Raw genomic sequence first — 120,681 nt, 5'->3', positions numbered from 1 at the left:
CTAGACCCCTCCAAATGATCCAGAATGCAGCAGCACATCTGGTCTTTAATGAACCAAAGAGAGCACATGTTACACCACTCCTTGTCTCTCTCCACTGGCTACCGGTTGATGCACGTATCAAATTCAAGGCTCTGATGCTGGCATACAGAACAGTTACTGGATCTGCACCAGCATACCTAAAATCATTTATGCAGAGCTACGCGCCCACTAGAAGTCTGCGGTCGGCTAAGGAACGTCATCTTGTTGTACCAACACAAAGAGACACCAAAACACTTTCCCAGACTTTCAGCTTCATTTCAGAACATTAACATTAACCCTTTACTTTAAACCAAACATTGCCAGATGAGTTCAGTTATCAGGACATACAGTACCTTCTGAACCCCCTTTATATTAGGAGTCTTTAAATACTCTGTATTTACATTAAAACAATTAAGCATATGATTCAATGTATTTATTGCATTATTGTGTTATTATATTGTACTAACATTTAAAGTAATTACATCTGGAATTAAACTGTTGACCCTATCCTAATCTCAGTATTAGCAAATGTGAATCGTGAGAGTTTCACAGAACCACATATAATGTACACAATAAACACATTAGCCTATATAAATGCTTATTTTTTAATGTAAGTACAGTACATAGTAGTTAAAGACACTTTATATAAGGTTGGACCTATCTACTGAATGTTGCTCTTGCAACTTTTCATATTTTTACTTCCGTCACATTGATTCTATTTCCTCTGCAGTCTTTAGGTGACCCCTTGCATCTCTACTCAGCATGTGGACACGAACATGCCGTTACTCAGCAAAAGCCTCTTGTTCTCATGGGAACATGAGCCTGCCCTCTTAACCCCATTTCCATGACCGTAACAGCATGTAACAGTGTGAAATCAATCATGAATAGTCTTTTATCCTTTGTAAGTGATACTATTGTACTGTTTTGGAATGTATATAATTTCATAAAGCCTACACCCACTGAATGCTAGATTATTATTCCATGTCTGGGAACTGGGAAACTGGTATGAGATTCCACATTGTTTTCATTTTCTGAAACTGTTGAGTACAGCAGGGTCATGGAGGAGGAAGACGTAAAATGGTGTGATGTTCGGCTGAGACTAGGATATGAATAAAACTGGGTGGTCCTTCATTTGAATAAAGGAAATCCTATTAGTTTTCCTTTAGTGAAGCCAACTGAGATTTATTGCCAGTTTTCTTTGAAAATCGTAAGTTTTCATGAGAAAGTGTTGCATTTAGGTGGTATTTCACCAGTTAAAATAAAGCACCAATACCATTGCTTGAGCACAGTGGCCCCAAAAAGTAGTTTTGGACACTTAAGTTACACTAAAAAATGTTTTAATGTCATTGCAATAGATAACACAATACTAAAGCAAGTGTCATCTGCAAGCAAGTGATGCAAGAGCTTTTCTCAGAACTAACTATTTGCAATTACTTAAAACCAGTTCACACAAGTGTAGTTCATCATATTAACTATGGACATGTTCCACAAACATTTGACAACCAGAAAGTGTCCAAATACTTTTGTCTTGATTTTGAATAGTATATCAATTGATTCATAATTTGAAACTGAACCAACTTATTTTTATGATTTTGTTTTTTTATTTTATTATTTGCTTAAAAGTGTTTTTGTGCTTTCTTTAAAGTAAATGCCACTTGGTTAACCATTTTGTTATCCATTGAATGGCATTTATAAATATACTTTTTAGGGCCATGTATGTGATTGAAGGAAGCTAAATATCCAAACCTTCAAATTAAATAATTTTGAATATTCAAAACCAGCTACTCATATGCATTATCTTAACACTCAACACTTTGGCTTAAATAATTCACATTATATACATCTTATGCTAATTTTCCCTGTTCACACATGCATACTTCAAACTGATTCTGCGAAGGCACCTTCCAACAAGAGCATATGAGTGTCAGCTGATGGGAGATTTGAGTGTTACAATACTCATTTAAAGTTGGCGGGTGTGTGAGGCGCCAAAACCAGATTATCCTTTGTGAAGAATGTGACCCCTTTCTACTCAGTGACTTAAGTCCCCTAGCAAGGGCCTAGCAAGGCCAAAGTCTCCCTGCTAGAACAAAGACAATCATAAATGGACTCAATGCACTGCAGATGAGAGAACGTAAAAGGAGGGAAATGGCGTAAATAATCAGGTTACCTGTAAGTACGCTAAATGCACACCATTTAGTAAAAACAAAACCCCATAATGTGGTGTGGAGGAATGTTTTCTTAAACCATGCTCTAGGAGAACCGACACTGCTTGTGTTTACTTTATTCAGCAATCATGTTGAGATACATATGCTTAAAAAAATGATCCGATTGTCAATCTATCATCATAGGATCTATAAAAACAGAGTAGGTAAAACATGCTGCTTATCAAAACAACTTTGCCCCTTACAAAAAATCTAAACTAGCCACAAACTTGCCGCAAATTTGCTGCTTGATATTTTCACATGCAAATGAGCTTGTGATGAGCTGCAAATGTTCACCAGAAGTTTGCAGCTCTTCACCGGTAGTGGTGAACCTCCGGCAAACCTTTGGCAACAATGGACAATTTGCCGCAAAGCTCATTTGCATGTGAAAATTATCTATGGCGAATTTGAGGCAAGTTTGCGGCAAATTTTTGTAAGGGCTGCACATCATGTGGCAAGCTAAATAATTACGTTTCTATAACTACATTTTTGCAAATAGATTTTTGCGTGGCTCGTTGTGTGTATTGTGGCAGTTTCCTGGTGAAATGAACACTAGTGGCGCAACATCAACAAAGACTTGTATGCCCTTTCACACAAATCACAAGTAAAACGGCAGATTATTGGTTCATAAACACTTTTCACAATGCTGTGATACTATGGGTTAGGTTTAGGTTTAAGGTTTAGGGCAGGGAGGCAGGTTTTGTTGATAGAAAACTCAATAGAGCACTAACCTTAAAAACCCCTTCATTTTGGTAGGAAATTTAACTCCCTTTAAGCGCCACACAGTGGACATACCTCAGATCTGCCGCAATATGTGTAAGGAACCACTTGATTTCACAAAAATGTTGCAGCAGTCACAAACTTTTCATGAGATCAGGCTGTGAATATCACTCTCTCTTAAGTTTTCCTCTCTTTTCCCTGTTTCCTCGCTCCCTGGCTCTCTTCGGTTTTCTAGGTCTGCGGGTCACCATGGATGGAGAGTTAGTCTGTACAAGGGGAAACTCTGTTGCCGTATTTATCTCGGGATGTATTGACTGAAGCACTGTGTCATTCTCAATCAGAGTAGGGAGAGGTGTTGTGTCTGTAACATCAGTCAAAATGGTTTCATAGCAGATTCTGATTACACGCCTGTCTTTGGAAGAGTTAGAGGGTCCTACTTTAGATTTCCTTCTTCCCTTAGTGTCCTTCAAACTTTGTTGTCTGTTTTTCCTTGGAGTTGGTGCACTTGATCTTGCTGTTGCAAAGCTTTCCGTTGGATTTTCATGACGGTCTAACCCCAATCTCTCTAGCACTTGGGTTGCCCCAACTGTTACCTCTATTATCTCAGAACCAGTGACCATTAGGGGATCCTCTGTACTGTTTTTTGCTGTAGAGGAACTAATAATTTTCCTCATTCTTTTTCTTCCTTCTCTCTGCCTCAAACTTGGCTTTTTGGTTCTAACAATGGGTGTATTATGTGTAGCTGTAGTGGTGACTACAGGTCCCGTTTCATCCTTGTACTCTGTACTGTAAGGCATCTCCTTTCTTACTGCATTAATGGGACTCTCTGTTGTGGACGTTGCGAGGCTAATGCCTACTGCTGTAACTGTTGAATGTGAATCTCCGGTCAAAAATGATTGGGTAACTTCTGTGGAGGGGGTATATTTTCTCTGCTTTTTCCTTCCACCTCTTTGTCTTAGCTTAGAGTTTCTATCACGTATAGTTGGGGTAATGGGAGTTTTAGGTGAAATTGATGCTAACTTTGTATTGTTTGATTGTCTGTGCTGTAGAATCTCTGGCTCTTTTATTGTGGTGGCTACAACCTCCTGACTGTCATTCGTTGTCCTCTGAGGTTCATCTTGCATCATCTTATTAGAAAGTAGCCCATTTCCCACAGCATCTAACTCACTGTTCATTAAATTGTCTTCCTTTGCGCTTAACCGACTGATCTTCATAGGGTTCTCTACAAAATTGTTCTTACCCATGACCTCTTTTGTTTGACTGGTAGAAGGTTCACCTGCCAGTCCTTCGTCAACCTTTAACACTATCTCAAGTTTTTGATTTCTCTTTCTTCCTTTACCCTTTCCTCGTCTCTTCTTGTTCTCTTTTTTCTTTTTGCCAGGATTTTTCTTACTCTTTTTCTCTGATGACTGTGTCTCTCCTTTACTCGCATCTGTGGATGAGCTTTGTGAAGTGGAAACGGTGGCAAGCACTTTGATGAAGTCCTCTGCAGCCGTGACCACGTTTGTAAGCGAGGGCTCCTCAGGTGTGGTGGACTTAGATTCAGAGAATGTTGACTGCGTTGTGCTCTCTGTGTTCTGAGTCTTGTTTTGCTTTTCTTTGTCCGACTGTTTCTCTTTAGGAGGAGCTAGTGTTAATACATCAATGACATCAATTCCCCCAAAGTCATAGGAGATTGATTCTTTAATCACTGCAATGGGAACTCTGTCATACCTCTTACACCTTTATAATGGAAAGAAGAGAATTGCATTAATTTGGCTAATGAAGGGTATTCTGGAGCATAAGAGGGTGGATTTCCATTTCCATAGAATTTGATACTTACACCCCATACCAGTGACGCTCAACACACTGTTCTTCAAAAGAGAACTCAAAGCAAGGCACTTCAATCACATTAAAGAAGGCTTGTCCAACCACTCGAGATGAAGTGTCATTTACAAGTCTCAGGCATTCTTTTAACCTGTTAGATGCAGACATATGTGCTCATTAGCTTGAATACATATTGAGACAACTGATTTCAAAATGTCAATTTTTTTTAATATTATTTCAGTATTTTTAACTAAAGATAATTATTCTTGATTTTTTTTTCAGCTGTAGCCTGATATTGTATATTATAAACAGTTTAAGACAAAATGTTCTATTCTAGACTGCATAAAGTAGTGTAGTTGATTGATAACGTGGTCATAATTATTTTTTACATCAAGATTAGGTTAAAAATGTATATACAGGCAACATATGTAAAAGGGAAAGTGTATATTTTAGGTGTGTATTTTAAACTGGTCACAATATCTTTTTTCAAGTTTTTTTTTCACCATTTTTGTCACATTGTAGCTATAGCCTACATTTTATAAAAACAGTTTAAGACACAATTTTCCATTCTAGACTTCTGAACATATAGTAGGGTAGTTGATAAATAACATGGTCATGAACTTTTTTAATCAAGATTACAGGTTAAATTTATACTGTATATAGGTTATGTATAAGAACACTGGTAGATATGGTATAGATCTATAGCACCTTCAGCTGACAATCATGTCTCAATTGTCATTTTATGGGTTTTTTATTCATTTGTTGATATCTGTGAATGCATTGTCTATATTGTTTGCTGTTTGTATATGTATGAGTTGAACAGGTGGCAAATGAGTTGCCCCCACAGGGATTAATAAAGCTGTCAATCAATCAATCAATCAATCAATCAATCAATAATAAGGAAAGGTGTATATTTTTAGGTGTATATTTTATATTTGTTTTCAGTTTTTTTTTCCTTCAGTTTAGTTATAACAAACTTACTCATTGTCGCAGTCGCAGTGACTAATGGAGTGCCATTTAATGTTGGTGTATCCATAGTTGGAGGAGAATGCATGGATGACGTATGGGCAGTGGTCATGATCGCGGCAACATTTGTCGGTCTCTGCAAATTCACCTGGAGACAGAAAATTCACATTTATGATCAGAATATATCCTGCACCTGCTACGGTCCGCTCAGTCATCATTTTCACTCATCTTTATTTGCCGTATTCAAAATTAAACAAACATTAAATTCATTGAATTAAACTACTCACCTAATTGATCATAATGATCAGCAATGTTCCCTGCACCGCACCAAAGTGTCCCAGGATACGTGAAGCCTCGCTTGGATCTCCGGAGGGTCTTCTTATTGTTTGCAGCATCCGAATTCGACTCTTTTGGTTGTTTTCTTGTCACGACCACGTTTCTGTCGCCTTTTGGTTTCAACTTATTGCAGTTCGCCTTTGCTTCGGAGACGCCAGTCAAAGTCATCTTCAAATCAGAGTTCATTTTCTGCTCTCTTAAACCGAGTCTACAAACATGCATGAAGGATTTCACTTGCATTTCGTTTAGAATCACAGAGCAGTCGACCAAACCGCCTTTGGAGTCGTGCACAGAGCGAACCTCTTCAATGCCATCGGTGACCTGATGGAGATGATACTCTCCTGCAACTGAACTTTTTGCGCAGAGAGTGTTGTTGAGCATGTAAAACAGTTCTTTGCTCTCTTTTTCTGCATCAAAGATTTCACCTTTGACAAAGTTTCTGTCCAGATAAGACAGAAACACGAAAAACACGGACCACATCGCGACGGGGGAGGGGGGGCAATTTCAGCACCACGAACGTCTCAGACAGCACCTCAGCCTCTCCTGCCCGACGAGTACCGGCCGATTTCAAAGTCTGTTGTGGGTATTAATATGTTGGCGGTCAATAATGGGAGGGGTCTGTCATTTAATGAACCCTTTGCCCCTGGAATGAACTCGAATAGCCGGTGTGCATCTGTTTTCCCCTCGTATTGTCTCTGTGGCAAGTGAACACAATGTGCATTATTTCCAATGCAAGACAGTCCCAGCGCATCAGATATCCCTAACTGTATTTGCAAAAGGAAAATTTGTCTTTCTCTTATTTGCAAGAGGCAAATGTTGCAGGGCGAAACCAGAAGGAACTTTTATTAAAGTAGAATCAATGCAGATTGGATTGGCTTTTCCCCGCTTGATAATAAAATCAGATTTTTAAATGCAGGTTCTTTTTTATCACATCTTGTATTTTTATTTTATTTTTATTTTTTTCTTTCAAATATGCAATTTCAAATGTAGGCTGTAATGGATAGGCTATGTGTGCTTGACCGCAAGTAACCCCCATCATTTCCACATCTCGAGATTTACTTTGATGACGCAGCAAGGAGGAGGTTCCGGTCGGGCTTTCCATAGTAACAAGAGATGGGGTGATTCTTCCGACCCAACGAGATTGGGCATTCTAATTCCACAAAAGGAATGGGTAGTGACCTAATTTGGAACAGTGGACTTTTTCAATGCAGACGGATGGTGATCTCCACGCAGTTACATTTGTTTTCATCTTTTCCTATGGTTACATGGATCGTAACTTTTGGGGACAGACAGAGTTAAGGCGCCAGTAAAGTTAAACAAACAGGCAATTACATTTCGAAGAAAGAAAGAAGGAAAGAAAGAAAGATAATATTATAGTAGCATGTCCCGAGATTCAGCTTTATTCATATTTGTTGACATGGGTTCAAAGTAGGGTTGCCACCTGTCCCGTAAAATACGGGATCGTCCCGTATTTAAAGATAAAATTGCGATTTGTCCTGTATTTAAGCTGGTCAGATGGTGTCACGCTGAAATCGTTCCAGATCGCTAATTTAACATTGATATAAGTTGGAAAATGTGCCTATGGTGGGTAAAGGACCGTCCCAAAAGTCCACAAATGGTGCTAAAGCTGGATTTTTTTTTTCTATATAAATGTTCAGTAAGATCAAACAATATATGAATACAATCACTGAGTCATAAAGACAAGTACAGGTGAAGGAAGAAAAAAAAAATACGTATAAACCAACAAAAATGTATACATAAATAAGATAAAGGAGACAAATAATCAAAAAGATAAAAATAAACATATTTTTAACATATAAAAGTTTTTTTTTTAATAAGTCAGGGGTCAGGAAAGTTCTAATTTCAGCATATAAAAAAGGGTGTACAATTTTTATTAATAACGCATATTAACTCTTAACCCATTTATTGCTAAAACTGTGGAGGATGTGGTTAGGGGCCATGAACCCCCCACTGACCCCCCCCCCCCCCCCCCCCACACACACACACACACACTCTTTAAGTGTCCCTTATTTTAAAACTTCCAAAGTGGCAACCCTAGCTCAAACCACAAACTAAATAACAACAATAACCAAAGAAATTATGAATGTAAAAGTACGCAAGTCCAAATGCACAATATTTATGGTCGGATTTCTAAGACCCCCATTGAGACCCGCAGCAGTGGGCTTTGGCAAAGAAATCAGATTGGTGGGGGGTGGAAACACATGATGTAAAAAATCTTGCTGCTACAACAGTATTTAAAATCCTTTTGAGCTATGACCACAAATGAAAATCTTCACATTGTTTTGGTGCAAAGCTCTACAATGCCTGATGTTGAGGAGTTAGTTATCTTAACACATAGCCTATATATAGGTCAGATATAGGTTCAGATACAGGTAAAAAAATGTACAAGTGTATTGTAAATCTCTGAAAAGACTCAAATTGTTCATTGCACCATGCACAATTGTTCTCATATTGTACTGATTTAATGGACGTAGTCTTGCAAAAAAAAAAAAAAAAAAAAAAAAAAAGAGGTGCAGCTCAGTGGACACCACAGCTTCTGGCACCTTATGTTTAGAGCTTACTGCTTATTTCTTACTATATTGAATCGAATCTTCTGCTAACAACATCTCCATGGAAATTTAAATTTAATATCGTCGATTCAAAGCATTTTCTTTCTTTCTTTCTTTCCCCTATGCATGATCACGTGCATATATCTTGGAGAAGTAACAGTTAAGCTCTGTAAATTGTGAAGCTTATAATTTTATAAAAGCACTTGCATTAATTCTTCTGTTAAAACTTGTGTATTATTTGAGCTGTAGTTGTTTAAATTGTCATTTTTACAATCCTTTTAGGGTTTGTTGACATTACATCGCCATGGTAACGGAGTTGTAAAATTGGCTATAACTTTAAACAGAAAAGGTTAGTAAGTGATGTTATCACACAAAAATAATTTTTACATGCATATCCTTTATGTCTTGTGGCTATACTTTTGAAAAGGTGAGTATTTTAACATTTGCGGATTGGCCACATTGACTTCCATTGTAAGTGCCTCACTGGAACCAAGATTTTTGCTTTTTTGGAAGAAAAGGAGAGACGAGTCAAAATAATGTTTAGTGGTAATCAGTATTATGCCTCAAATGCTGTCGATTGAGCTTAACTTGTAATTAACCCGGAATATTCCTTTGAGGCGTCACAAGGCTGAACATCACTTGCACCTCATCAGTAATGATTGTAGGCTAACATGTCTACTTTTAGAATGCAAACCGAAAAGAAATGCTTTAATACTTTTAGACTTTATGAAGTCTAGCTAGCTAGCTACTCATGTTCAATTATTAAATAAATATATGTACACTTCTTTTATTTAAACTCTCTTATTAGAATAACAGATCAAGCGAATTTACAGTAAAATAACACAAGCAATAACTAGTTTCAAACAAAAATCCAGAGCTCATTATAATAATAAAAGCCTTTTATAAACCAGAGGGGTGGGCTTTAGTGATATGGACCAATCACGTAGCGGGGGGTAAAAATCTATCAGGGAGTCAGATTTCGGCACAACACCTGAATGCGTAAGTATACCCGAGCCTTTAGACTTGCTGAACTTTACACTGAATACATGCCATTGCTGTAGTGTGTTTTTAGAAATCATTCTGTCTTTCCAGAATGGATGTTTTAGCTGTTCCCCAAAAGAGAGAAGAAGGCTGGTACTTGGCACTTATGGCACCAAACACAAAGGGACCAAAGTTTGCATGGCTCGACCCATCAAGACTCTATTGCAACTCACAGGTAGGCTCAATGCATGTTGAAATCCGTTAATTTTTTTCCAAGTAAGTCATTGAATGTCATTGAATCACCTTTGCAACCATGCAATATCAAGTCTAGAAGGTAAAATAAAGCATGTTAGAGTGTGTTTCATTTATTACAGCTGGTAGTTTGATCTCTGGTCAGTGGTTACTGTTTTCTCTTGCCCCTGTGACTGATCCAGGCACTGTCAGATTGTGTGAAGGACCTTCTCAAACCATTCCAGAATGAGACCATTGACCTGGTGGCTGGAATAGATGCCATGGGCTTCATCCTTGGTATAATATTTAGCTTTTTCTTTTTTAGCTGTGGGGCAAGACTGTCTAAAGAGAGACAATATTTTTAGCTCAGTTGACATGCTGCGGGAAAAGTAAATTTAACTCCTGGGCAAAGAGGTTAAAAATAGCACTGGGATACACTTTAGGACATCTGCAAAGAGAGATTTTGAAGGCAGGAATCAAACTCAATTAAATATATACAGTTAGAGTTTTGTGTTTCGATTGTGTTTGGAACCACTTAACTACAGTATGTTTCTCATTATCTTAAAATCTTTTTGACATAAAGGCTTATGCTTACATGATTGAAATGAGTTTTTCTAGAGAAATACAAATTATAAATGAATAATAAAAAAATAAAAAAATTAAATGAGTAGAATTTAAGGATATCCTTATTTTCCAAAAAAATAATTAAATTAAATTATTCTTTATTTTTTAAGATGGTTGAAATAGTGTATTTAGTGTACATAAGAAGGTGGCACCTCATTAAGTTGAAGAATAATCTAGGCAAAGGGTGCATTGCTACAGTACTATAAAGGAATAGTTCACCCAAAAAAAGAAAAAGCTCTCGTCATTTACTCCCTCACGCCGTCCCAGATGTGTATGATTTTCTCTTTTCTGCTGAACACAAAAGAAGATTTTTAGAAGAATATTTCAGCTCTGTAGGTCCATATAATGCAAATGAATGGTGGCCAGAACTTCGAAGCTCCAAAAAGCACATAAAGGCAGCATAAAAGTAATCCTATATGACTCCAGTGGTTTAATCCATGTCTTCAGAAACTATATGATAGGTGTGGGTGAGAAACAGATAAACTAATAAGTCATTTTAAGTCTCCACTTCCGTTTCCATGAATTCACATTCTTCGTGCATATTGCCACCTACTGGGCAGGGAGGAGAATTAATTATAAAAATGGACTTAAAAATTGATCTGTTTATCAACCACACTTATCATATTGCTTCTGAAGACTAAAACACCAGAGTCATGGATTACTGCTATGCTGCCTTTATGTGCTTTTTGGAGCTTAAAAATTTTGGTCACAATTTAAATGCATTGACCTACAGAGCTGAGATATTCTTCTAAGAACCTTTGTTTGTGTTCAGCAGAAAGTTATACACATCTGGGATAGCATGAGTGTGAGTAAATGAGATAATTTTCATTTTTGGGTGAACTATATCTTTAAAGAATCTACAGTGCTGTGAAAAAGTATTTGGCCCCTTACTGATTTCATCTATTTTTGTGTATTTTTCATACTAAATTGTTTTAGATCTTAAGACGAGATATAACATAAAACAAGTAAACACAAAATACAGTTTTCAAATGTGTGTGTGTGTGTGTGTGTGTGTGTGTGTATACCATCACACTACCACCACCATGCTTGACCGCAGGTATGATGTTTTTTTTGTGGAAATCTGTTTGAATTACGCCAGATGTAACGGGACCCGTCTTCCAATGCAATTCCACTTTCGACTCATCAGTCCACAGAACATTCTCACAAAAGGTTTGAGGATCATCAAGGTGTGTTTTGGCAAAATTCAGACGAGCCTTAATGTTCTTCTGGGTTAGCAGTTATTTTCGCCTCGCCACTCTTCCATGGATGGATTTTTTTGGCCAGTGTCTTTCTGATAGTGGAGTCATGAACAGTGACCTTTATTGATGAGAGAGAGGCCTGCAGTTCCTTAGATGTTGTCCTTGACTTTTTTGTGACTTCCTGGATGAGTCGTCGCTGTGCTCTTGGAGGAATTTTGGTAGGTTGGCCACTTCTGGGAAGGTTCACTGCTGTGCCAAGTTTTAGAGATAATGGCTCTCACTGTGGTTATTTGGAGTCCCAGAGCCTTTGAAATAGCTTTGTAACCCTTCCCAGACTGATGTATTTCAATCACCTTTTTCCTCATCATTTCTGGAATTTCTTTCGACCTTGGCATAGTGTGCTACTGGGTGAGACCTTTTAGCCAACTTCATGCTGCTGTAAAATTTCTATTTAGGTGTTGATTTCATTGAACAGGGCTGGCAGTAATCAGGCCTGGGTGTGTCTAGTCCAGCTGAACCCCATTATGAATGCAGTTTCATAGATTTGGGGATTTAGTAACTAGGGGGACAAATACTTTTCCACATAGGCCCAGTTGGTGTTGGATAACTTTTTTGCTGCAATAAATAACATCTTTTTAAAACTGTTTACTCAGTTTGCCTTTGTTTTATGTTTTTGTTTGAATGTTTGAAACAATTTAGTATGAGATATATACAAAAACAGAAGAAATCAGGATGGGTGCAAATCATTTTTCACAGCACTGTAAAATACAGTACAAGACAATTTTGGTTTGTTTAATAGTTTTTGTTACTACACAATTCCCATATTTGTGAAAATAGAACAGAATAACTTTTTGTTTGAAGCGGCATATGTTACTACCCTGGCTTTCAACCATGACGGTATTTGGAAAATGATTTTCCAACTATCTGTTCAGTAACTTGAGTATGACAGAGATCTAGTCAATGAATAACTGAAACAGTTTAACTTTTTCTTGCATTTTCAGGGTCAGCAGTGGCCATGACTTTAGGAAAAGGGTTTTTGGCCATTCGAAAAGCAGGGCACTTATGTGTTCAAACTCACACTCAGGAGTACAGTGACTACTCTGGACGGGAGAAACTCATGGAAGTGCGTGTTGATGTCTTAAAACCAGGTGCTGACGTCTGTGTATATACAGTTTCAATATTTCAATAAAGACAATGGATAACCGTTTGTCGCTCTTTTACAACTGAACAACTTACAATGTTGTTAAAGCCATTTGAAAAGGTAAAGAGGAAAGTTTGAAAGGTTCTGACGTCACAACTGAATGTATCACTTACTGTTGCATATACTGTATGTAATGTTTGCACTGTATATTCTAAATTGTCAATCAGCTCTTCTGTTTAATCCTTATTTACCATGCAATGAAATAATTTAGAAATTTAGTAACACTGCAGCGTCATGTTTTGATGTACTTCAGGTCTACGCGTACTTGTAGTAGACCAGTGGATCGAAACTGGAGGAACAATGAGAGCAGCTATCAAACTGGTGGAGAATCAGGGAGCTACTGTTGCAGGTAAGTATAAAACACCTAATAAAATAAAGAGATGTTTTGAAACACAGCAGCACCCATCTGTTTTCAATTTATACACAGAATTGGATATTTAGGTGGTTTTTGATCCTCCCTTTAAGAATCACTATCAAAATAAATGATACAACTAAGGTTTCACTGGTGTTGGGTTTATTGACATTCTTGTTACTGTAAGGTTATTGACTCAAGTTGCCGCATGCAACACAAAAGATTTGGACAGCTGGATTTTATAAGGGTGTAATAACTCCCACTGTTGAATGAATAGCCACTTGGATCACTAATCAATAGTCTTGATCAATTTTCCTCTGTTCTTTGCAGGTATTGCTGCTGTAGCCATTGAGAACAGTGAGGGAGGGAAATGGCTAAAGGAAAACTACAAGTATTCCCACTGCATTCCAAATGAGCTGCAAACTCAGATAGACAATCAGTACCTGGAATCTTTTAAGAACTTCAGTTGTTAAACTTGTTGAAATAATGAAGGGGTTATTAAGGAAAGTGAAATCCGTTTGCAATAACAATGTCTAAGAGGCTGTGACATGCATTTTTGATAGAGTATGACATTGTGCGGAGAGGTATGGATCTTTGTTTTTTTAGGGTTAAAATGATTTGCCCCATTACCCTTAACATTGTGTCTTTAAAACTACCAAGGACTAAATTTGGAAAATTAGGCCAAATCCTCACCAAAAACAGTGCATAAATTCAGTCATCTTGGTCAAATGTAGTCTTTGACTGTTGTGGTTGTTTAGCCACAATTACCAGTAGAGGCCACTATCACATTGTAAAGTCAGATTTCCAACTGTATTACTAACATGAAAATGCTAAATCATAATGAATGCAATATACATAAAAAAAAAAAAAAAAAAAAAAATATATATATATATATATATATATATATATATATATATATATATATATATATATATATATATATATATACACACACACTGTATATATATATATTTAATCACAGTACTAATTTGATTATACTGATAATACTATCTTTATATTGTGAGAGGCTTGGTTTGTATTCAAATAAATGGCTCATTTAAGACAAAGGCATACATCTATTTTATTTTTAATAATAAAAATCAAAAAATGTCCAGCACAAAAAAATGCATACAACTGTGCAAAGTCATAATACTTATGTTTTTAGAGAAAATATCATTTTGAAGCTATATGATGAAGTAAATCTTCTCTAACTTTGAGCTTGATTATCCTTTTAACAAATAGGATATCGGACATAGAAAAATACTATAACTGTTTATTGCTTTTTGTGCAACTCATGCATGATCCTCTTGTGTACCTTTTAAAATAATGGCCGACTGTAAACTAAGCAAAGATATTTAAAACACAAAATGTATTAGTACAGTACTACAATCACTCATATAGAAAATATACTTGGAGCTATTGCATAAATTGTGCATAGTCCTCTTGGGAAAGAGAATATCTCTTTGCCACAAAAATTAAAACCTCATGATATCCAACAAAAGAATGTTTTCTTTTGTCCAGCAGAAATTCGGTTCCACCCTATTAAAAACAAACCGCACTGCTCACTGTACATTCCTTTAGTTGAAATAATGTCCATACCACTTTTCTTGTCCTTTTGATTCTCCCTATTAAGTACATGTGTATTTGCATGCATGTTTTGCTTTGCTCCCACTATACGTCTGTGCAAATTTGAGCATTTTCACAAGGTCGCTCTTTACTGGCAACAGTTGGGCTGTTTCTTCTTGGAAGTTACATTCAGGTTGTCTGAGTTGCTGTTGATTTCTGTGTGGAGAAAGAAGTTTACAGGTTTAATTAATGTATTTTCAAATTAAATGTCTCTGGTGTTAAACTGTGCATGATTCATCAGCGAACGTTATTCTGCATAAAACGTTTGGTGTCATATTCTTTGATTAAAATTCAATAACTTAATTTGCCTTTAGAAATGACTTTTATGTAACCAATGATACTCAGGCAGCATCCTTGTTAACCAATAATAATATTAACCAGTAATATCATAGCCCACTTTTCATGATCTAATCAAATCCTTATAGGGATTGTTTGAATATTACACAGCTCTCTGTTCCCATTTACATGCACTGTTTAAGAGGTGTACTCGTTACTCAAGTATACATGCGGCTCATTCAGTAAGCAGCTTTCTCCACTGCCACGTAAGTTTCCCACGACGCTTGTGTAAACACATGGCATCCGAGGAAGGCTTGACTATTTCACTCTGTTGATTCACTTTATTTCCAGATATTCTAGAGTTGCTGATGTGTTTGTTTCCTTAACTTACTATCGCGACCTGCAGCTGAACTGGGACGCAGTGCGGCCTTTCCCTCTTACATAAAACTCTGGGATTCCCCCATTGTATAAGTGCATACATGCGGATGTTAGGGACAGTCGATATTTTACATTCATGTGTATAAATGGGTATAGTTTATAGTGTATGTGATTTTCCCACTGTACTCCCAGAAATGTTGAATTCATTCCGCAGTGCTGACATGTTGTTGGGCTCCATCCTATGACGTTTGATATCCCGGTCTGTTTTATGCACGCGCACTCACAACGCTGCATATGCATTTACATTACCACATAAGCCGCATTCTCTGAGAGAAACATAGGTGTGTTAAACCGCTTTCTCTTAATCCCTTAAAAAGCGTAAGGAAATCGGCATTCTTGTTTACATGGCGTTTCAGAATGCCGCTTTCTGCTAAAACCCTGGAATATACTATTTTCTTAAGTGAATGTATACGTGGTTAGTGTAGCTGTGCTAGATTCATGTCTCTCCTGCATCACCATGTTGAGGTTGTTTTTGCATCACTGACCGGCTGACTGTATATTATCCCCTTATAAACTTAAATAAATGTTGTTTTTCACTCAATAGTTCACAATTTAGAAGTTAATTGCGATGTGAATGCGGTTTCATGTTGTGTTCGATTCTAAGGACATAAACATACTTTATGGAAGTATGCATACAAAGATGCAAGCGTTTGGACAAATCATTGCCAATGCGTGGTCCAGTTGAACACGCTAAAGGCCGATTTATACTTCTGCGTCAAACCTATGCTGAAGGCTACGCGTAGCTACGGCAGTTACGGCGTAGCCTGATGTGCACCTCTTCAAAACTTTTACTTCAATGCATACACAACAGCTGTGATTGGTCTACTTTAACCAGAGACTGCTTCCCAGGATGATAAAAAGGATATCTGAGGTTGCGTCGCATTTTATCCAAGTTTATTTTAATATCCATGCATTATATTACATTGTGTTTGGATTCAGGACCATTAAAGCAATTGTCTCAATCGGGAGTATCTGCTGTATTTTATTTTTTTTTTTTGTTCTGTTTGTTTCACGAAGTTACGACCGAAACGCGACGTGACAGCTTATAAACTCTAAAATCTTTTTTTCCTCTGGGCCTTGATATGAATTTAATACGTGAGTGCAATAATATGTTTTGTATTCTAATCGCGAACTTGATTCGGCACAATGATTTGACGGTATGTTTGACAGTATGTGTACAGTAAATAATCATTCATAAGTTATGGACACAGAACACTTCTAATTTTTCAGCAAATTAAAAAGCAGCTGGTCAGAGTTGGTTATATTGTCTATATGCATTGTAAAGTATTTAAAACGACACCTATTTTGTGTTATTCTGGCGAGTAGTCATTAATTAATTTGACGATTTCTTTCTACATGGAATGTCAAACGTATGCAAAAATATTTATGTATTATTATTTAAGCGACTCAAGAGCAAGCGTACAGTAATTTCCTAATTTATTTTCTGCTTGCAATGCAGGCAACATGAATAATAAATAATATGTACCTACATTTCAACATGTTCACATACTTTGAAATCATTTTTGATGCTACAATAATCTAATAAATACTTCTGAATCCAGAAATAACATTGCTTGTTTTGCTTTTGTTTATTTATGAAACATATAGTTAGCATTTTGGCTGTGTACTCACAGAACGACAGACACGCCAATGCAGAACTATAAATGCAAACCTACGCATTGGCCACTACGTGGAGCCTACGCCTTAGGTTCGACGCAGAAGCATAAATTAACCTTTAATGTGCGTTCTTGTGTTACTGTGGCGGTCACAAACCTCAGTACTCAAGGGGGCGATAGAGTTACCTTCAGAAGTCTGTGCCATTAAACTGGATGTGTTATTAATCCGGCAGTTTGCTATAAAAGTGTCGACTTTGCCTTACATACTCCGGAATATTCTCTCCAAACTGTTGCTCTGCCATGACAGTAGTTGACTTGAAAACTCACCGTAGAAGTAGATAGTTCACAATAATGTCCGCTATAGCGCCCCTTGAGGCAACGTTGAGAATGCAACGCATACTTGCGTTGTGTTATGAATAGAAGTCTGACACACTGGAACGCAACTATGCAAGAAATCACGTTTGCGTAGCTAAAAGCGTCTGTGTTCACGTACTTGTGCAGAGTATGTTTCGGCCTCAAGACGATAGTCATATTCATTCGTTTCTGCAACATCAGTGCAACTGTGTGTTGAGATGTCCGACTCACTACTTACGAACAACTTCCCCAATACGTCTGGATCCACTTTTCTCAAGTTCTGCCAGCACATTCGCCTCAAAAGTTAAAGATGCCACTCGGAAGAAAAACTCTCTCACATTCTCCCCTACAATCATGACAATGGTAATTAAACAATGAAAACTTATGAAATGGTAGCAAAATGTACAGTATACCCTATACTATATACTACAGTATAATACGTTTTTGTACAGTATAATTGTTAAATGTATCAGCTGAGTGAAATGTTCTCGTATGACAAGTTATCACACCCTAACAGTAGCAGATCCATTGTCTCAGATCCAAAGGTGTTACACCTCTTCTAATGCATGCTAGTTAAGTAACAACTCACCAGATAAGGCAGACACAGCCCAGTACTCCGCTTTCATCTGATCTGCTAGTTTAATGGCATCCTGCTCAATCAGTTCATACTGGGCAGGAGACTGAAGGAAAACATATTGTCTTTAACATACATAATCACTTTAGGATTACGTGTCCATTAACTTTAATTTGATTTTGAATTACGATAAAAAGTAGCACTCACACTCAGATCTTTCTTTGTGCCAACCAAGAAGAGTAACACACTAGTAGGATCATTCTCTTTCATTGCATCCTCCAGCCATTGCCTTTATGAGAGAATGGTACATTTAACTGTTTGAAGCATACTGTGGAATTGTTAATCCAGAGGACAAATTTACAGGATAGTGTCAAAGAATATGCAATTTACCTTGTATGCTCCAGTGATGCCACGTCAGTTAAATTAAACACAATAATTACAGCTGGAAACAGGAAGTGAAAAAGAATATGGGCTCTATCCAAAATGAGGAACAAAGTTTCAATGGGAATTACTAATAGATTTAGATATTGTATTAAAGGTACAGTACAGAATTCTGTGCTCTCTGTCGGCATCTGTGGTTGAAACGTAAAATTGAAAGTTGTACGTCAGTTGTGCTTCAGCACTGCTCTTCTGTGCAGATTAACCTGATGGTTTCAGGTATAAACATGGTTGCCTGTATCACCACATCAGAGCGAATCTGATCGGAGAAGACGTATATCCAAAAAATATGTAGTCTGAGGAAGTACGAAGCATATCTACCATCAGACCTTCTTTTCTTTATTTACGGACATGACGTGAATATGCAAGAAATGACAGAAGCCTGAAGTTTCTAACCAAATTGAACCTGTCAACTCAGGTTCATAATATGGTAAAACTATTATTGTTGGCTTACCGTATAGACTAGGAGTAAGTCAAGAATGTTGTTCTGAAGACAGAATTTTTAATGTACTGGGTTGGCTTAAATAAAATGTTATTTTGTTCATTTCTAATGAAAAATTAAATGAGAAATCCTCCTTAGTGTACCTTTAATGATTATAAATTATTAATATTACACAATAATAGATACAATTAATATAAAAATATCATTAGTATAATAAAAATATCATTATATTATAATTTAATATATTTATTATTTAATATTACTTTAAATAAGTCACTTTACCCTGAGCTCCTCTGTAGTATGTGGAGGCAATGCATTTAAATCTCTCCTGTCCTGCTGTGTCCCACCTGGAGAATAAAAGCAAAACAATAAAAATAAAAAACTTTAAAATTACAAAAAAAACAAAAAAAAAAACAAATGCTTGTGATTACAGATGTGACATGGAAGGTGGGTCATACTTACAATTGTAGACTGAAGGGGACTCCAAGAACTTCAAACCTCTCCATCTCAAAGTCAACGCCAATGGTGGCCTTGTAATTCTTGTCAAACACATCTTTACAAAATCTAGGACAATGCAAAAAGATGCAATTACCATATTAAGCCATATACATTATGTTGTCATTAGTGTCGTTGACAAATAAGGTTGTCCGAGGTGATAAAAACAGAAATATTTTACAAATCTAGTTTAAAACACGTGTCAAGTTCTTAGAAATGTAATCTTTGTGTCCAATTTGGTTTCATAAATTTTTGAAAAACCTTTACAGCATTTTCTGCAAAAAAACAAAAACATAATATGACTTGAAAATGTCATGTGGTGTAACCATTAAATAAAAGGTACATTTCTTGTACCTTGAAAATATGAGACTGTACACAACTTAATCGTTAATAATAATAATACAAAAAAGTTGTCAGACACATTTTTAATATTACATACAAAGAATATCTTTTGGAGTCAAGAATATAGTGTTCTCAGGGTTACACCAAATGACCTGACCAAAATGTGCCTTTACATAAAAATGTATTTTAAAACTTAACTCAAGGGTTCTTCTGTTTTAAAGTTTTTATCAACATAAACAACAACATGGCAACCACATGTTGGTTATACGACATGACAAAAGTTTTTCAAATATTGTTTCACTTCTTTAAAAAAAAATAAAATAAATAATAAAAATAAATAAATAAATAAAAAAAATATTTTATATATATATATATATATATATATATATATATATATATATATATATATAAAATATCATTATCTACTACTCATGCATGCCAACATTTATTTTTTAAATAATTTCATCTTTTAATGAGACTTTGATTAATTTTACCATCTCTGGATGGTTACACCACATGGCGTTGACTTTAAGCCTTTAAACTTTTGTGTGAATCACATTTTTTATGTATTTTTGAACAATTTAAAAGATCTGGCCCCCCTAAAAAAGTGCATCATGCCACTGACCCATTAAACATCAATCAGTAAATTCTGAATTCTGCAGCTCTGCTCACCTGTTAATCAAGCAGGTTTTTCCCACAGCCAGATCGCCCACTACGATGACTTTAGAGATTTTAAACCTACTGGTCAAACAGGGAAAGAGCGAGGGACCATTGTTGCACCTACCATCTAACCCATTCAGAAAATGTGAAATAATTATCCCAAGAACACTGATTCAGCAAAACTGTAGGCAATAAATTAACATCTCACCCCACTGTTCCAGTCCTCTGCTGCTGACAGGCCGTCTTCACCTTGCTGTGGAACTCATCCTCTGTCTGCAGAGCGGCACCTTTGTTGAAGCACTACAACAGGAGTGAATATCAGCACTTTAGGTAACACTTGAGGAAATGGTCCAGACGAGTGCTCTCACCAAACAATGGCATCAGAGCATTGTACTTAAAAGACATACCTTAGGAAGCTGGCCGATTATGCGGTCTTTTCGTACAGGGGGCAGCACACTCATGATGAGGTTTCTGCAGGATAACCACAAAGTTATGAATCACAGCTTGGCATTTTTTAACATGGCACAACTGTGGGATGCCTGGGTAGCTCAGCAGAGGTGGGTAGAGTAGCCAAAAACTACTCAAGTTAAAGTACAATTACTTAAAAAAAATTACTCAAGTAGAAGTAAAAGTACTAACATAAATAATTAAGAGTAAGAAAGTATCCAATTAAAAGAGTACTCAAGTAATGAGTAACTTGTTACTTTCACAAATGACATAATAGACGTTAACTTCCCTATATTCCATTACATAATACACATTTAACATGTATTACAGAGTTATTATTATTATTATTAATGGAAATTCTGTCATCATTCACCATCATGTTGTTATTAGGAGATATTAGACAGAATTTCTGTCTGAGTCACTATTTACTTTCAGTGAATGTTTTTTTTTCTCCATATTTTGAAAGTGAATGGTGACTGAGACTGTCAATCTCTAACATTCTGTCTAACATATTTTGTGTTCCACAGAATATAAAGCATCACACTGGTTTGGAACAACATGAGGGTAGGGAAATTATGACAGAATATTAAATTATGGCTGAGCTATCACTTTAAAGAGATAGTTTACCCAAAAATGGAAATTCTCTCATCATTTACTCACCCTCATGCCATCCCAGATGTGTATGACTTCCCTTCTTCTGCAGAACACAAATTAGGATTTTTAGAAGAATATTTTAGCTCTGTAGGCCAAAATTTTGATGCTCCAAAAAGCACATAAAGGCAGAATAAAAGTAATCCATAAGACTTCAGTGGTTTAATCCATGTCTTCAGAAGTAATATGATAGGTGTGGGTGAGAAACATATCAATATTTGTCATTTTTTGCTAGACAGCAGGGGGCAATATGCAGAGAAGAATGTGAATCATCAAAAACTCAAGAAGAAGAATGTGAAAGTGATCTGTTTCTCTGTTTCTCATCCACACCTATCACATCATTTTTGAAGATACCGAATTAACCACTGGAGTCTTATGGATTACTTTTATGCTGACTTATGTAAAATGTTGCCACCCATTCACTTGCATTGTATGGACCTAAAGAGCTGAGAAACTCTTCTAAAAATCTTCATGAGAGTTCAGCAGATGAAAGAAAGACATACACATCTGGGGTGGCATGAGGGTGAGTAAATAATGAGAATTTTAATTTTTGGGTGAACTATCCCTATAAGGGCTCTTCTTAGATCTGGATGACTTTGTCAACAAGAGAGGTTTGGAAACATTTCTAGTAATTATTACAGTGAAAACATGAAAATGTCCCACAAGGACATTATATATAATGCTGAAATATAAACCAAAGCAAGATCATGTTTTATTAATGCCTACTTTAGCTATTTCATAGCTTTTAAAGTCCTGCATGGATTCTTATTTCACTGTAGTTACAGTTTTCAGTGTTGAAAGAATTTAGATCATTAGTTCTGTACAGCAGTACCGCCGCTCTCTAAACGCACAGTACGAAGCCTGCGCAGGGCACCAACCCCAGTCGCGGAACACTCGCTGCGTCTGTAACCACCCCCTATCCACTATATTGTGCACTATTTCGGGTGTCTCCCATTTTGTAGGAGTGTCTGAATTCTGAGTGAGCCACTCATTCCCTTCTTTTGTTCACTCATTATTACCCAAAATGCACTCTAATTTCGAGTGTACATTTGATGTACACTCGACGACGGTTAATTGCCCACAATCCACCATGGGGAAGACGTACGAGCTGGAAGTTACTGCTTCCTTCACTCCTGCAATGTTTTATTTCATGCTGAATGTAGTAAATTACTTTTTGACAAATCATTACTTGATTAACATAATAACATATAGAGAGGCAAAACATACAGATACATTTTAAAATGTACTCTTTATTTGATCAAATGTGTTTACTCTTTATATTAACACACAGTATATATTAAAAATGACAAACAGAATGAAGATTTATTGTATTAATATATTATTTAATAAGAATAACAAGTAAGGCCCAAGTATTTAAAAATTTCATATGTGACGTTGTTTCTGAAACAGCCCCAGAGCTCCGACGCTCGGTGTATACGTCAGCGTCCAAATCACTCATTTCATTCACTTACTGCTGAGATAAAATGCACTAACTGCCATTCACTATATAGGAAATAGGAAAACGATTTCGTTCACAGCCAGTCTCTCTTCGCCATCTGATCGCCTCGCGCCCGCACATCTCTCACGTGCACGCCCCGCGTCCCTCGCTGTGCACAAACAGAAATGCTGTCTGTTCACGCTCCAGTTGTCAATCACACGAATGGCAGAGCAAAAGGCATTTATTTACACATATCTTGGATGTTTACATGCTTACATTTATACAGTTAATCCAACCAAAGTAGATGCAGTAGTTGCCAGTACCCCCGCAAAGGCACGGGGTAAACGCGTAAATACTGCTCATGACATGCGGGATGCGGGACAAAGCGCACTGATATATTGCTGCACTGATTTAAAAGTGTACACTTAAAAACTGATGTCATAAGAGCCCAGTTACAGAATCACCCTGAAAATGACCATCACATTACACAGAAAAGCCCACGCTAGGATTAAAGCCAAAACATACCTCAGTGTGCTGCCTTAAATTGGAGTTGTGATTTTAATCTTGAAATATCTGCTTGTCTTGGTGTTAAATGAAGGCATTGCATGACGAAACTATTCTTTTTTTCACTGTGCGGAGCGAAGAAAGTGTTTCACTTTGAAGAGTTTGATGCTGCAGCAGTGATTGAGTGACAGTCTGCGACACCAGCTCAGCGCGCGCAGCTGTATGAACTTCCGCTCTCGTAAAAGTCCCATTCAATAATCTCTCAATAAATTACACATTAATTAAAATGAATCCCAGTAATGTAACGACAGGAACGCCACCCATTGTAAAGAAGTAAAAGTTAAAAAAAAATCATTAGAAATTTACTTGAGTGAGAGTAAAAAGTACCCACTTTTAAACCTACTCTAAAAGCAAAAAAAAATTCAAAAAGTTACTCAAGTAAACGTAATGGAGTAAATGTAGCGAGTTACTACCCACCTCTGTAGCTCAGTAAGTAAATACGATGACTACCACACCTGGAGTCACAAGTTCGAATCCAGGGTGTGCTGAGTGACTCCAGTCAGGCTTCCTTAGCAACCAAATTGGCCCAAGTCGCACGGGTTAACCTCCTCGTGGTCGCTATAATGTGGTTCGCTCTCGGTGGGGCGCGTGGCGAGTTGTGCGTGGATGCTGCGGAGAGTAGAGTGAAGCCTCCACAGGCCCTAGGTCTCCGCTGTAACACGCTCAACAAGCCACGTGATAAGATGAGCGGGTTGACGGTCTCAGATGCGGAGGCAACTGAGATTCGTCCTCCGCCACCCTGATTGAGGCAAGTCACTACGCCACCACGAGGACTTTGAGTGCATCGGGAATTGGGCATTCCAAATTGGGGAGAAATTTTATTTTATTAAAAAAAAAAATATATAACATGGCACAACTGTAACGTGAAAGGAATGAGTAATGACTGTTCAGAATTAGGCTATAGGTTTAGACTTGTGCTCTGCTCAATTAAACATGCTTGCAGAGTATGAAATAATGATCAAATCAGGCCTTTATGATTTGAGCATATCAGAACTCAATAAAAATGAGTAAGTAGGAATTGATTAGTAAGAGTGTTCAGTCACTGTAAAAAGTGGTGATCTTGTAACATTCTTCAGGAGTTCTTTCTACCTGATATAATTTGCAACAAAGAAAACACCTCAATACTTTTTTTAGCGGTCTGTTTTTCATATTTTATCTCCTTTTAATCTAATTTTGGTGCAATAATTGCAGGTTACAGCTACACACTTTTTACGACACTTCAGAGTTTTGGTAAGTAGTTACAGTTAAGAGTTTGAACAGTAACATTTGAAGAACAAACATAAACTAAATACTCAATGTTTCTTTCTTAGTCGCCACAAAATCAAAGCAGTATTTCGTAACATTGTTAATAAAGCGGTAACGCGGTTGCTGCGAACAAACCTGTACTTACCTCGGCACGGAAAGATGTTTCTATGTTTGTAAAAACCGCTCGTTTCCAGAGACAGTGGCGTTTTAAAAAGCTTTATCAGTTCATGGAAGAGAAAACAAACGGTGAAGGGGAAAACAAAAGGTGGTTTTAGCACTGATCCATCGCACACAGTTCCAGAGTTTCTGAAAAAACAGCAGGATATTCCTCCGAACCACGGAAGTGCGTACAGATGGATTTGGTCTTCTCCAGCAATCCAAAACCCCGATCTCTTTGAGGAAAGACGGATAGCAAACGCCCTCTACAGCCCCCATTGCGTTATCAGTCCAGTTATTGATTAGGCCTCTTCAGTCCTACAGAGTAATGCGATTGTTAACACGAGTCGCTTATGAAAGCTCTTATTGTTAGACTTCGATGTTATTTGTCAAATCATTAAGCGGGGGTTGCCTGACCACCTTGCGGAAAAAATTAAATAAAAATAAAAACCTAGCTAAAATCATCCAAAACTTGTTTGCTATTATTATTATTGTTGTTATTACACACACAGGTATAATGTGCTTAGGGTTGCAAATAAAGCTCGCAAAATGGTATGAATAAATACAAAAATTGTGTTAAGACATATTTTGTGTGCATTGCATTTTGTAACCATTTTGTCAAGCATTCTAACATTTTTAACGTCAACGACCTTTAGAAAGCAGCTGTGTTCGTAAAGACACCTTATCAGAATGTGCTGCGTATGTCCAAGCTGAAAGGAATAGTTCACTGAAAAATGAAAATTTCACCAGATGTGTGACTTTCTTTCTTCTTAGACGAATATTTCAGCTCTGTAGGTCCTCACAATGCATAGGTAACAACTTTTTGAAGTTAATTTAAAAAAAACTAACCAAAAACAATAGAAGAAGAATGTGAAAGTGGAGCCTGATCGTAAAGAAAATGACTTAAATATTGATCTGTTTCTCATCTACACCTATCATATCACTTCTGAAGACATAGATTAAACCACTGGAGTAGCATGGATTACTTTTATGCTGACTTTATGTGCATTTGGAGCTTCAAAATTGGGATCACCATTCACTTTGGAGCATTGTGAGGACTAACAGAGCTGAAATATTCTTCTAAAAATCTATTTTTGTGTTCAGTAGAAGAAAGAAAAGTCATACACATCTGAGATGGCATGAGGGTGAGTAAATGATGAGAGATTTTTCATTTTTGGGTGAACTATCCCTTTAATAGTCAGTTAAATGTTGTCTTTCCACATGGTAGAGCTATATAGAGGAGCCATAATGTTTCTATAGCACTGTAATACATTTCTTAAAAAAAAAGGATCAAATAAATAAGTATCAGTAAGGAGATGTCAAACAGCGCTTTAGCCATTGTAGGCTGTCTGTAATTAAATTATCTTATTTACAGCACTTTTTTCTTTGCACTGCATGATATTTTTAACCCCCTCTTCTGAAATTGGAAATATGTTTTCACCAACAAAACAGCTTGCCAGGTTTATTCAAATTAGTTTTACTCAAAACCAAACACCACTGATCAACAATCCTTCAACCTCCACTCTGAAACCTTAGCAATACTGAAGGTATTCTTGGATATGTACATGAATATTATGTACATGAGTAATAAATCTTACTGCATAATAAATATGAAATAAACATTTTCTCTGATGCTTCAGGATCTTTTCAACACTACACTATAACATAATTAATCCAAAATGGCTTCTTCTCTACTACAGATTTCACAACACTGCTATATTCTCATGTGCATAGAATTTGCTTTATCACCCTTCTAATATCTATTTAATCATGTTAATGTTGCTTACTTCATATTCATAACCAGCATAAGCAGTTTCTCTTGTTTAGCTGTTGCAAGATTGTTGTTCATCTAATCCACCAAATGTTGAAATACCCACCAGTCCTGCACCAACTGTTCTTCACATCTGACTTAACTGATTTTAGCTTTGGAGCACTGTTTATATAACTCTATAATGTGTAACACGGAGATTTCTCTCAACACATCAAGCTTGTACCACAGCAACACTGTAAATGTGAAGCACCTGCCTGACTTTGGTTTGTCAGTTGAGGAACTTGGTGGAGTTGTCTTTGTGTCTTCCACTATGGTTTATGTAGGCTTTATTTTGCGGGAAAAAGTCAGACCTCACCAGTCTATAGAAGTAAATAAGAATCATAGTGTTCATAATGATCATAATTGTGAGAAAATAGCCACTGTGGTCAAGCCAGGAGATGTTCTGTATGATGGACCAGGTGATATGTAACTGTGCGCTGAGGCGGAAGCAGATGTAAGTGAAAATGTTGAGGATCTTGTTCATGTTGTAGAGCATTGAAGACTGAGCTCCAATCAGCTTCAGCAGAAGTCTGATGTTGAGAGTGAAACTGTTCACCTCCACAATAAGGGCAATGACTGATCCGGCTACATAGCGCTGTGTGTACAGAGCATACAGGAAACACCCTGACACCTGCAGGTAAAAAACAAAGGATGTCAATTAGAGATGATAACTACTTTGTATGTCAAGGTTCCTGTGTCTCACTCATGGACCCTTTTCACAGACTGTAATGATGCGTTTCTGATTTATTTAACAGTATAAATCTAGCAAACTTTTTATATTTTTTAATTATTATGTTGGCTTGACAAAGCCATCACTCTGTTTATTCTACAGATGTGATTTAGGGTTTTTCCAAAATCCCTAAGCTAAGACCAAAATGATCAACTGTAACTCGCTTTCAAGCTGCATAGCTACATCCACCAAACTCGGTGCAGACCTTCAGGCTGATCTGATTTATATTCAAAGTATACTTCTGTTTTCTGCATGGCTCTGTGTTTCACACACAGGGAATGTGACAAATTTCATCATCACACAGTACAGTGAGTACAGACAGACCATCCACGTGAAGGCTTGTTTTTTTGAGACAAGTAGACAGTCCGCTTCAATGGCACATGCACCTGCTGTTGACTGTACAAAAGCATATTACAAAGCAGTCGTAGTGGGCATGCGTTGAACGCGTTCGTATGAGCTCATGGTCAAAAATATATAATTTGAAAGGCTGAGTGCTTGTAAATTTGGCATATTTCTCTCTTCTGCCATTATCCACAGCTCTCTATGTTTCCCTCTTTTGAAAAGCTGTAGGAATGTAATACTGGACTTTTTTCTTTTGCTGTTAGAGCAAATGGGAACACAAAAATAACATTTGCTGTGGTCTTCCATTCACAGCTATAGAAGTTTACCCCACTATAGTTTACATATGTGAAATGTGAAAAGGATCCATTGTGACTAGTCTTAAACATTTTATTAACATTTGTTCAAACACTTGGCACCTCTTGCAGGGGGTAATTAATCTCTCCTTGATGTGAGGCATGCCTTAACACAACACTAGTTCCTCATTTTTAAGATCTAAAATCCTATTAAGGTCTTATGCACATTATGTAGGGCACATTATGTAGGAAAAATCCATGTTCTTAGTGAAGTAACATTATGGATTCATTCTATGTATAAACACCTACCAAGAGGTGATGAAGCAGGAATTCCCATGATCCTTTGCTGTGGCCATTTAGTACAATATCCCCTGCATCATGTACGAAATACCCTGTTGATAAAGGGAAACATTTGAATTCTTACTTCACCCAAAAATGAAAGTTCTCTCATCATTTACTCACCCTCATGACATCCCAGAAGTGTATGACTTTCTTTCTTTTGCTGAACACAAAAGAAGATTTTTAGAAGAATATTTCAGCTCTGTAGGTCCATACAATGAAAGTGAATGATGAGCAGAACTCAGAAGGTCCAAAAAAGACATAAAGGCAGTATAAAAGTAATCCATGACTCCAGTGATTAAATCCATGTCTTCAGAAGTTATATGATAAGTATGGATGAGAAACAGGTCAATATTTAAGTCCTTTTTACTATAAATCTCCACCTTTGACCAGTCCAAACTAGTAGGTGGCTGAAAGTGAAAGTCACTTCCACACCAGAATGTGGAAGTGAAAGTGTAGGTTTTCAGTAAAAAAGGACCTAAGTATTGATCTGTTTGTCACCCACACCTATCATATAACATCTGAAGACGTGGATTTTACCACTGGAGTCATATAGATTACTTTTATACCACCTTTATGTCCCTTTTGGACCTTCAAATATCTGGTCACCATTCACTTGCATTGTATGGACCAACAGAGCTGAAATATTATTTTTTAAAAATCTTTGTTTGCATTTTGCAGAAGAAAAATGTCATACACATCTGGAATGGCATGAGGGTGAGTAAATTATGAGAGAATTTTCATTTCTGGGTGAACTAACCCTTTATGGTATTTTTCATAATCAGTAGGAATTTGAGCAAAGAAATGCATACTATAAAAATCATAGAAATGAATCCTATTTCTTCTATTGCACATGGATCACAGCGAATTCCACATCACAAATGGTTAAATGTGGTTCCAGCCATTAAGCATGCTCATATTTCTACTGTACATCATTGTTCTCTGGTTTCAGGGCCTTGTTTACATTTAGGTTTACCTAAATGAGTACATAGCATTTCCTTATGGCACAGAGAAATGGAGTAAAGCATCACTTACATTAGAGAAGGGAATGACACAGTAGCATTATGTGATCGCAACTTTAATGCATTTCTCTTCTACAGAAATCCTGGTCCTCGTGTTTCTCCAGTGCTTGGGATTACATATATTATGTAATCAGATTACAAAAATTAAGCACTTGGAATTAGATTAAATTTCATTTTAAAATACTCATAATCAGATTACAGTTACTTTTTTACATGATTACATATTAATTTATTGATCCCACTAATTCTTCACTCCAAATCAACCAAGTGCTGATATACATTCCATTCATTCTTCAAGTGATTTTGAATTGGGGTGGAATTGGCACACACTAGCCAACATCCATAATTACATTGAAGATGGAGCAGAAATCCACACATAACTGATTGCATAATTTCATTGTCTTTAATTGCTTTTGTACTCGTCTTCAAAAAGTACTTTAATGCTCTTTTGCTTTTGTGACAATTTAGAAATACAACTGGTCTAATGTGTTACCACATATGGTTGGTGTTTGTAATGCCAAAACTGCCTAAGAACATTAAGTAGCTTTTTAATTTCACTTAGAACAGACAAATAGCAAGTAAAATACATACACACAAAATCATATCAGTTCTCATATTTTGATCCATTAAGTACGTTTTCTTTTATGCGTTTAAGCAACATTATTTTAAAACGGTACAAGCATGTCCTACTCAAATGCATGTGACATCAAATAAACACGAATCAGGTCAGAAGTAATCCAAAAACAATCTGATTAGATTACCTTATAGTCTATCAAGTATAAACAGCTAGCCATGTGCTTTATAACACTAAATAGCCAAAGACAGCGGTGCTTTTCTCCGGTGCTTGAGAAAATGCATGTTAAACATCATAGATAGATAATTACAAAAAACTCTTTGTTTACCAACAAATGCATTTATCAGAATTTCTTTTTTCTTATGTGGTCTGCCAGAGAGATCCTACAGTGTGATAGACTGAAAGGCATTAACAAATGAAGCAAAGCAAAATAACTTTAATTAATTAGGATAAATGCTCATTTGGAGGTTGGAGGTCTATGAGTTTAGAGACTGACCTGTGGACACACAGATGAGAATGTAGGACAATGGAGTGTAGTAGTAGATGTTTTCCAGTATCTCAGGCCACAGGATCACACTGCAAAGTAACAAACTTTAAAACCAATCAGCCATCATTCTCAACATAAAGGTATTTTGGGGCTCAGTATTGACCTTTTTTCCATTTTCCATTCAACCCATGCATGCGTAACTGAGCTTGGAAGGTCATTGGCCATAACTATGGAGCCCAAACTAAATTTAGTGGTGAAATGTAATTTATTCTTGTCTCAGTATTCCAACAGAAGGTTGTCAAATTGGAAGGCTTTGTTTATTTTGAGCCTATATTTAGTAGGGCTGAAACAATTAGTTGACGCTATCGACAACGTCGACAATAAAAAATTGTCGACAAAAATTTTCATTGTCCACTAGTCATGTGATCTCATTTAACGTAACGTGATCATATGAAACTAATGTTGGAATGCGAGAGCAGCACTGCAGCTCGTGTCTGATTGAGGAGAGGAAGAAAACACAGCTCACAGCCCAGATGCACTCCAAACTTTCCAAACAGCCAAAAAGGTGCTGTAGATCGTAAAGTATGAGGGAATTATAAAGCAAAAATACAAAATAAGTAAATACAGAAGCACTGTCATTGTGAAAACAAGCAGAGCCGGATCTGGCATTCCGCTTAAGTTAAACTTGCATGTCAGAGCTTCTAAAAGGCAAACAACCTGGCATTATATCCTTTATTAAAGTTCAAATAATAAGGAAGTGGGTCATAAACAAACTCCAAAAATGGCATTTCTCTGTGCGGTCAGCGCCTCTTCTATGAGTCGCGTGAAGGGGAGAGATTAAAACTGCACCTGGCTGATGCACACTCTACCACGGGGACACCTGTCCCTTGTGCGCATTTTCTGCAGCTAGATTATAACTTTATGGCTTGCGACGTATTGAATCATAATATACTGTATGTGTCACGGTGTGTATCTTATTGTGAAGAAAATCGGCAATACCAGTTAAAGATGGATTGAAGTGAACATAAAGGTGAGAGATTGTAGTCATAGTCCATTATAAACTGCAACAAAAAAGTCCAATAATATCTAAAACTCCTTTAAAACAATGTACATTTACTTTAGGAGCTGTACTGCAGAAGAAAATAATTTTATTGGAGAATGTTGAATATAATATTTCATATTTTAATATTTTAAAATATCTATAAATAGCCTCCTTATAACTAGATTAATTTACCTGAGAAGCAGCATATAAGATATTTAGACTTGAATATAAGTATAATTTTTCTTTACTGCACTCGCAGAAGTATAACCAAGTGAAAAAATACACTTATATACAAAATACACTTATATTTAAGATACATTCTCTGAAAGCAAGTCTAAATATCTTATATGTTGCTTCTCAAGTAAATGTATCTTGTTTTAAGGATTTTTAGATCATTTAAAATGGAAAACAAGATAAAAACTCTTGATTACAATAGGATTTTTTTACAGTGAATTTTTTAATGAATTAAACTTAAAAAAAAATACAGTATTTTTTCCCTTTAATTCAGTGAATGTCATTTTGAGGTATTTTTAAAAGATGATTTTGTCCTTTTTATTGTTAGTAAGCACATTTAATATAACCTTTTAAGTCAAGGCACAAGCTGAATAGTCGGTTAAGAGCTAATGATTAATCGTTGCAATAATCGCCGAATAGTCGAATAATCGTTCTAATAATCGTTAGATTAATCGATTATCAAAATAATCATCAGTTGCAGCCCTAATATTTAGCATGATGCTCTTTGTTCTAAGAGCTCAGTGATCCAGTTTTCCCATGTGTAGTTGGATAGTTGACAAATAATATGGACATCAACATTTTTTGAAAATCAATATTTTAAAAAGTTTAAGATTAAGTATATTAAAGATTATGTAATTGCAGTGTGACAAATACATTTTTAAAAGTACAAATATTCCATAGTCACTAATATGAGGTCATAAACATTGCATGCATAATAATTATAAAACAAATAAGGAAATGTTGTTTAAATAGCATAGTGTATCACAATAGCATAGTGACAGCACACTGCTGTCACTGCTTGAAATTTCATGTCAGCTGTCCAGTTTCATTATGTATCATGATTTGATAAAGTAGTTATTGCCAAGAATTTGCGTGTTGCTCAAAATGGCAACATCCTTGAACAAATCTTATTTGTATTCACTGTACTGACAACAGTGAGACAAAGCTAAAGCCAGTTGGTTGTCCAGTATTTTGCTAAGCTTTTTCTTTTTTTTTTTTTTACTGTAAACTGTATGAACTGTATGAATATGCACTGTAAATGTTGTCATTACTGAAAAAATCAAGTTGTCTTAATTAAACATTACTTGAAATGTCAAGTTTTGGGTCCATAACTCAAATACTAAAATTCTTTTAACTTATTTTCCATACATTTCTATAGACTTAAGATTTTAAGTGTTAATAACTTAAACTACTGAGTACAAAATTGAGGCTAGGGGGATTCCCACATTGCCATGTGCTTGAATTATTGAAGATTATAATTTACTCTAGGTAGGGATGGGCACGAGTACTCGAGTACTCGCATCTGTCTTCAGGTTACCGTATTAATCTTTGTAAGTGCGTGCCACTTTTTTTAGTCTGAACCGTCTATTTTCAAATTGCGTTTGGCTTAACAGGAGACGCCATAAACATCATGTTTATAATATGTGTGTTAAGTTGAAGTTAAGTTTTGAAGACGCTGCATTCTGTTCCATTTAGCTGCGTTCTGTCTAGCTGTTTGAAACACTCGCCTGCTGTATATGCGCTGCTTCAGTGCGTTGAGTCCACTGCCAAACGCCTGGTGTGTGTGTGTGTGTTTGTTTGTGTGTCCAAGTTTTCGCATCTGTGGGGAAAGCCGCGATGCTCCATATTGTTGTTGCTGTGATGATTCATGAAACGTTCCATTCAACTCGGAGAGTCGGAATTTCCATCTTCCATCTGGGGAAAGTACATCGGAATGACACTTTATGTTGGACTTCTAACTTGGAAACTCGTGCGGAAATCTTCAACTCCCATTTCGTCTAGATGCAGGTGTGTGTTACATCACGCAAACATGTCGGCACCCAGGGCAGGGAGGTTTACAGTCAGTGATAAACATTCACATTTATTAAATAATATCCATTAACGAGTCAAAGTTCTTTAATTAAATGGTAATAAAACGTGTTTAGCAAACGTTTGGCAGAGACAGGTGTTCAAAACTCTCTTTTGATTATCGTAACGATAGCATTGCAGCGTCGTATATCAGTTTGGATGCTATGAGATGTCTCTGATAATCAATGTACCCCTCAAAATCACAACGTAATCATTCTCAAAATTAAAAATAAGCCCCCTCTTTTACACATTTGTTTTTAGCTGTCAGGTAATTCTCCCTGAATTTTGAATTAAGAGAAAAGTCACATCATGCGTGATCACCATCGATCATCTTTTTCATGATCGATCATTGCTGCCACGTCCGAGTACTCGAGTACTCGTGCCCATCCCTACCTAGAGTAAATTATAATCTTCATTATTTAAGCTGTGTTATTGTATGACCTAAATTTGAGTCCATATAATTCTAATTAATAAGTTGAAAAACAACATTTTAATAGAAAATCTGAGTTAAATCTAATTGCATCTAGTTACCTAAACTTAAATAATTCAAGTTCATTCTATATGAATACCAAGTTAACTGAACTTAATATCACAAGTTTTGGAGATGCCATTATTCAATTCAATTGAGGGAACAATTTTACTCAATCAATTGAGTAGAGACAACTTATTAGGGTTTCCAGTGTGTTGTCTTTCTGTGACTCTCTGCTGAGAATGATCCATTCCCCCCACCCTCACATCTGAACAAGTTCATGTAGTTTTACAATTAAATTTATACAAATGGTAGACACTTTCATCAAAATGACTTACAGTGCATTCAAAATATACATTATTAGTATGAGTGTTTGCTGGGAATCAAATCCATGACTTTGCTGTTATCAGCACCGTGCTCAACCAACTGAGCTACAGGTAAAATATGGTGCTACTAAAAAAAGCTTTTTGTTCCACAGCCCATTCCAGGGAATGTTCCAACAACTTTGGCTAATGTTATGTAAAGGTTAGGAACATTTGTTAAAATAATGTTAATGGAACATCCTTATGACAATATTATATTAACATTTTTAAATTTTCAGGAATGTTATGCTAACCTTTAAATAGCGTTTTACTCACATCGAGAAAATAGTTTTCATGTTCCCACAACCACATGTAACCTTTGGAATGTGTTTTAAGAACATCCGTTTGTTTGTTGGGTTAATAAACCATGCAGTAAGCAAAAGATCTTACTCACCATGTGACAGCCCATGTTCCAGACAACAGAGAATGGAGCAGAGACACACAGAGATTCCTCCACTTCCAGGAATGGAAGTCATCATGTTCCACCACTCTAGGCAGTGGTATGATCTGAACCAATCGATTAACTAATCTGAATATGAAAGAGAACGCAAGCACCGAGAGGCCAGGGTACTTCTGCAACACAGACACAACTCCATCCATTGTCCTCCCTCTTGTTTTCCTGTCCCTTTTGGAGGTGTTTGTTTACTGTAACTAGTACAGGTCTAAAAAGGTCCTATCCATGTCTCCTCTTCTCATATTGCCAGTTTAGTTCTCTGTGTGAAAGGTGAAAGTTTAAACAGTACTCCTGGCAGACAACATCAGTAAATTAGTGTGGTCTTTCTCACACACCTTTGCAGTCTTCACAAGGCTACTTGTCAGCAGTAGTAGATTTGTTTGAAATTATTCCATTTTCTGAACAGCAAAGAAAGCTCACTCTAGCTCTATGGAATGGCCCATTTTAGTTCCACAAAGATTTTCTGTCCTACTCTTTTAGTCCTACTCGGTTGCTGGTCAACCAGTGTGAGTGTGAACTGGATGAAGTGTAAAAGACAGAAGAACAGTAGAGGAGAGGAGGGAAAGAGAGAAAAGGAGAGGTGGTAGAGGGAGTGGGATGGGAGTTGGCCTCCAGCCTGTTTGGAAACACATGACAAATGAGGAGAAGCAACTTGGAATCATAGGAAAAGTTTAACCCAGATTGACAGAACCAGCACTGTAAAGATATTAAAAATTTCAGGAAAAATTACAATTGTTCTCATCCAACAATGCATTATTTGCCTGCCCACCCACACGCCTGGAAATAATATGAAAGACATATTAACATACATGAGAAGAACACACATGTGTGTAAAACCAAGGAAATAAATAAAAACCAGTTCTTGACATTAAAGGGTCAACTACCTACAGGTTTGGTTTACTTTGGCAACATCACCACCTATGTCACACTTGGAAGTGGTGGCAAAAAGACTGGCGCGAACAGTAAACAAAACCTGTAGTTAGCTGACCCAACAGTCCTCAAAAAGTTAGCTGTTACCTTTCAATTTTCTGGTTAAGCTAAATGAAATGTCATGCTGTACTGCTGGCTGTCAAAATTGTAATGGTAAAAATCGAGGGCTTAACTTTTATCGGATTCAGTTGGCCTCTCGTAGACGACTATGGCTTCAAGCCATCAACAGATATGACTGGACTGAAGAGATCATATCCAACTCACGGCTTTGCAGCGAACATTTTATTACAGGTGTGTTATTAACTCATATCATTATTATAATATTAGTAGGCCCTATAGCTAGAATATTTCTGTATTTATGATGGCTTTGTGTCATACTTTTGTTTAATCAATGATTATAACTAGCTGTGTTATTAGAAATAGTTTACCCAAACCAAGCTAGCTTTGAACCTGAATGCTAATTTGATTCTATATTATCCAGCTAGCTCTAGCTGTCTAATCTATCAAATCGAACACAACAGCTTGCTGGCTTTCTGCCACCACTTACTGTGCATGCACTGTTTGGTCTATGGAGCCTGAAAGGCTGAGTAGCCAAGAAGGATATAGCTGTAGGCAGAGCTCCAAAAAGGGGTGGGAGCTCCAAACGGCCAGCAAAGATTTAGAGAGCCCCTAACCTAAAGCTTTTCCTAACCAGTGTTGCCAAACTCCTCAATCTAAAAATCTCCTGAACCACCCTCAAAAGTCTCATTTTTTCACAAAAAGTTGATTTATAAGAAAATACACTATAAATAGTAGGCCTATGCATGTATGTGCATATTATTATTATTTTTATTTATTTTTTTTATCCTCTTTGGAATGCCCAATTCCCACTACTTACTAGGTCCTCATAGTGGTGCGGTTACTCACCTCAATCTGGGTGGTGGAGGACAAGTCTCAGTTGCCTCCACTTCTGAGACAGTCAATCCGTGCATCTTATCACGTGGCTCGCTGTGCATGACACCACGGAGACTCACAGCACGGGAGGCTCATGCTACTCTCCGTGATCCATGCACAACTTACCATGCGCCCCATTGAGAGCGAGAACCACTTAATCGCAACCACAAGGAGGTTACCCCATGTGACTCTACACTCCCTAGCAACCAGGCCAATTTGGTTGCTTAGGAGACCTGGCTGGAGTCACTCAGCACACCCTGGATTTGAACTCGCAATTCCAGGGGTGGTAGTCAGCGTAAATACTTGCTGAGCTACCCAGGCCCCCTGTATGTGTATATTATAAAAAGCAAGTAAAATGGGCATAAAAACAAGTTCACAGATAAAGTGTGTAATCCGACAGCAGCAGCTTTAGAACAGCCTTTACATAAATGTTTTAAGTGGTAAATTGTTTGATCCATGTTCAGCAATGTAAAGGGCAAAGGTACATTCAGTTTCAGCAACAGAAAAATTCCTAGGGGATGAAAATGGTCCATTTGCACCTGCTCAAGATTGGAAAAGGGTTTTGGGTACCACTTTGTTTGTGTCAATTGCCCAAAATCGCCAAAATATCGGCAAGTATATTTAAATATAGCCAAAATAGCTCCTTATGGCAAAGCTTCATTAAAAGTCGCAGCAACTATGAAATATAACTAAATTTGGTGACAAATTCCCCAAATAGACCTTTTTCACAGACTGTGATGACATGTATCCGCCTTATTTAGCAGCGTAAATCTAGCAAACTTTTTGATATGATAATTTTTTTAAATATTGAGTGTACGTTTATAACATTAATCTTTGTGTTATATTACCCTGCAAGTAGTTTTAAAAAATGAAACCTGCAGCTGTCTGCAGTTTTCCACCTTATTCTTCAATGTAACTAGGGTGCTGCCTTTATCAACCTTGAATGTGGACCTCTCCCAGTATAAACCACCACCAGCCATTTAAGCGATACAAAAATACTAATTTTTACTGAGGCTGGCTATGCATGTGATCATAATGTTATCATTCATTATTAATTTCATTGACACTTTGGTTTGGTTTGGCTTCTTAAACTGGCAGCTGTAATGACCAGTACATACCAAACACCAGTTTCACCTGCAACAGTGAAGAGAAGACTCTGGAATGTTGACATTTTAGGCAGACATTCAAAGAAAAAGCCACACCTGAAACAGGTAAATAATAAGAAAAAGGTATCATGTGCAAAAGAACTTAAAAGATTGAGTGGTAAATTGTTAGAAATTAGTATTATGGATGAATAAATCAAAGTTTGAGCTGTTGAGCTGTTGAGCTGTTGTTAGACAATCTTGGTTGGGAAGTGCTACAAATTACATCTTTGGGAAGTGCTACAGAAAACATGGGATGAAGCTTTACCTGAGTACGTTTTCATGGTACTATACATTATTTTACATTTATTTTACTGATATACTTTTATGTTTAATAAATACATGTTTATGAATTTACTAAAACATGAATGTCCATTCTGTGATTGTTGAAGGGGAAAACTCTGTTTAATTCATTCTACGGCAAATAAATACTTTAGCATATCAACCACAAGATGTCAGCACAGACACAGGAAAATGTATCCTGCTATGCCCTTCAACAAGGGCTCTTCAATCTTATAAATCAAACATGGTCAAAGAAAATCATCTGATTGTCTTAAGTTACAACCATTGATCTTTTTCGTTTTCTCTATCTCTCTCTTTTATGTTCCCACATCTGGACAATGATATGAACAGTTTGAGAAAGACCTGAAAGATAATATCCACTATACCGTGGAACTCTGTTTTACCTAATGGTCAACTTTAAACTGTGCATCTCGTCATTGCACATTTTTATTCTATTAAATTGTATTCAGTTCTATTTATTCTAAATACTTTATATGACCATATTGTACTGTTTTATGTGCACACCACCTGCACTTTAAAAGCGTTGCTACAGTAAAAAAGACATATCTCTGCGGGCATTAATAAAGAATTTTCCTCTCTTATTATTATGCTCTTATCTTCTTGAAGTTAGCTCTTACAGTATCACTTCCATGTCATTCTTTTATTCTTTGTCTTCATAATGCATGAAGCAATGTGTGTAGGTGTTGAAAACCCCAGTCTTTTCACACATCTCAAGGTTTGGTTGAATTAAATGAAGGATAATATTGTTGAGCAATCAGTGCTTTGGAAGTTAAACTGGACTTGAGGAAATACCAGTCATCTGCTCTCACGCCAGATGACTCACACCTCATTTCGTTCCACATGCAAACAAGATGCCTCTCTTATGACAGATACCTGGACATACAGAACAACGTCATGAAGCAGAAATTTGTTCTGGCATGGAAGCACAGATACACTATATGGCCAAAAATGTGTGGACACCCCGTTCTAATTAAAAAAATTTGGTTACTCCATTAAATCCAGTAAAGAATTATCTTAATGTTTCTTTATGTAATGGCTTGGGCTTTGTGTGCTTCCAAATTTGTGGCAACTGTTTGGGGATAGCCCTTTTCTGTTCCATTATGACAATACCCCTGTGAACAAAGTGAGGTCCATAAAGAAATGGTTTACTGTGTCTGGCGTGGAAGAAATTGACTGGCCTGCACAAAGCCCAGACCTGAACCCAAATTATCACTTTTGGGGTGAACTGGAACAGCAACTGTAAGTCAGGCCCCATCGACCAGCATCAGTTCCTGACCTCACTGATAGCCTTGTGTCTGAATGAGAGCAAATCCCTGCAGCCATGTTACTACATACAGTATAGTGGAAAGCCTTCCCAAAAGAGTGGAAGCTGTTATTACAGCAAAGGGGGAAACTGATGCCTAAGGTTTTTAAATCAAATGTTCATCAAGCACATATGGTGTCCACAAACATTTGGCCATATAGTGTATTATCCTGAATATGCCACAGGAAAATTTACTTGGGATCTATTCAGAAACCTCTGTGTTTCTTTTTTAAGCTCAAGTGGAATATGATGTTTGTGTGTTATGAAATATCATGTCAGTGTGTTGCAATATCAATCATGACACTGCTATAAATATGACAGCTTTGGATATTTTTCACAGGTTATCTCCAGGTTCATAAGAATTTCCTCTTGGTTTTCCATGTGATGGATTATTATTACTTTATAATAACGTAATATTATTTACACATAACCATTACATTATTCATTCATTTGCACATATGGTTTATACGTTCACATTTGCAGTCTCTAATACCATTATTCCAACTGCAGCGACCAGATATTTAAATAATAATTGAATATTCAGAGCTCACATAAAAATACACTTCTGCCACAAAGTGCCAGGCATCTGAAATTTCAAAAAGCTTGTTTTTGGAGAACTTTTCACCTACCAAACCACTTGAAATGTTGATGTCATTTAACTTTTCTGTTTTTTTCTCTAGAACAATTCTGTTTATTTACTGCCACAACAGTGTTTTTGATTAAAACTGTTACATCAGGGTATGAGATGAGAATGCGCCCTAAATGTATTCAGATTCATAATGTAATTATGTTATAATCAAGTGTTAATATGGTCAGTATTTTGCTCTTTAATGGTTTATCAAAGATATAGCAGAACTTTTAATTTGTTTAAATTAACAGAATATTAAATTGACCCCAAAATGAAAATTCTCTCATCATTTACTCACCCTCATGCCATCCCAGATGTGTATAACTTTCTTCTGCTAAACACAAACAAAGAAGTTCTGTAGGTCCGTACAATGCAAGTCAATGGGTAAAAAGCAAGCTCCAAAAAAGCTCCAAAAGCACATAAAGCAGCATAAAAGTAATCCATATGACTTCAGTGGTTAAATCCATATTTTCAGAAGTGATATGATAAGCGTGGGTGAGAAACAGATCAATAATTAAGTACTTTTTCTATCAATCTCCACTTTCACATTCTTCTTTTATTTTAGCGATTCGCCTTCTTTGTGCATATCACCACCTACTGGGCAGGGAGGAGAATTTATAGTAAAAAGGACTTAAATATTGATCTGTTTCTCACCCACACCTATCATATTGCTTCTGGAGATACAGATGCACCACTGGAATCTTATGATTACTTTTATGCTGCCTTTATTTGCATTTTGGAGCTTCAAAATTTGATACCTGTTCACTTGCATTGTATGGACAAACAGAGCTGAAATATTCTTCTAAAAATGTGTTGTGTTCAGCAGAAGAAAGAAAGTCATACACATCTGATATGGCATGAGGGTGAGTAAATGATGAGTGATTTTTTGGGTGAACTGTTCTTTAAGCTGACTGTGAACTCAGTAACTGGCAAATCTATATGATTTTGCACTTCATAAAGCTGTTTTATTCCCTCTAAAGTGTGGGAACTGTACTGAGAAGTTGCTGATACTACTGAAATTCTTAGTGAAACTCACCAACTTATTTGCCTTACAGGACAGTCTGCAGCTCTAAGGTTGTTTAAATTAGTCAGTGTACTTTCTAGCCTTTTCCTATGCAATCATTAAGGACATTTGTGCTCTTCAGTCAAAGATTAGGGCCATTTGTATGACAAATAATCATAATTATGTACTATATAATCCAAAAGAAAAGTCTTCTAGAGAGATCCGTAGCCTATTTTATTGCTGGCCTCACTACTTTGGAAGTCTGCTGTAAATTTTGAACTTTTATGGAACCAGCTCTGTTACATATTTGGTTTATCCCGCATAAACCACACTTGAACTGTTTCGTGTGTACACTGTAAAGTCTCAGAATGTGACAGTCAGTGATCAGGAATGTGCAGTGTTCATACTCACCGGAAACTCTTTGCAATTAAAAACAAAAATATATGGCAGAAGGGCAATGTCGAAACTCTGCTATTGAAAACGCATTGTTGGTACTCTTTATCAAATCTTTATTTGCACTTATTTGTAATTATTCAGCCATTAAATACCACTACTGATAATGTTTAGCCCTTTTTGCACCTTTTTCCTACTTGCTGCACAACTTTTTTGAGTTTACTCAACTTTATGCAAATTAGTTGTACTAAATCAAACTCACATTTTGAGGTTTAGCTAACCACAACTTTTGAGTATTCATGATAAGAGAATTTTATTTATTTATTTATTTATTTCCTTTTTCACCCAATTTGGAATGCCCAATTCCCAGTGTGCTTTTTAAGTCCTCATAGTCGCGTAGTGATTCGCCTCAATCCGGGTGGCAGAGGATGAATCCGTTGCCTCCGCATCTGAGACCGCCAACCCGCGCATCTTATCATGTGGCTTGTTGAGCGCGTTGCCACGGAGACATAGCGCATGTGGAGGCTTCACACCATCCACCGCGGCATCCGCGCCCAACTCACCACGCGCACCACCGAGAACGAACCACATTATAGCAGCCACGAGGAGGTTACCCCAAGTGACTCTACCCTCCCTAGCAACCGGGTCAATTTGGTTGCTTAGGTGACCTGGCTGGAGTCATCGTTTTCATGACCGATCATTGCTGCCATGTCCGAGTACCTGAGTACTCATGCCCATCCCTACCTAGAGTAAGTTATAATCTTCATTATATAAGCTGTGTTATTGTATGACCTAAATTTGAGTCCATATAATTCTAAATAATAAGCTGAAAAACAAAATTTTAATAGCAAATCTGAGTTAAATCAAATTGCATCTAGTTACCTAAACTTAAATAATTCAAGTTCATTCTATATGAATACCAAGTTAACTGAAATTAATATCACAAGTTTTGGAGATGCCATTATTCAATTCAATTGAGGGAACAATTTTACTCAATCAATTGAGTAGAGACAACTTATTAGGGTTTCCAGTGTGTTGTCTTTCTGTGACTCTCTGCTGAGAATGATCCATTCCCCCCACCCTCACATCTGAACAAGTTCATGTAGTTTTACAATTACATTTATACAAATGGTAGACACTTTCAACAAAATGACTTACAGTGCATTCAAAATATACATTATTAGTATGAGTGTTTTCTGGGAGTCAAATCCATGACTTTGCTGTTATCAGCACCGTGCTCAACCAACTGAGCTACAGGTAAAATATGGTGCTACTAAAAAAAGCTTTTTGTCCCACACCCCATTCCAGAGAATGTTCCAACAACTTTGGCTAATGTTATGTAAAGGTTAGGAACATTTGTTAAAATAGTGAGTCAGTCCTATTAATTGCGGTTAGTTCGACTAATTTACAAAAGGAATAAATGTTTCATTGATGTCACCAAAGACAAGTTAAACTAGAGGTAAAACAGAAGAAACTTCACCAAAGTGAACACTAATCATCCTTTTCACCACAGCTTTTCACAAGAAAACATCATTAAAAACAGTAAAAAGAGCTAAAACATCTTTTAATTCTAACAACAATTATTTGGATGTCCTCATAAGTTCCATGTCTGTGGGAACTCTGGGCTTAATAGACTTGCTGTAAACTTAAGTAAATATTACTCAATCAATATTTACATATCATAAATACATTGCATGATAAATACAAATTGTCTCATTAAATTATCACCCAATGCTGTAAGAGCATGTTACTGGCAGTTCTTAGCTAGGGGAATTATTTTGCCACAAATGACTTCCTCATAAATGAATATTAAACTGAGCATGCTCAAAGGCCTGCAAGTTTTACCTGCAAGACCAAACTTGAAATTGTATGTTCTTGCTGTTTCAAATTTTGAGTTGATCACACTAATTTGACTTCATTGATTTTTAAAAAAATTTTTTTTTTTTTAAGTAATCTCACATTTTTATACATTATATATTTCAATCAACTTTTAAAATAGAATTTGTCTGACAATATAGAAGTCGTATATATATATATATATATTATACAGTTTACCAATGAGGGAATCTTTATGTGTCCCTAAGATCTAACATCAAAATCTGTGTCACTTTAAATAACTGCAAATGTATAATTAAAGACATGGCTAGAATTTTTGGTGTGAACACATCGAGACAGTGGGATATCAGATCACCAGTGAAGTAACACCTTAATGGTCATGCAGTGTACAGGCAGTAAAAGCTTTACTGGTTACTGGTTATACCTGTATTTATTGAAAAGTATCTGTGATGACTTGCACCAAGAACTAATCTACCCCCTTATGAATATCTGGTCTGAATAGGCTTACAATGCACAACATAATGTCTATTTAATTGTGCAGAAACTGAGGAGAGAGGACATTGACAGGACTTGTCCAGAGGATTATTTATCTCTAAGCTTTGATGACAGTCTTCAGAATTGTCAATTCACCATTTTCACCCTATTCAAAGATTAACTACTGACAATAAAAGTTTGAAAGAAGATTTTGACACATTTCCTTTTTCAAAGGAGTAGAACTGTTGAGCAATAGCTCGGCCTACTCAATTTAAATTCCCTTTTAAAAGACCTTAAATGAATGTTTCCAGGATTCTTACTGGGGGTTTCAATCATAATTTTGAACCATTCCTAAAGGATCCTGATGTCCAGTAGCAAGCAGAGGTGGAAAGTTTATCTATTATACTTAAGTAAAGTATGGGTACTGTGTCAGAATTACTTACACAATTAAGTCTAAATATCAAAGCAAAACGTATTTGAGTGGAAGTAAAAAAATAAAATAAAATAAAGTTTCTGCATTAATTTGAGTGTTTAATGGGGCTAGAGGCACCTTAAGGAAAATTAGTTTTTATTCTGGTCACAAAATGCATTGACAAAAAAAAAAAAAAAAAAAAAAGATTTATTTTTATTTAACTTTGGAACATTTTTGTGAAAAGTAATAATAATGGAAGGTTGTTTTGAAGGTTGTTAAAAAAAAAGTGCAGAGGGAGCCCACACTTGGGGTAAAAGGTCCCCACATTTAGGGTAAAAAGGCCCTCAGGGGGTTTATAGTGATGTCGTGTAGATATAGGGACAGTGGTTATAGTGCAAAATTTATCAACTAATGCTAAATAATTTTGAGACAGCAAGATGATTTTTTGAGTAGCAAATTAAGATAATTGAGAATAAGAACTTCAGAAAAGGGATAATCATTTCCTGTTAATTTCCATCACATTTGGCATTTCATAACATTTCAAGTATTCTATGAACAAATTAATCTCCATTGTGATTGGATCAGTCAGTGTGAGCCCACTCTGAACATTCTTCATAACACCCCACTTAAGAAAAACAGGGTAAATGTGTAACGTTTAAAAAAAAAAAAAACTTTAAACTTTACACACAATGATCTCATGGATCAGGAAAATTTTGCAGTGCATAGTGACAAAAAGGTTTTAAGGAAAGTCCTGTGGTATTAGTGTTTTGGGAGAAAATAAAATCAAAGGAGCCTTTTACCCTGGAGGGACTTTAGCCCTGTTGTACAATAAAGTATTTAAAAGTAAAAATGTACGTTTCTCCTTTTGAAATAGACTGATGAATTCAAGAGACATTTGAGATTTAGAGTAACTTTGATGCACAAAATGTGTAAAACAATCACTTTAATCACAATTTTCTATATAGGTCTCTTATGTGATTGAGATTACGTAGAGTAAGATTACACAATATCTGTATTTGATTCTTAGAGGAGTCATAATTGATCCCAATTTCAGTTGAAACTGTCCATTGTACAAAATGCTCTCAAGTATTGCTATGCAGCTTTCTAACATGTAGTTTACATTCTGGTAAAAGATCAGATCCACACATTGACCTGTATATCCTCATTTCTTTATCTGTTGCAGGATAGTGCATCTTTGTCACAGGCGCACTGATGGGGCACTGGTGATCTTGAAGGAAATCCCGGTAGAGCAGATGACGCGTGATGAACGTCTTGCAGCTCAGAATGAATGCCATGTCCTCAAGTTACTCAACCACCTCAACATAATTGAGTATTATGAAAACATCCTTGAGGACAAGATGCTCATGATCGCAATGGAATACACTCCAGGTGCCCATTTTATCACTCACTTTTTGGCTATTACTAGGAGCAAAGTAACTTTGGGTGAATCTCATGGAGAACTGTTTGGGTCGTATTCCAAAATTATACAGTATATTGTGTATACTGTACATTACATAGAAAGGAATGATATATTTAAATTGTAAAGTATTTATACATCATAGTAGGATTTGTTGTACTGCCTTTAATTTACAGTATATATAAATATACAGAATATATAAAAAATAATTGCGTCCATCCAGGGTGATTTTCATTATTGCATTACAGTAATGAGGATCTATTAGCAATCATCATTGAGAATAATGAGAATTACAAACTCAAAGGTAAAACATCTGGACGCATTACTCAAATTAGATTTGGGGGACAAATGTGCTTAATATTCATGAAAATAATGTCACAATGCAAAAAAATAAATAAAAAAAATAAAAATGACCTTCATTTCATAGGGTTTCCAGCTACCTGTCTGTCTGTCTGTCTGTCTGTCTGTCTATCTATCTATCTATTATTTGCTCTTCTTGCTTAATTAGTTTTATTCTCTTTTCAGAATCGAAAAGCAACTGTCTACTGTGCAGGCAGGTCCTCATGGGAGACCAGGTGGATGGGTAACCAGTATCAGATCCAGGGGTGGGATGTTTATTTATATATATATATATATATATATATATATATATATATATATATATATATATATATATATATATTGTCTCTTATCATTATTTTGTAGTGCATAATTGAAGAATTTTACTCTAGACATGTTTTTATTCAAAGATCAGGTAAAACCATTGTCTAGCTCTGTTGATTTCACTGTCTGTACGAGGATTTTCTGTTCCATTTGCAATTTTTTCTCATTCCTCCTTAAACACAGAGGTTATCCGGATGTTCCTGGGTTGCATCCAGAAGATGGGTGTCACCAAATCTGGGAGGCTCATCACGTGGGAGGTGTGTTAATGTTTTCCCATCATCTGAATTCAGGATGAATCATATTCAGTGCAGTCAACTGCATGCTCTCAAAAGGCACCTGTGTGGTTTCTTTCACTGACTCGATATGATGTTTCCCGAATGAGAACAAATAAGAGAACAAAACATGTTTTGCTGTACAAAGCCATATCTCAGAGTTTATGACAGACTCTATGACAGGCCCCATCGGTTGGATCTGGTGAGCCCACTTTGCCTGGTGCTGTTGAGCAAATGCAGCCCCAGTTCATCTCACGTTTCCTGGAGGGACAGTCTGGTGTCAAATGTGGCGGCTCTTAGCCAGAATAAACAACAAGGTGAACCAGAATTTATGCCTAGAGTCAAAAGTCTTTGACTGGTCTTTTGAATTGTTGCACAGTGGTATACATTTCTCTGCTCTAAAGTAAAGGATATGCTGTTTCTATGTGACTCTGCAGGAGAATCATTAGTCATGTGACACCAGCAGATAATAAGGATTAAATGGTCTCACTTCAAGCTCAATTGCTTTTTTTGTACAACATTTGACGGTGAAACGATTGTTATTTAATCTTTGTTTTGGATTAAAACTGTTCACTGTCACTTTGAATAGGCTTTGCCTATATACATCAGTGGCAGCATCTAAGTATAATCCACTCAATTTGCTTTCGTTTTGCAGACAGGGATATAATCATGACGTTTGGAAGCAGAAGCAATGGTTGCCTAGGACATGGCAATTTCAATGATGGGACACAGGTACATTTATTATTTAGATGGTCCAATATAGCTGTTTAGTGATGCTTGCTAAGGCAAGGGTATATTATTGCTCTCACTCAGGGTTAGGCATTTGAACAAACCCACTTGACTAAGGCCAGAAACATACTTTGCTTAAGTGCACATATGCAGAAGCAAGCACTTGGCCATAGTGCGGCACTGTTGAACATGCTATCATGCATTCTTGCATTACTGTAGCTGTAATAAACCTCAGGTTTATACTCATGGGGGCGATAGAGATACCTTCAAACCTGTACTGTTAAACTGGTTATTATTCAGGTAAGTCGCTATAAATATATTACCAATAACTTAGTTGCTCAGCAATAATCTCTTCAAACTGTTTCCCACCATAACAGTAGGTCACAATTATGCCTGCAAGTGCACCCCTTGTGGTAACGTTGAGAATGCAACACATACTTGCGTTGTGTTGTATTTTGGAATACAACAGCGCACAAAATTGACAATTTGTTTGGGTGTTTCTTCAACTTCGAGGTTTTTCATGATCCAGGGGTTGATTTTTCTAAAAACGACAAATATACACTTTTTCCTTTCTGTTGTATGAAGGTCTCACTATAACTGAATTGAAAACTTTTACCAGACCATGATCATTTATTTTTGCTACTTTTAAAATACATTTTATATATAGATTTACTGTTTTAGTCTTATCCCAGACCCATACTTTTAATATTAAACTATAGAAATCCAGTATAAAAGTATAAAATATTATATGTTTAAAACTATGATAAACAAAGAGTGAAATAAACATAAAGCATTTCAGTATTTATTGTGAAAACAATTTTGGCATCATTTAAACATCACCAAACAATCCCTTAATTTCCAATGAAGCTGTAATTTTGCCAAATAATATATTTATGAAAAGTAAGCTATGAAAAAATTTCCACCACAGATTTCTATTAAACACAATACAGAATTGTTTTTGTTTTGTTTTCTGACAAAAATGACATAAAAATCCATGTGATGCACGTACACTGTGGGACATTGTTAGCAGACAATTTAAAAAAAATTGTGAGAATGTGAAAAATTGTATATAAAGACTCCACAGTGCTAAAAGTGCCCAAAGATTTAGATACACCAATGTACTCAAATTGTGCATCTTGTTGAGAGGCTATTGCTTTTCTTAGCAGCCAGACTTATAATTTACGCCTTGCGAACACTAAAATGGGTGAAACAAAAATCCCTTTGATTTGGCACTGAAAGAGGAACATGAGACATATCTAAGGACCAGAATATTATAGAGACTTGAGTGTGGGGTCTTTTGACTTGGGACACCTAGCAGCACCACAACAACCACCCCTGGCATCCTACCAAAAACAAATTTAGCATTGTGGTGATATGTTTTACACAAGCAAGGACCACTCACATTTTCTTTAGAAAGCATAAAAATCTAGTTGCATTTGTACAGTTTCTCATGTCCCTGTCTTTCTCATGTATTCAGCCCAAGATAGTGGAGGCTCTCCTCGGTTATGAGCTGGTCCAAGTGTCTTGTGGAGCATCTCATGTACTGGCAGTGACCAGTAAGTGAGAGGTCTTCTCCTGGGGGAGAGGAGACAGTGGTAAATGAGCACCGTCACTTGTCTCTTAAATGTTGCGTTTCTTTGGTTTACCTTGTTCTCTTGTAGACAGCAGTGCCTCCAGGCAGAGCTGGCATTTTGTGCTCCAACATTCTCTCTCTCTCTCTCTCTCTGTCTGACAGGCCGGCTAGGCTTGAGCACTCAAGACAGCCATAACTCCCCACAGCAGGTGAGTTTTCCAGCTAATTTTGAAGCCCAGCGTGTGCTGTGTGGGGTGGACTGCGCCATGATTGTGAGCACACAGCACCAGATTTTGGCCTGTGGGAACAACAGGTACTCGAAATAACATTCTTAAATGTCCTCTCACTGTTCATTATGTAGCAAAACATTGGAAAAAGAAACGTCAAGAAAGCCTTTCACATTTTTGTAATAGGGTCTAATGTTGCCTTCAAAATCCCCCTGGGAAGTGAAGAGGAAATTTAAAAAGTCCACAAGAGGGCACAACGAATACATTACAAACTAAACAGCACCTTGTTATTAGTGCAAAATAAAAATAAATAAATAAATAATTTGGTTAAAAAAGTGCATAAAAAATAAATGCCTGTTTCTCACATGCTAAGTAAAAAGCAAAACGAGCGGAAAAAAGCTTCATTAACAGTTTTATGTCAACTTAGTTTTGCACTGGTAGGCAAATATGCAACAAAACACTGTTATTTTACTCATTTAAAAATAATAATAATAATAATAATAATAATAATAATATATATATATATATAAAGAATTTAAATTAAAACAATGTGGCTTTCAGTTTCTCTTGTAAAAATTGATTCAAGAGCCAATAATTAAATAGAGAACAGAGTAAACAGTGCTTTAAGTTTTTTAGCAACAGTAAGTCAACATTTAAAAAATGATATAAACACATTAAGAAAGTAATTTAATGCAAAATGAAACTACTTAAATATTTGACACTCTTTACTCTGTGATTATTAGATATACATTAATACTGATTTGATGCAGTAAGAATGCCTAAATGCGGGGGCGTAGATTCTAGGGGGGATGGGGGGGAGGTATCTACACCCCTGCATTTAGGCATTCTTGCTTTTGAATAGCATACTTTTGAATGGCATACTTTTGAATGGCATTTAGGCATTCTTACCCCCCCACCAATAATCAAAACATGCCAGTACAACCCCCCCCACCCCCCCATTATTTATACCATGATCAATGGGTAAATGCTTCACACTACAAGTCCCCAATGTTCAAGCCAAATCTACATCCTTGCCTAAATGCCTATAACAGACAGCATGCAGCTTATATACCTTTAGACCTCACACAGACCTGACACTTTGAAGAATTTGTCCTGTCTGCTTATACATTAACAGCTGTGTTTGCTTTAATATCTCATCAAGACAGCGCAGATTTAATCCTGTCTGTTTACACTCTCGTAATTCATTAACAGCTGTGTTTACTTTAATATCGCCTAAAGAGAGGTATTGTGATAAAGCACAGAGTCTCGTGCAGGAGCACTGCATTCTTCACAGTACACAAGCGTACGGGCAGACACACACATGTGAGCATTGGAAAGCAGCCGGCTGTAATCAAACAGCACACGAATTTAACGAAATTAGTCAGATCTGGGTAATGCCAGTATTTTTTTAGCATCTGTCGGTGGCTATTAAAATATTGAACTGAGCAGAGTTTCTGTCACACTCCTAGCTAATCGTGACCGCCAGCCTACAGTTTGTAAAGCACTGTGCTGGACAAACGTCTTTGGCCGTTGCGTTTTAGTTTATTCAGCTTCTCATGCAGGAATGCTGTGTTTTGTAGATGCCATATAAAGTTTAAAAGATCAACATTTAAAAACACGTCTTGAAATGAATTTCTTATTTAAATTTGACCGCCTTACAAAGACATGCCACGGGAATGTTAATATACATTGCAGAATCGTTGTCAATTAAATATGAGATTGCGTGGGTGTCTGAATCGAGATTGCAATCTTTTAATGATTAATCGTACAGCTCTACTGTATATACAGTATATGTATTTTAGACCAAATATTTTCCCTAAATATTGATGTCCACATATGTGAGACTAATTTGTGAAATTTTAAGTGTTGGTTATTCATGTTTTTGAGACGTTACAGACATTACATCAGAAATTTGCATAAATAATTATTACTAAGCAATTATTAATAATTATACTGATTTAATGTAATGACCATCATCATCCAATCACTGCCAACCATGTTAAAATAAACTTTAGCATGTACAATTCTGAATCTATGCACTGATTACCATTGTACCATGTCTGTCAACCATGTTGACTGGTCCAAACATCATCTGCAGCCTGAAAATGAACTTTTGACCAGATGTTAGGAGTGAATGCACCTGGCTGCATAGGAAAGCTATAGGATGCTACCTTGCTCCCTATTTAGGGAATGACTTAACCTCCAGTGTGCTGTGTGTCTGCACTGGTCTCAGAACAGCTTGAAATGCTCCTTATTTTTATCCTAAATCTGTATACAGCCCGTGAAAGCAACATTTTCCTGCTTTTGGATGAACCCACTGATACTCATTGTGATAATGCACAGTGAAAATAGGATATTCTAAGGATAATGAGCCTATAGTCCACGTACGTGATCATTGTGTTTAACAGCGTGTCGTTTCACGATAAATCGATGGCATTTTTAAAATGGCATATCGGGTGAAACTAGAGACTCTTCTCTTTTGATTCAAACAATGTAAAAACTTAATGAGGTTTCTTACCAGATTAAGTTTTGTTGCCATTTCTCCCAAAATCCAACTAAAGCAAGCTTCATACAGCATGTAGTTGGTTGAGATGTTGACATTGTCTGTCACAGATCTCATCCCCAAATGTGCCTAGACTTTGGCATGTTCTGCTGGCTTTGGTTAACGATCCTCAAAGTGTATTTTTACAAACCTGGTATGAATCCAAAATAGCATCACAAATTGTAAATATTTCCATTTATGTGTTGCTCAGCTATCTTGATTTTTTTTGTAGATTGCTAAACCCGTTTAGGGAGTTAACACTCCCCATTCTTGCTTTAGCATTTAAAGGACTCTGATAATGAAGAGGTTTCATCACAGGAAATGGTCTAAAACTGTGCTATCCATATTTTCCATAACTGAGTCACACCCTGTTAGCCACACCATTGTACTCTGTGAGCACTACATATTCTATTGCATCCCTTTTTCTTTCACTCAGATGTAAGACTTCATCTAAAAGTTTCAATCTGAGTTTTTTTTTTCAGAGAAAGTCTCTTTTTCATTTTTTTATAACCTATACAGACTTAGCAGGTTTTTCCAAAATGCTTCTGCTGTTTTGCTATAAATGAAGTCATATGATTCTCATCTAAGTAAATAACTGACTACTTTATACACAGATTTAATAAACTGGGCTTGGACAAGGTCACTGACACAGAGGAGCCCCAGTCCCACTGTCAGGTGGAGGAGACCCACATGTTCCAGCCTGTCAAGTCAGCTCCTCTAAATGTTGAAAAGATTGTTTGTATAGACATTGGAACAGCACACTCTGTTGCAGTCACAGGTTAGAATGTTGATGCTGGTTGTCTTATAAAACTATTTACATTAGAGGTCAATGGGTGAATCACACGAAATCTGTCAAGAACACGTCCAGGTCGTATTTCACCCCAAAATCAAAAGAAACAAATAAGAAGCCAAAAGGGACCATTAAGTACTACGCTCCACCCACTATCATTAGCATAATGTATATATATATATATATATATATATATATATATATATATATATATATATATATATATATATATATATAGTTTTCATTACTGTAATCAAGGGCAAAGATTCTGGGGGGACTACTGAACAACCCCAAATTTGCCAAATTATGCAGAAATTGTGAAAGTATGATTTACTTGTGTGTATTTAGGATATATAAAATGTTAGCTGTGAAATTAACCTTCGCAATACAAAGGAGTTGACCATTTTATTTTTCAAAAACGTAAAAAAAATTCCATCAGTGTGATTTCCACCACAGAATTCTAATAAACACAATTCATTTTGAGATGTGGTGGAAATAACACTGTGGCAAATGACTTTCAGAAATAAATGACAAAAATGACATAAATCTCCTGTGATGCATGTACATATACTGTAAGTAGACAAATAAAAAAAAAAAAACTGTAAAAGTGCGAAAAATGAGACTCTACTTTCTAAAAATCATGAAATAAAAGTTGAATAAACACATATATACATCATGGTAATATTTGTACTGCAGTATTTTTTTTCTGTAATACAGTAAGTGGAATATTATTGAGAATCACCATAAAAATAATGTCACAATGAAAAAAATAATGGTTTTAAAATAAGCTTCATTTTCTGTAAAAAATATTTAATTTCAGGATTTAAATGTTTTTCTGAGATTAACCCAATACACATCAGTTTTCATTTATTCTCATTTTTGTGCAATATATCGACTAACAAACCATAAATATGTACCATATATGCAGAGAAAGTTCAGTGTTTCACCTTCGGCAGTAACTAGCATGGGCAGCTTGGCTGCAGTTCCCGCAGAACCAGTCGGGTGCCATATCAAGTCCCAGGACTGCAGGGGATCATCATGGCCGCATGTGGTGATGCCTTCACACTGGCTATTGGAGCAGGTATCTAAGATGTATATAGACTGAAGTTGTAGACCTATTCCTGATGCAATACAGTGTATAAATGTTGTTAATGATGTCAAAAGCTGTGCATCCATTTAAACTCTATACTGTATTATTCATCTGTTATTTGGTAATACTTGGCTAATACTAATACAGTATTTAGCCCAGTGTTTGTTCAGTGTGTTAACCTGGTAAATCACACTTCTGCTGTTCTTCTTCTTTTGTTTATGCATTTTACAAAATTGTCAAATGACTTATGTCATGTTAAAACATTTGCATATTGTTGGGCCTATGCTGTTCATAGTGTTTCATGTTTGATTTTAAGGACATTTTTGTTACTTTTGTATGATTTACAATTTTTTGGTGCTGTGTTTGGTCGTTAAAATCTTTGTTGTGAAGCAACAGTTGAAAGCCACTGAACTAGAACAGTTAAAAATAATGGTGATGCATCCCACGTTCATTTTTTATATGCTTATCATAAAATCAATCTGTAGAATTAGGGCATGCAATACTTGTTTTCCAAGGGGGGAGGGGGAGGCAGGTAGGCTAATTAATGTAATGTGGGTAAAGGTCAGTGTGTCACCCCAATTGTGTCTTGAAGGCTTAGAAGACCTTTATTGTTTCATGTTGTCTTTGTTCATTCATGATTCTCACAGGATCTCACGTGCAGAGAAACAGAAGCACAAAGATATAATTCAGTCTTGTTCAGTGTATATGGTGTTTAGACTTGCAAGTAAATTGTCTGTTCCTTCATTCTGTAGAGGGGGAGGTGTACACCTGGGGTAAAGGGGCACGTGGTCGACTTGGAAGGAAAGAAGAAGACTCAGGGATACCAAAAGCATTGCAGCTCGACGAGAGCCACCCGTTCACTGTCACATCGGTAGCCTGTTGCCATGGAAACAAACTGTTGGCTGTGAAACGTAATGTGCAGCTATAATTACTTTTACAAATATCAACAGATCAATAATGTAGACACTTTTTATTTAAATCTTAATGATCTATTGTTGATTCCAAGTTTTTTGTCATTGTTCTCTTTTCAGCATTTAAAGAGATTAAAAGCAAGTTCAGCTGTCATCAATTACTCACCCTCATGTTGTTCCAAACCAGTGTGACTTTGTTTCATGGAAAGCAAAAGGAAATGTTAGGTAGAATGTTAGGGACTGACAGCTTCAGTCACCATTCATTTTGTAATCATTTTGTAAAATGATTGTATGGAAAAAAAGCAGCATAAACATTTTTCCAAAATGAGGAAGCCCAACTTTGGTGTGTTTGCATTTGTAACACTTTGCTCAGATTTCTCAGCAGAGAATTTGTTGTGCACAGACTAGTTTTATAGTTGGTGTATTCTGGAATATGACAACAGACATGTGGCAAAAGTAATTCAGATTAGGTTTAAAGGAATATTCCGGGTTCAATATAAGTTAAGCTCAATCGACAGCATTTGTGGCATAATATTGGTTGCCATAAAATTTTATTTTGACTTGTCCCTCATTTTCTTTAAAAAATAAAAAAAAAGTGAAAATCAGGGATACAGTAAGGCACTTACATTGGAAGTGAATGGGTAAATGTGAATTCGTAAACATTAAAATACTGTTTTAAAAGTATAGCCACAAGTCGTAAAAAATACGCGTATTAACATGATTTTAGTGTAATAAAATCTCTTACTAACTTTTTCTGTGTAAAGTTATAGCCAATTTTACAACTTTGCTGCCATGACTACATAACAGTGTAAACACTAAAACCCTAAAATGAGTGTATAAAACAATGATATTAACAACTGCACAGCTCAAATTATACACAAGTTTTAACAAGAATTAATGTAAGATTTACATTTCTGCCTTTAAACTCTCTAAAACTTGGCCCCATTCACTTCCATTGTACTGTAAGTGCCTCACTGTAACCTTGTTTATAGTGGGACGAGTCGAAATAATTTTTTGTAGTAGTCAACATTATGCCACAAATGCTGTATATTGAGCTTAACTTGTATATAAAGCAGAATAGCAATCTAATATTCTAACTGATCATTTCTCTTTTCCTTCAGCATTTTGTGAAGAGCCAAAGTGTTATCACTGCATCTCAACAAACTCAAGGGAACAAGCGTCAAGAGTGAATGTATCCTGATGTGGGTTATTTGAGAATTTGTAAACTTATGTAAATGAACATGATCAGAGCTGGATTCTTTGATTTATAGAGCTATTTTTGGCTCTACCAAATACACAGGTTACATAATCAGATATGGACAAATATATAACCCCACCCCCCAATAATTGATATCCTTGTTGCTGTTCTGCTGCAGTTCATTATGCACTGCTGTCTAATTGTCATTAAGTTGTTGCAGGAATAACATAAAGGTTTTAAAAAAGTTTAATTTTTTAGTGTGCTCAGTAGTCTAACACCGCTCGTCATTGTCATATGAGGTAGCCAATCAAATCGATGAAGGCGGGACTCAAATTTAAGAAGCTGAGCGGAAACCTCATGGATAATCCTAGCGCTGTCCATCAGCAATCAGTTCAGGTTAAGAGTGTTTGTGTCATGTGAGATGTAAATATTTAACTAAACATGATACATTTGACATCTGTTTTATGATTAAAATGTACCGACCGACAGTAATTTCCAAGGGTGCAAACTATTTTCCATTTGGCGAAATTCGTCATTTTGAATTGAAAATATTTCATGTACAGAATGTTATTCGGATGTCATTAATAATTGTGAATGTGAAAACATTAACGGAGCAGTTTTCAGCGAATCAGGTTTAAGACAAAGAGTGAATGTGTGTATATTATAAAGGATATTAATGAATGTGGCTGTCTGGCAGGCTTTTAAAGTAGCTTTTTAGAAAATTCCCTTTGTCTAAGAAAATGATCTATAACACAAAGTAAAGCGTTTTCACCCTCAGATCAGAACTACAACATGGTAAGACCTGTGACTTGTGACTTCTATTGTGTTTTTAGGTTTTGGCAAGGAGCATGTCATATATTTTAATGCAAATATTATTAGGTAATAATTTACAATCCATTTAAGATTTACTAAATAATTTATTTGTCTTTAATTAATTCTGAATTTTTTACAGCATCTCCTAAGAGTCTTCTTTTAAAAGAGACCATTTTATTTTGAGCATGTCCTTGTCAGTTTGTGCTCAAAAAATGAGCCACCAGTTAAAGGAGTAGTTCACCTAAAAATGGAAAATGTACTTTTACTCACTCATTTACTCACCCTTATGTTGTTTAAATCCCATATGCTGTTACTTTTTCTTATTTTAAGCAGCTCTATTCCATAGAATTACAGTTAATATTGAGCAGGAGCTCTCAAGCTTCATAAAGGACAAATAATATAAAGCACTATTAAAGGTTCAGTATAAAGACATCATAACAGTAGTCCATATGATAAGTGCATTATATTCCAAGCTTTCTGGGGACATACAACAACTTTGTGTAGTATGGACTACTTTTATGATATTTTCATGATGATTTTTTTTCCTCTTTGGACCTTGACAGCAGTGGTCAATATGAAGTGTTTTTATATGTATAAGCGCAGCATTAGTATTCTTAAAGAAAAGATTGTGTTAAGATTGTACTGGGAGGAAAAAACAATGAGGGACAACTTGAGGACAGTAAATCATTTTGTGTATTTTCTTTTTGCTAACCAGCTGACACAGTCAAGTCATTTTACAGATACATGAGTGATGAATAGAAATTAATATTATATTCGTCTTTTCTTTGGGACAGCACAAAAAAGAAAGAAAAGATGACTGAAACAGGCAAACTGCCAGCAATGTAGGGACAGTGTTTATCTTGTACTGTGTGAACTTAAAAAAAAAAAAAAACATCATTTAAAACCAAAAAATATCAAATTTTGGTCGCATTTAAAAAACTTTAATGCATTAAAAGCCTTTATTCAGAAAATTATTTCATTTACCGCATTTACTATTTTAAAGGACCGAGGACACCCTACCCTCAAAATGGTGTGTTCAAGACATGGTTACTGCCTTGAATGTACATAACCTACTCTGTAAATGATTTAGGTTGTTTTGACAGTATTATTGCTGTATTTCCAATTGCATCTTACTGTAGATGCTGTTTACAGAATGTTACTGTCAATTTAGTTGTTTTTACAGTATTATTGCTGTATTTTCCACCATGCCTTGCTGTAGAAACTGTTTACAGTATGTTACTGTCAAACTGAGCTGTATTCTTTAGGAAAACAATTAGTGGGAAAATAATTACAGTAATTGTCTTTTAAATTGCATGAGAACTGGCCCAATCTCAAACCTGCACATATACAATTTAGGGAAAATTTGTGGTATTATTCAGTGATCTATTATCAAAAAGATGAAACTCAGGAGATGTCTTCTCTGCATTGGATTTACACATACAATTGCATAAAAAGTAGAACTGTATGGGAATGCACCTGGCAACCTATGAACATTGAGCCTGCACTCGACTCTTTGTCACTTCAGCCTTGAGAGGAGCAGAAGCAAAGCGATCTCTTTTCTACTGAACCAGGTGAGCACCAAAAATCGCACAAAACATCTTTTAGCAGTTTACAATCATTTTTCAAACATTCATCATTTGACAATGAAGATCTGTACGTAATTTTAGCTTTGTAACTATAAAGTTTACGTTCTCAAACAGATACTAGCATTAGTTATAATGGCCATTCTATTTAGTACTGAAGTAAACACTTACAAGTTTTGAAGTAACCAACCAAATTACCTTATCTGAGAACAAATGTTGTTTTTACACCAGTCGAACATGTGCAACTCATTGGATGCTCCGTTTTTGTGTGTGTGTGTGTGTGTGTGTGTGTGTGTGTGTGTGTGTGTGTGTGTGTGTTTAATTTTGTTTTATTTTATTTGATCTGCGGTGTTACACCGGCCACTTTATTTGTGTAAATGTTTTGCTCTGAATTTTATTCAGTATGTATGTAAGTAACTTCTATCTCAGTCCTTTCTGAATAATACACAACCTTGATAGTTGAGAGTGTATTTTCTCCCTTGTAGCTTACAGTATATGTCATGTTGATATAAAAACAAGACTGAAGTTACAAGATATGAATTGATTTTTGTATTTTGTTCTCTAGGTCTGGACATGCAAAGAATTGGAGAGTGTTATTTTAGTTATTTGGACATCTGGTGAACTAAATATTGAAGTTTTTGAATGGACTTTTATGTGTGTAGTCATAATTTACGTTTATGAGTAACATTTATGTGATATTTGAGTGCCATTGTGTTATAAATGTTCTGTTTGCAAAAAGGCCTCAATTGTTTCATTCTTTTTTTTTTTTTTACTTGTAATAGATAGAAGTTTGTTACTCTAATATTGTGCTTAATGTGGTTAGTTATACGGTATGGACACTGCAATTTAATATACAACATACAAACAATTACTGTAATTAATTTGACAGTACAACACATACTGTAAATCATTATACAGTAATTTTACTGTGGTATGGAATGCAGCAGCCTGCTGGCTATTTGTTGCCAGTCAGTTACTGTTGATTTTACGTCAGTTATTTTACAATGTATTAATACCATTCAGATTGTGCTCTGTTGTACTCTTTTGTATAAAAACAGCTAGACTGAATTTGATTGGAAAATAAGATCTTTATGTAGTGTTGTAAACAAAGTAGGAGTATTTAAGAGTTTTCAAGATGTGAAACTGGAGAAAATGCATTAGATTACATTGCGATACGCACACAAATGCATCTACACATAAACATTTTAATAGATGCTTTTGTGTATTTTTGTGGCCAAAAATACATTACTTTAAAATATACTTGAACACTGAAACCTTTTGGATATCATTTAAACTAAATAAACCATATAATTAATCAATTAAATATGAATCAATTATTATTATTATCATAAATGATATGAAAGTGCTGCTAAAGTCTCAGATAAATGCCATCAACACTGCATGATTCGCACAAAGCTCTTGGGTCCATCTTGCGATGATGTAATTCATGGGCAATACGTGTCGTGATGCTATACGTGATGATGTCATTGTCCAGTTACCACGCTTTCCCGTGAACACCATATTTAAGGACGGCGTGCTATATATATATATATATAAATAAACGATCAAATAAATTACACCAATTAGGCTAAAAGGTTTTTGTTGTTGTTTTTTTGACGTAATGTCTCTTGGCATTGCTCGCCGATAGAGGGAGTCATTTCACATACAAACAACAGTCCCCAACCTTTTGTTTCCAATAATCCAGTTAATTTATATGCACGCTTTGATCATTGAACTCTAGATTTTATTTAAAAAAGAAAGAACGTATACACCTTGTGCATCTTATTTTCACAACTAGTGTTTACATTAGTTTTTTGTATGCTTTTGGAAAGATGTTTTTTTAGTGAAAGATCAAATGCCATTTTAAACTGCAGTACAACCCATAGAAAGGACTGCAAGTCTATCCCTCTAAACTGTTTTCATCCCCGTCAAACGTTTAATTTGACGCTAAACTGAAAGACTGTTTCAAAGTTTTTATTCAATAGTCACTATTGACATCCTGAATTATCAAAACAAAGAGAAAACAACACAATTAGCCTACATGTGCAGCTGCGTTGTTAAAATAATGGACAGGAATATAACTTAACGATAGCGATACAACTCCACTACAGAAGGCTACTTACAGTCTGTATTAATACTTTAAATAAGCTTGCCTTGCTGATTTCTTAAGGGCCGAGAGAGCATACACTATATATATAGAGAGAGAGAGAGATTTAAATTAGGCTCTTACCTCATTGAGAGTGGGCGGGGCTTTATATACCTAAACAGATGAGATTCGAGCTTTGTCAGTGTGATCAAGACGTGCAGAGAGGCGCGCGTTCATCATTTCGGTTCATCAAAGCGCACGAGCGCTTCATTGACAGGCTCTTATACAGATAACCCGTGGCTTTAAACTGTCGTCCTGAAGCTGGATCGAGCCTGGTTGCTCGAAAGTGGAAGCTGAGAAGGAACAATACCGAGAGAGCTTGTGTATCGTTGACAAGTGAATATCAATTTTCAGACCGAGCCCGTCTTCTGTTGACAGCGCCTTACCAAGCGTCACTGCAGAGGAAAACAGACGCCAGTTTCTCTCGGCGCTTAATATAACACAAAAGCAATGCCGGGCTATGACTACAAGTTCCTCGAGAAACCCAAGAGACGCTTTCAGTGTCCTCTGTGTAGCAAAGCGATGAGGGAACCCGTCCAAGTTTCCACATGTGGACACAGATTCTGCGACACCTGTCTGCAGGAATTTCTCAGGTAAGAAATCACCTTTGACAACATATTTCTTGCGCGTGAAGAATGACGCGTGACAACAACAACAGTGGAGTGATGCATAGGATATGACAGACAACCATATTCTGCCATTTTTGGCAGTAGGGATGGATAAACACTAAAGTGTGTCATAGTCTCACAACATGACAGAGAGTTGACATTTTTATAGATGCCCGTAGGCCCTCGTTTGACTTGGCAGCCAGTAGGAGACTGGGAATGTCGTGTATGCAAATACCTTTTAAATGAAGTTAGTTGCTGTTGTGTCCGGAGGTAAACACAGATGCATGATGGGAGGGAATGCTGCACTAACCAAATAGAAAAAGCAAAGGTGACAGTTCGGGTAATCTGTTTAAATCCTGGTATCAAAAGAAGCACTTTAAAGCAATAGTTCCCCCCCAAAAATAAAAATGTTCTCATCATTTACTCACCCTCATGCCATCCCAGTTATATATGACTTTCTTTATTCTGCAGAACACAAAGACTTTTAGAAGAATATCTAAGCTCTTTAGGTCCATACAATGCAAGTGAATGGTGGCCAGAACTTTGAAGCTCCAAAAAGCACATAAAGGCAGCGTAAAATTAATCCATATGACTCCAGTGGTTAAATCCATATATTCTTAAGTGATATGATAGGTGTGTATGAGAAACAGATCAATATTTAAGTCTTTTTTTTTTCTTTTTTTTTTAACTATAAATTCCACTTTCATCAGCCTTCCTAAGCGCTCTTCTCTCCTAAGAGTTTTTCCTCTTTTTGTTTTTGGGGATTCACATTCTTCATGCATATCGCCACCTACTGGACAGAGAGGAGAATTCATAGAAAAAAAGGACTCAAGTATTGATGTTTCTCACCCACACCTAACATATCACTTCTGAAGACCAGGATTAAGAGAAGTACATTTGAAGTAAGTTTGGAGCAGAAGAAATAGAAATAAACCTTGTGTAAATTGTCAGCTTTACGCTAAGCTAAAATGCGATTTCTAGCCATTTTACATGCACATGTTACCAGGCATGATCATATTTGTTTATCAAGAAAATTCATGTTGGATCATAATTTATTTTTTCTAGTAAGACCTTTGATATTAGGGCAAAAATCGTATTCTTGATGATAATTTCTGTATTGTTTTCCTGTAAAAATATCTAAAAATCCTTAAAACATGATTAATTTGATATATCTTGTTTTAGAAACAACACTGCATAAGATATTTAGGTTTTTCAGAGAATGTATTTTTAACGTGTATTTTTAACTTAATGTACTGGCAGAGTTTTTATAGTTAAAACAAGTGAAAAAATCTACCAGTGCTGAAGAAGTAATCCAAAGTATTTAGAATACGTTACTGACCTTGAGTAATCTAACGGAATATGTTACAAATTACATTTTACAGCATGTATTCTGTAATCTGTAGTGGAATACATTTAAAAAGTAACCCTCCCTACCCTGATTGTACCATTGTGAAACACTCTTAGGATGAAAGATCATAGAAACACAAAACAAGTGGGACAGCCTTCTCAGTCTTTGTGGCAGTAGAGACCCTGAGATCTGGCCCTGTCTGTCATTTTGACCCGAAGCACAGCACAGGGTTCTTTGAAGAGGGGCCTGTCTCACATGTTGGATTAGGAAGGGATTCCTTTATTGGAATCAGGGCCATTATGCCAAAAGACTGGCGGAGCTTTCGTTCAGCACTAATTTGTGCTGCAGTCACTAAGTTTTATTTGCACAGGCGTGTATGCATATGTATGTTCTGTGAAAATGCACAGAATATTACACCTTGCCATTCACCTTTCAGTATGAAAAGATCAAATTATTCTAACGTAAAGGCTTGGAACTTACTGAACATGGTACAATTGATTTTTTTTTAAACACTTATTAGATTAATATTTTATGTCAAAGCTGATATGGGCAGAACAGGGAACATGAGAGCATGAATCAATTTTATTTATTTGTTTATTTTTATACATCAGGTCAGTTCAGTTTTTTTTTTTTTAGCAACCACAACAGTTTTGTCACGATACCACAGTTTCAGTAGTCGGTACCGATACCAGTGAATTATCATGGTTCCAATTTACCAATTTCGATTCCACGGCAAAAATACAGTATGTTAATAAGGTTGTGCTATTGAACACGCTCCTTTAGTCTATTTAAAAGGTTACATTTCAGTGTAAATAATAAATTAAAACAAGTGCATGTTTCCTTCAAATGTTTCTTCAAGTATTCATTGCTTAAGTGTTTTTAAATAGGGCCCTACTGAAATCCGTTATATGTTTTTCCAAATCCTGTTTTCCTTTTTGGAAAAAGAACAATTAGTTTAACAACATACCATTGCATTTTTGTTTTACCAAACTTTATTATTATTATTATTTATTAATCAATTATATTTATCATTATTATTATTACTGCTTCTGAATATTACATTTTACTTTACAGTTGTTATACTGTATAGTTCTGTCACAATTTCATCTCATACAATGCGCATGATTCTAATGTCTGTAGAGTTTCAGTGTGTATTAGTATGAGCGGTCGGCTTCACACATTCATTTAAAGCATGCAGCTCATGCAGACTAAGACTGCAGCCTTTCGTGGTTTAATAATCACACTAGGACATATCACAATTTTAATTTGATTAATTGTGCATTCATTTTTCTCCAAATATGTCAGATACCAAATATAACCATTATCAGAAAATGTGTTATTCAGACAGCATGCAGGTATCAAATTGAGTTGGTGCTTGGTACTTCTGGTACTGCAGAAATGGTGGTATCGTGATATCTTTTTTTTATTTTAGTATCGACTTTGTACTGCAGTACTAGTACTTTTTACATCTTTTAGGATTTGTTCACACTTGTAGTTTGGTTCTCTTATTACCAAAAAAGATAATAATACATTTAGTCCTGGTTCGCTTAACGTTCACACTGGCTTTTTTTAACACTGAACCTAACGATACGACAAAAGGCATCAGGAAAAAGTCACAACCTGATTGGACAGCTATTATGACGTATATTTTGCGACGGAACTTGCTGAACATCCAAAACAATGCTGGCTGCTGGGCGAAATGCGCTCGTTAGATTTATAAATGTATATATGGTGGTATTTTTACCAGCTGAGAACAAATGAAGAGCTAATAAAATGTGTAAAGGAGTCAAAACAGCAGCAGGAGTTCCTCTGTTGCACACACAAACAAAGATATGCTGCAAAGACGGCTGACGGCGATTCCGATGCCTGTACCGAACTGTAATGGGCAACATAGCTCCTATTAAAGGCAAATTACTTCCTGTTATTGGTCCGTTTAGACATCTTTGGTCCATGTTGCGTTCATATATCAATCGAGCCACACCAGAGTTCGTTTGGAAGCGGAGTGAGACCCACTATTCAGGCGGTCGCGGTCCGCTTGTTTGGTGCGCACCAAGGTTCGGATTGCAGCGTTCACACTTGTTCAAATGAACCGCACTAACATAGCAATCGCACCGGAGTTCGTTTTAATCTAACCAAACCTGCCAAGTGTGAACACACCCTTAAAGTCACAATGCGATAACTGTGCGAAACTTCCCTGCTGTTTTAAAATAGGCCAAAAATCTTCTTTGCTTTTTCTACACTGTAAACCCTAAAGTTGTCATTACTGTAAAAAATCAAGTTGTCTTAAGTATTACTTGAAATGTCAAGTTTTGGATTCATAACTCAAATATTTAAGTTTATTTAACTTATTTTTCTTAAAAAAAACATTGACTTAAGATTTGAAGCGTTAATAACTCAAACTACTGAGTACAAAATTGAGGCTAGGGGGAATATCCACAAATCCCTTGCTGCTTGAATGATGTTTCCTTGGTCAGAGGGAACAGATTGGGGAGTTTAAATAATTATTATTAAGAATTCATAGATGTTTTAGCTCTTTTGTTGTATTATTTATGCTTTGTTGCAAATAGATGTTTGGTGTAATGTCACCATTAGGGCGATCTGTGTCTTTTTGTTCAAGTTGGACCCAACAGCTGAAGTGCATATATGCATTTCTGTAAATAATTATTTAATAACTGACCTAGAATCAGTAATCATCTTTATTTGAGCTGTGCTGTTGTTTGATCTAAAATTGAATCAATTCAATTAAAATGTACAATAGTAGAAACAACAATATTTAAATTAAAATCTTAGTTAAGTCTACTTGCATGTAGTTAACTCAAATATTTAAGTTCACTCTACTTGAAAACCAAGTTAACATAACTTAAATACTCAAGTTTTGGGAGACCCCATTACTCAGTGGAATTGAGGGAACGAGTGTACTCAATCAAACGAGTGCAATGAACTTATTAGGGTTTTCAGTGTACATATCTAAACAGGTTTTGTTTCTTCTCTGCCTGCTTGTTGTGGAATATAAACAGGATTTTTTTTTTTTTTTTTTTTTTTTTTTTGCTGATGCTCTGTTGCAAGTTAAGCAGTCTCTTGGCAAGTTTGCATCTTTCTCAGACTCTAGTGAATGCTGGTCCACTATAGTTAAAGAGACTATATGTTTTGGAGAGAGGGAGGAAGAGGGAAGTGCATGATGCATTTTGCCTAAGGCTCTGTGTTTTTGTTTATGTACTATTCTCAGAACTTGCTCAAAGTAAATCTTTTTTTTCACACCTGCTTATGAAAGGATTCTTCCAGAAGCAAGAATACATATTTTAAGACTAAATGAAGCCCGACAAAACTTGGAAGTCAACAGGTCGTTAGTGTGTCATGGAGAAAGAATGTGATCTTTTCTTTCTTTGTAACCAACGTTTTATTTGAAAGACTTTTGTCACCAACTAATAAGTGACTTATTTAACACTTGTTAAAGATACGCCTACAGTAATTAAAGGTTACTGTTTTTGCACCTCAAAGACTACATATCCTGTAAGACTCATACAGAATAGCATTAATGACTCCATCCACAGTCATTACATTTATAAACTGTATTCTTGACAAATTACTCTCCATTCAAGTTTTACTTGATTCATTGGAGTAGTTTGCATTGAACTTCAATAAATCAAACTGACACCAGTTGAATTGATCTCTGAACATTAGATTAGACATTACTTGTGCTGATTCTTATAGCTTACATTTGGAATTGAACATGTTTCAAACAAACATTTGTGTATATCATGATGATCATGATCAAGACCCCCACAAATTAAGATTTTTAAAAGAATATCTCAGTTCTGAAGGTCCATACCTTGCAAGTGAATGGGGACCAAAACTTTAAAGCAGGCATGAGGGTGAGTAAATGATGAGAGAATTTTCATTTTTGGGTGAACTATCACTAAAAATACAAAAGAAAATATTTCGCCAGCTCACAAGGCAACACGTGTAGGATAAGTCTGTGCTTTGTTGGCATAGCGTGATAACTGCCATGTGTATTATCCATTTTTGTGTACAGTACACATTCAGAGTTATTCCATCTGTCATTACAGTCAGCCTCTGATCAGTTCAGACCTGCCATTTGCATTGGGAAATTTTGCCATATGCGTGAGAGTTTACATCTGCCATGCTCTTGCACAACAAATCCCAGCTATGAATCACCATCTGCTGCATTTGAACCATAATCAGAAAACACCTCCAGCTACTTCAGCTTAAGTCTTACCCTACATGCACACCTATAGACTCACCCTTCTAAATTCAGTTTCAAATTAATTACCTGAATCATCTCAATCAAACTTCGTTCACTGAAGGTTTGTCCCATGTATTTTGGCATGGCAGCATGCATTGACTTTGGTCTGCCATTGGTCTAAACAAATAATTGCATTGTAAATGGAGTGTGTTTCCACTGAAAGAGGAATGTGTGAGGAAGGCGGTTATCTCTCGACCCTCAGGGCCTATCACTCTGGCAATCAATTGAGTCACATGACCATGTCACTAATGCATTATAGCAGAGATTATTTAGCAGAGATGGGCCACTTCTATTAAAATGAATGGGAGAAATTGGAATGCTAAACCAAGGAGCTCTGAGCGGTCAACGGATGAGGAAAGGAAGTCCTGCCTTACAGTTAAAAGAACCAATCACCTTTAGATACAGATATCACCTGTCAATCAACTCTAGAATGTGCATGCGCATTAGCTATACAAGCTGGGAATTGGTTTTTTATTTTTTTTATTTTTTTATTTTTTATGTAATATGAGGTAAAGAAGCACAATTTATGATACCAGTGTTGTCAGGTTTTATTGCTGATTTGAAATAAGTTCTTTGATCATAATCTTGACCAACCGTTTTTTTTAGATTTTGGTCTTTCTCCATTCAGGTAAGTAGGAGCTGCACTGGCATGACTCGAAATAGCCTCCCGAGTGCTTTCCAAAGATGGCTGACAGTGGACTGACTTGCTAGAAAGACTTTGATTATAGGCGAATCTTGCACTAAGGGCATTTGGTTCACTGCCATCACACAAAAGAAGTTCTCATAATATGGGCTAACCTCTCTTAACGCACATACAAGGGTGCACGTTATGTGATAAAGCTACATTTAGGCCCGATAGACAAGTAGAGCCAAATATGCTCCTGGTCTGGAAAAGATGAAGGGCTTTGTTTGTGAGAAAGTGGTTATTGGTTTGTTATGCCACAAGAATGTTCATGTATTTAGTAGTGGTTGACTGATATATCGCTGAGGCTGATAAATCGGTTGATATTCTGACTTCTGTAATTATCGGCATCGGCCGATTTGTTTCTTGAGGGTGCCAAAAATCACCTGCTTGCATGTGAAGTGACTGAGACGTGTAAACGACCAGTCACGGTTCGTTTTCTTAATTATTGTAAACAATATTCAGCATTATACAGTATATAGTATATTAATATGGCACTATCATTAAACCCCTGTAAACTTTAATTTTCTCTCACGCAGTCAGAGCAGATCACTCTCATGCTTCAAACGGACATTCAGTTCCTCGTGCTGAAAAGGCACATCTCTCTCCCACTCCTGGTGCTCCCTTTATTACATTGGCTTTTCTGTTTCAGTTTCAGCCGAACTCATCATACAGCACCTGTGGCTGCTAGTGTGCAATCATTTTTTAGAGCTCCCTGTGTGCAATGAAGTGATTTCCATTTGCATGCCCGTGGTACGTAGGCATAGGACGTTGTGCACAATGGATAGAATAGATGCTAAAATAGTTTTTAAAAAGTCCAATCTCCACTATGTGCATCGACAAATTTTTATAATTTAACATAATATGATAAACCATTACACCCCTAATGACAATGCATAGCACTCTTAAATATTGGGTAAAAACACATTTGTAATTAGATTTAAATTTTTATTTATACTTAGTACTGAATTTTACATACAATCTTTTATAGTAAACATTTCTATAGTCAGCAGATGCAGCTGATTCCCATAGAGTTAGATGTTAGCATTGGCATAGCTATCTTGTTAGCAATTGGCTAAGCACAACAGTACATAGGCCTACGCACACAAATATTGGGTGAAATAACCAATTTTCAATTAGATTTGAACTTTTTATTGATACTTTAAGTATTGAATGAAATATATACACATTTATCCACCTTATTTTGCAACGCAGAAGTAAGCAAACACCTGCGTTTCCGGCAAGTGTAACAAGCCACTTTTCCACCATCGGGCCGAACAGTTCTGAGCATGGTACTGAATGGTTACCTTAGCATTTCTACTGGAGCACTGTTCGGCACGACACAATTATAAACCATTCTCGGCATGGAATTCTCGGCATGAATAGCTAACCGTACTCAACCGTTCTCAACCGTGCTGGTGGGATGGCTTTAGTATGTGGCGACTTGTTTATTGTATCTTCATGATTTTATTATGACGTATAACTAGTATTGTAGACTACATTTATTTTTCTACATGCCTTTTTCACCAGGGAAGTAGATTACTAGCTCTTTAAAACTCAAAATACATCAATATATTCTCATATACTATTATACTATTTCATATAATACTTATATAGTATTTTGTCATAAATATCTTTTTTACCTAGTCTGGGAGCTTTTACTTCTCTGTATGTTCGTGTCCGGTGGTAAACACAAGCCCTCAGCAAATGATGGTAATCCTCGCGCCTTTTTCTCTTTACCTTCCTTTTTGCAACATGGTCCATGTCTTTGCTGTTTGTTAGCAGAGTAAAACCAGGGGAAAAGCAGTCCTAAAAACCGGAATATGCAATCATCCGCCGCAGTGCGCTGCACTCGCTCCAATATTTACCTCTCACAGCATCGCCAAAAGACAGATCTGTTACATACCACAGTGGAAAAGGAAACCATAACCATGCCAGCTGGCCCAGATCGGCACGGAACGGGACAGTTTTGCGGTTTCAGCCCGACGGTGGAAAAGCGGCTGAAGTTCCACTGTCATTGTGGTCAATGTAAATAACTAGAAGGATAATAAGACCAGTATTTAGTGATAGGGGCTTATAAACTATCACACAACCACAGGATGTGAAGCAGAATAATATCCTAATGTCAGACACTTTTATAATGTCGCATTAGTAAAAGAGTACCTGTAAGTATTCACCTGTTGCTGTGCATTATCGAAGAGACGATAATAAAATCTGTTTCTTACTTTACCGAGAGTGTGACGGTGCAGTTTTTTAATGTCTCCATGTAAACCTCCATTCATATTTATCTGCAAAACCTCCAATGTTGCCTTTATTTATATATTTCAAAAGGCAATCAGCACCTGATCTCGCATTCATTCTGCATTTGCAACAGCGTGGGATAAAACGATGGCAAAATGATCGGTCAAACTATTTGTGCTACAAACCATGAAAACCATTTTAATGAAAATAATGGTTAATGATAATAAAATGGTGACGTATATTGCCAGCTTGCAATATAAAACAACATAATGCAGTATTTTTGTGTGGCTAAAATAGCTGGAGGTGGCTTATTCCCGAAGAGGTCCACATTCAAGGTGGATAATGGCGCCGCCCTAGTCATGCTGAAAAATAAGGTGGATAGTCAACATTTCTCTCGATTGTTGTCAGCTATCTTGGATTATTCTTTTGACTGAAATTGTCAGTGCATTCTGAGATTGCTTTCTCTGTGAAGGATAAATGCGATTCTGCCTTAGAATTTGACTATGATATCTTAAAAGGCACCATAACGTTGCTGCCTACCTTTTGGAACAGACTATGATGCCTTAACATGCCATCTTGCCTAGGTAGGCAGCTCAGTAAGTATCTAGCTTTAAACACACATATACAGCAGTTCTATTCTCTATAAAGCTTCGGTCTTTAGTCACATTTTCTCAAACAGAATGTCTTTTCCTAGAGAGGCTGAATAGCTCTGTGTCTTCTATTCTCTCAAGACCTCCAACATTCTCTTGAGGGGCAATGGTCTGTAGCATGTGCACTCTGAAGCTGCAACGGAAGGATGGATTTAACCGGGATAGAAAGAGGTAACTGGTGACGGGCAAAGTGGGAAAAGAAATATTGACTTCTTTCCAGCTAGGGCCATCTGTGTGCACAGCATCTTTTTTACATTAAAGCTCAGTGAATGACCCTCTGTCCATTGAGAAACACAGAGGAGCCTCTTTAGCCTGTCACAGATAGTGAGTATTTCTCTGAGGAATTGGTGCTTTAAAGGAAGCATTGGTGCCAGGGAAGCCCGGCAGGGCAGGGTAGTGTAGGGCAGCTGGGAGACTGTGTTCTCTTCAGGACTCAGGCCATTGAGGCTCATGAATGGTGACTGGGCATCCTCTGTTACTTCCTGCTCAGCCTTATCAAAGACCCCCACATCCTCTCACAGGTGGCACAGACCATCTTTGTCAAGAATAAGCAGAGAACGAAGCTCAACTTGAGACTTGAGTTGCAAATAATTAGAATTGAGACTCGACTAAAGCCAGTCGCACACTGGATGAGAAGCGCCATATCGCGGGTAGGACAATACAGTTATACATATAACATATACAGTTGAGTTAAACATATACAGTTGAAGTCAGAAGTTTACATACACCTTAGCCAAATACATTTAAACTCAGTTTTCACAATTCCTGACATTTAATTGTAGAAAATATTCCCTGTCTTAGGTCAGTTAGGATCACTACTTTATTTCAAGAGTGTGAAATGTCAGAATAATAGTAGAGAGAATTATTTATTTCAGCTTTTATTTCTTTCATCACATTCTCAGTGGGTCAGAAGTTTACATACACTTTGTTAGTATTCGGTAGCATTGCCTTTAAATTGTTTAACTTGAGTCAAACGTTATGGGTAGCCTTCCACAAGCTTCTCGCAATAAGTTGCTGGAATTTCTGCACATTCCTCCAGACAAAACTGGTATAACTGAGTCAGGCTTTTAGGCCTCCTTGCTCGCACACGCTTTTTCAGTTCTGCCCACACATTTTCTATCAGATTGAGGTCAGGGCTTTGTGATGGCCACTCCAATACCTTGACTTTGTTGCCCTTAAGCCATTTTGCCACAACTTTGGAGGTATGCTTGGGGTCATTTTCCATTTGGAAGACTCATTTGTGACCAAGCTTTAACGTCATGGCTGGTGTCTTGAGATGTTGCTTCAATATATCCACATAATTTTTCTTCCTCATGATTCCATCTATTTTGTGATGTGCACCAGTCCCTCCTGCAGCAAAACACCCCCACAACATGATGCTGCCACCCCCATCCTTCACGGTTGGGATGGTGTTCTTTGACTTGCAAGCCTTACCCTTTTTCCTCCAAACATAACGATGGTCATTATGGCCAAACAGTTCAATCTTTGTTTCATCAGACCAGAGGAAATTTCTCCATGAGCACTTGCGAAATGTAGTCTGGCTTTTTTATGGCGGTTTTGGAGCATTGGCTTCTTCCTTGCTGAGCAGCCTTTCAGGTTATGTCGATATAGGACTCGTTTAACTGTGGAAATAGATACTTGTCTACCTTTTTCCTTCAGCATCTTCACAAGGTCCTTTGCTGTGGTTCTGGGATTGATTCGCACTTTTCGCACCAAACTACGTTCATCTCTAGGAGACAGAATGCGTCTCCTTCCTGAGCAGTATGATGGCTGCGTGGTCCCATGGTGTTTATACTTACGTACTATTGTTTTTACAGATGAACGTGGTACCTTCAGGCATTTGGAAATTGCTCCCAAGGATGAACCAGACTTGTGGAGGTCCACAATTGATTTCTGAGGTCTTGGCTGATTTTATTTGATTTTCCCATGATGTCAAGCAAAGAGGCACTGAATTTGAAGATAGGCCTTAAAATACATCCGCAGGTACACCTCCAGTTCAGTACACCTCCTATCAGAAGCTAATTGGCTAATCGTCTAAAGGCATGACATCATTTTCTGGAATTTTCCAAGCTGCTTAAGGCACAATTAACTTGGTGTATGTTAACTTCTGACCCACTGGAATTGTGATATAGTCAATTAAAAGTGAAACAATCTGTCTGTAAACAATTGTTGGACAAACTACTTGTCATGCACAAAGTAGATGTCCTAAACGACTTACCAAAACTATAGTTTGCTATTATTAAATCTGTGGAGTGGTTAAAAAATGAGTTTGAATGACTCAAGTGTATGTAAACTTATGACTTCAACTGTATCACGCACAGGATGCGTAGATGAGACGCAGGTGGCAGTCCAAAATTGTGAATCTAGTCACTATACAGTACATCCGGAAAGTATTCACAGCACTTCACTTTTTCCACATTTTGTTATGTTACAGCCTTATTCCAAAATGGATTAAATGCATTATTTTCCTCAAAATTCTACAAACAATACCCCATAATGACAACGTGAAAGAAGTTTGTTTGAAATCTTTGTAAATTTGTTAAAAATAAAAAACGAAAAAAATCACGTACATAAGTATTCACAGCCTTTGCCATGACACTCAAAATTGAGCTCAGGTGCATCCTGTTTCCACTGATCATCCTTGAGATGTATCTACAACTTGATTGGAGTCCACCTGTGGTAAATTCAGTTGATTGGACATGATTTGGAAAGGCACAAACTTGTCTATATAAGGTCCCACAGTTAAGTGCATGTCAGAGCACAAACCAAGCCATGAAGTCCAAGGAATTGTCTGTAGACCTCCAAGACAGGATTGTATCGAGGCACAGATCTGGGGAAGGGTACAGAAATATTTCTGCAGCATTGAAGGTCCGAATGAGCACAGTGGCCTCCATCATCCATAAATGGAAGAAGTTTGGAACCACCAGGACTCTTCCTAGAGCTGGCTGCCCGGCCAAACTGAGCGATCGGGGGAGAAGGGCCTTAGTCAGGGAGGTGACCAAGAACCCGATGGTCACTCTGACAGAGCTCCAGCGTTTCTCTGTGGAGAGAGGAGAACCTTCCAGAAGAACAACCATCTCTGCAGCATTCCACCAATCAGGCCCGTATGGTAGAGTGGCCAGAAGGAGGCCACTCCTCAGTAAAAGGCACATGACAGCCCACCTGGAGTTTGCCAAAAGGCACCTGAAGGACTCTCAGACCATGAGAAACAAAGATTGAACTCTTTGGCCTGAATGGCAAGCGTCTTGCCTGGAGGAAACCAGGCACCGCTCATCACCTGGCCAATACCATCCCTACAGTGAAGCATGGTGGTGGCAGCATCATGCTGTGGGGATGTTTTTCAGCGGCAGGAACAGGGATACTAGTCAGGATCGAGGGAAAGATGAATGCAGCAATGTACAGAGACATCCTTGATGAAAACCTGCTCCAGAGCGCTCTGGACCTCAGACCGGGGTGAAGGTTCATCTTCCAACAGGACAACGACCCTAAGCACACAGCCAAGATAACAAAGGAGTAGCTCCGGGACAACTCTGTGAATGTCCTTGAGTGGCCCAGTCAGAGCCCAGACTTGAACCCGATTGAACATCTCTGGAGAGATCTGAAAATGGCTGTGCACCGACGCTCCCCATCCAACCTGATAGAGCTTGAGAGGTCCTGCAAAGAAGAATGGGAGAAACTGCCCAAAAATAGGTGTGCCAAGCTTGTAGCATCATACTCAAAAAGACTTGAGGCTGTAATTGGTGCCAAAGGTGCTTCAACAAAGTATTGAGCAAAGGCTGTGAATACTTATGTACATGTGATATTTTTTATTTTTTATTTTTATTTTTTTTTAATAAATTTGCAAAGATTTCAAACAAACTTCTTTCACATTGTCATTATGGGGTATTGTTTGTAGAATTTTGAGGAAAATTATGAATTTAATCCATTTTGGAACAAGGCTGTAACATACAAAATGTGGAAAAAGTGAAGCGCTTTGAATACTTTCTGGATGCACTGTAGATAAAGTTACAAAGGTTTTTGTTGTTCTTCAAGAATGAACAAAGTGACATTGGCCTTGTTTACATGCACCCTCATAATGTGATTACAATGCGATTTAAGGCAATACAGCGATTATCATTACTCTGATTATAAGCAAAATCACAATATCATAATTGCAATATTCTGTTTACATGAGCAACAGTTTAATTGCAGTAAGATATGTGGAGTACTCCTGTTTTAATCCCTTTGTACTGGCATTTAAATGCTTTAATCACATTTCTTCCATTCTGACCAAAGTGCATCTGCGCCAGTGCTGCAGATTGATTGTTACGCTCAAGCATAGGTTCAAAAACATCATGAAACAGAAACTGCACTTACTTTGCGGCTGTTTTCCAGCAGTAGTGCTCCTCAACTGCTAAATATACAGCCCCACGGCAAAAGAAAACATATTTCCCAAGTTGTGAATGTCCGTTTGCAGTCTGAATTGAATGTTGGTGAGATAAAAAGACCATATACAGCAAAAAACAAAATAAATAGGGCAAGTAAGTCTTTCAAAGAATTTGTCCTCGCGGGCGGAACACAACAACATCCAGCACATGTATTCCAATTCACAAAAAAGTGACAATTATGAACTGATTATTTTTAGTCAATCAAAACAGACAGAGCAACCAGTGTAATCTGACAAACAAATGATTCTTATGAAGTGATTCTTTTTAGTGAATCAAAAGAGAAGGTGCATCCAGTGTAGTCAAAAATGACTCCTATTAACCGGTTCTTTTAATAAATCGTTCAAAAAGACTCACAAACTGACTGACTAATTTTCTTTATTTAAAGATACATATTTGCAACAAGATGTTTTTTTGTAATAATATTATTTTATAAAAAAAGCATAAAACATCACATTTCTCACTGAATAATCAGAGAATTGGCAAGTAGCATGTAAGTGGGATTGAAGAGGTTTGCCCAAATCATGTAAACATCTTAATCTAATTATTCCTTAATACTCTGATTCGCTATAATGTGGTTTGCTCTCGGTGGGGCGCGTGGTGAGTTGTGCGTAGATGCAAACCACACGTGAAGCCTCCACATGCGCTATGTCTCCACGGTAACGTGCTCTACAAGCCACGTGACAAGATGCGTGGGTTGACGGTCCACGAGGTCTTAGTGCGCACTGGGAATTGGGCATTCCAAATTGGGGAGAAAAAGGGGAGGAAAAAAAAAAAATATATATATATATATATATATATAAACATACTTGTAATTGAAAATACATTGTGTAGGCTATATGAAAGATACATATACACAATATATATATATATATACACACACACACACACACACACACACACACACACACATACTTTCATAGAAAATAATTTTAGAATGTGCCATTTAGTCAGCCAGATGTGTCCGGTGTGTGACCCGCTTTAGACTTGAAGCAATTGACCTGAGACTTAACGTTGACTTTAAATTAGAGAACTGTGTTCACCAAAATGTGTAAAATTGATTACTTTTCGAGAAGGTTTATAGAACTGTCTTGTAGTGTATTACCAAAAGGGATTTATGACTTGACTTAGGGGCTGTTCCCACCAAACACGTTTTTGCATCGTCACTCCCTTCACGCTGTTTTTCAATTGTTTTTCTATATCAACATGCATTAGATGGAAGTCATTCACAGTTGCAATGCATTGCACTGTGTATTCACAGTTTTTATTTTTTAAGAAGCCTTGTGAGGTGATGACATTTATTCCCATGGAGACCAACCAATCAACAAACAGAATTTCAAATCGATACAATACGAGCATCCAATTTTAGCTAGCCTCCAGTATCCAACACTGTATATTAAGAAAGGAAATACTAGTGAACAAATGTGGTTACTTATGCAATACAAATGACTGATAAATGTCTGTAACCTTTAATAACGTTTGTCTCACCTCCAAACCCTGGTGTTGTTGTTCTTCGTGGTACTCAAAAGTTATTTACCCCTTAAAATCATGGTTAGGTTAAAAGTCATACGGTTTTGTATGAGTTTGTAGGATTTCTTATGATTTTACCATCTCATATACTGTATTATGATTTGTCATGAGGCTGGTTTGGTTCAGCTTTTTGTAGCCCATTAGACTTGCCCTTGAAAGACTTGACTCTGTGTCAGAAACTTGTGAACATTTTGGAAAGGTCAGTGCTTCAATCTAATCCATGTACCCTGAAGGAGAGCTGAGCTGATCACACCTTTGTGTTTTTGCCAATACATAGTGGAGAGATGGTTAACAATAGGGTACTATTGATTGTCTTCCTGAAATTGACTTCGAATTCTAAAGAGCTGCCACTTCAGAAATTCCAATGTTTGCACAGCTTTTAGACAGCAGTCCAACAAATGAAATGGCCTTGGGTGCTACACTGTCCTAATCCATAAATATGTTTCCGCAACTACTGCTGAGAGGAAAAAGTCAACTGGAAATGTTCATTAGTCCTGTTAAGTCATGTAGATGACAAAAACAAGACTTGGTACGTCTAGAGAAGTGTGGCACGTGAGAGTCGGTTGACCTATGAAATTTACCACATCTGCAAGTTTTTATTGCAGCCGAGATTACGAATAGTGCTATGGGAACTGGGCGTGAGTTGCAATATCTTCATTGTGCTGTTCTTTATAGGGTCCAGAGTTTCAGATTTCATGCATTGTTTTCTCAGCTGAAAATCTTTGTTTTGGTGTGAATGAACTGAGATCAGAATCTATATGTGAATGATGTCATCAAAAGGGAACTTTTGGGAGTTTGTTATTAAAATTATGAACCCCAGCTCCAGCTGTGAACAGGAAATTATTGAGCAAAAGTTTTGCATCTGTTCCACACAGCTGCAAGTAATGGTAGGAGCATTCCCTCCTGGCATAGGGTGAGGTTGTTATTGAGAACCACTCTACGTTTCATTGCATTTAAATGTTTTGCATCAATGGTTCTTTGGTTCGAAGTGCTGTAAGGGTTCTGTGTTAATTAACGTTGTAGAGGGTGTTATTAGGAGCTAAAGGACTTGTTCAGTGAAGGTGACACAAAAAGTGGGTGAGCTCTTAACATTCTTCGTTGCCTGCTCCACTGCCCGCTTCAGATGTCCACCGTCTGCATGTGCATAGACAGCATTCCTTCGTGAAAGAGTGTGGTGTGTCATGGTCATGGACACTCATGGGTATTGCCATGTCTTACAAAAGGGGTTCATGAACACAGTTTGGGGAGACTCTGGGCATGCCCAAATATTAGAGTAGTCTTACTAGTTAGTCGTCTAAAATGTTGGTCTTAATTTTTTCAGTCAGTTGCATAAAAGCTAAGATCAGTGTAATTTAAGACCAAAATGTAAGACAGCACACCCCTAGGCTAACTTCTGTTAACACTCCATGTTGTCATGGAAAATAACTGTCAGCTGAGCCAGTGGGGGCTTCAGTTGAGGGATAGAAGGGGCCTGAGTTGAGACTTTGTAGAAGACTTTGACTTAAACGATGGTAACAAAATGTCATGTGTTTTTTTATTATTTATGTTAAAATCACTAAATGTGTTCATTAGAATCAATTTTGAAGCACTGGATTCCTCTAATAAGCAAATATTTTCAGCGAATGAAAACTGTATTGAGGTCCACTGTCGGCCTTTTTTTTTTTTTAAGCTGTTCAGTGTCTTACTTTTCCCGCAATGCAAATTAGACTGTCTTACTACAGACAACTGAGAGCTTGTTTTATGCAACAGGCTTTCTATGGCATCTTCAGCTATTCAAACTAATTGTTAGGCGCAGTCTAAAGTTAACGGCTATGTTTATGCAACCGGCCCCAGGTTGCTTTTACCTGGACCTATCAGAGAAGCTTTATCAGCCACAGTTGCATATTAAATGTGCTTGCTAGCTGGAATGCATTACTATAACTATTGCTCGTACTTGGGGTTAATTTGAATCATTCGTTTGGGAATTGGACTATACCGGGAGCAATGTATGTTAAATGCTATAGATTCAAATAAAGAACCTGGTAACTGGTAACATTGTATGTTTCAAGCAGTAGATTCAAAAAAAGAACCGGCTCATAAGAGTCATTTATTCGGGAATCAGTCTATGCAGGTAACGTTGTATGTTTCGTGCTGTAGATTAAAATAAAAATGCTCATAAGAGTCATTCATGTAGGAATCGGACTACACAGGTAACGTTGTATGTTTCACGCTGTAAATTAATAGAAATAACCTGCTCATAAAGGCCTCGATATAACTCCTACGAAATCAAAGAACGAACGGGTGTGATGTCATTTAGAACAAAATCTGGCCAAAAAGAAGGTGTTTTTGCATTCGTTTCGGTGGTTCGTAACAGCTCGCTGGGGCGAACTTTTAGGAAAAGTTCTATTCGACAACAAAACACCTTGCTGCCATTGGTCCACGTCATTGGTTGGTGTGACCTAGAGCTCCACCTAGCTTGATGCCAACAGCAAGTTCTGTTTATGTTGTTTAGTGAGTCAAACTGAGTCAACAGGAACACATCGGCATGTAGAGTTATTAGCGAGCAGGTGCAACTAACATACATCTGTATGATCATTCGCTTAAAGACATTTCCAAGTTCATGTCATGCGATTTTATTTTTATTTATTAGTCTACTAAAAGGAATCAAATCTTCTCAAATACTCTCAAATGCCCATTCACTCATGTGCCATCTGCAGCGAAAGCCATTCACACTAGGGCTGTGTTGATACATTCAAATATCGATATACCATGATAATTTCTCACAATATTGTATCAATACTTAGATTTATGTATCATGATATATCGTGAATTTTAAGTGCAGTCAGAGATGCTTCTATGAGGCATGACAGAGACAAACTGATCCTGGAGGATTCACGGTCTCTCTCACGGAAATGCTGGATTCACACATCTGTCTAAAGTAAGATATGCCCATGATTATTCCTTTTTCTTTATTCTGAACAGGATCACTTTTATACACTTATCTTTGCAATTGTACCAGTGCCCTTATAAATCACAATAAGAGTGTAACCGGTGCATATAATGGCTGTGTATAGCTTGATAGCACATTAGTGTCAATAATTCAGAATATAAACAAGACAAATAAAAATGTTTCTACTTCATATATATTACTTTAAATCATAATCGAGCTTCTTTTACTGACCTCATGTGAATTGTACTCATAGAATGAGGTGTAAAGTCATTGATCACACATTTTAGTTTAACACATTGGTTAAGGTTTTACATGTAGCGTCCTCAGGGGCGTAGATTCTGGGGGGGGGAGATGGGGGTGGAAGGTAACACCCCCCCCAATAATCAAAACAAGCAAGTACAACCCCCCTCCCCCCCAATATTCAAGCCAAATCTACGCCCTTGAGCGTCCTCCTATTTAAATGTACTTCTAACTGCCTCCCTCAGTGGTGTGGCGGGTGTCTAAATGTTCGGAAACAGTAAAACGTTGCTTGGCTGTTTAGAACTTCTTTTTACCCCTGAATGAAAAGGAACTTCTCCGGAAGTATATCAAGGCTTTAAGGGTGCCGCTGAGTGGTAGTGTAGGAAACAGTATCAGAGTATTGAACTGAAAATTATTTGGTTCTGTTTTTTTTCTGGTGAGTTTTGCACGGCCAAGCACCACTCACATTTTCTTCAGAAAATTTAAAAATCACATATTAATAGTATCTACAAATCAAATGCTGTATATTGTGTTGATTGAACATTCTGGACATCGCACACCTCTTTTTTTGACATTTACCTAATGATTTAAAGGTAAATTGCTCACTATACATCTTTTATGTTGGTATTTTTCATCATGAATGAATTCAAAGCTGTACATTTCATCGTGCGTCTTTCCAACAGATAGTTGAAGGTCACTTCATCCAGATGCAATTAGTTTCTCTCTGCTGAATTATATTCAATGCTCTGATAATGTAAACCTTCAATCTCCCCTCTACTGGCTTTAAATCCCAGTCACAGCACACCAACATTGGTACATGCAGCCAATCTCTGGTGTGTTTTTCATTTGCTGTGACTCTGTCATGCCTTATCTTGTATTCATCCAGTATGCAAACATAGTTTAATCAAAAACGATTGCATTTGCATGGGCTCTGAAGGGGGCTGGTGGGCTCAGACAGCTGAGAGAGCACTGGTGTGAATACGCTATCTGTTGTGTAGCTGACAAGCAGGCATTTGAAGAATCTGCCTCTGAGGGGAGCAGCTGGGATGGCCAGATCTCCAGGAAAGAGGTGTCTCACACTCTAAGGGCACCTGTCTTTGTGAAAGGCTCTCTTGTAGAGCCTAACAGGTGTTGGCAGAGCGCTTAAGCTCTTCAGTTAAAGCATACACCCATTCGATGTTATTGACTGTCAATTCCGGTGGCCAGCCGGAATCGAAGGTCACAGCCATTGGTTCCTCTCCATGAAAGAGGCCCTGTGATCGCTTCCTTCCTGCCTACCCTGTGCAGATCCGCTCTGTGTAATGGCTCAAAGACACCCTCTCAGATTCAGCATGGCATGTTACACTCATCGAGCTCCTCTGGCTTATTCTTAAATGTGTCAGCACAGAACAAAATCAGACTCCCATGTCCTGACCAGGCTCAAAATTACACCGATCCCATTAAAGAAAACACAGAAAGACAATTCCTCAAGTTCAAGGCCAGGCGCGTTGATCGTTTCTTCCTTGAGAGATGAGAGAGATGTTAAGAGTTTCCTGTCTGAACTTAACCTTTTTGGTGAATTTCTTGTTCTCTAAGCTATGCATTTTTTCCCCTTTTGAAATGCCAAACAGGGGTAATGTTGTTTAAGGTTCAATGAGCAATTTCAGTAACGTGGAAATTAGGAAAAGCAATAAGATGATGTTGATTGCGAAATTTAAAACATTTATGGGTCTAAAAATTAGTCTGAGTGGTGTAACCATCATGTAAATTGTAACATATTTTCCACAAACCTTAAATGCATGTGATTGCATGTACTCATCTTTAATGTATTATTTATTTTAAAAGTTTTCAAACATATTTTATAATGAATATCATGAAGGTTTTTTCAATGTTATGTCACAGATAATTATCGGACATTTTTTTAGTGACCCTGACATTCAGTCATGAGGGTCTACAGGGGTGTTCTCTATGTTAGAATTTCCTGCTTATGGTTTTTTTGGTCACTTGTTAACAAAATGGCTTTCTCCATGTTGGTTATACTACCCTGACTTTGATTTGGTGGACAAAAGGGACAAACATCATTAATATTTAAACCAAACCGATTCATAGCTTTTTTTTTAAGAAATTATAATTAAACATTACTTAAGGATTTCCCCACTTTTTTAAACTTTCTACCACCTTATACTACCACTTAATTCCACATTTTTGACTTTAAGCTCCACAAAAATTAGAGGTCGACCGATAGTGGATTTTGCCAATATTGAAAACTAAGGTGGTGGGAAATGCTGATAACTGATTAATCGCTCGATAGTTTTAAAATAGATTTTTAGAATGTCACAAAAATAAAAAACGTATTCTTTCCTTACTATGACGGGCACAGACAAAGAGTCCTAAATGATTAAAATCTCAGATGCAGTTAATTGTTCAACCAAAATCCCCAAAATAACCAGAAAAAATTAAGATTTGATTGTAACATGGGACTTTTAAGTATAAACAAGCCCGAAATACACTGGGGACTCTTATTTTGAAATAAAGAAATGATAAAAAAAAAAAAAAAACCATTGGCAAATGTCGGCACAGATTTTTGCCGATAACGATTCCAATTCCAAAAAGCGACTATTGGCACCGATTAATTGGGAAAACCAATATATATCTACCTCTAACAAAAATGTCATTTTATGCATCAAATTAATTTTAGTTATTTAATTATTTTGTCTGGACACAACAAAATGAAATCTCATCATTTCATTGAACCTTATACATCTTCATACAGTCATGTGAAAAAAAATAAGTACACCGCATGGAATTTGTTGGCTTTTTTTGACATATTTGGACAAGCAAACATTTGATCCTCTTTGAAACAGTGCCTGTTAATAAAGTTGATATACTCAAACAAATGACGTGTAAAATTGACATTTTGTTGTCATTTTCATAATTAAAAAAAAAAAAAAAAAAAACAGATCAGTCACATGGATAAAGATTGGGTGCCAATGATTAAAACCTCCTTAGCGAGTGCAGGTGGAACCTGTCTTAATTAAACCTCTCACATCTAGTGTCTGGTGTTCTCTTTGCTATTGAGGTGTGTGGTGTCATCATGCCAAGATCTGAAAAGTTCTGTAAGGCCTTCAGAAAAAAAAGGTTGTGGATGCCTATGAGTCTGGAAAGGGATTTAAAAAGATCTTCAATTTATTTGAAATAAATCATTCCACTGCAAGGAAAATCATCTACAAATGGCGTAGATTTCAAACGACTGCCAATTTGTCCAGGACTGGCCGTCCCAGCAAATTCAGCCCAAGAGCAAATTGTTTGATGAAAAAAGAAGTCTCCAGGAACCCCAAAATGTAATCCCAGGATCTGCAGGTAACTCTTGCAACTGTTGGTGTCAAAGTGCATGTGTCTACAATCAGAAAGAGATTGCACAAATTTGACCTGCATGGGTGGCGTGCCAGGAAAAAGCCTTTGCTGTCTAAAAAGAACATTAGAGCAAGACTACAGTTTGACAATTAACATATAGGCAAAGACCAGGCCTTTTGGAATAATGTACTCTGGACAGACGAATCAAAGATAGAGCTGTTTGGCCACAGTGAAAGTACACATGTTTGGTGCAGACAAAAGACAGATTTTCAGGAGAAGAACCTCATACCAACTGTGAAGCATGGTGGTGGAAATGTTATGGTTTGGGGTTGCTTTGCTGCTTCAGGGACTGGGCAGCTGGCAGTCATTGATTCAAGTATGAATTCTGCATCATTAAAGAGTGCTTTAAGATAATGTGAGGCCATCTTTTCAAAAGTTGAAGTTGAACCGGAAGTGGACCTTTCAACACGATAATGATCCTAAACACACTAGCAAATCCACTAAGGAATGGCTCAAAAAGAAGAAATGGAGGGTTATGGAATGGCCTAGACAAAGTCCAGATTTGAATCCTGTTGAAATGTTGTGGGGGGATTTGAAACTGGCAGTACATGCAAGAAAACCCTCAAACATCTTGCAACTGAAGAGTGGTCAAAAATTTCAGCAAGCCGATGTCTGAGACTGGTGGTCAATTATTCAAAACGCCTACAAGAAGTTTGTTCTGCTATAGGGGGCAATACTAGCTTTTGAGGCCAAGGGTGTATTTACTTTTTCCACAGAAGAATATCACATCTATTGAAATGTTCCTTGGTTTTGTTCAAGTATATCAACTTTATTATTAGGCACCATTTCAAAGAGGATCAAATGTTTGCTTGTCCAAATATGCCAAAAAAGCCAACAATTTCCATGGGGTGTACTTATTTTTTCACATGACTGTATATAGAGTGTATAATTTAAAATATATAATCTTGATGCATAAACAAACCCCTAAATATCATTTATAGGGATAGAGTTGCTCAGTGGTAGAGTTGCAGGCTGTGTAAGAGAGCAAATGAGAGGACTGTGTTTCGCTAATGTTCTCTTCTCTGTGTGAGGGTACTCTGCCTGCGCTGTGGGTTGATGGTGCGTGCTGGAGTTCTAGCATGTTCTTATCAGCTAAATGAGTGCACATCCAGCTTCCGAATAGACATGCCTCTCCCTCATACACACATACACACACACCTCTCTCTGGCACAAAGTGCCTCACCTTCACCCCGTTACCATGGCCACTGAAGTTCCAGGCCGAGCCAATCGGTGGTACCACTGATGAGCGAGGCGCACACACACAGAATCACAGATGAAGTGCTGATGAGTCTCCCGCTCTGCTCTTCTCTAACTCTCTTTCTCTAATCAATGAAGTGAAACACAAATCACATTTAAAATACATAATCCTCCTACGTTGAGTGTTACTGGCTAACTGAAAAGTTTTTGGAGTCTTGGAACTCTAAGACAGGCAGAGTAGACTTGGGAGGAGTGTTCGCAGGACGGAGGTGAGTCACCGCATATTAGGTGCATAGTGGCGTTCAGCACACGGTGACTCAGACAGACAGCAACACAACAACCGATAACGAGGATAGAATCTTTAACTTTCACAAAGTGCTGCACCCACTTTCCAACTATTTTTACCGAGCTGAGTCAACGGCATAATAAACTTTTAAAGGGCTCAACAGTATGGGTTTTTTCAGTAAGGATAGTTCAGATTCATATTTGCCTTGCCTATATTATTTCTGGCCTACTGCAAAAAGTTATACAGTTCATTTTTAGCAACATACTTTTAAGTTTTAAAAGGAAGTATATTTTATATTTTTATTAAATGTTTAAGGTGTTTAATCTGCAGTAGTAGCTGGAAAATATGCAGCTATTATGTAACTGCTAATGCTAAATGAATCAGTTTTGTTATTCAAGTTGTTTTGCGATCAAAAGTATTTTTTTATTATAAATCTGATTTTATATGTGATATTTATTACTCAGTATGATATTGTAAATATTCATATAAATTACAATATTCTAAATGCATATTATGTGTTTGTTATTGTAGTCTACTGATTGCTTACCATTGTGCAAAAAAAAATTATTATAAAATAATAATTATTGTTAACAAATTGTATTGAAAAATAATAAAAATGAAAATATGGATTTTTTTTTTTTTTTTAAACAATTCTCAAACATATTAATTCTGTATATCGGATATTGGATACTTAAAAATATCTGTATCTGTTGTTAAAAAAAAAAAAAAAAAAGTATATTGGTCGATTTCTAAAGGCATTCTTGCAATTTCTACAAAGCGTCAAACAATTATTTAAACATTGGTTCTGCATATTGGTTATTGGACACTTAAAATAATCAATCTATATCAGTGTTCTCACAATTTCGACAAACCATCAAACAATTATTAAACAAAACAGTTCTGTATTATGGTTGTTAGACACTTAAACATAAAATAATCGGAACTGTATCTTTTGAAGAAAAAAAAATATCGTCTTCTAAACGATTCATTCTCACAGTTGATAAAATCTCACCTATTTTAGCTGGCTTGATAACTTAACCTTGGGACGTATTTAAATCTGACAATCAGGACAACGTTCAATACATCACAAAAAAAAAAAAAACATAAAAGCACATATTCGCTCAACAAATGCAAGAAGTAGTAACAATGCAGCACTAGCCCATATAGAGCAAGTGACAGTTCCGTCAACTGGGCCAAAACAATCTCACACTGACCATGTGGTCATCATTACTGTTGAGCCATTCTTTTATGTGGCACATTTCTATCCATATTTTCAGCGCTGTAAACCGCAAGTGGATATTCTCACCCACTGTTTTTTAATGTTTTTAGTCACATGAGGAAACAGATGGTATAATTAGATGGTGGAGCTGTACTATCAGGGTGTGGTTGACTTTTTCCCTGGAGTGTCTATGGAATAGAGCTAAATCAAGCCTCCCACACAGCACACAAATTAGCTTATTCTTCCAGCACCTGCTACTGTACAGCAACTCTTGCAGTAACAAACAATGAAGAGCTTTGTAGGTCTCGCATGTTAACGTCAAGCCGCGGCTCAAGTCTTGCCTGCGCTAGTGTTGGAGATGCATGAAGTTAATTTAGAGTTTATTCAAGCCATCTTTAGTGAGACTCAATAACACTGGACCCATTAAGAGGCTTTTGTGTTCATGCTTGCAATGCGTTCACTCACTTGATGACAAGAAGGACAGATCTCTGTCTGTCTCTCTGAATGAGGAAAATACGAACCACTATGAAGAACTGATGACAAGCTAAAAATGTTAGCTGTCAAAAATAGATACCAATGTAGATAAATATTTGTGTGAGCTTTCTGTACTAATTTCTACTGCTAAGCTTATGTGTTGTAGAAATGGACATCTGTTTGTAGGGATATCTACAAATTAAAAAAGGGTACCAGTCCAGCTCTGAAGAGAGAAATGTGTGGCTGTTGCAAGCAAATGAGAGTCATCTCAGCCTGATAAGTATTAGTTGGCAGGGATTATCTGTCTGTTCCACCTGCTGTCGCTGTAGAAAGACCATGAGATAAAGAACATGACATTAAGGAAGGTAATCCATCCTATCTCAGTCACCAACACTCAGAATTAGCTCGGCACTAATTTCTCACTATCGAGGCCTGAGGTTGTGGCGCTGATCTTGTCTGTTTAAACAGATGTGAGGTGATGGTAAGATAACAGAAACTCTGTCTGATCTTATTACCTGTATTTTATGGTACTAACGCAGGTGCTGCCTCACTGAGAAATTTGTGTAGACTTCAGAGAGAGTGTGCTAAAAGGAATCGACCAGGAACAAACAGTCAGATCATTTGATATGCACCCTCTCTTTATAAGATCATATCTCCAATTTGGATGAGCCTCAATTATCTTTTAGGCCTAACAACAAAGTAAAGAAAATTTAGAACAGCCCACAAGCTTTATATCTTACATCCAGAGTTTTGAACTTGCTAGAAGGCTCTCAAATGTACTTTTCTTCTGAAATAAACCCTCAGAAGATTGAATTTATCAAGCTGTTGCAAGATTATCCAAGATCCATTATCAGCTTGTTCTTAGATCTTCTCATTTTAATTAATTATGTATTCATCTCAGAATGTGCTTTGAGAGCTTACTCTTTTGCAAGCCAGGCCCATAGCCATATTAACACAGACTATTTTGAACATCTCGCCTTCCCACCAACTGAGAGGGCAAGAATACCTCACAGCTGGAAGATAAGCTAAAAAACTGCTAATTTTAAAGTCTTTTATTCTTGCACTTTCCCTTCTAGTTTCCACATCACTGAACTCGCAATCCATTCAAACTGTAAAGAAGCTTTTTAATTCAGGTCAGCTTTGTCTTTGTCGTCTGGGTTTTGTCAGTCGGAAACTTTAGTTAACCCCACAAGGGTACCAGATGTCATTTCAAAATGTGCCCTAATTGTTCATTTTCGTGAATCAAATGCTTTGTACATTAACATACCATTCAGTTTGTCACCAGGCTTTGTTTTGTAATTGAGTGAAAGCTTTCCAGTTATGGATGTCTATCTACAGGTTTCTCTCATTTTACCTCAATCCTATTGCCTTAGTCAGAGCGAATGCTGACTATGCTGAGCAAATTTTACAACATGATCACACAAGAATTCGGCATGTTGCTACCGAATGTTCCATTACCCTGACGTCGGCCCCATTCTGCTGAGTTACTGACAAGCAGCATCTCCCATCAGACATTTTTGCATCTGTTTACATGTGTTTACCTTCTCTTGTGGCGTGACTAATAAGACCCGGGTTCTTGCGCCACGTCAAAACCAGGAAGTAATCGCTTTTGCATAGTCAGTGACGTGGTTCCATTTTCCCTCTAAAATTTCATTTTTACTCCACTGATGGTTAGGTTTAGGGTTGGGATTTAGGTGTAGATTTAATACATTTATATTTATTCATGTGGCAGACGCTTTTATCCAAAGCGACATACAAAAGAGGAAAACATAAGCGAATCATCTTAAGGAGACAGTGGTATGAAAAGTGCTGGATTACAAAGTATCACTAGCATCATAATAGTATTCAAAACAGTATAAAGTGCAACAGGAATTTTTTTTTTTTTTTTTTTTTTTTTTTTTTTAATGACTGGTTAAGTGCTCATGGAAAAGATGTGTTTTTAGTCGTTTTTTGAAGACAGAGAGTGAGTCAGCTTCATGGATGGAGTTGGGAAGGTTGTTCCACCAACGTGGTACGACGAAGCTGAAAGTCCGGGAAAGTGTTTTGGTGCCTCTTTTTGTTGGTACAACAAGGTGACGTTCCTTAGCCAACCGCAGGCTTCTAGTGGGCGCGTAGCTCTGCATAAATGATTTTAGGTATGCTGGAGCAGACCCAGTGACTGTTATGTATGCCAGCATCAGAGTCTTGAATTTGATACGTGCATCAAAAAGTGGTGTAACGTGCTCTCTTTGGTTCATTAAAGACCAGACATGCTGCTGCATTTTGGATCATTTGCAGGGGTCTAATTGCACATGCAGGGAGGCCTGCAATGAGAGCATTACAGTAGTCCAGTCTAGTTATGACAAGTGACTGGTCAAGCAGTTGTGTGGCATGTTCAGAGAGGAAGGGTCTTCCTGATATTGCAGAGTGTAAATCTACATGATCTTGCGGTCTTTGAGATGTGGTCTGTGAAATTTAGTCTGCTGTCGATGGTTACCCCTAGATTTCTGACCGATTTGGAAGGCGTTACTGTAGTTGCTAAAATATGCATTCATCTTCACTGTAATACATAATTTACAGCTGAAAACAACACACTTTACAATTCACTTTTGGTGCCCCTCATGGAAATTTTAAACTGAAACTGGAGGTCACATGTGCTCACGTAATTAAAAAACACTTCTTGCCTTGACCATTGGGGGCAGTGCTTCGAATTTCGCCCAAAAATTCAAACTCTCTCATCGTTTACTCACCATCATGCCATCCCAGATGTGTATGAGTTTCTTTCTTCTGCAGAACACAAATTATGATTTTTAGAAGAATATTTCAGTTTTGTAAGTCCATACAATGCAAGTGAATGGGTGCCAAAATTTTGATGCTCCAAAAAGCATAAAGGCAACATAATAGTAATCCATAAGACTCCAGTGTTTTAATCCATATCTTCAGAAGTAAAATGATAGGTGTGTAAAAAGATCAATATTTAATTTTTTTTTTTTTTTTGCTACAAATTCTTCTCCCTGCCCAGTAGGGGGTGATATGCCTGAAAAATGTGAATCACCTAAAAAACACAAGAAGAAGAAGAATTTTAAAAGTGATCTGTTTCTCACCTAAATCTATCATATCGCTTCTGAAGACATTGCTTTAACCACTGGAGTCCTATGGATTACTTTTATGCTGGCTTGTGTGATTTTTGGAGCTTCAAAATTTTGTCATCCATTCACTTGCATTGTATAGATCAAAAGAGCTGAGAAATTCTTCAAAAATCTTCATTTGAGTTTAGCAGATGAAAGTAAGTCACACATTTGGGATGGCAGACAGGTGAGTAAATGATTAGAAAATTTTCATTTTTGGGTGAACTATTCCTTTAAGAATTGTCAACCTACTGTTTCCAAATTCACAGTGGAGATCAGTCTTTATTAGATCAGATTTTTAATTTGAAGATACTAGAGAGCATTTTCAAAAGTCTCCATTTGCGATGGAGGAAAATGTCCGTCTTGTGTGGATGAGAGATGTAAACGTAGCAAAATCAGTTTCGACCAAAAACGTATTTGTGCGGAATCACATACACTGGAATATTTCTGTTTTATTTTAGTTTTTTAACATCAACAAACGGAAAATATGACGAATTCAACAAACACACTGCTTTGTTTCCTCATATTTGACAGATTACCCACACATTTGGTGCAGATAGTTTTTTAACAAAAAAAAAACAAACAAATCCAAAACCATTGTTTGTGAAAAGTAGACATGGCTTAGGACATTGTTTTAATTTTGTATCAAATAAAATATAGTATCGACTGAGGTCTATACAATCCATAGTCATAATACAATTATGACTTTAAGGGATTCCTTTTGCAACATCTCAGTATTTTCAGATATTTTCATAATCAATTGTAGTGGAAATTAACAATCAATTATTCGTTAACTTTAATACCACAAAACGCATGTGGAGGACTCCAAATAATATGTGCATGTAACCTACTGTTTAAATATAATTTAAATTAATACACTTAAGAAATTAAAGTATTGGCATTTTCCTCTTTAAATATTCTTAGTTCAGTGTATTTGAATACATGTAGGCTATGTTTAGTACGAATTTGTGAATTGTTTGATTACTGTTAATGAATTACTGTTAATAATAACTTGTATAGAAGAAACATATTTGAGCACTGGCCCATATAGAGCAAGTGACAGTTCTGTCAACTGGACTAAAACACACTTAAATCACTCACCATCATTACTGTTTAGCCATGCATTTATGACAGTATGCTTAATTGATAAAATTATTAACAACAATTAATTTATGATCAATTAATCATTAACATTCCTACTCGGTAGTATGTGAAATTACAAGGAAATGCAATTGAGTGAACACAGGGGCCACCACACATATTGCACGTATTGGATGTTTCTAATTCTATGCTCTGATAATCTAGGATTATAATAACACTCTAGATTAGTCCTATTGGCTGTATTTTAATGGACAAGAAGCCATGTGTCCTAAGACTCAGTAATTTATCCTCAAGAGAACCAAACTCTTAAATCTTTGGATTAACAAAAACCTGAGTCATTCATTAGATGTGCTGGTTATCCATCCTCTCAGTATCTGGTATTAGTGTGACACTTCTAAAATGCTTTAATGTCTTATGTTATTTTTAGCCCTAGAATCTCCTGACCCCCTCAATGTCTTCCTTGTGCCATGTCTAACCTGATAGTGACAGTTAGCACTAAGTTACCCTTTGTTAGCAAGAGGATCACCAAGACTGATCAAAGAACACTGCTGCATATGGATGGCTGTCAGTGCAAAACACCACCCATATCTGCGGTGTCATGCACTCGTATTCTTCAGGATTCCTATGGTGATGAAGCATGTGCCTTCTCATGGATGAGTGTACTACAAACATCTGCCGTTTACAGAGGGAGCTAAAATTAGACCTGCCATCTGTAATTAAACTGCAAAATCACCATCGGAGGAACTGTGTTTGCCATTCACACCATATTTTTCATGATTGTGCGCAAACATGCATGTATGCATGCGTAGATATGTAGGAGGCAGGAAGATAGATGCAAACAAAAAGAAGTGACAGTACAATGAGTGGGAGACATTGAAAAGCATGAGAAAAGGGGTTGACATTTAGAGCGAACATCAAAGCAGAGGCTGTGGCATTTCACATCTGCATTTGACTGCAGCTTTTAGCACCTCTACAGACTAGTGTCTCCTAACATGTGTGCAAAGTTTAATGGAGAAACTCTATTTAACTAAAAGCTATAGCTGCTTGGAACGTTCCTATGCTTGATCAATCTCTCCCGGATCCTCTTTCAAGTTGGGATCAAAGCTCTGGAACTGTTATACTCTCTTGGTACTGTGCAAAGGCAATCTTTGTTCAGTTCTAATCCCAATTATTTTGAGTCCCATTTACACCTGGGTTTAGCATCCATCTGATCAAAAATGGAGAGCGTTAATACAGGAGTAAATGAAGTCTAAAATGGTTTGTGATCCAATCACTCAAACCACTTTCAGAGTTGGTCAGGGCGACAAATGGCGACATGACCTTAGCATTGAAACTCCAAATGTGTTGAAACTACAGGACGTTGAAGGACTACCTACTATTGTAACAAATAACTATTGTGCCAAATCAAGAGTTTTAAACATTGCTGGATAGATAAAAAAAAATAAAAAATAAAAATTGCCCAAAAGCATGCACAAGACTTCAGGAAACACCTTTGATATGCATACATTTTCGAAGGTCAGTTAATACTGGTTCTTTGTTTAAAATAACAAGATGTAATCTTCTCGAAGTGTCATGTTAAAGGGAAAGTTTACCCAAAAGTGAAAATTCTGTCATCATTTACTTAAACTAATGAGCAGCTTGGACATACTGCTATAAAGTTCTCATTTTGTGTTCCATGGAAAAAAGAAACTCAGATGGGTTTGGGTTTGGAACACCGTGAGGCGGAGTAAGTGAGTATATGATGACAGAATTTATATTTATTTGTTGAACTATCCTTTTTATAGTCCTCTCAGAGGGTGGGGGATGGACATGGCAAGAAGATCCAGGCAAGTTGCATCTGATGAACTGAGCTGGGAAGAGATGAGATGATGGCAGGGGGTGGTAACACGTGCCATCTCTATCAGGACTAATGGCAGCAGCTCGACCCAGAGCAGATCAGATAATGAGATGGAATTGATTTTCCCTTGCCACCCACATACATCTATACTTAACCAATTACATCATAAAAACACTCCCTGAATGCGATTTTCACTGAAACCTCTTATACAGCTACATTCAAATGTTGAAATCAAAAGTTAGGATGCCTTTTGTGCATTTCGACAGACGTTGGTGCTACTAGTTCACCCAAAAAAGAAAAAGCTGCCATCATTTACTCACCCTCATTTTCCAAAATCGTATGAATAAAAGACACAATGAAAGTAAATGGTGACTGAGGCTGTCAGTCCTTAACATTGTGTTTCAAGAAAGAAAGAACATCAGACAAGTTTGAAACAACATGATGGTGAGTAAATAACTAAATTATCATTTTTTGAGTGAACTATCCCTTTAACTATATTTTTACTTTTCATTCAATGACTTTGAAAGAATGTTCATTCATATTCAGACACAACTTACCTGTCCTACCCGTTGTTGTCGTTCCAATAATTCTAAATATAGAATTGTGTGTGGATGATGATTGTGTTTTCCAATACTGTCAGCAAGGCAAAGAACCTCACTTACCCCATTATAGTGTGTGTAGATTAGAGGCCCTTCTAATGTTCAGTCACTTATCTAGATAGTACTGACATGCTAAAACCATGCTGATAGAATCTGTTATTGATGGATGCAGGCCGAAAAACATTGTCAGATCTTGCAGACATTTATGGTAAAGAACATTTGGAACTTTTCATTAGAGTAGAAGCAGTTGAGTTTATATTAGTTTTGGAGTACTTTTATCACACATGGGCTCTTTGATTGCTCAGCGGGTGACATCTACCGTATTCTACCTTTACTGTTTAACGATGGGTGTCTCCTCCAGGCGTCCTCATTAATGCTGATGGATGAAGTATATTGCAGAGTTCTTTACATCAAAAAACCTTCCTGCTAAAGATTCTGACATCGGTTTTCCTATTCTGACATACATTTTTACCATAGATGTGAGGTTCCTTGCTGTTTGGTATGCATTAGAACATTTGCACACTTCTCATTGTGGAGACGTCTTTGTAGATATATCTTGTAATCTGCATTTATTATGTTATTATTATAAAGACCTAATAAAATTGTTTGAGGAACACATTTTTTTCCCCCATGTGTTGACATTGAAATGGGAAGTAGGGGCGGGTTCAGGGACGTATACTATATCGAAGATCTTATCCTTTTTTCTTTTTTTTAATAGCTAGTTGACTTTACTTTTAAGACACACTGATAAACTATGATTCGCTACTTGTAATTCCTACTTGGTGGCAAATGGCATTTGTGGGAGGGGACTTTCTCAATCCAGTAAGCATTTTATTAAACAAGACTTGTATATGCCCATTTTTGGTCCATTTTGCAAAGCTAACAGACATTCACTAAAAGCCACAGAACTCTTATTTTGATTTTATGGGTTTTTAAGAGTAACTGTATCTGCAACATGTTTAACTCAAAACCTTATTATAATCTAGATAATGGTAGTAAAATGACATTTGTAAAAAGGCTGATATTTTGCTAACTTTTGCGCATGGAGGGACTGTGCGAATTAGACCACAGATGGCTTGCCTCACAAATGTCAGTGGAGAGAGTGATAAGAGAACTGTCGAGGAAAAACTAAAGGGTTTTGCGCAAGTGTGAACCCGTGTGACCCATGATGACATGTGTCAACGAAAATGTGCATAGTGGCACATCATTTAATCTCGACATTTCAGTGCCCACCATCGTGATTTTGGAGTCATGCCAGGGTCCACCATACACTTCATATGAGGACGTCATCATAAATTTGCATTTGATTCAGCTTCTTCATGCACAGGATTTGCATTATAAAGGTTTGGTAAAACATATTTGAAATGTTTTTGTATTAAGGTCAAGGATATTTGACATGGCCGTTATAAATCACATGAATAATGCCTGTTAAGACACTTAAGGCAAGGGTAAGTAGCAGTGAGTGAGTAACTGTTAAGTGCTCAGCTCCTGCACTGTTTTAAACCAGCAGGCATGGTAGATTTATGATTGTCAAGCCCTTGCAATCTAACAAACCATAGTCGTGGTGTTGCGCTGACCTGAGCCTGCATGCCTGCGGAGTAGGGCTGTGTCGATACATTCAAATATCAATATACATTGATACTTTTTCTCACAATATTGAATTGATACTTAGATCCATGTATCGTGATATATCGTGAATTTTAAGTGCAGTCAGAGACGCTTCTATGAGGCATGACAGAGACAAACTGATCCTGGAGGATTCACGGTCTCTCTCACGGACATGCTGGACCTCTCTCATGCATTTGGATCTAGGGCCGGGCAAAAATACTGATTTTCTACTTCATTTGTACAATCCCAATGTCGATTCTTAAAATGCCAAGATCGATCGATCTTTCTTTCTATCTGCAATCCCCAAAAATCAGATGTGTGTAAATACTTCCCATTTGCTACAAAAAATGTCTGTGATTAGCGATTAGCCACAGGCTGGTAATTTTTTTTAGATTTCACTCATCAGTGTTTGAGTGGTGTAGTGGCACCGAGATCTTTTCACTGCATGCTGAGAGTAAAGGCTTTGACAATTTCTGTGTAATGTGAGTCCAAAGACTAGATCCAAGAATTTCTTTCATACTGTATTCAAGCAAAATGTACATTATAACTGAAATTAATTGAAATTAAAAGCAAAATCGAACCATGATATCGTGCTGTATCGCAATATATCGAATTGTGACGTGACAATACGTATAGTATTGTGAGGTGGCTGGCGATACCCAGCCCTACTGTGGAGATTTGTTCCATTTGAGTTATACTGTTGTCCAGCCTGAAACCCAGAATTCAGAAACTTTACTGCCCTTGTAATTTGAAAGTCCAAATAAAAATGGCTTTTTGTCACTTTATTGATAGAGACAGTAAGGCTCAAAGTGTGTGGAGCATGTGTGCTAATCACTAGGCCATGACTTCGATTAATATGGGTTTTGTACCTACTTTACTGCCCTTGTAGTCTGAAAAAGGCAAATTAAATGTGGGTTTTCACTACTTTTTATTGATGGAAACAGTAGGGGTTTGAAAATAATCAGGGAAAGGGATGGGGATTGGGATCAGAACATGTTAATGGTTGGAATCAAACCTGTTTTCCCACTTGAGCACCGTGGCTGAAAGTGTCTGGAGCATGTGTGCTAATCACAAGGCCATGGCCATGCAGCTGAGTTTTGGGGATTAAGGGAACTCCCACAGAGATGAAACAAGATTCCAGGTTCCTCTCAACAGGAAAGTCATAATTTAGTAGCGGAATAAACAACAGAAAAGTCTTTGGCAAGGTCTGAGATATGGCACAATTCTGGTACCCATTTTATATTTATTTTTTTGTCTTGTTTTCCTGTAAAATTATCTAAACATTCTTAAAACGTGATTTATTTACTTGTCAAGCAAAATGGGATAAGATATTAAGTCTTGTTTTAAGATAAATCTGACAAAATTTTGTGAACTTTAGACTTAAAACAAGAAAAAAAATCTGCCAATGGGGTAAGCAAAATAAACATGTTTTCCCTTTGAATTAAGTTTATTTTGCTTACCCCATTGGCAGATTTTTTTTCTTGTTTTAAGTCTAAAGTTCACAAAACTTGATTAGATTTCTCTCAAAACAAAACTTAAAATCTTATGCCAGTTTGCTTGTCAAGTAATAAAATCACGTTTTAAGAATGTTTAGATATTTTTACTGGAAAACAAGACAAAAATACTTGTCTTAAATCATTTTTTGCAGTGCAGTGCTGTTTTCAAGGGCAGAGTTTATTTTCACTGGATCAATGTCCTCAATTATATTTACCACTTGTGGATTTTGAATCAACTGCTTTAGCGCCTCCATACAACTCTGAGAAAGAAATAGAGAGAGAGAGATAGCTTTCATAAAGAAGGCATTCAGAGTTGCTCTTAGCCCTTCTAAGGTTCCTTTTGTTGAGCGTTCTTTACAATGATTGGCCACTTCCCTGGTGGCCTGCTTGTCAAAGGCTGTGTAGAAGGTGCGAGTACAGTGTTGTGACGCCTGTCCTCATCTATATCACTTTGCAAACTGATGGCTTGATAATCTGACCAGAGGGCATGCCAGAGAATTGTAAGGAGGTTGAGAGGCCCTAAAGAATCATTGATGAGCTTGGGAGAAGCAGTGGTTTAAACACGCTTGCTGTTATAGCTACATAGCTGACCTTATTATGCATGCAGGATGTAGAAGATGACCAAACAGGATGTAGTAAGAAATGCAAGGAGAGACCAGAAGGTTGTAGCTTTTAAAACTGTGGGTTAGTTGAAGGGCACATGAGCTCTACTCTCGATTGGTCCTCTTTGCTGCAGAGCAACTGCCACACTTGCTTGTGAGCTGGATGGAACTGAGGTTTTGCTTTTAATGTGACTATTGTTTGCCCCATTGCTTATATGCGGTTGGGAATTGGGGCTGTAATTTGTTTCAGTTGTTTGAATTTCAGGTATCTTTCTAAATACATTGAAATTTTTTTTTTTACTGAATCTTACTCTCCACCGTAGCTCTCAAATGTCAGTCAGGCCAAGTCATAGTCAATCTAGTCGTGTCTGATTGTTTGGTGTCATTGATGTCAAGCCTGGTGCGATGAGTCTTGAATACATTGTATTCATACGGGAAATGTACATGTTTCTTCCGAATGTTCATGTATCCTGAAATCGATCACATTCTGCCAAATTACTGAAAGCAGCATTCCCCATTAGACATTTTTGCATCAATCCAAATGTAAATACCTTTCCTTCTGGCACTACTAATAGCGCATTGCGCGAGCAACCTCCGAGACACAGGTTTTGGTCCCATGGGAACCAGGAAGTAATTGCGATTTAGGGTTGGGGTTTGGGTTAGGGTTAGGGTGTAGAGTTAATACAAAATTAATTCCTGTTGACTGTATTACATGATTTAAAACAAAAAATACAACACACTTTTTGCACCTTCTGTGGACATTTCAACCGGAAACTGGAGCTCACACGTGCCCATACTATATGTTCAGCAACACTTCCTGCTTCAGCCACTAGGGCAGTGTTTCAAATTTAGGTAAGCACAGACTGATTTCAGAAGCAGAACTTTGACCTACTGTCACTGTATGCACAGTGCGATCAGTCTGCAACTATGATTGAGATTTGAGAATGAGTAATAGAAAGAATTTTTATTTTTGTATGAACTATTCCTTTTAAAAGCCACATGAGAGGTTCCCTCATGCATGGCTTTCAAAGCCTCTTTTCCAACTTCTCAAAGCAGTGTGCGAAGAGAGGGGCAAGCATCAAGGGTTTTGAAGTGTCCCTTTCATGCCGTCTTGTTTTAGCATTGATGTCGTCTAAGAGGGATTGCTTTGCTGATGTTGCTCTCCTCATTTTAACTCTAAGACACAATTGGAGTATAGCGATGAGTCTCAACAAATGAGACAGTGCTTTAGAGCCAGTCAGAGTTAGACGAGTTCTAAGCATATGAATGTATGGCTGCTGGTTTTCTCTTCCTCCTTGGAAAAAATCGTTCTGACAGGGTCTGACAAGCCACCCTCTGTACAACTGTGTTTCTATGGTAAGAAATGAGAGGTAGATTCCAATTTACCTTCCCTGACTCTGTCTACTTTAACATGGTTCATATTTGTTTATCAGTCTAGGGGGGCGGTACTCAGTTTTAAATCAGAGGCTAATCTTAAAAGCCGATTGGTCCCAATGGAACTGCATTGATGGCCTGGTAATAAAGTCCATCAGCATGCATTTGATGCTGTTCTGCTGAGTGGGCCTGCCTCTAGTGGGTAATTGATTGACTTTTTTTGTTAAAGCCTGGTGTATTAATTGCAGCCTCAGTGACACACTGACCTTAATGGATGGAAGTGGCTGCCGTCTGCTTGGGCGAAAAGCACTTTCCATCTGGCCCCTCTTTTTCCACACATATCCACTACAGTGTCTGAAGAGAGCCGCAAAACGGCGCCGCGATCTGCTGAAGGGGGCCGCAATATGCAGAAAAGTACAGCGACAACCCCCCTGGATATTAAAGAGATAGTTTGCCAAAAAATAAAAATTCTGTCATCTTTTACTCATTTACCCTTATTTTGTTCCACACCCAGATGACTTTCTTTCTTCTGTGGAACACAAAATGAGATGAACTCTGAATTCAGAACTCAGAAAACAGAATGACAGAATGAGAATTTTTATTTCTGAGTGAACTAGAGGAGAAAGTATTAGACTTACACTTAAAAATTACATTTACACTTTAAGATAAATCCTTTTTTTTTTTTGTATGTGGCTCACAACGTATTGTGCTATACTGTTTAGTACCGTTTAAAGGCCACTGTTTTGTGCAGGGAGGCCCTGTATCTTAGGCTGTAACAGGCAGTAGACGGGCCGTATTAACACATCTCTTGGGACCACTTCCACAGATGGTCCTTTTGGAAGGATTCTCTTTATGTAAATAACGGTGCTGTACAGTTGGACACAAAGGCACACATACATGCACCATCTCCCACTACCCCCTTCAGTGCTATCTACAGTCACTTCCATTATTTAACACAGTGAATATTCTATGGTGACATCAGCATTCTGGAGGCCCATGCTGCCAGAGGGGCCCTGCTAATGAGGCACGACACCCCTCTCAGCTGGTCGCCTCACAGCCATGCCCAATCTCATGTCATTCCTTTCTCTTCTTTATGTCCCACCACAACATCATCTCTCAGCTCCATTCAGCTCTTTTGTAAGCAGTTCATAACCAGGGACATAATTAACTTTCATCCAAGTGAAAAAGGGCAGTAGCAAACAAAGAGCCTCTGCCTAGATTAGGTCGATAAGTCGATATTTAGAGGTGTTTGCTAGGGCTGTGTCGATACAATCAAATATCAATATATCACACTTTTTCTCACAATATTGTATCGATAATTTAGAATCCATGCATCAGTATTTACAGTACATTCAACTGTTTGTGCTTTCATATCATGTCCAGCATTCCAGTAAAGAAGAAACAGGTTTTTGATTCATTCTCTGCTGCTCAGTAAATTTGACAATCCTCTCTTTCTTCTGTTTGCAGTGAGGGGGTCTTCAAGTGCCCCGAGGACCAGCTCCCACTGGATTATGCCAAGGTAATGGACTCCGCACTAATCTGTCATGCATTTTGTTGTTGAACGGATTACAATTCAATCTCACACAGTGATTTACATTCCTTTAATGTACAGTCGAATAGACTTAAAGGGGCCTCGCTCTTTGGCTTTTCTCTCTGAGATAGTACTTTCCTCTGGTGGCCCTGCAAGAGTGTACGAATGTTGCTGTGTCAACAATCGCACGCTACTTTTGTGAGTCAGAGCGTGGGCAGGCTCTGGTCCTGCCTCAGGCACTCACCCCTTGTCCATGCTCCTCAAACCACCCAAGTAATCACACTAATGAACTACCATGGGCCACTCATTTCCTGGGAATTTGAAAAAAAGAAAAAAAAAAATAGTTAAGGGTTGAGAAAGACAGAACGAGACTGAGATGACTCATACTGTAGCTTAATTTCGAATGTGATAAGATAAGTTATATGCTGTCTTGCAGACTAGTAAAACTAGTTCAAGGACCAGTTTACCAGTGACATTTTTCTTTCATTTTCGAGAATTTTCCTAAAATGATCTACCTTTGTGTAAATAAAGAAAGGCTTAGAAAAAAATGAGGTTTGCTAAATGATGACATCATTTTTTTTTTTTTTTGGCACACTGTCCCTTTTAAAACTGGAGAAGCAGTGCACTAAATGCTGTGTATAACATATCAACGGTTTGATGCACAGCAAACCCGCATTTACTTTTTAACATAGATTTGGAGTAAACAGAGGTTTAACATAAAGAGAATGGACAGGAAAATGATCAAAGTGTTAAATACTGACTAAAGTGGTTAAATATCAATCCAGTTAATTCCCCTGTAAATATTCCCTCTCTCAAAATATTTCAGTCAAGCAATTATACCCTGTAGTTTAGAAAATATGCTCTGTGCCACGCTAAAGAAGGAATTCCACCAAATCTTTAATTAAAGTATCGTCTATTTTTTATTTTATTTCACCCTTTCATTAATAAATCAGCTTGGGCTCGGGAATAAAATGCCAGAAGAGTCAGCGTTTATTAAAGACTCATTTATCTCATGTTGTGCTCCAGAGAGTAAGATTACAATGAACCATGTCCTGCTGAGAATGGACGGACCTTGAATATAACAACTGTTTTTCGGGGGGCCTGGGTAGCTCAGCAAGTATTGACGCTGACTACCCCCCTGGAGTCGTGAGTTCGAATCCAGGGCGTGCTGAGTGACTCCAGCCAGGTCTCCTTAGCAACCAAATTGGCCAGTTGCTAGGGAGGGTAGAGTCACATGGGTTAACCTCCTTGTGGTCACTATAATGTGGTTCTCGCTCTCGGTGGGGCACGTGGTGAGTTGTGCGTGGATGCCGCAGAGAATAGCATGGGCATCGACACGCGCTACGTCTCTGCGGTAACGCACTCAACAAGCCAGGTGATAAGATGCGCGGATTGACTGTCTCAGACGTGGAGGCAACTGAGATTCGTCCTCCGCCACCCAGATTGAGGCGAGTCACTACGCCACCACGAGGACTTTGAGCGCATTGGGAATTGGGCATTCCAAATTGGGGAGCAAACTATTCTAACGTCTGAGTCATCTTCTCACGCAGTGCGCTTGACACAATTCTGCAAGGGCACATGCAGGACATCAAACCTGTTCTGTGTTGCAAAGGGCTTTAGTGTGCTAATCCATTGAAACTGTGATTTGCATGAAGTCAGGGGGATAACTCTACTCATCCTGGAAAGTCAGGTGTACTGGAGAACTGTCTGGTGCTCACGAGTCTTGGAGCACACACAGTATTACACAAGCAGTCTTTTTTAAAGTCCTAACGGCCACCCAGTCACCCACAGATTACCCATCCACCTACACAGGGCTGTTGTTCAGTACCTGTCTATGCCTGTTTTAGGTCAGGTTCACCTCACGTCTCCAGTCTCATTTGGTACACCTACTCTTTCAAAACGGTGAAGCGAGCAGGTAGTTAATGGCGCCAGTCACAATTAGGCACTGTAAACCCAAAATCTGTGCATTTCAGTTCAGAGCAGCTTGACACTGTGTGATAACCTGGCACAATGTGATAAAGCGACAAGCTTAAAAAGCTGTGTATCTAGAGTTTTTAGCTGTGACTCTATTATGTGACTCCATTATTAGGATATTACTGTTAGTAGTAATATAATTATTAGTATTAGTATTATTTTGTTGGTTGCTTTGTTTCTATTTCTGTAGCATTGCAATAGGTAGCCCCAGCCAAAATAAATCTCATTGGTCCAAATTTCTGCCGGTGGTACGTATTACATACTATTAGCAGGTTTCAGGGACTACACAAAAAGAATTGGATTGTGCTTTGTTGAACATATTAAACAAAATGTATGACTTAAAATAAAAATAATAAGGATTATGGGTGACTAAAAGATGGATTTTCTGATTAATCATGATCTTCATTTGAACAATCCTATTATCAATTATTAAAATCCCAAGATCGATTTTATTTATTTTTTTACTCTGAAGTTCACACACACGAGATCCTTACACTGCGTGTTGAAAGTAAAATTTGGTTTGTCCAACGTGTCCAAAGACAAGATCCATGCAATCCATTTGTCATTGAATAATGTCACTTTTAATTGCATTTCTGTTTTTTACAGTCAGTTGTAGAAACATTTAATTGTAAAATGAATGTGTGCCACTCCACTCTTGTTAATATGCTATCAACCAAAGCAAAATGCTGAACTCCCGGTATTCTTAGTCATATCAATGGAAAATGTTAATAAACTTATGCATTTAAACAACAAACATGTAACTATATATATATATATATATATATATATATATATATATATATATATATATATATATATATATATATATATATATAGTACTGTGCAAAAGTTTTATGCACTTGTGAAAAACTTTCAAATTGAGGATTTCTTAAAAAAAAAGAATGACATAAATAGTTTTCATTAATCAATTAACATCATACAAAGTCCAGTAAACAGAAAAAGAGCTAAATCAATATTTGGTGTGAACACTTTTGAATTCAAAACAGCACCAATTCTCCTACTTACACTTGGACACAGTTTTTCTTGGTTGTTGACAGATATGATGTTCCAAGCTTCTTGGATAATTTGCCACAGTTCTTTTATTATTTGGGCTGTCTCAATTACTTCTGTCTCTTTGTGTATTCCCAGACTGACCCAATGTTCAGTGGGGGGCTCTGTGAGGGCCATGCCATCTGTTGCAGGGCTCCCTGTTCTTTTATTCTATTCTATTTGCAAAAGGAATGTTTGGGAGTATAAAATGTATATTTCCTATTGACACACTAAAGTAGCAGATATAAATAACCATCTTAAGACAAATGTTTTTGTGAAACATCTTATGTGCCTAAGACTTTTGCACAGTACTGTATGTGTGTATGTGTGTATGTGTGTGTGTGTGTGTGTGTACCAATCAGCCACAACATTAAAACCACCTGCCTAATATTGTGTAGATCCCCCTCGTGCTCCCAAAACAGCGCCAACCCGCATCTTAGAAAAACGTTGAGATGATATACTTCTCACCACAATTGTACAGAGCGGTTATCTGAGTTAGCGTAGACTTTGTCAGTTCAAACCAGTCTGGCCATTCTCTGTTGACCTCTCTCAACAACAAGGTGTTTCCATCTGCAGAACTGCCACTCACTGGATGTTTTTCAGCAGTTACAGAAATACTCAAACCAGCCCGTCTGGCACCAACAATCATGCCACGGTCGTAATCACTGAGATCACATTTTTCCCCATTTTGATGGTTGATGTGAACATTTACTTTAGCTCCTGACCCATATATACATGATTTTATGCACTGCACTGCTGCTACACAATTGGCTGATTAGATAATCGCATGAATGATTGTTGGTGCCAGATGGGCTGGTTTTAGTATTTCTGTAACTGCTGATCTCCTGGGATTTTTACACACAACAGTCTCTAGAATTTACTCCGAATGGTGCCAAAAACAAAAAACATCCAGTGAGTGGCAGTTCTATGGATGGAAACGCTTTGTTGATGAGAGAGGTCAACAGAGAATGGCTGGACTGGTTTGAACTGACAAAGTCTACGCTAACTCAGATAACCGCTCTGTACAATTATGGTGAGAAGAATATCATCTCAGAATGCTATTCTGAGATGCGGGTTGCCGCTGATTTGGCGGCAAGAGGGGGATCTACACAATATTAGGCAGGTGGTTTTAATGTTGTGGCTGATCAGTCTATACACGTACACATACACAAACGTCATGTTTGTTGATGGAATACATGGAAATTGTACACTTTTAAAAAGTTCAGATGTGACAAAAGATAAAAAACTAATGATAAAATAAAATTTGTAAAATTATGTTTTCTTCATGTACCAATCTAGAAGGTCTACTATAATTACCAGCATTAGCTGAGAGAGAATTTCTTTCATATCTAAACAAAATGGACATTATAACTAAAATGTAACCATATTAATCAGAATTAATGCTGTTTGTATACATCTTTGATTTTGTGTAGATGAAGGGTACTTGAACCTTATTGATGATGTTATATTTTTATTTATTTATTTATTTATTTATTTATTTTTTTTAAGGCAAAATACCAAATACCACCTTAGCCCTTGCGGCCCTCCTTGTCCACACTTTGGTTGTGTAATGCTGCATAGACTTATGGATAGTGGTCCACTGTGGTGTCCACATCAGTGCAGACTCAGCAAAGGGTGTGATCAAGAGTACCCTTCAGAAACATAAAATAACAAATGGGACGTGACCCAACCCTGTAGTCTCATAGACTTTACAGACACTCACAAGCAACGGTCATCTACAGTCATAGGCATTCCTACTTGACTGCCATATCCAACTATATCAGGATCACACGAACCTCACTGTCTGCACACCCATTCGTAGTTGTGGCATAGCACCACTGTACATTTGATTAAAGTTGAACTCCGCACAAGTTTCTCGCAATTGCCAACTCCCATTGAAAATGAATGACTTCAATTTGCATCGGTGTTGCAAATCGCTGTCTGTGTAAATGCCGATTTACTCTGTGATAGTGCCCTTGTCCTCATTTGTGTATATAATTAAGTTAACTGCCTTTGTCTTTAGATTACACTCCCCAAGTACAATGCAAATCTGTGTGTTTACTCTAGAAGATATTTATGAAAGATTTGCCACGTGATTCTGTTTTACTTTCTAGATGTTATCTGCAAATTTTATTCCAGAGATTCTCAGACACTGTGTAATGCAGGATGGTACAGTTGGGAGAATTTATATGAGCATGCCAGAAAATCTGTCAGTGAAAATGAGTTTGTGTGTGTGGTTGTGGTGGGGTGAGGGGTGGCGGCTCCATATGGGACTACATGGGTGGCGAACAGTCGTGTCTACCTCTAGTGCTGTCCAAACACATAGCAGATCTTTGTGTGTATGTAAGTCCTGCAGGCAGGGGATTTGGGCTGATTGGATGGAGCAGCAATTCTTCCGTCATCGACTTTATGGATGAGGTGAATACGCAATAGCCGCTGGGTGTAGCCTATATACACACAAATGCATTAATGTATGCGTACACACTCATTTCATTGGGCTCTGGTGAGGGTATCAATCTCCATTCATTTGATCATACAACACTATATTTGTGAATGTATTAGGTAAAATATAAGTCTTTTGCCTATGAATTATGGAAATCCATTTGGTGATGCTAGTAGTGCAGAAATTACACACTTCGCAATTAACATGTGGTTGACTATGAATGACATGACGTTATTGGTTATTGCAACACAAAAACCCCTTTTCTTGTGGGAGAGGCCACAGGCAAATACTGTGTCATGGTTAATAAGTGAACGTTTAAGTCCAGAACTCTGCCCTGTCCTTGATTGGTTAATATATGAGTGTGTTTGTATTTTAAGAGAGGAGACAGGGTTGATAAATGCGTCCTTGGTGTATGTTGTAGATTTATCCTGACCCTGAGCTGGAGCAGCAGATATTAGCGCTGCCCATCCGCTGTATTCACAGTGAGGAGGGCTGCCGCTGGACCGGCCAGATGAAACAGCTACAGGTAAGTATAGTTTTTATTTCTGGGCTTTTTGCAGTTTTATTGATGGTGACAGTCTGAAAAATTACATGTAATGATAGGCAGAAGAGTGTGTGGGGTGGGTGGGGATCAGGAAATGACACAATCCATATTCGATCTTGAGTCGCACGCATTTAAGCGCCACCCCATAACATATCGGAGCATGTGCACTACCTGCGATTTTGGGGAGTTGGGGGAGACCGCTATTTCGAAGTATCTCAATATTTTACCTCATGATACTGTATTAATATTGTAACTCTAAGAATTTTTACTTATTTGGTTACATTTTTCACATATCATTTTTGGGAAAAAGCGATTAACTCAGAGCAAGCGTGTGAGTAGATGAAACATACTGCAGCATTAGAATTACGACATGAAATGAAACTCTTCCAGTCAATCAAAATGCAAACTTAGAACGAGCAAAGAAAATAAAAGTCTATTACTTGTTCCATTTGTAAGGATGTTCCATATAGATGCTCTGTATGGCTAGATTGCAAGGGTTTTTGTGTAATGATAACACGCTGGAACCAAGATATGCTAATTCCTCACATTATTTTTTAACTGACACTGACGTACCTATGCTCCACGCAACTTCTTTGACTCCACGATGAAGCAGGATGATTAGCACTTGTTGCGCAATGAGAAACAAGTAAAAGATCGCAATCTATCACAATTTTTAATCGCAATACACTAAACAAAAAAACACAATATTTTCATATCGCAACCCATATATAGATATAATATTGTATCATATTTTATTTTAGCATTGCATTGCTTCTGTCTGGTCTTTTGTTCTGTAGCTTCATACAGTATATTTCGCATTTTGTTAGCGTAGCGGCTGGAAGTTTTAAACTTTCGGTACAGTACATTAATGTTTTAGTAGTGTGTTGAAGCCGAACGGTTGTACCTACTAACTCTCCCTTCATCTGTTTCTTTCAGAGTCACTTCTCCACCTGCGCATTCAACGTGATCCCCTGCCCCAACCGCTGCTCCGTCAAGCTAACTCGCCGGGACCTGCCTGAGCACCTGCAGCACGACTGCCCCAAACGCAAGGTCAAGTGCGAGTTCTGCGGGAGCGAGTTCACGGGAGAGGCCTATGAGGTATGCCGGAACACTTTAACTGCCCTGCTGAAAAAAAATCCTAAACTTTGCTGGTCTCTCAGCCTGGCCAAGGTGATTTAGCTGGGCAGTCAATGGTCTTCTAGCCTGACTAGCTGAAAAGTGCCCAAAACCCCTATAAAACCAGCCAGCATACCAACTGACCATGCTGGGAGACCAGCTAAGACCAGCAAACCATTTTAGGCTGATTGTTGTTATTTGGAATAATAGCTTATTGGATGTATTGACACATCAGCTAAGCAGTATTCTGAAGTCTTATTTGATTATTGGCAGTTTTTCTGCTATTATAAGGATTACTACATGAAGGAAGGCTTGTGTGCTTCACACTGTGGTGTAATTCTCTCAATGTGTGAACTCTTATGAATTTGTTACTAGCAAATTGGCAGCTTGATCTGCCGTTGTTCGCTAATGTAGTGCCACTCCTATTTTTACACCTCTAATTCAAACCTCATAATGCATAAAAGAGACATTTAGTCTTGTTTAATGTGTTTTTTTTTATTTTTTTTTTATAGGAATTGTTCATTGTTTCATGGCTGGACTGCAAATTTGCATAAAATTGTAAAAATGTATGATTAAAGAGCAATTTTACTTTGGATTTTAAACTGCAGTGCTAACAAGTTTGGTGTGCCTTTTTTATGGTGACTTTTGTCTGTTTGCAAGGCACCACTGTTTTGGTTTGTTTTCTTCCAATTTATTCAGCCTAAGCTGCTTAATATACTGACTTTGTACATAAATTCAGTCTTAGGGTCTTCGTCATTTGAAGTGTGAACGACAGTGATTGCATCAGCGTATGCTTAATTTTGGTATATTTTTTTGCATACTAAATTGTGATTGGCCTTTTCTCTCTTGCATATATGTAACAGTCCATTGTCATCTTTATGCTGTACAGATGTTTTAGACCAGGGGCTTTCAAACCTTTAGATGTCAAGGACCCCCAAACATTTTGATATCCTTGCGAGGGACCCCCTTCCTAAAATATAAAAGCAGCTATATATTTTCATGCTCAGACACAATTTTACTGTGTGCAAAAAAAAAAAAAAAAACATAGCAAAATTAACATATTAGCTAAATGAAATTTACGTTTACATTGTCATTGTACTAAAGCCAAAAGATATGATTAAAATATCTGTAAAATATTATTTCCAAAAATATTTATTTCGTATTTACAGTGCATCTTATTTCTTACATCTTATTTTCGCTATTAATGTTTGTATGTAAACCTGAAGGAAAAAAGTTTCAATTAAATTCAAATGTATTTGTGTAGTGATTTCAAAATCAACCAGTGACTACGGTTACATGGACACCAGATAACGGCTTATTGCGAGAAAACAGCGTTCCCGTTTACATGCACTGTTTAAGCGGTGTACTCCTTACTCCTGTATACATGTGGCTCTGTCAGTAAGCAGCTTTCTCCACTGCAATGTAATTTTCACACAACGTTTGTGTAAAAACACATGACATCCGAAGGAGACTTTACTATTTTTCTGTCTGTTGATACGCTTTATTTCCAGATATTCCAGAGTTGTTGCTGTGTTTGTTTCCTTAACTTACTATCGCAACCTGCAGCTGAACTGGGACGCAGTGTGATGTTTCCCACTTCCATAAAACTCCGGAGTTCCCCCAGTGTACGAGTGCACACACTGGCAGCCAAAAGTTTGGAATAACGTACAGATTTTGCTGTTTTGGAAGGAAGTTGGTACTTTAATTCACCAAAGTGGCATTCAACTGATCACAAAGTATAGTCAGGACATTACTGATGTAAAAAACAGCACCACCACTATTTGAAAAAAGTAATTTTTGATCAAATCTAGACAGGCCCCATTTCCAGAAGCCATCACTCCAACACCTTATCTTTGAGTAATCATGCTAAATTGCTAATTTGGTACTAGAAAATCACTTGCCATTATATCAAACACCGTTGAAAGCTATTTGGTTCGTTAAATGAAGCTTAACATTGTTTTTGTTTTTGAGTTGCCACAGTATGCAATAGACTGGCATGTCTTAAGGTCACTATTAGGTCAAAAATGGCAAGAAAGAAACCGCTTTCTCTAGAAACTTGTCAGTCAATCATTGTTTTGAGGATTGAAGGCTATACAATGCTTGAAATTGCCAAAAAACTGAAGATTTCATACAAAGGTGTACACTACAGTCTTCAAAGACAAAGGACAACTGGCTCTAACAAGGACAGAAAGAGAAGTGTAAGGCCCAGATGTACAACTAAACAAGAGGATAAGTACATCAGAGTCTCTAGTTTGAGAAGTAGACACCTCACATGTCCTCAGCTGACAGCTTCATTGAATTCTACCCACTAAACACTAGTTTCATGTACAACAGTAAAGAGAAGACTCAGGGGTGCAGGCCTTATGGGAAGAATTGCAAAGAAAAAGCCACTTTTGAAACAGAAAACAAAAAGAAAAGGTTAGAGTGGGCAAAGAAACACAGACATTGGACAACAGATAATTGGAAAAGAGTTTCATGGATCTTAACCCCATTGAGCTTTTGTGGGATCAGCAAGACTGTAAGGTGTGTGAGAAGTGGCCCGACAAGACAGCCACATCTATGGCAATTGCTACAGGAAGTGTGGAGTGAAATGTCACCTGAGTTTCTGGACAAACTGACAGCTAGAATGCCAAGTATCTGCAAAGCTGTCATTGCTGCACATGAAGGATTTTTTGATGAGAACTCCCTGAAGAAGTTAAAGAAGTTCTAAACATTTTTTTTCAAATTGTAATAGTAATTTTTCAGGTTATTAATGTCCTGACTATACATTGTGATCAGTTGAATGCCACTTTGGTGAATAAAAGTACCAATTTCTTTCCATAAGAGCAAAATCTGTACATTATTCCAAACATTTGGCCACCAGTGTGTGTGTATATACAGTGCCTTGCAAAAGTATTCAGACCCCTGACCAATTCTCTCATATTACCGAATTACAAATGGTTCACTGAAATTTCATTCTGATTGATATTTTATTTTAAAACACTGAAACTCAAAATCAATTATTGTAAGGTGACATTGATTTTTTTGTTGGGAAATATTTTTATTAAAAATAAAAAAACTTAAATATCTTGCTTGCATAAGTATTCAACCCCCACACATTAATATTTGGTCGAGCCACCTTTTGCTGCTATAACTGCTTTAAGTCTTTTGGGGTACATATGTACCAGTTTTGCACACAGTGACGAAGTAATTTTGGCCCATTCTTCTCGGCAGATTTTCTACAGGTTGTTCAAGTTGGTTGGGTGACGCTTGTGGACTGCAATTTTCAAATAGTGCCACAGATTCTCAATAGGATTGAGATCAGGACTTTGACTGGGCCACTGTAGGACATTTATGTTTTTGTTCTTGAGCCACTCCAAAGTTGCTTTGGCCTTGTGCTTGGGATCATTGTCCTGCTGAAAGGCGAATTTCCTCCCAAGCTTCAGTTTTTTAGTAGACAAGCAGGTTCTCTTGCAGTATTTCCCTATATTTTGCTCCATCCATTCTTTCTTCAATTCTAACAAGATGCCCAGTCACTGTAGGGATGGTGTGTCTTGAGGCATAGGAAGTGTTAGGTTTGCGCCACACATAGCGCTTTGAGGTTTGGTCTCATCCGATCACAAAACCTTCTCCCACATCACAGCTAGGTCACTCACATGCTTTCTGGCAAACTCCAGACGTGCTTTCAGATGGTACTTTTCGAGTAACGGCTTCTTTCTTGCCACCCTCCCATACAGGCCAGCGTTATACAGTGCTCATGATATGGTTGACTGGTGCACCATTACTCCACTCCCAGCCTCTGAACTCTGTAGCTCCTTCAAAGTGATTGTTGGCCTCTCTGTAGCTTCTCTCACAAGTCTCCTTTTTGTTAGAGTGCTGGGTTTTGAGGGAAGGCCTTTTTTTGGCAGTGCCTGGGTGGTGTGGTGCAGCTTCCTCTTCCTGATTATTGATCCAACTGTGCTCACTGGGATATCCAAACATTTGGATATTATTTTGTACCCTTTCCCTAATCTATGCATTTTTATTACTTTATCTCTAACTCCTGTGGAATGCTCTTTGGTCTTCATTTCCCTTCAGATTCACAGCCTGACCAAAGATCCTTCAACAGTGGGTTTTTTTTATCCAGAAAATGTGATTTTCAACTTTAATAATTCACAGGTGGATGCCAGTGGTAAATTAATTGTGTCCTCGTTAGGGCAGTGTCTTTCATCCTTGTAACCTGGCAGCTTCCACAGCACAGGGGTTGAATACTTATTCAAGCAAGATATTTCAGTTTTGTTTTTTGTTTTTTTATATTTCCCAACATAAAACCAATGTCACCTAACAATAATTGATTTTGAGTTCCAGTGTTTTAAAGTAAAATATCAAACAGAATGAAATTTCAATGCACCATATGTAACTCAGTAATATGAGATAATTGGTCAGGGGTCTGAATACATTTGCAAGGCTGTGTGTGTGTGTGTGTGTGTGTGTGTGTGTATGTGTGTGTATGTGTATATATATATATATATATATATATATATATATATATATATATATATATATATATATATATATATATATATAATCACAAACCTATCTAAAAACTTATAAATAAAAAATGTGGCCATCAATAGATTCAAATATTCATGATTAATCTCATGATTTCCATCCACAGTAAAACCGTAATAATGTAAAATCCCTGAATGTCAAACTTTTTTTTTTCAACATTTTTACAGTTTTATTCTTATTGTTTGTCCCCGGAACCCAGTTTGAAAACCCCTGTTTTAGATTATGAGAGAGTGTTATGAAAATGGCAAAGCAGCACGGGTGCAGCTGAATTAATTTACCCTCAATCAAAACCTAAAACTTCAACAATGTTCTTTTCCTGCTTTGCTGAAGCACTGCTATTTTCTTCAGGATATTCAAATGTAGTTTCCTTTCTCCCTCTGATGTCCCTCAGAACCACCAGGGCATCTGTCCACAGGAGAGCGTCTATTGCGAGAATAAGTGTGGAGCGAGAATGATGAGGAGACTCCTGTCCCAGCACACCATGACAGAATGCCCCAAACGCACCCAACCCTGCAAGTACTGCGGCAAAGAGTTCGTCTACGACACTATCCAAGTCAGTGACACAACAGAGCAACCTTTAAAGGGATAGTTCACCCAAAAATGAAAATTCTGTTATTTATTTACAGTTGTGCTCAAAAGTTTGCATACCCTGGCAGAAATTGTGAAATTTTGGCATTGATTTTGAAAATATGATTGATCATGCAAAAAAAAACTGTCTTTTATTTAATGGTAATGATCATATGAAGCCATTTATTATCACATAGTTGTTTGGCTCCTTTTTAAATCATAATGATAACAGAAATCACCCAAATGGCCCTGATCAAAAGTTTACACACCCTTGAATGTTTGGCCTTGTTACAGACACACAAGGTGACACACACAGGTTTACATGGCAATTAAAGGTTAATTTCCCACACCTGTGGCTTTTTAAATTGCAATTAGTGCCTGTGTATAAATAGTCAATGAGTTTGTTAGCTCTCACATGGATGCACTGAGCAGGCTAGATACTGAGCCATGGGGAGCAGAAAAGAACTGTCAAAAGACCTGCGTAACAAGGTAATGTAACTTTATAAAGATGGAAAAGGATATAAAAAGATATCCAAAGCCTTGAAAATGCCAGTCAGTACTGTTCAATCACTTATTAAGAAGTGGAAAATTCAGGGATTTCTTGATACCAAGCCAAGGTCAGGTAGACCAAGAAAGATTTCAGCCACAACTGCCAGAAGAAATACAAAGAAAAACCCACAGGTAACCTCAGGAGAAATACAGGCTGCTCTGGAAAAAGACGGTGTGGTTGTTTCAAGGAGCACAATACGATGACACTTGAACAAAAATGAGCTGCATGGTCGAGTTGCAAGAAAGAAGCCTTTACTGCGCCAATGCCACAAAAAAGCCCGGTTACAATATGCCCGACAACACCTTGACACGCCTCACAGCTTCTGGCACACTGTAATTTGGAGTGACAAGACCAAAATAGATTTTTGTTTGGAGAGGGGTCAACAAGGACTATAGTGAAAAGAATACCATCCCCACTGTGAAGCATGGTGGTGGCTCACTGATGTTTTGGGGTTGTGTGAGCTCTAAAGGCACGGGGAATCTTGTGAAAATTGATGGCAAGATGAATGCAGCATGTTATCAGAAAATACTGGCGGACAATTTGCATTCTTCTGCATGAAAGCTGCGCATGGGACGCTCTTGGACTTTCCAGCATGACAATGACCCCAAGCACAAGGCCAAGTTGACCCTCCAGTGGTTACAGCAGAAAAAGGTGAAGGTCATCGAGCCACTCTGGGGAGATCTCAAACGTGCAGTTCATGCAAGACGACCAAAGACTTTGCATGACCTGGAGGCATTTTGCCAAGACGAATGGGCAGCTATACCACCTGCAAGAATTTGGGGCCTCATAGACAACTATTACAAAAGACTGCACGCTGTCATTGATGCTAAAGGGGGCAATACACAGTATTAAGAACTAAGGGTATGCAAACTTTTGAGCACAACTGTACATCCTCATGTTGTTCCAAAACTGTATGACTTTATATCTTTCTGTATGATCTGTATGATGTTACTTCTATAGAACACAAAAGTGAACTTTTGAAGAATATCCTGACCATGCTATTGCATATAATGAAAGTGAATGGGGACTGGGGCTGTCAAGCTCCAAAATGACCTATTAAGCACCATTGAAGTATAATAAAAGTGGTCCATATGGCTTGTGTGCTGTATTCCAAGTCTTTAGAAGTCATACGAAAGCATTTCTTGAGGAACAGACCAAAATGTAAGTAGTGTTTTACTGGAAACCTTTATATCCGCCCTAGCTCTACTTGCCGCATTCATTAGAGATCATGACAGAAGTTCAAATCGTTCTTTTCAATAAATCAGTTGCTCCAGTTCACAGATTTGGTCTGAATGATTTGATTACAAATTGGACTGATCCAGTTCTCAAGTTCTACTCACTGACTCAATGATCCAGTTGCAGCGGTTAGTAGCTTGCTAAAAGGGAACATTTTCAGTGAATACAGTCATATGTTGTTAGAACCACATTAAAATGACAGAATTTTCATTTTTGGGTGAACCCTTTAAATCATTTAGCAGCATGACTTAAACTGTGTCTGCGCTATTGTGTAGACTTGTGTCTGTGTGATGCAAATAGTGTTTGTTCGTTGGGTTTTCTGTGAGCACATTCAGCGCTGGTTGCTAATGTAACTGGTGGCTCAGTGGTGAATTAAAGGGGTTTTGAGTCTGCACAGGGTGGGATGGCAGAGGGCCTGTAACTACATAAATGCAGGCTTTATGCTAGATTCTGGGTTTGGTGCCAGAGAGCCACAGCTTGGGCTGTCCAAGCTTCTTTTAACAACACCTGCGTTTACACACACAGAGGTACAGTATATAGAGTATACTGAAACTGCGATATTCAGCAACCCAGCAAACACACACACCGCTTTCACCTCCCCATACAAAGAATGATTCCCATTTTGTGCGCTTTATTGTTACATCATACCTTACTTACATCTTCTGTAAATTTGGTGCATGCTTTTATAAAGAAATATAATATACAAGCATAAATGCTGCTGTACTGTAGTTGAGCTCATGGTGATTGAATGAATCCATGTATATTTTAGTGCACACACCTCCTTTCATCAAGCTGATATTACTCAACAAACGCTGCAGAAATCACAGCACAACCTACACATCCACATCAATGCTGACTGCTTCCTTTCATCCCACAGAACCATCAGTACCACTGCCCTCGCTTTCCCGTGCAGTGCCCTAATCAGTGTGGAACCCCAAACATCGCCCGAGAGGATCTGGCTAACCATGTGAAGGAGAGCTGTGGCAGTGCATTGGTCCTCTGCCCCTTCAAAGAGGCCGGCTGCAAACACAGAGTGAGTCCTTTTACACCTCCTGCACTACAACATTTATTACGCTCACTGCGTTCCAACATTTCTATGCACAGTTTGCCTTCCTCAACATCTGTAATAAATTGTCTTTGTCAGTAAAAATTTACTTTGATAAATTTTATCAAAGAGCACTCTTTTTGAGGATGCAGAGGGCTGTCTGGGCTGTCTGCTTTGAGATGTCACCTGTGCTAGCTTTTGAGATCAAGGGAGGTTTGGGAAACTAAGTTGTATATACTTTAGTGTTAATTAGTGCATCACCCTGGGGTACAGGCAGCACAGGCAACAACTCAACAAGGTGGCATGTTACTGATTTCTTATCTTCACGTGCATTTTATAGACCCTAGAGTAGATAGCATATTTAATTTGATGAGAACAAAAACAAGGCTGTGAGGATAGAATACAGTTTGATTAATGTCGCACTTTTGTGTACCTGGGTGTCGATCATCCAGTTGATGAAACATTGAAAATACATCTTCCCACAACCTGCCAGTGGACCAAAAAACTTTGCAAAGCATTGGTTTGGAAGTTTTGACATAACATTGGACCTTAAGACAGTTAGACGTACAGTCCATTCAAAATTTCATGGAGGGTATCGATCATTCAGTTGACAAAACATTGAAAATATGTCTTTCCACAATCTGCCATTGGACCAAAAAACTTTGCAAAGCATGGGTTGTGAAAATTTGACATTACCTAGGAGGACCTTAAAACAGAGCTGGGCTTCACTGATTGAATATGAGCAGATTTTTTTTTTTTTTTTTTTTAATTTTGAACAAATAATTTGTGAAACCATTTTTACTTAAATTGTTGCATTCAATTTACGATGCAAGACCTAAAGACAGTACGAAATACTGGGCCTTACTGATCAAATATGAGCAGAACAAATGTAAAAATTGTAATTAAATAAAAATATGTTAATTGTTGCATTCAATTTACGATTTAGGACCTTAAGACAGTACAACACACTGGGCCTTACTGATGGAATATGAGCTAAATAAATGTCAAAATTTTGAATAAATCATTTTTAAACCATTTTTATGTAAATTCTTGCATTTAATTTACGACGTAGGACCTTAAGACAGTACGACATACTGGGCCTTACTGATCAAATATGAGCAGAACAAATTTCAAAATTTAATGAAATATTTTTAAAAGAAAAATTACGTTAATTTTTGTATTAAATTACAACGTAGGACCTTAAGACAGTACAAAATACTGGGCCTTACTGATGACATACAAGCAGAATTTTTTTTTACATTTAATTAAAAAAAACATTACATTAATCGTTGCATTCAATTTACGATTTAGGACCTTAAGACAGTACAACACACTGGGCCTTACTGATAGAATACAAGCAGAACAAATTTCTACATTTCTAATAAATCATTTGTAAAACCATTTTTATGTAAATTATTGCATTTAATTTATGACGTAGGACCTTAAGGCAGTACGACATACAAGGCCTTACTGATGAAATACAAGCAGAACAAATGTCTAAATTTCGAATAAATAAATCATTAAACCATTTTTGTGTACTGTAAATTGTTGCATTCGATTTACACAAGAATGTTATTACGATAAATTTACACAGACGTTAATGAATGAAGCCCACTGAACGAACTGTACATCTATCCTTCAAAGCCTTGTTTTTGTTTTCATTAAATTAAATGTAGCTTTAACACTGAGTAAAGTCTAGAGTAATGATGATAGCATCATGTAGATAAAAACAAAATGAACATATTAATTTAGTTTCTTCTCCAATCAATTTCACATAAAGCTTATGTAAATGTTCTGTGTTTTCTAGTGCCCAAAGGTGGCTGTTGGTCGACACATGGAGGAGAGCACAAAGTCCCACCTGACGATGATGTGCAGTCTGGTGGGGCGGCAGCGACAGGAAATCCTGGAGTTGAGACGAGAAATGGAGGAGCTCTCCGTCAGTCATGACGGCGTTCTCATCTGGAAGCTGACCGACTATTCACGCAAACTGCAGGAGGCCAAACTCCGCAACAACCACGAGTTCTTCAGCCCGCCCTTCTACACACACCGCTATGGCTACAAGCTGCAGGTGTCCGCTTTTCTAAATGGTAACGGCAGCGGCGAGGGCTCACATCTGTCCATCTACATCCGCGTGCTACCCGGCGAGTACGATAACCTGCTGGAATGGCCCTTCTCGTACAAGGTGACCTTCTCCATCTTGGACCAGAGTGATCCATCCCTGTCCAAACCTCAGCATATCACTGAGACCTTCAACCCTGACCCCAACTGGAAGAACTTCCAGAAACCATGCAGCAGCCGGAACTCGCTGGACGAGAGCACGCTGGGTTTCGGCTACCCCAAGTTCATCTCGCACGACGAGATCAAAAAGAGGAACTACATTCGAGACAACTCCATCTTTCTCAAAGCTTCTATAGAGATCCCACAAAAAATCATGGCTTGAGTTTAATGGGACACGAGTGAAGATTTGTCTCGATGGACCCATCTCAAAAACTCTACTGAAAGACTCGGAGATTGTCTGTCTGGTTATTTAGCTGGCTTCAGGAGCCCGTATTTAAGTGCTTGATCAGCAAAGTCATCACTTTGAAGTGTTTTGGATTTGCTTTTTAACACATTCTTCCTCAATCTACAGCAACGCCTTTGGACATTCAGTAGTGCCTAGAACATTTATTTTAATTTAAATGTTATTTTTAAAGTGTGATTTATGTTATTTCCCTAACAGATGTCAAGTATAAGTAAAAGGCTGTGAAAGGCTATTCATAACATTTGCACTTTGAGAATGTTTGAATATTTTCGGAGACAAGGCAACGGAGCTCTAAAACACAACAACAGGCTGTACTGTTATGTCTGTGTTAGGAATTCAGCGTACACACACACTAACACGAAAACCTTCTTGGCTCTTTTGTGTACACACTTTCGCCCGGCATTGGCTCTTGAAAAGAAACTCAACGATGGGGGTCAAAAGGACCTAGCTTTCCTGTTTGACTTGTTTTAAGTAAACTAACAACGGCTGTGAACTAAATGTAGCTTAACCTTTTAGTTACCTTTTGTCGCTCTAGCAGTATGAGACTTGTTAGACTTAGACTCCCATTTTTAATGGTGTATTGTAGTACTCGATATGTCATTTTTCAACACCCTGTTGTTCTTAGCCCACCAGGACTTCTGCTCCCACGTTCTGTTTGGGAGTGATTCAAGGATTTTAATGGGTGAAGGTGCTAAAAGCGTGCTTTTTTTTTTTTTTCATTATTGTACGATGGAAGCAAAACCTTTTGCTACTCATGCACAACAGTCTGGATCGAAAGCCATGCGAGAGTTTGTTTACATTCAGTCTGTGGGTGTTTGGCGAGGATTACATTAACAGGTCACATGATCTTCTACGTGGACCACTTTTTGTTCTGTATTCTTAACCAGCAATGTGTCGAGGACTTGTTACGTTGTGGCGGACGAACGGTCAAAAGGAACCAAATTTCTTTTTTTAATATGTGGGAAAAAAAATGTGAGCAACACCTGTTGCGTTTATGTTATTAATGGAGGGTGTTTTGAATGTGAACTCTGGACTCATATGTGCGGTACACACTTTCTGTTTTCTGTCTTACTATGCCGGTCAGTGGCAGCTGATGAATAGAAAAGTGCGGGCACTTGCCACGGTTGCCCCCAAAGAGTGTTGGTGCCTCAGGTGCGAGAGCGTCTTTTTCGAGCGGTGCTGGTAGCCATGGTTACCTGTGCCTGCAAAAGCAGCATGTGAATGAGAGGAGAGTTCTTCCATGTGCCTGAGGAAGATGAGCCTTGTGCAATATGGCTGCTATTGCTCCATACAGACCAGTGGAGGACTTTGTTGATACTTATTATATATTATATGTGAATACTAATAAAAAAAAAATGCAAAAGCACATTCTTCTTCACATTTAATCTTGCTATGATACCAGCTAATATTTTGCAATGATTTTGAGAAAACCTGAAAAAAAAAAAAAAGTTTTTGATAAGATTGTGTATTTTACAAAGTACTTCAGATGTTTTCTACAACACTTTTTTTGGAAATGAGGTGGGGGGGGGGGGGCCTCTATGTTGACATTCTATGGACCCTTTTTATGTTTCACCTCTGTGGCATTTGCTCGATCGTTTGTCTGGTTTGGATTTTGCATATTATGTCTGTATTATTTCCTATTGAAAGTATTTATTTTAAGGCGCCATGACATAAGCTTGTTTAAAGAAATGGTGCAGATGTTTTTATATGTTGATTTGATGATTGCTTGTCAATATCACTTGAAATAAAACAATGTATGAAGATCTGCTCTCAATGGTGTCGTCTCTCACGTGGTGTTAGAAAAACACCTGGGTTCAATGCTCAGGTCTCTGTTCTGGGTGCTTAACAAACAGTTTCTCTCATGTAACCATTTGCTTTCACTGTTTACACACATTTTTATCAGTCCCGCAGGACTCTCCCACCAGACCTACAACACAAAGCATTTGTAGAAGAATCGAACCACTTTAGTTACAGGAAGCACAATTTAGTCTCAAATATCTCTGCATTTACATAATTAAAGTAAAATGTTGTGAAGCCAGGATTACAATGGCCATGAATAACCAGGAAATATCAGGGAATATTTAACCTTGTGTGACCCTGCCTCCACATGTTTGGAAGTTGTATTTTGGCTTTGCTATACACAACGCATAATTTAAATGAATTAAAACAGACTGAATACGGGGGCCTGGGTTGCTCAGCGAGTAAAGACGCTGACCACCACCCCTGGAGTCGTGAGTTCGAATCTAGGGCATGCTGAGTGATTCCAGCCAGGTCTCCTAAGCAACCAAATTGGCCCGGTTGCTAGGGAGGTTAGAGTCACATGGGGTAACCTCCTTGTGGTCGCTATAATGTGGTACGCTCTCGGTGGGGCGTGTGGTGAGTTGTGCGTGGATGCCGCAGAGAATAGCGTGAAGCCTCCACATGTGCTATGTCTCGCGTAGCAATCTTATTGTACGCGATAAGATGCGCGGATTGATGGTCTCAGACATGGAGACAACTGACATTTGTCCTCCACCACCCGGATTGAGGCAAGTCACTACACCACCACGAGGACTTAGAGCACATTGGGAATTGGGCATTCCAAATTTGGGAGAAAAAAAAACAAAAAACTGTCTGAATACTGTTCACAACACAGTCATTTAAGGGTTACAATTCTGGCACAACGTGTCACGTGACAACAGCATTTGACACAACAGCACGATTTCCGTGAAGTGCTCCAACAGGCGCAGCACCAGCAAAGGTGCCTCTGGTAAGAAACTTCTACGTTTTTTTTATTGAAACCTGTTTAGGTGTAAAGGGTAGCATCTCTAGTTTTGTTTGATATGCGGTTTAAAAAAAATCCATTAATTTTTCATGCTGACAAAGATGAAGTCCACATATGTGGAAAATGGGACCTTATTCCATCAAAAGTTGAAATCATGTTAGTTACACTGGCGGCCAAAAGTTTGGAATAATGTACTGATTTTGCTGTTTCGGAAAGAAATTGATATTTTAATTCACCAAAGTGGCATTCAACTTATCACAAAGAATAGTCAGGACCATCTGATATAAAAAAACAGCACCATCACTATTTGAAAAAAGTCATTTCTGATCAAATCTAGACAGGCCCCATTTCCAGAAGCCATCACTCCAACACCTTATCCTTGAGTAATCATGCTAAATTGCTAATTTGTTACTAGAAAATCACTTGCCATTATATCAAACACAGCTGAAAGCTATTTGGTTCATTAAATGATGCTTAACATTGTCTATGTGTTTGTTTTTGAGTTGCCACAGTATGCAATAGACTGGCATGTCTTAAGGTCAATATTAGGTAAAAAATGGCAAAACATATATACAATGCTTGAAACTGCCCAAAAAAACAGAAGGTGTACATTACAGTCTTCAAAGACAAAGGATAACTGGCTCTAACAAGGACAGAAAGAGATGTGGAAGGCCAGATGTACAACTAAACAAGAGGATAAGTACATCAGAGTCTCTAGTTTGAGAAATAGACGCCTCACATGTCCTCAGCTGACAGCTTCATTGAATTCTACCCGCTCAACACCAGTTTCATGTACAACAGTAAAGAGAAGACTCAGGGGTGCAGGCCTTATGGGAAGAATTGCAAAGAAAAAGTCTCTTTTGAAACAGAAAAACAAAAAGAAAAGGTTAGAGTGGGCAAAGAAAAGACATTGGACAACAGATAATTGGAAGAGAGTGTTATGGATTTTAACCCCATTGAGCTTTTGTGAGATCAGCTAGACTGTAAGGTGTGTGAGAAGTGCCCGACAAGACAGCCACATCTATGGCAAGTGCTACAGGAAGTGTGGAGTGAAATGTCACCTGAGAATCTGGACAAACTGACAGCTAGAATGCCAAGGATCTGCAAAGCTGTCATTGCTGCACGTTGAGGATTTTTTTTAATGAGAAATCTTTAAAGAAGTTTAAGAAGTTCTGATTATTTTGTTTTTTAAGTGTAATAGTAATTTTTTTTTCACATTATTAATGTCCTGACTATACATTGTGATCAGTTGAATGCCACTTTGGTGAATAAAAGTACCAATTTCTTTCCATAAGAGCAAAATCTGTACATTATTCC

At 37.4% G+C, this 120,681-nt stretch overlaps 5 protein-coding genes and 1 pseudogene across 7 annotated transcripts; 3 read left to right on the top strand and 3 right to left on the bottom strand.

Moving 5' to 3' along the window:
* Positions 1-2,287: 2,287 nt before the first annotated feature.
* Positions 2,288-6,568, bottom strand: LOC127429692 (uncharacterized). The gene is made up of 4 exons (XM_051678786.1): positions 5,999-6,568; positions 5,727-5,859; positions 4,762-4,896; positions 2,288-4,661 (listed from the first exon to the last, which is right to left on the bottom strand). The coding sequence occupies exons 1-4, from the start codon at positions 6,525-6,527 to the stop codon at positions 3,107-3,109; spliced, it is 2,352 nt and encodes a 783-aa protein (XP_051534746.1). The 5' UTR covers positions 6,528-6,568; the 3' UTR covers positions 2,288-3,106.
* Positions 6,569-9,655: 3,087 nt separating this feature from the next.
* zgc:174895 (uncharacterized protein LOC100126024 homolog) lies at positions 9,656-14,079 on the top strand. The gene is made up of 5 exons (XM_051678709.1): positions 9,656-9,833; positions 10,033-10,126; positions 12,654-12,800; positions 13,107-13,202; positions 13,536-14,079. The coding sequence occupies exons 1-5, from the start codon at positions 9,711-9,713 to the stop codon at positions 13,676-13,678; spliced, it is 603 nt and encodes a 200-aa protein (XP_051534669.1). The 5' UTR covers positions 9,656-9,710; the 3' UTR covers positions 13,679-14,079.
* Positions 14,080-14,187: 108 nt separating this feature from the next.
* Positions 14,188-25,363, bottom strand: LOC127429575 (ras-related protein Rab-34-like). Of its 3 annotated transcripts, none has more exons than XM_051678697.1 (11): positions 24,957-25,363; positions 20,874-20,937; positions 20,675-20,766; positions 20,479-20,547; positions 19,432-19,533; positions 19,252-19,316; positions 18,480-18,531; positions 18,297-18,378; positions 18,105-18,195; positions 17,747-17,861; positions 14,188-14,987 (listed from the first exon to the last, which is right to left on the bottom strand). In XM_051678697.1, coding segments are annotated over exons 2-11 (723 nt in total). In that variant the 5' UTR covers positions 20,928-20,937; positions 24,957-25,363; the 3' UTR covers positions 14,188-14,986. The 3 variants fall into 3 exon arrangements, with proteins under 3 accessions (XP_051534657.1, XP_051534655.1, XP_051534656.1); XM_051678695.1 differs by having other exon boundaries at positions 14,199-14,987; positions 17,754-17,861; positions 24,957-25,357; XM_051678696.1 differs by having other exon boundaries at positions 14,203-14,987; positions 17,754-17,861; positions 20,479-20,544; positions 24,957-25,353.
* A 793-nt stretch (positions 25,364-26,156) lies between these two features.
* Positions 26,157-35,483, bottom strand: LOC127429576 (TLC domain-containing protein 1-like). The gene is made up of 4 exons (XM_051678698.1): positions 34,914-35,483; positions 30,574-30,653; positions 28,452-28,534; positions 26,157-27,408 (listed from the first exon to the last, which is right to left on the bottom strand). Exons 1-4 carry the CDS (start codon positions 35,117-35,119, stop codon positions 27,007-27,009), a joined length of 771 nt encoding a protein of 256 aa, XP_051534658.1. The 5' UTR covers positions 35,120-35,483; the 3' UTR covers positions 26,157-27,006.
* Positions 35,484-43,747: 8,264 nt separating this feature from the next.
* On the top strand, positions 43,748-54,990 carry LOC127429691 (serine/threonine-protein kinase Nek8-like; annotated as a pseudogene).
* A 5,434-nt stretch (positions 54,991-60,424) lies between these two features.
* LOC127429564 (TNF receptor-associated factor 4-like) lies at positions 60,425-118,361 on the top strand. The gene is made up of 7 exons (XM_051678684.1): positions 60,425-60,877; positions 98,961-99,012; positions 104,913-105,017; positions 105,972-106,133; positions 111,073-111,234; positions 113,912-114,067; positions 115,887-118,361. Exons 1-7 carry the CDS (start codon positions 60,735-60,737, stop codon positions 116,517-116,519), a joined length of 1,413 nt encoding a protein of 470 aa, XP_051534644.1. The 5' UTR covers positions 60,425-60,734; the 3' UTR covers positions 116,520-118,361.
* Positions 118,362-120,681: the final 2,320 nt, after the last annotated feature.

The sequence above is a fragment of the Myxocyprinus asiaticus genome, chromosome 39 (assembly GCF_019703515.2).
Source record: "Myxocyprinus asiaticus isolate MX2 ecotype Aquarium Trade chromosome 39, UBuf_Myxa_2, whole genome shotgun sequence".
NCBI lineage: Eukaryota > Metazoa > Chordata > Actinopteri > Cypriniformes > Catostomidae > Myxocyprinus > Myxocyprinus asiaticus.
The sequence above is the reverse complement of the archived record's forward strand: the minus strand, read 5'-3'. Positions and strand labels throughout refer to the sequence as shown.

Bases quoted from the DNA above. Each gene is read 5' to 3' on its own strand.
- LOC127429692 (XM_051678786.1), bottom strand. From the start codon at position 6,527: ATGTGGTCCGTGTTTTTCGTGTTTCTGTCTTATCTGGACAGAAACTTT. The intron at 4,897-5,726 runs GTAAGTTTGTTA...TGCATCTAACAG, and splicing joins CACTGCGACTGCGACAATGA to GTTAAAAGAATGCCTGAGAC. The intron at 4,662-4,761 runs GTAAGTATCAAA...TCCATTATAAAG, and splicing joins GAGCGTCACTGGTATGGGGT to GTGTAAGAGGTATGACAGAG.
- zgc:174895 (XM_051678709.1), top strand. From the start codon at position 9,711: ATGGATGTTTTAGCTGTTCCCCAAAAGAGAGAAGAAGGCTGGTACTTG. The intron at 9,834-10,032 runs GTAGGCTCAATG...TGACTGATCCAG, and splicing joins GACTCTATTGCAACTCACAG to GCACTGTCAGATTGTGTGAA. The intron at 12,801-13,106 runs GTGCTGACGTCT...GATGTACTTCAG, and splicing joins TGTTGATGTCTTAAAACCAG to GTCTACGCGTACTTGTAGTA.
- LOC127429575 (XM_051678695.1), bottom strand. From the start codon at position 20,927: ATGAGTGTGCTGCCCCCTGTACGAAAAGACCGCATAATCGGCCAGCTT. The intron at 20,548-20,674 runs GTGAGATGTTAA...CTGTTTGACCAG, and splicing joins CAGAGGACTGGAACAGTGGG to TAGGTTTAAAATCTCTAAAG. The intron at 14,988-17,753 runs GTAAGTAGTGAG...TTCTCCACACAG, and splicing joins ACGTATTGGGGAAGTTGTTC to AAATCAACAGCAACTCAGAC.
- LOC127429576 (XM_051678698.1), bottom strand. From the start codon at position 35,119: ATGGATGGAGTTGTGTCTGTGTTGCAGAAGTACCCTGGCCTCTCGGTG. The intron at 30,654-34,913 runs GTGAGTAAGATC...GTTACTTTGCAG, and splicing joins GGAACATGGGCTGTCACATG to TGTGATCCTGTGGCCTGAGA. The intron at 28,535-30,573 runs GTCAGTCTCTAA...CTTTATCAACAG, and splicing joins TCTCATCTGTGTGTCCACAG to GGTATTTCGTACATGATGCA.
- LOC127429564 (XM_051678684.1), top strand. From the start codon at position 60,735: ATGCCGGGCTATGACTACAAGTTCCTCGAGAAACCCAAGAGACGCTTT. The intron at 99,013-104,912 runs GTAATGGACTCC...TGTATGTTGTAG, and splicing joins TCCCACTGGATTATGCCAAG to ATTTATCCTGACCCTGAGCT. The intron at 106,134-111,072 runs GTATGCCGGAAC...GATGTCCCTCAG, and splicing joins TCACGGGAGAGGCCTATGAG to AACCACCAGGGCATCTGTCC.